Source organism: Stegodyphus dumicola, chromosome 3 (genome assembly GCF_044657685.1).
Source record: "Stegodyphus dumicola isolate Sdum_Otavi_A_Nest chromosome 3, ASM4465768v1".
In the NCBI taxonomy this organism is placed as follows: domain Eukaryota; kingdom Metazoa; phylum Arthropoda; class Arachnida; order Araneae; family Eresidae; genus Stegodyphus; species Stegodyphus dumicola.
The window spans coordinates 170,926,605-171,070,783 of NC_140770.1; the positions used below are offsets into that span (position 1 = coordinate 170,926,605).

A 144,179-nucleotide genomic window follows, 5' to 3' on the forward strand; every position below is an offset into this window, starting at 1 on the left:
GTAAATGTGTATCCAATGATCCTGAGCTGATGAGAAAATGGTAAAAAGAAGATTTCGAGATCCATCCACATAAAATCAATGACTCAAACGAGACACTTAAGATCTTGGGAATATCTTGGGATACTAATGAAGACAGTCTGAGTATAGACACAGACAGTTTGATGGAATTCCTTGAGAATAAGCGTAATACGAAACGGTTCATCTTGAAAACTGCCGGGAAGATTTTTGATCCCTTTGGGTTAATAACTCCATTTACTGCTAGACTTAAATTCTTGCTACAAGAACTTTGGGTTCGAAAATTGACATGGGATAATGAACTACCTACAGATATCAGTCAAGAGTGGGCAAAGTGGTACTGTGAGTGCCATCATCTAAGTAAAATTGCAGTTCCACGATTTATTTTGAATCCCGAAGCCGATTCCATAGAGATCCATTGCTTTTCAGATGCCAGTCAGAGGGCGTGCGGTACTGTTGTCTACGTAAAACTGCGTAAACAAGAAGAAATTTCTGTGAGTTTCGTCGCATCAAAATGTCGTGTTGCACCTGTGAAAAGAATTACTTTACTTCGTCTTGAATTATTTGGTGCATTACTAGCAGCGCGTTTAGGTTCTGGAATGAAAAAAATTGCTCGATCAAAAGAAATCCTCGAGAATATTTTATTGGACTGACTCCAAAATAGTGCTATGCTGGATTAAAGGTACCAGTACCAAATGGAAATCTTTCATCGCCAACAGAATTAACGAGATTAGGAAGTTAACACAGCCGACAGAGTGGTTCTATTGTTCAACAAAAGAGAACCCAGCAGATGTTATGACGCGTGGTGTTCAAATTGACTTTCTTGTGAAATGTTCCAAATGGTGGTCATGCTGTGACTTTCTAACATGCTCAGAGATTCCTCATCAGGACTTATCATTTGATGTAGTTGAAGAAGTGTGTCCAAATGAACTTAAAAAGGACAATGAACTGCATAATGATTCTAACTTAGTTTTAATTGCATGTAATGAACCAAACCTCTTAAATGATATTCTTAATTTGTCTTCTAATGATACTAAACGTATTCGTATTGTAAGTTTCATTTTCAGGTTTATCCATAATCTTAAGAACCCTCAGGCAAGGAGGTACGGAGTACTTACTTTAGAAGAGATAAAGGATGCTGAGGTGTATATTTTATTAGAGGCCCAAAAAAGTGAGTTTAAAGACGAAATAAATCAATTAAAAAGAGGTAAGTGTGTAAACCTCAAAAGTAAATTAGCATCATTGAATGTGTTTCTTGATAACATGGGGCTAATTAGAGTGGGCTGACGATTGTCCTATTCGGACCTACCCGCTAATAGTAAACACCCTATAGTTTTTCCTAGTAAACATTGTTTAACTACTATTTTTTAGAGCATTTTCATTTGAAGTACTTTCATTTAGGATCACAGTCACTGTTACATCAGGTAAGACAAAGGTTCTGGCCACTCAATGGCAGAAATAATTGTAGAAAGATCATCTACAGATGTGTGACATGTTTTAAAAACAAACCCAACACAGTTCAACAAATAATGGCTGAGTTGCCCAAAGAGCGTGTCACACCATCATACCCATTTGACATAACTGGTGTTGATTTCTGCGGCCCATTTGCAATAAAGTTTAAGAATCAACGTAAGGGAGTTTTGAACAAAATTTATGTTGTAGTAAATGTATGTATGAGTACAAAAGCCATACACTTAGACTTTTTGACAGACCAAACTAGCCAATCTTTTATTTCGAGCTTAAAACGTTTTTTCTCTAGAAGGGGAAAATGTACTGGAATAATGAGTGATAATTCTAAAACCTTTATTGGTACTAGTGTAGAACTAAAAAAAAAAAAATGCAAAAATTGGTTGAGTGTCCAGATGAGAATTTAGCGAGTTTTTATACCACTGAAGGTATAGAGTGGAAATTTATTCCTCCAAAGTCGCCAAATTTCGGCGGAATTTGGGAGGCCAGGGTTAAATCATTTAAAAGTCATTTGAAGAGAGTTATTGGTAATCAGTGTTTAACTTTAGAAGAATTTTTAACTGTTTAAACTGAAATTGAAGGAGTATTGAACTCAAGACCTCTTACTCCAATTTCAACTGATTGCAGTAATTTTGAAACTTTGACCCCAGGTCACTTTTTGGTTGACCTATCACAACTCTAGCTGAGCCAGATTTATCCAACATAAATGAAAACAGACTTTCTAAATAGCAAAGAATCACTAAGTATACACAAAAAATTTGGAAATTATGGAAACGTGATTATCTTAATAATTTACAAGAACGTCACAAGTGGCAATTTTTAAAGGATGACGTTCAGTTGGGAACTCTTGTATTAATAAAAGATGAAAATTTGCCTTCAACCAAATGGTTAGTGGGGAGAATAGTTGAGGTTTTTCATGGTAGGGATAACAAAATAAGTGTAGTAACTGTAAGATTACCTAATCAGCATTTGCTGAAACGAAATGTTCGAGATATATGTATACTTCCTGTAGAATGATGGTTTATTTCTATTATTAACTGGTATTTGTTGTAATAATTTGAATGTATATTTTTCAATATTGTGATTTGTTATTAAGAAGTAATTTATTGCAGTACCTTTATATTTACATTTATTTAAATAATAGTTTTGAAATTGTTAATTTCAACGTGTTTTGTATTAGCTGAGAAATGCTCGGCGCCAGAGCGGAATCTTGGCTAGTGGCCCATGCGCCGCTGGAATTGGCGGTGAAATGTATTCTGTGAGAAATTTGATTTTTGTGGTACATTCGTATGTTATATGTTACTCTGTGAGGTGAAACCTAGCGCCAGAGTGTCGCTATGGAAAATAAATGAATTGAAACTGTGTAATGTGTGTGGAGTTATTTTATTTTGATATACAGCTATCGACAGAAAATAGAATAAGTCAATTCAAATATGGTTAATAAAAAAGTGAATTTCCTGTATGTTTACAACATATTTATTTAACACAGATTTGGTGTTTGTAATGAAATGCAATATGCCTGAAACATACAAATCAAAGCAAAATAAAAATGGCATACGCTCGTATCATAAATACGGTTCTGTACAAATTAAAGACATGTTTTTGAATTAAACAAGGAAACAAAAGAAAAAGTAATATTGATAAATTTCAGCAATTAAGAAACGAAATACTAACCTTGCACTATTGTTACAGTAATTTCAAAACATTTTGAACATGAATTTAAATCCGTAATAACATAAATATAGGTGTATACACTAGTATATTATTTACGGTATAGAAACAAAGATTTATGAACGTTTCAGTTAATGTACATATTAAGCGCAAACATAAAGTAATATTATATGCACATATAAAAAATAAATTCAGGATTCTGCCAAAAATATAATTAATCAAGCACACTTCAATTTCAATTACAATCGGCAAACTAAGGCACCATATACAAAAAGATTTAAAAGCTGCAAAACAAGACATTTCTTTAATTTTTTTTTTTTTTTCTTTTCATTGGTGATATAGTTTCCGTATACGTGATTTTAAACCAATCACAGCTTAGAAATACGTTGGAGCTTCCTACATTTAACGATGTGTCATCAAAGATGGAAATTAAAAGAATACTGACAGACAGACAAAGTAGACAAATGTCTTGTTTTGCACTCGTTAAGTCTTTCTGCTCCGACGGGCTTGTGCGCATGCGTCGAGGAAATTAACCGCGGTTGCCGACATAATTATGTTATTACTTTATTAATATTTTATTTATATAGGGAATCGATTCTTCTAATTTTAACAATTATTATAGACATAGAATTGTCTTGGTGATAAAACTCTCTGTGTGTCTGTTGTCGAAACGTTTGTAACAGGTGTTTCGATATCGATTTTCCCAAAGGAGGAGTAGGGAACTGGTGCAGCACCGAATTTGTTCGATAATGTTGAAAATTTTTTCTCTTCGACCTTAAATAATTCTTATTATCTTCCAGTATTATTAGAAATAATTGAACTTGAGGGAGGCATTAAGATTTCAGACTAGAAAACCACGTGCAATTTGCAGCTTAAAAATTTTCAGAGATGAATAAAGGGTTTGGCAACAGTAATTCAATTGCCCCTTGTGCCATTTTGTATTGTTGAATGAATAGTGTGTATTTTGATGCGTTATGTTCAATTGATGGGTGCTTTTGACGATTAATTATGCTAAAGTATAATTGGTTTGTATTCGTTTAAGAGTTAAAATGATGATGTTAACGTAAAGTTTGTTGCAGATTGTATAATTGTGCACCTTTTTCCGTGGGTTGAAAAACTATTACACTTATTTCCGTAAAAGTGAAAAGAAGTATTCACTAGCGTGTACCGGCATTACATTTATTTTGAATTCATCATACACTGTATAATTGCCAAATTAACTTTTACTGGTGACTTAAATACTGCCTTATATGGTTTCTTTTATATTGGCGGGAATATTTGAGTAAGAGTCTTATTTAGTTGGGTAATATATTAAATTTAAAACTATAAAATTAACAGTTGTTGATATCTACGATGAATCTCTATATATTCGTACTTTGTGTAATTAACTCCAGTGTGCAGTATATATGTATTTAAATATTTGGTTACATTTATTGACTGACTTGTTAGTTTTATTACCGTATCAAACATTATTCAATTTATGCACTACTTTTTGACAATTATTTGTGGTTTACATATATTAAGTTGCTACGTATTATATAATTATAGGTCTTTATAAATAGTACACAGCTATTGTTATTCTTTTATGTATTTTTTAAATGCTCGTTGTTAATAGCTGGCTCTGTATTTGTAAGGTAAATATTTATACACCTGAGAACCAATTTAAATATTATGTGGACTTCATGCATTACACTGTGTTTGACATATGGGATATGCCCAAGAGTGGTAAACTTTTAATATAAATATTTTGAGATACTTCAGATTATTTTTACTAAGTCACCAAGACCAAATGCAATATTAAACACACCCCAAAATGCCTTTCCAATGCATTTTCTGATAAAATAGTAGTCTTTTAAGATTTTGTTATATAAAATAAGTAGGATAGCGTATGATTACTTATTCAAAGAGTATTTTCATTAAACTCAAATTTGCAGAGATGTTTATAGTTTCAGCAGCAGGTAGAAAGGATTGAAAGTGCGAAAGCATATATCTGTTTTGAAAATTATGTAAAAGAAGCTAATTGAGTTTGGTATATATTAAAATCAAAACTGCATAAAATTGACAGTTGCCGTCAATTTACGGTGAATCTATATCTTCGTACTTTGTCTATAATAAGATTCAACTTTTAAGTGTATGCTTTTAGTAAGTTACCATTTTAATTATTAAATGTGTTAAAGGTTGATAGTTATATGATAAACATAGCTATGCATGCTAAATTGTAATTAATATCTACGTTACTTAAAATGGCATGTCTGCAGAATTATTTTAAAGAATGCATGCTAAAGGCATTTGGTTTTGAGATGATGTTTTATAGTTTTTCTTCATTTTAATTCCTGTGTTTGCATGTAAAACAATCAGGAAAACAGGAAAAATGCACATTATCTTATTAATTTTTTTTTTAAAACTCGGTGTCAGTAAATCTGTGGTAATCTCAAGTAGTGTTTAAATGGGGAAAGTGCAGAATCGCCCACTGCTTGGCGCATATTTCAAAATCCTCAACTGGGCATGCTCTCACGTCTTGTCTCCTGGATTTGCAACTCCTCCAGAAGACACTACGCAAAGCGCAACATTTACAATGACGAACAGGTAAAATAAATACAAAATAAAAGTTGAAGCAAAATTTTGAAAACTAAAAATCCTTTAAAAACAGCATAATAATTTTAAAAAACAAACATGGCTAAGAAAACATAGTAAGCTTCAAAAACTTAAAATCGTTACAAAACCCTGAAGAATTAAAATTCATTCAGCTATAAAAAAATAGGGAAAAGTGCATAATCACTCACTGCTTGACACGTTTTATACAAACTTGGTATCGATGTACATATCGACCTAATAAAAAAATCCCAGAATTGTACAATCTCTTGACTTTATCCATGTACGCATTGACCTATTTTTCACTTAAAAAGTCAAAGAAAATTGACAAAAATTCAATTCTTCTTACTCTTGTAAAAAGCACCAAGCAAATAAGTGGGAAATTTTTTAAACTGGAAATCTTTTCAAAAAAACCTAATTACTTTAAAAACTAAAATCACTTCAAAAACATAGTAAGTTTAAAGAACATAAAATCCTTACAAAAACATAATTTTAAAAACTAAGAATTGTTACAAAACACTGAAAATTAAAACTTTCACTTACCTGAAAAGGGGTAATCCACTCCGCTCAGCCGATGAACGAAAGTAACGAATTCTCAAAATGTTCTCAAATTATTTTTTTAAATAACTGCACCTCTACCATCTGTTATTGTCTACACCAATCAGAAATTCTAAATTTTAAAATACATACTGAGCATGCGCAAAAATGCTCTGAAATTCGCCTTCCAGAACGGCAAAATCGACTTGCATACCACATTCGGCACTCTTGTCAATCTTGTAAAAAGCGCCAATTAAGTGGGCGATTCTGAACTTTAGCTGTATAAATCTGAATGTTTGCATCACAATTTTATTTTTGGATGAATTGCAGATTGAACCCAATTTGAGTCATTTTAAAATTTTAATGATCAAAAACTAAATGTGCATGTTTTTTTAATCATCTGCATAAAATTCTAATCTAGATATGCTTAATATTTAGTACATATGCTGTAATATCAATTATCATTTTTATACAATTATTGTAATTAGTGACATGCAAAAAAAAAGTTGTGTTTCAGGAGAGGGGAGGGGGAAGTATTATATTTATATGTACTAGTACTTACTCCTTTCCCAACACATGCATTTTGTTAGCAGCTAGATATTATTTTCCACTGAATTATATCTTAATTTAAAAACTGATATTTTTTCTTTTACATACAAGCTATTGTGCATTTATTTCCACAAAAGAACCATTTGGCAACTGTGCATTTTTGTCACCAGTGGCAAATAATTCAAAGATAACAAATAGATTAAGAATATGAACATACGTTTTAAAAAAATAGATTGTTTATTTATGTTTTATTAGTTTTACAAGTTTTAGGAAACAAAATCTAATTGTGTAAAATTTCAGTCTTAATGAATGTGATGGCTGCACTTGATGTATTAATGCAATTTTTTTTTTTACATTAGGTAAAGATTACTTTATAGTCTTAAATTACCTTGGTTTAATCTTTGGATTATGGTAACTGGGCGATTTTTTGGCGACCAACCCTGCTAGTTTTTGTTTGGATGCCATTTTGTTTTCACGAAGTAAAGGCATTTTTTTTCCTTTTTACTCAACATTTCCAACAATCTGCTAGCCGAATTATGCTTATGCTAGAACTTTTATAGAACAAAAGTGCTTAATCATGACGAAGATTAGGTGTGAAATTGGGACAAAGTGCAGAATCGCCCACTGCTTGCTGCAGGGGTGTTTGTGCTCCGGGGATTTTAAACTTCGATACCCGGAAATTCTGGGGATCGTCGTTCAAAAGGAAGTAGGAATAATAATGAATTATTTATTTTGATCTGGGTAATTTTGTTTGCTTTGAAAGCAGAAAACGCAAGGTCAGTGTGTGTGGTGAAAACCTTTCCTTTCTTTCTCCAAAGGCAGTGATAATGCGTGAAAAGGGGGGAAAACTTCTTTTTTGTTCTTTCCTTATTGCGAGTTATGACTCATTCCCCCGGTTCTCGAACATTCCCTTCTGGATTCTTTTCAGCAAGTAGGCGCGGCAGAAAAAAAAGGAAGATACTTTATTCAACCAGATGTGCGATCACGTGACTGTGGGTTCAAAGGTCTTATCTCTCCTGGCGTGGTGCCAATAAGTAGAGAAGGGGGATTTTTCGCCCTATTAGCTATTTGTCATTGATTGCTTCTCAACTTTTTTTTCTCCGCTGTGTAAAATTTTCGTTTAATTTATTGATGCACGTGTAAATTTTTCGTTTTGTTTATTGAAATATTTTTTTATTTATGTACGCAAGAGAATTCCACTATGAAATTTCTCGATATAAATAGTGATATTATACAATTAGAAGAAGGTGTCCGGAATGCATTTAGGTGGAATTGGATTGAACTGAGAGATGGTAATGGCAGACTTGCCAACTGTCCCGATTTTCGACCGCTCTCCCGCTGTTAAGTTTAGGATTGTGTATCCATAGATCGCCAATAGATGGCGGTAGTGTTTGTTTGTAAAAGGAAACTGTGATGTCAATTATGTATATGTATCAGTTCGTCTTTGGTGTTCGTGAATAAATGTTGTGTGGAAGAACGCTCCTCTGTTTATTACTTTAACTGCGATCCAGTCTGTTTATTAGAGATTTACACATATTTTGTTTATGGTGCCTGCAAACCGAGATTATTACGAGCCAGAAAATCGACAGACTGAATATTTCGAAAATGGAGGGCGTTCTTGAAAATTTGAAAAAGAAACGATCGGTTGTTAGACAATTAACTACGAAACTGATAACCAAAGTCGAATCGAATTTAGCAAATAATATTCCGCTAAATGAGAAAATTGAGATAATCGAGGATTTATATGAACAGTTAATTGAGAAAATCAATGAACTGAAAAGTTTAGATTCAGAAATAGAAACGAAAGTAACTTCGGAGGAGATTGAAAATGAAGTTACCTCAAGTCAAGAATACCAGGATAAAACTATTATATGGAGAGGAAGAATGCAACGATTTTTGAAGAAGAATTCGGAATCTTCTAGAACAGTTCATCAGAACCAAACGGCTAATGTTGCACTTCCAGTTGAAATAAAACCAGTGAAGTTACCACGTCTGCAAATAGGAACTTATTACGGAGATTCGTGTAAATGGTTAGACTTCTGGAACCAGTTCGAAAATACAATTCATAATCATAGTGGATTGAGAAAAACTGAAAAATTTGCGTACCTAAAATCCTTACTTGGAGGTAATGCTTTAGCTGCCATTTCCGGTTTCGCTTTAAGTGACCAGAATTATGATTCCGCAGTAGAAATATTGAAAGAACGTTTTGGAAGACAAGATGTTGTTATCACCTCGCATATGAATAAATTATTATCCCTTGAACCAGTGGGAAACATTTCAAATGTTAAAGCACTGCGTAAGCTGTATGATGAATGCGAAGTCAACATTCGAAGTTTAGAATCGTTAAACGTTACTTCTGGAAGTTATGGAAATATTCTCTGTCCTATCATTTTGCAGAAACTTCCAGAGGAATTAAATTTGGAATTTAATCGAAGTCGAAATATGGAAGCAGGATTTGATATAAAGGAACTTATAGAATTCTTAAAAAAGGAAGTTAACTGTCGAGAAGCTGCAAGTTTAATGAACTCTACGAAAACGAATCAGAAACCATACTTTCGTCAAAATGAACAACGCACGAAAGTTTATCCTAATTATAAACCGAAAGTTCCGACTGCTTCAGCTTTATCAACAATTGGATATAAATGTATATTTTGTGACAAAGAAGATCATACGAAATATAAATGTACTGAGGTGAACGCTGATGAGAAACGCAACATTTTGAAACGTACAGGAAAATGTTTTATGTGTTTTGGATGTAAACATTTAGCTATCAACTGTAAGAACAAACAGTTTTCCTGCAAAAGGTGCCGCGGTAAACATCATGAAAGTGTGTGTGTGAATCCCGCATCAGCTGTCTCCAGTGCAAAAAATAAGGAAACCGAAACATCGGCGGAAATTGTTCAAAATTCTTCTGCCAAAACTGGATCTAATATTATGCTTCAAACGGTGTATGCTGTGGCTGAGGGCAGAAATAAGAATTGTATTGTGAGATGTCTTCTTGACGGCGGTAGCCAAATCTCTGCAATTCGAGAAGATTTATCAAGAAAATTACAATTACCAGTGAAAGGAGAAACTATTTTAAATCTGCATACCTTCGGTGAAAAGAACGGGAAACATTGGCGGCGAAAGAAAGTTGAACTTACGCTCCGGAATATTAATGACCCTGAAAAATCCATAAATCTCGAAGTCATTGAAGTACCAGTCATAACAAATGCCGATATACGAGTACCAGATGTAGAAATCAAATCCAACCTCCAAGCATTCGGCATCACTTTGACAGACTGCGGCGGCGCCGATGGAATGAGTCATATTTCCGTTTTAATCGGCGCTGACATTATGTGGAAAATAGCAAGCGAAGAAATAAAAAGGATAAACAGAAATGCCGTAGCTATGAAAACCTTGTTTGGGTGGTGTATACAAGGCAAATTTCCTTCATCAGACTTTGAAATCCATGATGCGTGTTTAAACGTAAGTGTAGAAGAGAAACTTCTAAAAAGTGTCGAATCGTTTTGGGATATTGAATCTATAGGAATTAAAAATGTTTCTGACGAAGAACAAAATGAAATGGCCATGCAAATATTTAACAACTCGATTACACAAAAGGGTAATAGATACGAAGTTAGACTTCCATGGAAAGATCAGAATGTGACTTTAAGAGACAATTTTAAGAATGCTGAAAGACGATTTTTGAATCTGATCGAACAATTTAAATCAAACTTGAACTTTTATGCGCAATATAAAGAAGTGATTGACTATCAGCTTAAGGAAGAAATCATAGAAAAGGTCAATCTTGGTACTCCATCTGGGAGACGAACTTACTACATACCTCACCGTGCTGTCATCCGTGAAGATCATAATTCTACAAAGCTTCGCATTGTTTATGATGCTTCTTCAAAGGAAAAAAATCATGAATCTCTAAATGATAATTTACTACAAGGACCAAATCTTCTTCCTGAACTTTTGAAAGTTTTAATAAATTTTCGACTTCATCGAATTGCATTTACGTCAGATATTGAGAAAGCGTTTTTACAAATTTCTGTTGCACCTGAAGATCGGGATTCAATGCGATTTTTGTGGATTGATGAGAATTCAAGTTTGAGCAATCCGAAAATTCAAGTTTATCGGATGTGTCGTGTAATTTTTGGAGCAAAATCAAGTCCATTTTTGCTGAGCGCTTGCATTAAGCATCATATAAAGAAATTTGAAGACATCCATCCCAGAACTGTAGAAATGTTAGAAAACTTCATGTATGTTGACGATTTTATTTGTGGATCAGATACGCAGGAGGAAGCTATACAGATATATCATGAAGCCAATGATATAATGAAAAAGGCATCAATGACTTTGACCAAATGGAATTCTAATTCGGATACTGTAAAAAACCAGTATAAATCAAGTGACAACTTCGTTAGCTTTAAATTGCCTGACTGTGATTCCCCCTCAAAGATTCTTGGACTTCAATGGGATACAATTAAGGATATCTTCTGTTTTAATGCACAAGACGTTACTGATTTCATCCAGTCAAATGACCAAACAAAACGTTGTGTTTTAAAAGCTGCTTCAAAAATCTTCGATCCTGTTGGGTTTCTTACTCCATATGTTATTCAAGCAAAAGTTCTGTTTCAGGATTTATGGCTGAAAGGTGTTGATTGGGATGAAATTATCCCACCAGAATTGCAAGACAAGTGGAATAAATGGTATAGGCAACTATGTGATCTACCTAATATCCAGATACCTCGGTGGTATTTTCGTGATGTTGATGAAACATCTGAAACACTAGAACTACATTGTTTTTGTGATTCATCTCAAAGTGCTTACGGAGCAGCAGTGTACGTGAAATTCCGTAGCTTAAAATATTGTGGAACAAGTTTAGTGATAGCCAAGAGCAGAGTGACACCCCTGAAAAAATTATCTTTACCAAGACTCGAGCTCATGGCAGCAGTGTTAGGTGCAAGACTTGTAACTACAGTCCGTGTGCATTTTACTCAAGCTAAGATTCATTTATGGACAGATTCTCTTATTGTGCTTCATTGGATAAAAAACTCACCACGGCGATGGAAAACATTCGTACAAAATCGAGTGTCTGAAATTCAAGACAAAACATCCCCGAGCATGTGGCATCATTGTCCTGGCTCAGATAATCCAGCCGATAAAATCACACGTGGTGTTAAAGTGAGTGATCTTGTAGTAGATCAAGTGTGGTGGCATGGACCTCCATGGCTTCATCAAGATGAAATAAATTGGCCTAAAGTGAACGAGCATTGTAACATAGTAGATAGTGCAGAAGAAAGAGTTGTGACTCAAGTTACTAGCAGTGTTCAACCTTTACAACCTGTGTTAAAAATAGAAAACTTTAGTGACTTAGGTAAACTTTTAAGAGTCACGTCATATGTATTTAGATTCATTAATAATTTAAAATCACAGAATGGAGTGATTGGTCCTGTGACCAAAAATGAAATATGTAATGCTATGTGTTATTGGATTATCTTATCACAAGGTGAGTATTATTTTGAAGAGTTGAATGATGTTAAATGTAAAAAACCATTGTCTCATAATTCGAAATTGTTTGGGTTAAATCCAGTAATGGATGAAAAGGGTTGTTTAAGAGTTGGAAGTAGATTAGTGAAATCATCATTAGATGTCGATGAAATTCAGCCTATAATATTACCAAATAATTATTTTTCTCGTTTAATTATATTGAATTGTCATGAAAAGGTACTTCATAGTGGTGTAAATGAAACTTTAGTGCAAGTAAGAGGGAAATTTTGGATTTTAAAAGCCAGACGTTTTGTAAAATCTGTGTTACATGATTGTAGATTTTGTAAAAAATATAATGCTAAAGCTGGACACGAGATATCGGCTCCTCTTCCAGCTGACCGAGTGGAGAAAGCTCAACCATTTGAGATAAGTGGCATAGATTTCGCTGGCCCTTTGTATTTAAAGGATGGTACAAAAGTGTATATTTCATTGTTTACCTGTGCAGTGACTCGAGGAGTCCATTTAGAATTGTTATCAAATTTAAGTGCAGAGTGTTTCATTCAAGCCTTACGTAGATTTTTTGCACGTAGGGGTATTTGTAGAGTTATATATTCTGATAATGCTAAAACCTTTAAGACTGCTGATCGTGAATTAAAATATTTGTATAAATTATGTAAAGATGAAAAGGTTCTAAATTTCCTTGGTAAAAATGGGTTTGAATGGAAATTTATTGTAGAAGGTGCTCCTTGGTGGGGCGGATTCTGGGAACGTTTGGTAAGATCTGTAAAAACTTGTTTAAAACGTATCTTAGGTAAAGCTTCTTTATATTATGAAGGACTGTATACTGTTTTAGTTGAAGTTGAAGCTGTTATTAATTCTAGACCTATAACGTATGTATACAATGAACCAAATGAACCTGATTCTCTTTCACCATCTCATTTTATAACTGGATCTAGATTGACTGTTTTACCTTCACCTGAATCTAAATTAGAATCTACAAGATCTCAATTGATTAAAAGATGGAAGCATAGGCAATTAATATTAGAGCATTTTTGGAAAAGGTTTTATAAAGAATATTTGTTAGAATTAAGATCAGTCATGTTTTCAAAAACTCCAAAGAATTCTCCCGTGTTTAAAATTAATGATGTTGTACTTGTACGAGAAGATAATGTGAAACGCTGTAACTGGAAGATAGGTAGGATTAAGGAATTATTTCATGGAAGAGATGATAGAATTAGATCTTGTGAGATTCAGTTGGATAAGGGTGTTGTTAGAAGACCAATTGAAAGACTTTATAATCTTGAAGTTCAATAAAATTGATGCATCCGTAGACGGATGCATGGGGGGGAGTGTTAAGTTTAGGATTGTGTATCCATAGATCGCCAATAGATGGCGGTAGTGTTTGTTTGTAAAAGGAAACTGTGATGTCAATTATGTATATGTATCAGTTCGTCTTTGGTGTTCGTGAATAAATGTTGTGTGGAAGAACGCTCCTCTGTTTATTACTTTAACTGCGATCCAGTCTGTTTATTAGAGATTTACACACCCGCCAACCTGATTTACAATATATTTCTCCCGACTTTATTCTTAAAATTTCACGATTTTTATGGAACTTGGCTTAATACTTTGTTATATGAACAAAAAAAGTGATTTTGGACGTCCCAAGCAAATGAATTTTGCCTAGATTATATCTAAAACAAAACCTTGCGAATTAGATAACTTCTGTATTGTGAGTGAGAGCATATACGTATCCAGAAACGTCCTTCTCCAGTTTTCCAATGGGCATTGTGCTCCACTGCGTGTCATCTGGCATATATTAGCCAATGAGGACAAAACAAGCTGTTATTTGGATGTTCTTTAGTTATTTCGGTCATATTGTCCTGAGTTGTGTGAGTACACATGCCTTCGGGAAATAGTTTTAGAAATTATCATCTTTTATTATGTCTGCGAGAAAGGTGAAATACTCGTGTACGTTTCAAAAATCGTACTCAGTTGACTTTCCTTCCATTATTTCCTCAAGGAAATGTAATAAATTTGCGATGTGTACCGCCTGTCGTTGCGATTTTTTGATTTCGCATGGTGGAAGGGCGGATGTTCTCAAACATGTGCATACACAAAAACACAAGGACAACATGAGTTGTTTTGAAAAAAAAAAAAAAAAAAAAAAAAAAGGAAAAATTAAATTTTTCTTCGGAAACAAAGGACCAAAAAGTTATTAATGCAGAATGTCTATTCTCTGCCTTTTTACTGGAGCACAACCTGCCACTGAATGCATCGGATCATGCTGCAGCTTTATTTAGAAAAATGTTTCCCGATAGTGAAATCGCTAAGAAATACTTAAGTGCAAGAACCAAAAGAGGTGAAATTGTTAAAGAAATGGATTTGAAAAATAAATCTTCAGTTATTGATTGCATTGCATTAAAACAGCTCCGTTCTGCCTCTCTACGGATGGAAGCAATAATACCGATTCAAAACTGTATCCAATTGTTGTTTCTTTTTTTAATCCAGTCTTCAGAAATTGAGTGCAGTTTACTTTCTGTCGCCACTTTAGAAGGACATTTGACAGGCTTTAATATAGCACAGCTAATTATTAAAACTTTAAAATAAAATGCTTTTGGTAGGCTTGAAGACTGGTGTTGCAGGCATCTTCAGAAAAGAAAATTCAGATTTGCAGATTATGAAGTGCACCTGTCACCTCTTAAATTTAGCAGCTGAAAAAGGAGTTGCTTCTTTACCAATAAATGTGGATGAATACATTGTTGATATTTATTATTATCTTGAAAGGAGTTCTAAAAAGGAGGAAAAATTGAAACAGGTCCAAAAGCTGCATAACAGCAGTTTACAATTAGAAAACTTAAATGAAGTAATAAAATCAGCTAGGATTGACACCCAGTGGAGTTTAATTGGAAAACTGAAAGATGCTGATGGAATTTTAAAATATAGTGAACTGTCTAGAATTATGTTGGCCATCTTAACAGTTCCTCATAGTAATGCAGAGTGTGAGAAGATTTGTGAAAACGAGGACTAAATTTAGATCTAAAATTAGTGATGACACATTAGAAAAACTTTTATTAGTGAAAGCTGGCCTACGTGGCAATTGCTATGAACAAAATTATCAAGTTTCTTTCTTAAAGAAAGCAAAATCTGCCACTGTTTATACCATTTGTACGAAAACTGATTAAAGGTGGGTTTTTTTTTTTTTTTTCTTAGACGATGCAAGTAATAAATTGTTTTTTATGTGTAAGGTATTTTTGTGTTGCTTGCATTTAAAAATTAGTTACTATTTAAAGTTAATTCATTATTAAAAACTATATTTTCCTCATTTAAAAGGTCTTTTTAACATTGTGAAAAATCTCCTGATTTTTGAGTGTCATAGGTTGGCAAGTATGTAATGGGGATACCATCGGCACATGGTGCAAGAAAATAAATGTTGCTGGACAAGCATGTTGTGTTTTTTGTAACTCACTGCTGAAGTATGGTGGGGAAGGATTCAAGGCTTTCACAAATCATTCTAAAACTGTGACGCACATAAAATATTCAAAGTGCATTAGACATTCAATGACTTTAAGTAATTATGCTAATTCAAAAAGTACTGATGACTTACTGGAGACTGATGCTTGGCCATTGGATATAGTGACAAGAAAAGCACGCCAAGAGGTAGTAATAACTTCGTTTATTGCCGAGAATTCTCTTTCGTTCAATGTAGCTCCCAATTTAATTGAACTCTGCAAACAGTTGAGCTGCGATCAGACGGCACTAAACTCGTTGGAAATGTCCAGGACTACTGCATGTTATAAGATGAAATATGGGCTCGCAAAAACTATTAAGGAAAATATCATTAAAGCTTTAAAGGAGACTCCATTTTCTCTAAATTTGGATGAAAGTACTAGCAGTGCTCAAGAAAGTATACTGGCAATATTGGTGCAGTTTTATGACAACAATCAAAATGAAGTTGTAGTTCATCATTTTGCATCTCTAAAGATGGAATCTTGCAATTCAGAAGCTGTTTTTAAAGCAGTTGTTAATACTATTGAAGATAATAATATTCCATGGGCAAACTTAATTAGTGTATTAATGGACTCATGTAAAACCATGTGTGGAAAAAAAAAAAAAGGTGTTGAAACCAGACTACGATCAAACAAAGCACCTCACTTATTAGATATTGATGGTGACACATGTCACGCAGCTAATAACTGTGCAAAAAAATTTGCTTCATGTTTTGATAGATACTTGGAAGATTTGATGATGACATCTATTTTGATATGAAAAGCTGCAGTAAAAGAGAAAATTTTTTCAGAATCTGTGAATCCCTTGCCATTAAAAAACTTAAGCCCTTGAAGAGACCAGACGATAGGTGGATGTACATTTTATGTGTTTTAGAACGAATCAAAGATCTGTGGGATGCTCTTATTGCATTTTATTTTCACTACTTGGATAAAACTGATAAAGGGGATTATTTTCTTATGTTGAAACTGTATACAATAAAAGAAATATTTCTGCAGCTCAGAAAAAAATTGTTGAAGGGGTGTTTTCTTGCTTGCATTCCCAACAACTCACAAAGGATGCTTTAGCTCGGAAAAAAAGAATACCAAATGAGTTATTTGTTATGCAAAACAAAACTTTATTGCATATGGCATTATATTCAGCAGTATTACCAGAGTTCAACACATATATCAAATTATTTGAAACAAAAAAACCAATGCTTCATTTAATACATTCCAGTATTTATAAATTGATGGCAAAATTTTTCTCTTTTTTTATGAAGCCAGAAAATGTAGAGTGCACATCTTATAATAATTTATTAAAGGTTGATGGCACAAATCCAGAATTCCATCTACCTAGCAAAGTAATATTTACTGGTCTGTTGCAGAAGCTTCCACTCTCCTGAAGAAATTATCAAAAAATCATCCAATAGCAAAAGAATTCCAAATTTCTCTGATGAAAGCTTATACTAATACAGCACAGCATATGAAACAGAAATTACCCCTTAAAAATTCATATCTAATTAGTTTTACAGCATTAGATCCAGAGCTAAGAGGTAAAACCAGTACAATATTAGCTTTTGAAAAATTATCATCTTTTATGTCCCATATTTTTAGTGATAATGAAATGTCAAAAGTAGAAGCTGAAATAAGGTTATACCAGAGTGATATTGATATCACCAAAGAAATGCTCTACACATCTGATGAAAGTGGAAATCAAGTTAAGTGTACAATTGATAAATATTGGTCTAAAGTTTTTAATTTAAAAGATGATTTCACAAATGATTATAAGTATCCTACATTGGCTAAATTGGTCAAAGCCTGCCTTAGCTGCTTCCATGGCCCATTAGTGGAAAGTGCATTCACCTTAATGGATACACTTGTCACTGACTATAGAACCTCTCTTAAGATTGATTCCCTAGATGCAGTGCAGACTATTAAATATGATTTAATGGCTTCTAAAGAAACCTCATGTGAAAAATATGGCTCAAAAAATCCAATGACTGATCCAATTCACAAAGATCTCTTACTGAATATGAACAGAAGTTGGAAAACATATCAAGAGGACTTAAAAAACATGTATTTCAGATGAGTCATCTATAAAAGTCTCTGAAAAACCTTTTACATTAGCAGAAAAGCAAACTGCTTCTACCTCTGCATGTGCAGTTCTCGAGGAAATTTCTTCAACTGTAAATGAGGAAAATAAAAGTCAACCTTCCTGCAATTATGAAGTTCACCACAAAAGAAAGACAAGCCCACAAACATAGAAAATAAAAAAAAGCAGCAGAAATTAGATAATTTTTTTAAAGAATTAATTCAGGTAATTTAAAATATTTACATAAAATGTAATAGTTTATATGTTTGAAAATTTATGGTTAAAAAAAGTAATTCATTGAACTTTTATAATTAGGTCATTCAATACTTCATAATTGTTATTTTTCATTTCTCTCACCCCCCCTTCTCGAAACTCCAAAATGTCGGTAGTAAGTCCGTAAAAGTTTCAGGGGATTTTTTTGGGGTCCCACAAACACGCCTGTTGCTGCCTTTTTACAAATTGCACATACACGGTATTATCCATGTACACATCGACCTATTTTCACTTAAAAAAACATCCCAGAATTGCGCACACTCTTGACTATATTCATGTACACTGCTGAAGTCCTAGCTAGTAACCTTTATCGCCTTACCAAAATGTCGCCAAACTGACTGTTACCATATTCCAAAGATTGGCCTTACCTTGTTCAAAAATATTTAATCATCTTTTTGGTTTGCGTTCTTCATATTTTTTGTGTTCTAGTACTTTTTTATATTTGTTTATTGCATAAAAATTTTAAAATATATCAAATAACTTTAGTATATTTCCTCTTTTTTATAACTTATTCCTTGTTACATGATATAAAGCTGTATCAAACAATAAATTTTTTTTACTATCAGTGGATTCTTGATTGTGCTGATCAGTTGCTGGTACATCTTTGACTATAGAGCCTCATTGGGTTAATACTGACCCTGTTAGGAACCCCTGTTCTAGACCATCAGTTAAAATATCTGGTTGTAACAAAAATTTTCCACCAAAATTCTTACCACACCCACATCTATGATTTTTTACCAACATTTTAGTAGTTTTTCAAAGCCTTTGGCCCAGAAACTTGGTGGCCATGAGTCTAAAAATAGATCGACCTCATTTCGGGTGTCTTCTGCAGAATGGAAGATAGCATCAGCAAGATGTAGCTGAAGGTGTATAAAAAGGTATAAGTCCGAAAAAGCACTGTCATGGCTACATGATGGGCGTCGCTAAAGATCCCATTTGAGTCTGTACAGAGTCCAGACTGTACACTTTATTGTTATTTTACCTTTTTCCAGATACTTTTTGTGGATAATATCTCAATAATCCCAGATACAAAGCATGATCTCTTTGTTAGTCAAATTGCACTTTGCGATGCTGCCAATGAGCTTGCCAGTGCAGATCCCCTTTTAACCTGTGTTGTTGAAGTAAATCCATTTTTCATCTCAAGGAACGACCATGTCCAGAAATTTGTCTTTGCATTGATATTTGAGTAGATAGTGCAGGCCTGAACACATATGTCCTTAACTGCTTGAGTCAGCTCATGCGATACCCAGTGATTGAACTGCGGTTTCATCTTCTGCATCAAGTTTTATGCAATTTAAAGCACAAGTGGTTGCATACTGATTTTCCACAAGTTGTCGCAGGCGGGCTAAATCATCATCTGTAGGCTGGCCAGAGTACTGCGCTTCCTGAATGTCATAGTCCTTGTTTTTGAACTTTTGGTACCAAACCTTCACATAGATATATGATACAGCATTAGTAACTAACTCTGTACACGATTTGGTGACTTTCTGTAGAAAATGAAGAATAAATCCCACCTCCTTTTTAAAATGCTACCTTTTATCTAATGCATTGACACCCTGAGAAATTTCTTTGTGCCTTATAATACCAGTGAGAAAACCTTATAAGAACTATTCCATTCATAGCAATTTGTTAAGATTCAGAATCAAGACACGTAAGACAATGAAAGACTTTTTCATTAAAAAACTTTAAAATTTACTGTGAAATGTTCTTAGAAAAACATGTTATTAATTCAAAATGGTAATTCAAATAAAAATATATTTTCCCCCTAATCTAATCTAGCTACGTACAGAAATTTGCATTCTTATAATTTAATTTTTTTTAAATATTTATTAATATCATGTAAAATATATTATTTATTAAAGTCGTGTTTTTAAAATATTAGTATAAAAATTGTATAAAATGTTTAAAATTATAATTTTAAATTTGAGCATAATTAATATTTTAAATAAATTGAAAGTATATATGTAAAATTATGTAATCTGTCACAGCATAAATTAAAATTTCATTTATGTCATTTCTGGATGGTCCCTTGAAAGGCATATAAATGGTGTTCTACTGTATTATCAAAGTAAATGAAAGGCTGTTTTCGCATTAACAAAAAAAAAAAAAGAAAAAAAAAAAGTTGGCCATAGCCTTCTGCCCCAGAGTGAGCACAGTGGAATTTGCCGGGAAATTAAAGAAAGTTTTTATTTGTTCTGCCAGAGTTTTGCTTAACCCCTTAACTGCCTCGGAAAACGTACAAGATTTACTCCGCGGTGCCACCGTTTTTTACATAGGCGTGCGAGTTATGTGATGTATTGGGGGAAATAAGTGCAAGTTTTGCTGTCTAGAAACTATTTACTTTCACAAAATAAAGAAGAAAGAAAAATAGAAAATATGTTTAGAGTAAAATTATAATAAAAAAGATGTAAGTATAATAAAAATTATGTTTATATAATAAAAAGATCTCAAAAAATGGAGCTTCGATCAATTTATGTTTAGACAGTAAAGTGTAATATCAGGTTCCAGTGCTATACCTTGTAAAATCAGTATACCTAAATGAAAAGTGTGGAGGTGGCATAGGCAAGTTTCTCATATCAAGTCGTACCCAATGTAAACCATCTTTTGGAGAATAGTCTCAATCCTCTTCATTTGACGTAATACAGAGCCTGTTCGCACATTTTTTAGACGATTTTGGTAAGCGGTAATAAAATATTGTTTGCTGCAAAAGAAGTAATTGCAATTGTACTATGTTTTTAAAAGTCAAAATTATGGTCTGTGGCTTGAAAGTTTTGTTTTTATTCAAAATGGCGAATTTAGCAAAGCAGTGGTTCGAAGGCTACATTTATGCTCTTTCCGAAGAGAAATATGCATACTCCGTTATCCAAAAACGATGTGAGAGTCATGGTTTTGTGATATCTAAAGCGTCAATATGTAACATCATCAACAAGAAAGGAAAAAAAAGTCAAATTGGAGCCCAAAGTGGGACAAAATTTCCAAACAAGTATCCAAGGAATAAACGGACATCTTCGACTGTTGCAAAGGTACGTTGTTTAATGTTAAAAGAAAATCCCCCTAGTCAAAGGACAATTGCAAAATCATTAAAATGCTTGGTGTCCACTGTAAACAAAATGATAAATGTTGATTTAAATCTTAAGAAAGCGAAAAAACGTGATGTGCATCGTCTTCTTCCAAAGCATATCGCTCAACGCAGGACACGCTGCAGAATTCTATATGAGAAACACTTATCCAAAGAAAAATGGAAAACAATTGTCACAATAGATGAAGCAAGTTAAAAATAAAGAGTGTGCAAAAAAATGTCAAGATTAACTCAAATACTATCAGGAACATATTTTATTGCCAATTTTTCTGAACGAAATACCATCGCTTTACCCACAGTACTATCAATCTGTGAGACTCCATCAGGACAAAGCTAGCAGTCACACATCAAAATCCACTGTAAATTTCTTTAAAAAAATGGAACAAAAAACTGGTATCAAGGCCATAACCCTTCACTGATATCCCTACTGAATCTCCCGATGTGTCACCTATGGATTTTTGTGCTTTCGGACTTTTAAAAACTGCATTATCCAAACGTCCCAAAACCCTAACAGGACTCTGGAAAGCTGTTCGGGAGGAATGGGATAGAATATCTCTTCTGCCACTTCAAAAGGCATTATTATCGTGGAAATTGCAATGTCGAAAGATAGTTCAGAATAAGGGATGTCAATTAGAACATTTAAAACACAAGAATTTTATGTAATTTAGTTTTGTGAATACAATATACATCGTCTAAAAAATGTGTGAACAGCCTCTTATATTCTGAGGTGCTCGGTCCTAAAGATGATGGAAAGTAATAATCTATTTCACTGTCATATATATTCGTAAAACAGTACCTACTACAAACAGTAAATGAAAACGGAAGACCGAATAAAAAAAAAAAAAAAAACTTAAACAAAAAGGACCAATAAGCATGCAGTCATAACATCCCCCCCTCCGGCTTCTCAGAAATAGTATCCTCCTTTGCATACTCTGTCGAGGTCATTGTGGTGTTGCATTTTTGAGCTTTGTGAATAATTTTACTGGTAGCAGTGCAAAGCAAATAATAGCACTTCTAAAGGATGTATATATACGCCCGGGGCAGTTAATGCATCGGCTGAGAAAGGCATATATATATATATGCCTGCGGCAGTTAAGAGGTTAAAGTTATTAAAGAAAATATTATTGATAGTTCTATAATATACTCAGTCTGTTGGAAAGGATTTAACAGTGACAAATTAAAAAAAAAAAAAAAAAAAAAAAAAAACTGAATTTGAACATTTTCAAAATATTTTGAATATGTTATTTTTGCTTTGGATTTTGTTTGACCATATTATAAATATTTTGTCAATTATTTATATGCTTCGGAATTTTAACCAGATTGTCAGCTTTTAGTGATATCTGAATTTGTTCCCATTAAAAGAAAAGTGCTTTAAAATCATTATTATCTTCTTTTTTGCATAGGTGCTCAGAAAAGTCATAAAATTGCATTCGAGTGTGTGCTATTTTACTTATTAATATTGCATATGTTCCTTTAGTTGCAATGGGTGATAGCGACGAAGAATACGATAGGCGGAGAGCGCGGGACAAATTCCGAAGAGAAAGGAGTGATTACCAAGAACGTGGACGTGAAGAAAGGGGAAGAAGAGATGATTGGTCTGAAAGGTAATGTTATTTTTTTTTTTTTATGTGTTAGTCTAACAATCAGTTTTGTGATATTAAAGAACTGAGATAAAGCAATAAATACGGCTTCATCGTCATTATCCATAGTACAACAGCTTAGGATGTGCCAAGGCCTTCTAAACTAGATGTTTCCAACCAACTCTACTAGCAACTAAACTCCTGCAATTCTTAGTTTTAAGGACTAAGTCCTTAAATTCTACAATCTTCCTTTACAGCATATGTTGATCAAAGTCTGTCTTCCTCTTATGCTACTTAATCTAACCAAAATTATTTCTTTTTGTAATACTAAATAAAAAAAAAAGGAGTAAAAATAAGTAAGTGTTTTTATGGGAAGTAATTTTTAAAATAGAAATATATATTTTTAGTTAACATTTTAGAATGTTATTCGTGTACATTACTAACTTTCAAATATTTTTTATGGAAGAAACTCGTAAATTCATAATTTGTGAATTTTTCATATAATATGCCATGTTTCTTAATCTTAAAGTGTAGGTTTTTCCTCATATAAATGTTGCTAACAATGGTGTTCATGTAAAAAAGTAAATTTTTCTAAAGTAATAATTATTTACAAGTAATTAAATTTTCTATGTTACTAATTTAAATGGATACACTGTTAATAAATACTAATTAATATTTCAGGGAAAATTGCTAAACATATTTCATTTGTTTTGAAATTTTCCCTGCTTCTGTTGGTAGCATTGAAATTATGGAGTGTGTCTAAAAATCGTAGAAATATAGTAACTTAATTCAACTAGATATTACTGGATATAATTAGTTACTTGCATATAATTGTAACCATATTAATGGCAGTTACCAAATATCCAGAATGTGCCCAACACTGGTAACCATATACGTACGTAATCATTCGTCAGGCAGCTGCATTGCTTTTTTCTTTTCTTTTTTCTTTTTTTCTTTTCTTTTTTTTTTTTTTTTTTTTGGCAATCCAAGCTATAATAATTTTTATAGGTAAATTATGCTGTTTTTTACTTAAAATATGCACTTGTTAAAATTGCCAGCAATGGAAGAAATCGCCATAAAGTTTCTGTAGGTATGCGGTATTTTGGCCTTAAATTGCTTAAATAAATTTAAAATTAAACGATGATGAAAAGCATTTGGTGGATAGCCGATGCACAGTCCCATGCCGTATTCTTTCTGGGAATTCAGGAAGATTTTGCTGAGTGATATATTTTTTATCTATCATGATGTTCATGTAATTTGCTGATGCTGGTCCTGCATTTCTCAATTTGATAGTGGCGGGAGATGAGTCTTGGTGTTGCCAGTATGATCCTGAAAGTAAACGACAGGTCTTTGAGCTTATTAAGATTTTTTTAAAAAAATTATTCCAAAAGCCCAAACTCAAGATAATTGCTTTATTCGATAGCAAAGGACTAATTCATCGCAAATTTGTTCCTCCTATCGAGACTGTCATGGGACAGTTTTACACAGAATTTCTTGCCAGACTTTGCAAAAAGAGTTCACAAAATAAGGCCTCATTTTCATCAGAATGGGAGTTGGCTGCTTCTGCATAACAATGGCCTGACGTTGCATTATGTTACCTATGAAGCAGCAGCTTTTCTCAGCATGAGGTCATAGAAATGTGGCATCTTCCATACTCTCTGGACTTAGCAGACTTTTTCTTCCGAAAGTGAACAAGATTTAAGGATGTCGAAGCCATTAAGAAAACAGTTATGTCCACATTAAATAACATTCTGAAAGAAGACTTTAAGAGTTCTCTCTAAAACTGATGCAGCCGAGCACAGCATTATGCAAGGTAGGTGTAACTTTGAAACATATTTTTGAATGGGTATATATTTCATATAATATTTTCTGGAGTTATTAGATCATTTTCGTAAATTAATGGCTGCACTTTGTATTCGAGGAATTGCTGCAAATTCTGTTTAATATGTTTAAGGTGAACTGAAGAGATTGATAAATCTGTCACTCTGATTTTTAGCAACTAAATGTCAGCAGATGACCCAATGAGTTGCAAACACAGTCTGTTTATTTTAAAAGGTTTATAAAACCATGATAGCATCCAAATATGGCTGGTTCTCTATCTGCTGCTGCTGACATTATATTTAGTAAAGGATAGCGCTTTCCATTGATGTCTCAAAACATTGAATGTCGATTCGCCTTTTATGTCTGTTTTCATAGTTCTGCAAAGAATAGTTCTTCATGGATTTCTTGGTCTATAACATAAGTAACATATGCCAATAATAGTGGTTCATTATCAGATAGTTGACTCATCCACTTTTATGGAGAAATGGGTAGTTTACCGATAAATACACAAAGAATTTCCAGCATTAACATGCATTTCGTCTATACATCTTTGAACTGTGTTGTTGCTCATATGCAGTTGGCAAAATTAGCTGTTCTTCATTGGTATGCAGCTTTCCTGATTTTGCTATAAGTAGTGAGATATTGTAAAATGCCTGCCAACCACTGTCATCTTCTTTTGACGTTGAAGCAAACATACTGTCCACCAGGAATCTCTTTTGAAGTTTTTCTTTCAGTATTTGAAAGTATATCAAATTTTTATCTGGGTGGTACCTTCTAATTCACCAATGGAAGGTGATTTTTGATGAATTAGATTTTCTAGAGACATTTCACATTCAGAAAAAAAAATTTCTGTTCTGGTTAACGATGCTAATTCCAATCCATCTTTACCTGGCCTTTAAGTAATGCTTAGTTATGTTTTAGTTTTCTTCTTTCATCAATATATGGTGCCAGTAGTTTAACTCCTATCTACCCTAGTTCTGTGAAAATTTGCTAATACAATGCTGATTTTTGTTATTTGATTTCTAAATTAATTTTTGTGTGGCATGTTATTTTACCTTAATTATAAAACACCTTTTTTATGGTGTTCCTATAATTTTTCCATCCAGATTTGGAATTGGCCAGAAAATAAATAAGGAATTTTTAATATTCTTACATTTTAAAGTTGTATTCTTACTTTATTTTGTATAGTGGTCTAATAAATTTCACCTGCATTATTTAAGTAGTTGGTTCTTAATATCAATTTCATATCCACTGCCATTGCCTAGACTACTAAATAACCCTGAGTGTGCATGAAATCTGTTAAAAATGAAATTATTTTCAAATTCATTAATATTTTATAGCTTCTGTGATGAGGGAAATCTATTGAAATTATGGTATTTTTTAATTAGTGTTGTTTCTTATTTTAATGGCTAGAGTTTAGCATAATGATGTATTCTTAAAAATCATTTAATCTTTTCAGAGATGGGAGAGGTAGCAGGCGTGAATACCGAGATTATGATCCACGGAATCGTAGAGATCGATACAGTCCTGCACGCCATGACATTAGCCCACCTATGAAGAGAATGAGAAGGGACTGGTAAGAATAATATATTTTATATTTCATTAATACCTTCTTTAGCTTTGTCTTCCGTGTAGCTACTATAATTGTGTCAAAGTAGTGTCTGCTATCTTAATACGTCATCTTGGCTGTTTTGGATATTAAAATTGTTAACTTGAAAATAATGTCTAATTTTTTAATAATCTTCTCTCAAAAATGTCTGTTAAAATGTCCTTTATGAGAAAATGTGTATTTCTCCTCAATGAGGCCATTTTAATTTTCTCTCTTCAATCCCACAAATGGCAGCAAAATCAAAAATCAGCATCCAATTCATATCTAACTTTTTAAATGATTGAATTTGATTTTGAATCAATCTAATGCAAGCATAAAATGTACTTTTCATACATTAATGTTCACTTAGCTGATAATTTCAGTTCATAATTCTGTTTTTAAAAAGGTTGTTTCATTATTTTAAGAAGAATGAACCTCAAGATTCAAGTTTTAATTATATTTTTATTCTTATAAATTTCACTTATGTCTAAAAATTTATCTTAAATTTACTTTTTGCTAGATGCTGATTTCAAGCTTTACCTAAAAAATTAGATCATTATTATAGATCAAAATAAAGTTAGTGAAAAAAAAATTAGAAAATTTAATTAAATATTAATATATTTTACATCAGATTCATATTATAAATAATTCAGTAACCTGACTCATGCATTACAAAATGAATTTAACATTGGTGATCTCTTGAAATCGTGTTACTACCCAACCTAAAAATGTACTATGTTTTGAGAAAATTACTTGGTTTCTCTACCAAATAAATTAGTCTCATAAAACAATCAAAATCCATTTCAGAAAAAATATTTAAAAAATTTTAATTTCTTAAGAATAGTTTAAAATAAGATCTTACATTTTTGCATAAATTTTAAGAACAAAAAAAGAATATTTATTTTGCCTTCCAGTAATGCTGAGAAAGATAATCTTATTCCTCCTCCCTTCCTTCCAGATCTCAAAATAACAGTACCATTAGATGCGACCTAAAGACGCTGTTAGTAATACGTTGTTAACTATTGTTTTCAGGCATGTAATTGATCAATATAGTGGATGCAGATCTAAATTAAAGTTTTTGTAAATGTTGTAATTAGTGGTAGTTATGCAATTTCTGCATATGCTAATTACCTGTATTGTTAATTAAGTAATTAAATGGCATAATTATTCTGTATAGTGTTGTAATTACACTTCTTGCTCATCATCTTGATGTTTCATTTATCAGTATACCCACCCGGTTATAAGATAGTACTGAATTTAAAAAAGGAAATAAAGGATCTTTTTTTTTTTTTTTTTTTTTTTTTTTTCCCAAGTAAATATAGCTGCTGATATTTTTCATTTCTTGCTGCAAAGCTCCTATTACTGTGTTACTATCAGCACATAAAAGAGTGTAGAGATGGGGTATATATACTATGTATTAAATCTTAGCTTAAAATTGTATCTATTTGCTATAAGAAACGTACTATTGTAATCATTTTAAAAGAAATCGCGTGTTATGGAAAATAAAACTGTTATGTGCCATAGAATGGCAGCATGAAGACTTAGCAGTTTTTAGTTTCAAAGGAACATGTGGCAGTTTCCTATTATATGTTTGGTTGTAAATAAAAATTATGATCTGGTAGTTCTAATTCTGTGTATTCATGAAAGTCTTTTCTTCGCTTTTATTTTCCATAAATATACTAGTAAACTCTCACCAGCCAAAAAAGTGGTAGAAATCCTTCCATGTTTATCCTTCTCTGTACTACTTTAATTAATGTAGTGTAGTACATTATTAATGACTTTCTGATAGGTATCCAGATATAACTTTGGTGTTTACATTTTAAATTCCCTATTTTAGGGATGACCGTGGTGGTGGCTATGGCAATAATTTCGATGGAAATTATCCGAGTGGAGGCATGATGGGTGGAATGCATTCTGGATGGGGAATGCATGGACAAATGAATCCTCAAAGGTGTGTCACACTTTTCCCCTTTGAATAGTTCAAATATGTGGTGATTAAAAAGCTGAGAAAAAACGATCAAAGTCCTCTGTAACTGAAAATGAGTTGTCTGAATTTTAACACTTGGTATTCTCCAAGGCAAAGGTCAAATCATACACTGAGATGGAATTTTGAAAATCATGATAAATACTTCCTGGAGCTTGAATAATTGAAAATCTTCCAATAAATGAAAAAATTATTATGGGCAGTGCATGATTGCAATAAATTATCATAGAAACTGTATATTACTTTAGTAAAAACTGATCATTGTATTTTGTCACAAGTAATTAAGGGTACTCATGTATTTTGTAATTGGCCATTACAGTTGGTGGAGATCTCTCAAACTTATGCCAGTCATCCTGATTGCAGCTTGAATCTACAAATCATTCTTTATTCAATTAGATAATCAATAGTTATTTCGATTAGATTGAGATTCTCAACCTGGGGAAAATTTCATGGTTGGAGGAGAGTCATCCTTTTACCTTAGTATCTTCGTTTAGTTTTAGTTTGTAAGTTTTTAAAAAAAAACTTTATGTTTAAAAAACTTATTTTCTATTGACAAAATGCAAGTTTTGCTGTTGATCAACATTTTCTGTATGTTTTTTATTGTTTTAAGTTACAAAACATGTTTAAAAAAATATGAATTTAAATAAATGTGTATGTAACTTTTAAGCTTTGAAAAGGCGGGGAAGGGAATGATCTTCTAGAAATGGTAAAAGTGGGTGCATTGGACAAAATAAGTTGAAAACCGCTGAACTATGTGATCAAGATATAACAAAATGTAGTCAAAAATCAACCCAAACTTTGGGATTATCTAATAAACAAATCCATTAAAACTTGTAGCACTGATTCAAGCAACAAAAATTTCCAAATGGCTTTTAAAATACCAACAAAGTAGTCATGTTGTTTATGCAACATAAAATTCCCTTAAAAATGTGGATTCGAGTGGTGTCATACATGGCATTGTCTACATTGCCATTTTATCAATTTCCAAACTTTGGATTTTATGAATATGTATACTAGAATAACAGTCCTGTGATTTTGAAAATACTCCACTGCATGTTGTTTGGTAAAAGGCAGGCCCAGAATTTAAATCTCTGCCTGAAAAATACATGACTAAACAGAGAAATAGTGATTAACTTATATCCTATGGAAAACCTAAACTGGCTTGCTGAAGCATAAAAAGCCAAAGTGAAGATCTTATGGGAGTGCTATAATATCATGCATATATTGCTGAGAAATTTGGCTTTAAAAATGTGAAAATTTGGGACTACGAAATAAATTTGCTTCAATATTTTAATATCTTTTGAATTTTGATGAATGTTAAAATAGCATTAGCACAGATAAAAAAACTAATAAAAATTCATTTATAAATGCAGCTGATGTGTGTTTAAAAAATTGAATAATTTTTATAGTAACTTTTTTATATATATGTTTCCAGAATAGCTGATTAATTTTTGACTAATTAAGCCCTTGGAGTGTCATGACCACTTTTACCTGGTGAAGAGATGTTTCTTGCTTTCATTAATAATGAAAATAACATTTTAATTAATGGAAATTTCTAAAACAAAAAGTAAAATAAGTAATTATAAAAATTTGACTAATAGAAGCTGTTTAACACAGGTCTTTGGAGCAGATCCAAAATACCATGGCAGGGTTAAGCCAAATTCCTTATTTTTCTGCTTGTGGACCCTAGCCCCCTGTAGGAAATCTAATTTTTATTTTAGTTTAAAAGGCAGAATTCAATTAAAATGTGAATGAAACAAATGCTTAGTACAGAGCTCATGTCCATGTGTTAAGCCATTGTCAATAGTTCGTGATCACAAAGAACACAAACAGCAAATTTACTATGTTACATTGAAACAATTGGGCATGAAAGCAGTCATATCCAGTCCAAAAACGAAACTTGGTCGTAGTGACCTCCATTGGAAAGTCCTGAATGTAGTTACAGGAGAGCAAGACATTTGGAATAAGAAGCAACTTTCAAACTTTTAATATTTAAAGATAAATTTTCTATCATTTTGCAATATATAGTGATGTGGAAAGTTATTAGGTTTTGACTGGTGCTTGCTCTTGTCTTTTTAATCAAAATATCTGTTGCCCCATTACCAAGCTCCTCGTTGTGAATGGGAATACACAGCAGCACTGTTTTACTGGCAAGTTTTATGAGAGTATGAACAATGATCTAATTATCTTTAACTGAGCGTTTAAAAGTGGTGTAGGAAAGAAAAAGATTCTTGCATAATTTTGTAGTGCCCTCAACATTGTGTGATATAAATATTTTATTATTGTAAAAGCTGTTCTCAGTAAAGTTAATCTAAAGTTAAATTACACATTGGGACACATTTTATTGGTAAAAATATATTTCAGGGTACCCCTTGGTGAAACTTATTGATTGTTTGGCTCCATTCCTGTTTACGTCCAATGTCCTCTCCAGTAAAATGCTGTCTAAAACAGAATTAAAGCAAAAATATTAAATCTCAATAAACTGCTTTTTAAATCAAAAAGGGAAGTAACATAATAATTTAAATATATGTTATCTAATCTATGCAGTATAAAAAAGAAATATCATCTTACCTTATTTAAAAATTTCTGTTCCTTCAGTATGTGTGACACATGGAATCTCTTAACAGCATCCAAAAACTGTCTAAAATTATCTGAACTAGAATCTGCATACTGCCGTTACCGTATAAATTCACGAAAATAAGAATCAAATTTAATTGTCTTAATCATTTTAGTATTAGCTTCATACACCCACATTAATATAAAAATCAAAATCTCAATAATACCCAAATGATTCTCCTCAAACCATGATCCTTCCTTTCTATTTGAAAGCTTTATATAGTGAGCATTTAAACCTTTCGTGCAACAAACCCATTCAAAGCAATCTGAATGACCTTTACGTTCAACTATACGCATTATTTCGCACAAGCAGGACAGTCATAATAATTACTGAGTAAACCTTCATTTATACACCAGTTAGTTAATCCATCTTTTCCCATTCATTCCAAATCATACAGAAACTTCAGATTAACCTTATCACAGGCAGCCATTCTTCGATGTACCACATAAAATAAGCAACGTTCTTCCTACACAACATACAATGCAGAAATAAGCTCTGTGAAATTAAAATCACTGCATGACCCATTACAACCAATCATGTCATAATAGGATTTCCATAACATTTAATTACTTAGGTTGGCATAAATGAAACAAAACTTGGCCAAGAAGTACCCTAAAATGTATAGAGACTAACCATTTTATTCTTTACTATTGCAATAGTGTAGTTTTACATTGATCGTCATTTCTACAAAAGCATTGGACTTTGATCGTTCTTTACTTAGCCCTGGAGAGGACTAATTTTTTCCATTCAATTGATTTCATCATTGCATTCTGTACATATCTTAATTATATTTTCTTAACTGCTTGTTTTGAATAGTAAAGAAGTACTATAAAATAGCATTTGAAAATGGTCAATTTTATTGCTATACATACTGATTAAGGATTTAGTCTGTAGAAGCAGATCTTGTTTGATGGAGCATTACATTTTTACTATCATAGCAAAATGTGTAACAAATCTGGATTCAGTATGTGATGTGTGAGATGGTATGTGAGAAATAAATGTTTATTATCCAGAATTATATATGTGTGTGTGTGTGTGTGTGTAAATATATTTTCAGGATGGTATTTAAAATTGTAAATATCTGTCTAAGATTGACATATGTGGTACAAAGGTGAACACGGGGGGGGGGGGGGGGGGGAATACTCCCTTCCTTAGCAATTTTTGTTTTCTAATTTTCTCTCTTCAATTCGTATTGCTTGTAGTTCAAGAAATATGGCTACACTTATTGCATAGAAAGCCATTCTACGGTAACTGTATATAACTTTTCAGTTTGTTCTGTTTTATATAATTGTCTGAATACTGAAAACATTTAAACAAAGGATATTGTTTGCTTATTTGCGGGCATTGTTAAAAATATGAACTTCGTCTCTCTTTTTTCCCTGACCACAAATTCATTTTCGGTAAACTTTAAATTAATCATTTGTAATAAAGCATTACCAAAATAAAATTTTATTTTTATAGAATTAATGAGCAATAAAATAAGGGAGAATTTAGGATTATGTTTCAGATGTTTGAATTTTGTTATTAATGAAAATAATCAGAAGTGGTAACCATCAAAATGCAGGATATGCATGCATTAATTATCACAAAAAGTATGATGCTTTAAACTTTTTTAAAAATTTCTTATAACTCACATAATACTTGGCATACTATCGTCAAACAGGCTCATTTTTCTACTTAAATAGTAAAAATTAATTTCTCTGTACTGCCAGTAGCTTTCCATCATACACACTTCACTGCACTTCAAAGTTCCTATTTACATTGTTAATTTTAAGAGCATAAATTAAATTGGATTTAAATATTTTAGCTTAAAGAATGATAATGTTTCACAGCCATCAATGACAAAATAAATTCTTTCTCAATGCTTTGGCTAGACAGGAAATGGAACAGTCGGGAACATCAACATGGAACATTCTCCAAGCATTAACTTCTGACAAAATAAGTGAATTATATGGTAAAAATTAAAGGAATGCCTGATCCAACAAACCATGTGTGTAGACACCATTTTCTTCCTGCCGTGAGTGAAAGCTGTATAACCATTTTAGTCCAAATTAAATTTTAAGCAAGTGGTTATTGCTTTGAATAGTTTTTCTTTGTGAAAAATATTTTTTTCTTCGGGGATCAGTTGTAAAATTTGCAGTGATACAAAAACTGAAAGGGACCATGATTAAGTGAAAAAATATGGTCATGTTGGTAGTGATTATAATGAAGAATAAAGAAATATACCAAATGCCATGGCTTTAACAGAGAGTATCATTCATTACAGAATCTTTTGTGTCTTTTCACATGTTGACCATGCTTGTAAGCTATGAGTATAAATTTTCTGATAACAAATTTTGGCTGTCAGTGATGACGTACAGTATTTGACTTATCATTATTTTTGTTCTGGCACCCATATTTATTTAAAAACTTCTTGCCACTTTTGTTTCTAGCATTTACTTTATTCTTGTTAGCAACATGTTATTGCAGCTCTTTTCCTCATTAAAAGTCATTTTTACCACAATAAGAGACCCAAAATGGAAGATTACAAGTGAATGAAAGTTAAGAGTGCTATTAGTGCAAAGTGAAATGGTATAGAGATGAAAAAAGGGCAATCGCCTTTGCTACAATACAAGAACGAAATTGTTTTTTTCTATTTCTCTTTGTCTATTTTGGATTAAGTTAAAATGTCAGATCCTTGATTTCCACAGTTCATAAAGAGAGTATGCTCGTGCACAATATATTTTGCATTACTTTATTTAATTCTAATAATATCCTACTTGGAATCAGTTAAATTTAACAGTAATTATATACATTGCATGGTTGATCTACTGTATTTAGCATTCGCTATCGTCTGCGATTTCATGTATCCATTGTAAGTCTTAGGAACATTTTACTTGCAGGTACAAGAGTATTACTGTATATATATACAATGAAATATTTCCTTAGTTTAAATTCAAATTGTATGCATTACACTGAAACTTAGCATCTCATAATTTAGTTTTTAATGAAGTAGTTCGTAGATATTAAATGGCTTATTTATGTACTGAAAAAAGCATGTGTTCATAACCCAATCACTCTTTCAGGGCATTGGTTGCAAAGGTAAGTTATGGTTTCATAGAGTTTATTCAAATAATGTTAACTTGGCTAAGTCTAATTTGATTGATTTCATCACTGCATTCTGTACATATCTTAATTATATTTTCTTCACTGCCTGTTGTGAACTGTAAAATAATATCTGAAAATGGTCATTTTTATTGCTATATACATATTGGTTAAGAATTTAGTCTCTAGAAGCTGGTTTTGTCTGATGGAGCATTACATTTTTATTATCATAGCGAAATGTATAACAAATCTGGATTAAGTATGTGTGTGTGTGTAAATATATTTTCAGTGTAATCAGAATCAAACTTTAATTAGTTCTGCCATTATCAATAAGAAATTAAAATCATTTTAAATTGTGTCCTTTCTCTGCCTACATTAATTCAAAAAAGGAAATATTTCAGCACTTAAAATGCAGCTTAAAACACGAACATATTTATCTTTTTAAGCATAGAAAATTTTTTGTAATTATTGGATATTGCATTTTTTTATCTTTGCATATAAATTATCAAGTCCAAAAAATAATTTACAATGCTTTTCTTTTGCCTTTAAATGGAATGTATGTGTACTATGTTTATTAAAATGTGATATATTATCTTCATGAATTGTAGGGAAGTTGATTCAGGATTAACCCAACCACCAATGATGACATTTAAGCAGTTCCTCTCTTCCCAAGATGATGGTATTGACGACCAGGAAGCAGTGAAAAAATATAATGAGTATAAACTGGAGTTTAAACGTCAACAAATTAATGAGTTTTTCCTCAATCATAAAGATGAAGAGTGGTGCGTTCCTCATGTGATTGTTATTTAAAATGCAATGCTATTTTTGGTTCTTTAGTGTATTTTTAAGTATCCTTAATTTCAAAAGATTCACCGTGTAAATTGGGAAATTATACATTTGTAATTTTTCTTTGTAAATCTCTGTTCTTAGTTGTCAGTGAAACTGAAAAGTCCCCAAATAGTAAGATTTGTCCCTTTCAAATAAAGTAAATGATGAGTAAAAACTATATGTGAAATAATTATGGGTATCAAAATAGAAAAGAAACATAAAATTAGCAAAGCAACAACCTTTTTGTTTGATTTAGATTTAAAGTCAAGATTTCAACAGCTGGAGTTCTTGAGTAAATCTACGCCAAACACAAGGTTGTTGTTTTGCTAAATATGTGTATATAAAATTTATTTTGATTTATTATCAAGAACTAAACACTGCACAGCTATTCTGTATAAAATAGTATGAATAAGAAAATATATATAATATTAATGACTCCAGATAGTGTAATTTAATGGATCCAGTCAGTAATCAATAAATTATAGATTTGTTTGTTAATCAATAATGGATTACATTTAAAAGAAGGAACACAGTTCTTTTAATCGTGGATTTTGTGGATTAAATTTGAAGGAAATATGCTTTTCTGAGTGACAACACATTTCTTTTAAATTGCTGAGTGTGAGCACATAGTTTTGTAATTGCTGAGTTTTAAATTAGGCCACTAAATTAACACAAACACAAAATATAAAGAAACCAAATTTGAAATTCGAGCTTTGAGATGTACGCTGCACAAAAACAAAATATATATATTGGGACTGTTCTATATCTCCCCTTCTACTGGGCTGTTCATGAAATTCAAATTGCATTTTTCGTCCTCAAAAATGCAACTTAAGGATGTATATTAGATTTATATAAAGCGTTGTGATACAGGTATTTTGACACAAAATCAGACTTTTCCTGAAATGACATGCCAATGTTTTTCATTATTTTGATTCTATGACTCCAATTATGCCTAAATATTAAATTTTGTAAAAATTTGGTGCAAAATTTTTAGAGAAATTCAAAAATTTATCTGGTGCATTTTTTCAGTTTGCGCCAAGAATGAACTCCACTTGCCAAACTTCTTAATTTATAGCAACTTATTTTCCTTTCCTTTTTTGCATTGTGCATGAGCAGGAAGAAAATCACATTGTTCCTACTTTCAAGCAATTTTAACAAAGTGCCTAAACCACATTTCGTGTTATCGCTTTCAACAAATATGCCAAATTTCAAAATGCGCTAATATATAAATTCATGCATATCTTCAGAAATTTTGAATAAAAGACTTCTAATGTTTTGCAGGTATGCTTAGAAATAAGTCTACTGTAAGATGATGGTAAAAGTTTTGTAGATTATAATTCAGAATGTTTTTTGAAAAAATTATAAAATTTATTTAAAAATAAATCATAAAAAAATGGACAAATTTTATTTGGGAATGAACCTAAATTTCGAAATGTGAAAGGAAGTCAAATAAGTTTAATAAATATATACTAAATTCAATAAACATTGAGGAGCTAGAGTTTTGAGAGCTACTCGTGCAGTTTTTACAAAATTTGGCATAATTTGAGTCATAAAATCAAAATATGGAAAAAATTGCATGCCATTTCAAGAAAAGTCCTATTTTTGTGTCAAAATACGTATTTTAGAACGTTGCTATATATAAATCTAATAGGTATAGCCTTCTCTTTTTGTGTGTGTGTGTGTGCTTGCGTGCATGCAGTGTACATGTTAGTTAGGGTTAGTTTACATGTTAGTTAGGGTGGAAAATTGTGCATATTTAAAATTTGGTGCCTCAGAATGTCCTTATTTTATAGTAAGGAACATACATGCAGATTTCTTTATCTAATAATAAAGAATATTCAGCAAATTTTTAAGTACACTGCTGTTTCTTTGAAAATAACAAGTTTATGTTACTTTAGTATGTAAAAATAATACAAAATAAATGCATTGGTATTTTCTAATTATCTGCACCCCAAACCAAACTTTGGAGAGAAACATTTGTTTGGGTATCTTTATGTCTATTTCAAGGATGATTCCAGTGCCGCATATTTTTTTACATCCATTCTTTTCCACTGTATACATGGAAAAGAATATTCACTCCATGTGTACAGTGATATTTTTCTTTAAAAAAATTAACATAACTTTGGCATTGTTACACCCTCCAAAATCATGATTGAAAAGTTAAAATTTTGTGTCAGTTCCAGTGTAATGGAAATAAAAGAGGGTTCTATTATATTACAACAAAAACAAATGTACCCAATGCATATATATATTAATCATAAAAATGATCACTAAATTTCAGAAGGGAAATTCCTATTGTGCCACGTGTATAACTGAATTGCCACATAAATACTTTTTGGCAACATGGTGCGTTACCTCACTTATAGTTTCTTGTGGCTTTTCGGTGAGAGCTAATCTTAAAGTCCAATGCGTGTATTTAAAAATAAAAGCAAAGTGGAAGTGTGCGATCTCTTTTTTAAATTACTCTGAAGTTTTCGTGTGCTGTCTAAAAGATGCTAGATTATGGCCATAGATTGTGCTTTAATGAACCATTAATTTTAATTATGTTTTGCAAATGCTTATTCTTCAATGATTTTTGTAAAACAGCTTTACCAAATTTAATATTGCTTTATAAGTAGTATAGGGATGAAAGAAAATGCTGTCTAAGTAATTAGGCATAAAAAGAAAATTCACTTTTTATTTGTTTGTTTTTTTAATTTCATTTTCTATAAACTGTAGTTGTATTATAAGAAACAGGTTGTTGGTAGTGTCGTTCAAAATTGTAAGATAAACTATGAAGTTAAATTTATTATATTAAAGTATCATAAACTATGTGCTTTTCTTGCTCAAAGGTTTAGCTTTAAAAAATTGCAAACTGTTGAAAAGAAAGTTTTGTATATATGTATATTTTAGAACTTTTGAAAAAGTACTGTTCTCTTAAATATTTGATTAAGAATGATCTAAGACTAAATGAAAGTTTGGTAATTTCTTTATTGTTTGTGCTTTTAAATAAGCTTCTGTGGTTTTTCATTTTAAATGAAATCCTGACAATATGTCTAGAATTAGAATTTTTGTTAATAAATTAAAATTATGTGATAGAGGTGTATTTTTTCCTAATAAGTGGCATTCTCAACTTTATATTTGAATGAATTGATAAATTTTATTATTAATAAAATCATGGAATTACATTGCTCATGCAGTTCCATACTTGTGTAAAATTAATGCTTATTAATAGGATATTCCTTAAATTCCATTGTGATAAATATATTATGGAATATGTTACATAAAATTACTCGCTTAAATCAACGTAAGTAAGACAAAATTACTCTCGGGGGGATTAATTGCATTTAACTATAATAAAGTTATTATAGGAACACTTATGGAATTTTTATTAGTTAAAGATAACATAATGGTAATATATAACTTGAGTCAGAAATGTAATAATTTTTTAAATGCTAAATTAAGACATTTATTAGTAGTTCAAATTTTTAATTATTATTTACAAAAAATTTTTAACCAAATTTGGGGGATAGTCTTATTTAAATGGTCATATTATCCATATATGAAATTTTTAAATTATGCATTTCTTTTATAATCTTTTTTAAAGTTTTATGTTTGTGAAAATTTGCTATAATGGCACCAAAAATAAAGAGCTTAAAAGCTGATTATTTTGTTACTTCATGTAATAAATTACTGTAATGGTTAGCAGTTATGTTTTTAATCTGAAATATTGAAGCTGTGTTCATCTTTCAGATACACCAGCTCCAAAGAGGCTATGTATTATAATTCAGGGAGTTGAGGAGGTCATAAAAGCAGAACCAATGACCCCAAAATTTCATTTTACATATTTTTATTTTAGTTAAAAGATTTTATTACATAGAGTAGGCTCTTAGCCTGCCTCTGCTCCCTCCTTCTTTTTCATAATTTTTTTTCTGCCTCTCTTGTGCTGGATCATTGTTATTGTGTATTTTTTCCTCCATACAGCAAGCAGGCTGACTGCCAGCATTTTTCCTCGAAAGAGATCCTTCCACGTCTTCACAGCATTCATATGAACTGTCAATCTCAAACTATCGCTCATGAAAGTTTTGTGCTGTTGATTTTATTGACTGTTGTGTAGTGAAACCGTGGAATTGATGAGAGTTCAGTATTTGCGATGTGCACTATTTAAGTTTGTGATTTTAAAAGTTTTAAGTAGTAGGCTTAGGTTAATCCCCAGAATGTGGGGTCGCGTTATGATTTTTTCATCAGCAAGTACTCAGATGAAGATTCTATGTAAGTCAGTGTTTAAATTATTGGTAAAAAATGTTTGATGTTTTGGATTGCTTTTTTAATTATTTTTTTATTAAGTTATGGATTGTATTTCAATATTTATATAAATTAGTATTGCTTTTTATAACTAATATTTGCCATAAATTATTTATAGTAAAGTTTCTTAATAAATTCCACCTAATGTGATCACTTGTATTAAAGAATTAAATTACAAGTAAAATTTTAATTGTTTGTTGTTTTTGTTTAATTTTTTTATGATTAAATTCTTGTAAGTGGATATGGTGTTTGTAAAACTAGTAAAAGCAGAATTTATACTGCATTTGCAAGTGTTTGCGAAAGTACAATTTACAGAATATCATGAAGCCTCATTACTAAATTAAAAATTTTTTCCATTTATGAACAGTTAATGCTGAATTTTATGCAAAAATTAAAATTTTCAATCCTTCGTTAACATTTTCTGTACATATGTAATATTTTAATAGCCTTCCCAGTGTGCCTTTAAAAATCACATCGTATCAAGAACAAATTCCTCTATTTCTTCAAATACAGCAATTTTAGGATTTTTCTAGAAATTTATTTTGGTTAGGCCCCATGATTGTTTCTTACGATTGGCTGATTTCGTAGTCTTTTCTTAAAATTTTATTTAAAGAAAGGTTAATTTTCTAGAACAGTAAGGAAAAAATAACTGATTTTTAAGAAGATTCTGAATATTATAAATCTTGAGGCTCCTGTACCCTTCTTCTTTCCCCCCCCTCCATTTAAGAACTACCCTTTTTGTCTTTTAGCTTCCGTAGTAAATAACACTGCTATTGTCTGTAGAAACGGAATAAGAATTGGTGAATTTTTCTTATATTTAAATAAATTCAATAGAGATTTGAACTACCTTACTAGATTTTGGCATGATCTGTGATCACATTATGTGGCACATACTTTTTTTTTTTAGTTATTCTAAATTGTTGTTTTATTTTATGTGTTGAAAATACATTTGCTTTAGTCAGTGAATTTCATTTAAATTTTTAATTCATAAAAAAGAATTTTATAAGCTCAGAACTGTTATATTCCCATTGTTAAAAAAATATATTTTTTAATAAAAAAATTTTAATATTCTGTTAGTTTTAGGAACTATTACAAAGATTTTATTTTAAATAAAAATATCCTATTAAATACATAAAAATAACTCTTAATTTTTACTTACTTAAAATGCCAATATTTTCATCAAAAAGTGATTTTTTGCTCTTTGTATATGTAGTATCTAAATAATAAAATACATCCTTGTTTTTATTTCAACTAGGTTTAAATTAAAACATCATCCAGAAGAAAGTTTAAAAAGAAAGGCAGAATTGCATGCAGCTTTAAAGCGAAGACTTGATGTTTTTATGGAGCTGTATGAAAAGGGCTGGGTAGATGCTGTTAGTGTAGATCAAGAAAAACATGAGCAAATAATCAGGTTTCTAGATGCAGGTAAAATCCTGATTGATATAATATTAGTTATTAAAATGTCAAAAAATGTTAGTTTGGTTTATTAAATCCTAATATAGTTTCTTTTTATTTATAACCTTTATTTTTGAATTCATTTTATATGTAAAGAAAATTTCTTGAAATTTATTTTAATCTGTGTTTCAGCAGATTTCATTTTATAGAATTTTGAATCATTGCATTTGGTATTTAATTTTCTTATCAATCATATTTTTGTTTTGTAAAAAAGTGGTCTTTCTGAAGATTTTTGCATTGTAAGCATGTAATAAATAATTCCTTTTAATCTTTGTATGTGGTAAAAAATTTTTAAATGCATATTTATTGCAGTTGTCATAAAATTGGAAGGCGGTACAGACTTTGATCTAAAAGTACTTGATCAACCATATGAAGAAGAAAAACCCAAAGAACTTGTTTATTTATCTCCAAGGTAAGCTCACTATTGAATTCTGCAATCATTTTGACACTTTAATTTAAAACAGATCAGGTTTGTGATTCATATAAGTGCTTTTTTAAAATAAATATTTTAGTTCTCTGAGTGGTTATTTTACCATGTGTTTCTCTTGAATGTATATTGAAAACTAACAATGGCTGTGTATTATAATTCAGGTTTATTTTGAAAAGGGTTTGTTTTTGTTAATACCTCAAAAAAATGTTTTCATCAGTGATAAAATCTCCTCTGTTAACAATCAGAGGGGGGAGCTTAGTTTGCCAATTGGTGTTACATAAGATCTTTTACCTAGCTTCCATATTATTTAAATATATTGTTTGTGACGCTAAGAAAATGAATCATTGAAAAAAAGTTATTTATATTTAGCATTTTCAAAAGTAATATCCACTAATATATGTCTCATAATGTATAAGTTGCAAATTTCCAAAATAAAATGACAAATTTTTGTAATAACAAAGACTGCAATCCTCTGCAGAATATTTTTAAAAATTTTTATTTGAATAATGATATTTACCTGTTTATATCATTTTATGTTCAGAAAAGGAATATAGAAAATAAACATCAGTAATATTAATTATATTTTACCATTTCAGTTTTAAATGAATTAACTCCTTCATGCTGGGTAGCGCAAACGCGCGCTTATCGGGGAGGCCGGCAGTGTCTTACGCGAGCGTCTGTCCAGGGCTTTTTTGCTACTAAGCCTAAATCCATGGAATTTCTGAATTATCAACTCATTGTTTAATAATCTCTATAGAGTATTTAAATGGCTTATGCTTTATAGATATTTTTATACTATATACTTTAATTGCCTTATTTCTTGTTTACATGCATATTTTACACATTTTATTTTCATTACTCACCATTTTATGACTTTTAACGTTATACATCTGAAAACTAAATATATTACTTAAAATTCTCTTTTCGTATGAAAAATTTAAAAACAGGGATCTACACACAGTCCTAAGCTACATTCCTTGCACTCGTAATAACTCATTTGCCGTTTTGGAGGATTTTTCCGGGACTGTGAACAAACGAAGCATCGTCGTCTCAAAGTGGTAGTGAACAGGGAAAATGCTCTGGCACGCCTGCGTGTCGGCCGGGAGGTGAGTGTGTTCGTTACTGGCACGTAGACGTGACAGTCGCCGCGAAGGGGTTAAAATTATGATAAATTAGTAATCTTGCGGATAAAAAAATGGAGTCTTCTTAATCCATTTACTCTTTAGTGTGGAGTTATATACAAATATATACAGTATTTACAATCTTTAAATTATACTCTATAGACATTCTTATAAACAATTTTATAGTCTAAAGCACACAATATATCAGTCTCTTCTGAACAAAGTTTTGGAAAATGTCTTTCAGTTAATCTTTCAGAATCAATATCAGAATTTCGGAATCAATATCTGAAATATTTTGCATCATTTCTGCTATTTCATGCTCTGTTAAACATTTTCGACGCTTCGACATTGCAACGGTAAAAACAGAAAGAATTCACGTCTAACAAGATCTAATTATCTTCTAAAAACTGAACTGCAAACCGAAATACTCAACGCTTTAGCGTATATAAAACTTCTACTTACAATAAACAACTACCAAGTGCGATTTAAAGAGACGTCATAAATCACGCCATTCGGAAACATTTATTTCCCCGTTTGTTTATATAATCAAAAACACGTGTATGTGAGTCATGCTTCTCTCATTTCTAGTAGGTCTAATGTACTTGTATCTGAAACCATATGGACATACAGTGCCATCTTGTGGCAGAAATTGTAGTTTTTCAAACGTTCTAGAACACTGGCACAAATACGTGACAGTCGGTAGTGAACGGGGAAAATGCTCTGGCACGCCTGCGTGTCGGCCGGGAGGTGAGTGTGTTCGTTGCTGGCACGTAGACGTGACAGTCGCCGCGAAGGGGTTAAAATTATGATAAAAAAATGGAGTCTTCTTAATCCATTTACTCTTTAGTGTGGAGTTATATACAAATATATACAGTATTTACAATCTTTAAATTATACTCTATAGACATTCTTATAAACAATTTTATATGCCAAAATAATGTGCCCATCCGGGTTCGAATTCTATCGGCAGCCTCCTTGCTGCCATCAAAAGGTTCTGGATGAACAAGTAAAGTTACCCATCTAAAGACCTTCAAGCACCACCATAAATTTTCAATATTACACTCACTAAATGTTGAAACTTTATTGTGATTGTAAATGTTACACATAAACTGAGGATTTCATAACAATTTCTTTTTCTTTCTCTGCTATAATTATCCAACTTCTGTAAACTACACGTGAATTTTAAGTGCCTTTTTACAAAAATATATTTGTCATTAATAGTGATTTGATGTATTCATATTTTTATTGCTTTCCAATTTATTCAGCATTTATATTTTTAAAAATGATTTGCAAATATTTAATGCATGGATATACTTCATTTAAGATGTATTCTAATGATTTATGTGTTTTAGTGAAAAGGAGAAGAAAGATGAAATTGAAGAAAAAGTAAGTCTGTTTATTAGCTATTATTTTAACAAATATTGTTTATTAATCTTCTTTAAACATACAACTATTTGGTACCTCCTGCCAATTTTCACAGTTTATTATTCCTCAAGGGCATGAAAAAATGAAAACAGTGACATGAAAAAGCTATAGTTGTGTGTTTTGTTCTATGAGCACTGGTGCTAACTTTTAGTTAGGTTAGCTTATTTACATCCGTAGTAATATTGTGAGTAGGTTGGTATTGAAAAGTACGTAACTAAATATTGAAGATTCAAAAGGTATTGAAAGTTTTCTTTTTAAATAGTTTTTTTTTTTTTTTTTTTTTTTTTTTTTTTTTAATGATAGAATGTATAGGGTATTCAAAAATGTACTGTGATTTGAAACAAGTTATTAGGCTTTAAATTTAAAATCTAAATATCTAAACACAAACATTGAAGATGTAACTACTATATTATTCCCCTCCAGGGAAAAGAAAAGAGGGGATGCATGTTATCATTAATAAAAAAATACCATGCAAGTAAAGGTAATGTAGCGGCAAAAGCACTCACTGAAAATTCGCTGTAAAATTGATTTTTGTAGATATTTACATAATAACTGTTTAAGCAGTGTAAGCAGATCTGCCTATTCCTCCCTTCCCTCTCTCTCCGTCTGTTTTAAGAATGCGTGCCATTTGATACTTTTCTGGTCAAATGTGATATTATACACCATAACTCTTCCTAAAATTTTAATGATGTTAACTTTTTGTACTAATAATAATCATACAGTGTTTGATTATTTATTATTAAATAACTATTGTATTATGGATTCCATCATACTTATTTCCTACCTTGATTGTTGCAGCTTGTATCTATCCTTTCCGGAATAGTCTTTAATAATATGTTATATATTTCTTTAATATTGACCTGCAGTATTAGATAAGGCATATATGTTTCATTACGATTTCCTGAGGCTCATAATTTTGTTTTGTGGGGTATTCTTAACAAATTTACCACTTAACATAATTTATGATTACATTTACCACCAAAAAATAAATAAATGCAGCTGTATAATCACCCTTCCTTTATGTCAGATATCATTGTGTGCTTTAGAATCAGTGTAAAGGTGAAGAATTGGCCAGTTCATGGATGATTAGATGTAATAAATAGCTTTGTGCTTATTTAGAACAGACCATTCTCATAGACTCCAACTACTACGGATTCTTCATAGTTTCTACGGAAATTCAGGAAAAACTATAAGCTATGAAAAGTATGGAAAAAAATATAGATTTTATGGAAACGGGCTAGGACAACCAGCACATAAAACCGAACCAATTAATTCATCCGATGATTGGCTGAATACTCGTGTCATCATATATCATGTGTTCTGTGCATTGCTGGTTTTGAAATATAGCTATTCGCAGATCAGTAACTTCAACCATTAATCACTTGTCAATAGTTCCCCACACTAGTGGCCTTGCTTCCAGGTTCATTGCTGCTGCTTGTTTAGATTACAGCGAGAGCATAGCGTGTGCCTTGTGAGCTGTGATTCAACTGGAAGTTTTTTGTTTATTATGTACCTCGAACAAAGAAGCTAAAATTATCAAAGCAGAAATTTAAAGATTCATATTCTTCAGAACTTCCATGCATTAAAGCATTCGAAATTTCTGTGAATCGCGCACATTGCAGTGTATGCAACAAAGACTTCCCGGTTGCGCATGGCGGAAAGGATGACCGTAAACAGCATTTTTTTTCCCCCAGTATAAAGAACTAGCCACTTGTAAAATCTAAAGAAATAGTTCTTAATAAAAGATGATGAAGCAGAAGCTATAAAAGCCAAATGCTATTTTGTTCGATTTTTAATTAAACATAATCTACCAATTTCAGTTTCAAATCATTCCAAACAGCTTTTTGTATCAATGTTTCCAGATTCTGCCATAGCAAAAAAAATTTAGCTGCAGCCATACCAAAACTGCTGCTATTGTGAAAACGCTTGCAGAAAGTATTGTTGCCGGTATTGTAAAATGTGTGCAACACATCATTTTCTCTAAGTACTGATGGAAGTAATGATAACAAACTGTACTCTTTGATTATAACATATTATAGTAAAGAAAAGGGAGTGATAATTACTTGATTGATTTCAATTTTAGAATGCACGAATAATACCGGAGAATGCATTTTTAATTGTATAAATGAAAACTTTAAAAGCAAACGTTTAGAATGGAAAAATTGCTTATCATTTTCCTCAGATAATGCTAGTAATATTATGGGAAAATTTAAAGGTGTAGCATCATTAATCAAAATGCATTAACCACCCGAGGTTGTCCAGGCCATCTTTTGCATGTAGCTGCCAAAAAACCTACTGAAAAATTAATTGGCTCAGAAATTGAAATGTTGTTAATAGGTATATATTTTTATTTGGAGAAAAGATCGAAACAGAAGCACAGCTTTAAAATTGCTCAACAAATTTTGGGACAGAATGCAAAATCTCATAAAATTTTGAAATACTGAAGATAGTTGTCTCTTTTAGAATCTATAACAAGGATTTTAGAACAGTGATGTGCTCTGTTGTGTGTGATCAACCAGATAACAGTGAGAATGAAGGAAAGAAATTGCAAAACATTAAAAAAATGTTGCAATCACCTACCACCAAACTGTACTTGTTATTTTTGAAAAATACGTTGCCTTGGTTTATAACAGTAAATTTTAATTTGCAACAACAAGCTCCTTATATGCATAAATTGAGAAAAGAACTTGTTGAACTTTTAATGAATTTATTTGTTAGATTCATAAAACCATCAGTAATTGCTGATGGAAAATGAAGATGTTACTCTAACATCTATTTCATTTCAGAAGTATAGTAAAAAAAAAAAAAAATAGTGATTGGTGCAGAAACAAGATATTTAAAAAATGCCAAGTTGAATGAAAGTGAAGTGAAATCTTTTTTATTTGCATGCATGCATGTGTTGGTTTTGCATGTATTTTGAGTGCATGTTCATGTATAATAGATACATTTCAAGTGATCCATTTCTAAAACATGCTGAAGTTGCTGACCTCAGCTTGAGAACTGAAGTTTCATTTTCATCTGTTCTTTTCTTGATAAAAACTTTCCTATCCATTATTGATGAAAAATATCTTAATCAAGTGAAAATTGAGTTTCTATGTATCAAAGTAAATGATTTGAAAGAAATTGTAGATTTGCATATTGGTATAGACTGGGAAGAAATTGCCAAATTAAAAAATATGATTGGGTGTTTTAAATATAAAGTATTGCCTATTCTAATGCTTGCTGTCTTTGAATTTCGACCAAATTTAGGTCCTAAAACTCTCGAAGCAGTTTTGATTGAAAAAATAAACATGCAAGCAAATGAAGAACTTGTTATTAAAAAAATTATCAAAATCAGAACTTAAGCATGGTACATATAAATCTTTGCATTTGTAAATTATATGTATTATTCTTAAGTATCTAAATTTTTTTAATATTATATCCCTGTAGAAATCAAATCCAGAATAAAGATATATGATTTATGAATTCTGATTTTTTTCTATGATTAGTAGTGATTTAAAATACTTGCTTCAATCACATATTAGTAGGTTTAGTGATATACATGCTTGAGAAGTTAAATGTGTGTATAATTTACAAGACATTTTTAATTATTCAATTTTATATATATATATATATATATATATACAGTGGTGGCGAAAATTGTGGACACTTTTGGAAATTTTTGTGTTTTTGAACTTTGTATGCTTATAGAAAATGTTACGTTGCGCAAAATGCAAACTTGTATGTATCATTTTAAAGAGAATTTATTACTGAATTTAATACAAAACACAAAATTAAATGATTTGCAATACAAAAAAGTTATATGTACTTTAATATAAATAAAAAACACAGTTATGAAGTGGTTTGTAATGTCTAGCTTTCCTGGCCAATCACTGTTCTTCTTCTGAAAACCAATCAAATGTTAGTAACTGCCAGTAGAAGCTGACATCATGTTTACACTTGAAACAATTAATTATTTTGCTTTGTTCTGTAGAAGGAGGACCTGTTTCTTACGCACTGCAATTACAAGTAGGAATTTTAGTAAAAATTTTTAATATTTAGTCAAGAAGCAATGACATCAAATAAAAAAGTAGATTGGACACCTAGAAAGACATGTAATAATATTGTGTTACGAGAAAGTGGTCTTTCCTATGCTGAAATTGCAAGGCAGGTGGGTGGTTCAGTGATTACATCTGGAGTCCGAATATTTTGTTTATGATATCAGAAGACAAATTCAATAAAAAAACAAAGAAGGAAAAGGCCGAAAAAGGTGCACCATATCTATTGATGACGGAAGAATAAAAAGACTATGTCTCCAAGGTAGAAAAATGACATCAGAAGTGATCTGAATGACTGTGGTGTTTCTGTCAGTTCAAGAAGAATCAAGAGAAGATTAACAGATGTTGGACTGAGAGGTAGAATTCCACGAAAAAAGCCTTATCTTAATTTTCAGCAACGAAAAAAAAAGACTACAGTGGGCAAAGGAATACATTAATTGGACAGATGATCAGTGGTCACAAGTTATATGGAGTGATGATCAGTAGTGATGGGCGAAAATATGTAAGACGTAGAATAGGAGAAGAGCTACATCCTGACTGCATTCAAGCAACTGTGAAGAACCCAGTTAGTGTTATGATTTGGTCATGCATGTCAGCAGATGGTATTGGTCGCCTTCATGTCATCGATGGGACACTGAATGCCAAAAAATACATTGACACTATTCTAGACCTTCCATCAGAGATCTCTTTCCCAACAGTGCTTCGTTTATTTTTCAGCAGGATTCTGCTCCTTGCCACACGGCCAAAATATCGAAAGAGTGGTTTCGTACAAAGAGCATTAAATTGTTGTCATGGCCAGGAAACAATCCTGACCTCAATCCTATCGAAAATTTGTGGCACCATTAGAAAACTCTTGTCCGAACTTTTTTCATTCTTGGCACACAGAAAGAGGCGCAACATCTTCAGTTATTCAGGCGCTGGAAACCCTAGCTATGCCTCCGAGGCACATGCAGACCATTTCATTATCATCATGAGAGGTGGAAATCACACAAGAAAAGCTGAACAAACACTGACTGTTTCATACAACTGGAGTAACACTTATAAACTAAAATTCAGTATTGAAAAAAACCCAAACGATAATGTTCCCAAAAGGATGCAAGATAGAGTGAAAGAAATGAATTAAACAGAATGAGATCCCACCAAGAGGTAAGACAAGCTGAAATACCTGGACTTTATCCTGGATAAAAAGTTAATACAGTACAATGTCTGAAATCCAGACTTGTTGGGGACTTCGGCAATTCCAGATTTGGGATTTTTCAGGATATTAGATCATCAGTTTAAATCTAATATGATGACATGTAGAAATTATAAGATTAAAAATATGAAATCGTTATTTATGATCTAAAGGGTTTCAAAATTTACAAAAAAGCTTAATATTTATTTGTTTACCTTATTAAACATTTCTTTCACTGTAAATTGTTTAAGTTACTTCGTTTTTTGTCCTAATACTTTCTCTTTAATTCTGTAGACAGACATAATCTCTACAGTTACATTGTTGAAGTCCTGTAACTGCTATGTCAAGAATTCCAACTAACTTGTAAATCAAAATTTTCTCATTTTCAGTAACTTCTCTGTCACTTTCTTCAGAATCGGTAGTTTCTGGATCTAGAACCATACTACAGATTTTGCCATTCATTGATTGATTGATGATTGTAAAGCATTGTCATCACAATGAAAAACTTCTTTTTTTCATCTTCATTTATTACCGCTTCTCCACATTTTTTTACACAATCTGTTAATTGGAAAATTTCACCTTTGTTTTGCGACATCCAAAAACCTTTAAAATTAGCGGCTATCATCATCAAATTTATCTGTCCTTCACTATACATACTTGGCTATGCATCATGAGCTTGGAGACTAACGACAAGTTGTTCTGTTAAATTTTATCTTGCTTCTATTGCGCACTGAGACAATTAAGCTTGAATTGTATAGTTATTTAATATACTTATCAGGGTTCTGAATAAATAAATTCCCACATATACTTAAGCCTTATTGAGGGCTGGTACTAGATATCTTACCGCCTTATGCAGTCTCTGTGGGTCCTAAATTCTGCGTCTCTGTGCAGCCATGAGCCCTGGTTCTGGGTTTATGTGAATAACAAATCAGTTATTCAAATAAACCCAATTCTTAATTCAAATAGCCCTAAATGTAATCTTTAGGTCTATGAGTATCATCAACAAAATCTATTTTTAGCATATGGAAAGAAATTTTTAGTAAATTTTTCCTCATCAGCATTTTTGAGTGCATCTGGATTTCGGACTTTGTACTGCATTTGTTCTCTGTCTAACGTCAGAGAATAAGATAATAAATATATTGAATAAAATAGTTGGTGCAAAATGGGAGCTCGAGGAAAGAGTTACCTACGTTGAAGTTTGAAACCTTTGCAGACTTGAAAGAATGATATTTTACAGGTGTCCCATATGGATGATGAATAATGCATATATTTGTCAGAAGCTCAGCTATATACAAGAACTCCCTCGAAGATTACAACAGCTAATTCCACAATGTCGACAATGGCACTGCACGTTTTGACAGGTATCTTACTAAACCTCAAAGCTCAGTCCAAGAAAACTAGTATATCATCTGTCCATTTCAAAGAAAATACGATATTTAGAGAGGATCTTGTAAATAGCAACAACATAGAATTAAAGATCAAAAATAGCACAACCACCCAACCTAACATCAGCTGGATGAAGACTTCACCTCAGCATATAAAGTGTAAAATCTTTATGGATGGTTCTAAGATGGAGGTTGAAGTAGGTGCAACATATCGTATACACAAACATAATACTGAAATATATAGTGAGTACTATCCACTCAGTGATTACATACATTACTCTAAGCAGAATCCTTCACCCTTCACAAAGTTAATGCTATGAGCAGATGCAGAACAAATTTTTTAAGGACAGCATGAGCATTTTACAGGCACTCAATAAACGAAGCCATAAAAGTCTGTATATTGAAGAACCAACAGAAAATCATAACAATTCATAACCGCAACCCAATCACCCTTAATTAGGTCTAGGGGTACAAAGCCACAACACGAAACAAAAGAGCAGATTGTTAAATCAAGAACAACAAAAACAGAGGTAGATGCAAAGCAAGATATACCTTTAAACTACTGTAGCTAACGACAGTCCCTCACTAGACTACAACAAACAAGAATTAATATGTCTCTTCTTTTTTAAGCGGATAAAATGTTATTATTCACTTAAAGAGAAAAGGCGTAAAGTGCAGAATCGCCCACTTTTTTTGTTTGGCACTTTTTTAAAGAGTAAGAATTGGATTTTTGTCAATTTTTTGTGACTTTTAAAGTGAAAATAGGTCGGTGTGTACATGGATAAAGGGAGCGCGCAATGCCATTTTTATGCCAATCTGGGTTGTTTTTCTCCTGTTGCCTAGTCTAGCTCAATGAAACGTCAATGTGAAGCTGTAATCAAAAATAAAGGGTACCTTACTAAGTACTGATAACTCACTGCAATCATTACTATGTAATGTATATCGATAACTATTATCTTTGAACTTTTTTTGTATTGCAAATAATTGAATTTTGGATTTTGTATTGAATTCAGTAATAAATTCTCTTTAAAATCATATATACAAGTTTGCATTTTGTGAAACGTAATGTTTTCTATAAGCATACAAAGTTCAAAAACATAATTTCCAAAAGTGTCCACAATTTTCGCCACCTATGTATATGGATTTTAAACATAATAAAATTGATTGCAATTAATGATTAATTAAAAATTATTGAATGGTTAATTAAAATATGCATTACATGGGCATTTTCAAAGTTGTAAAAATGTCGTTTGCGCATTGACTACTGACAAGTTTTGATGTAGGTTGGAGTCTATGCATTCTTAAGCAAAAGAAAAATTCAGAAATGGGAGGAATTTTAAGAATTGTTCTTACATTATAAGGAAAAAAGTTTAAGACCTGATATAAATGTATACTGTTTATTGAAATGGACATGTTTACCTTACATATTATTAATATGTTTACTTTTGAAGTTATTTTTCAAAGTTTCAACTGTGAAATTGCTTCCTTTCAGGAAGAAGTTGTAAAAAGAAAGAAGAAAAGGAAAGATTCCCAGAGTTCACAGTCAGGAGAAAACGATAGCTCAGCTGAGTCTGAATCAGATGAAGACTCATTAACACCTGGTTAGTATTTAAGTGTTTATGTAGTTTCCTAACCTAACCAGTTTCAAAAGGCTGAACTTTAATTTGTATAATGATTAAATATGTATTTTATATGGCTAAATGCACATTAAAATTATTAACTTTCATTTCTTATAATATCCCAGGCAAATGTCATTTTTCTAAATTGGTAAGTGTATAATATTGCTATGCAATACATGCAGAAAATCGGAGATGTTTAATACGGATATTTAATAGTAACTGCACAAAAAAATCAAACTGTTCTCATTACTTGTTTCCATAACTTTCTTTTTAAGGAAGTATATAATCTTTTAATATATATTGAATGGTTTAGGTTACACTATCATATAATGAGAATGTTTTGCTTAAATTTTATTTCCTTTTGGCAATATGTGGTATCAGTTACCTAGGCCATTTTTGCATAGTTTTTGTGCCATACTAAGTTTAGCATAAAATAGTGTTGTACTTATGACGAATGAATCCTCTGAGTTATTTGGCTCACTAATCTGCAGACTTGTTAAACAGGTATCGTTTTGAAATTATGTGGTATAGAATTAGCAATTAAATCTTTTTTTTTTTTTTTAATAAAATTTATTATCTGCAAATTTTATGTAAGATTAAAAGTGTTTTCTAATTATTTTTAGAAATCAGTGGTTAGCCTTTTTTAGAAGGAACAAATAGTGACATTTCTAAATGAAGCTGATACCTAGACATAGAAATTAAACTTGTTTTGGATACTTTATTGCCTTTGTTTGATATAAACAAAGTACTTAATAATAAAGCTTTGTTGTGTAATATATATTTTCATTATTAGTAAATATGGAAGAAAATGAAGAAAGTCATCTTACTGAAAATGGTGAAACGACAAAAAAGAAGTCTTCTCGAAACAGATCACGGTCACGTTCAGGATCTGAAAAAGAAGACAGCATAAAGGATGAAAACAGCTGTGATAAATCAGATGTAGTTGAAAAGGAAGACCTGGACGATAGTTTACCTGAAAAAGAGGCTGTTAAGAAAGAGCGTAGTGTGGAACGTGATGAAGGTGAAGATCTGGAGAAGAGGCTAGATGAAGGTAAGCATTGCATATGCGTACAGTCTTGGCACTATTTAGATATAATGCAATAATTGTTCTTTTAAGAAACTGAATTTTGCGTGATTTTTAAATATTGTCTCGGCAGTTCTGATTGATGTAATTGTTAGCAATGCAAACTGCCAAATCATTGGGCCTAGGCTGGAATTCTGGAAAATGCATGGGTATTTGCAATTGTATAGTGCTGATGTATTTTGGGGTACCTTTGTCAAAAGTCTCCTTGAGATGTTAGTTGTACAGAAAGATTGATAAGACACATTTATCTGTCTTCTTGGCTGTTCTGTATCAAGATTATGATGAAGCTGAGCAAAGAGATATTCTTCCCTATACTATATCTTGACTGAGGCTTTAACCATGATAAATCTGCGGACCTGATCATAATAATGTTCAGGTCAGTGAGATTAGGAACAAAAATACAGTTCCTTTTTTATAAATCATGGTATGAATTATAGAAGTGTATGAGGAATTATAAGACTGCTTTTAAAGATCAGTCGAGGGAAAAAATATGGTACTTTTCCATTTGGCTTGCAAAAATTTCACCAAGCAGACTTTGTCGACAACACACAATAAACACATAAATAACAAATGGTAGTTCTAAGAATTTTTTATTCTGAAAGCATAAACATTTTAATATTATTTAAAATTTTGTAAAACGAGAATAAATAAAGGCAATGAATTTATAAAAAGACATTAATTTAAGAATTTACTGTGATTTCATGGTTCAACATCCTGATTCGCTGGTTCATATCACATGACCCCAAGTGATCTCATCTCACGTAAACTACACTACAAAAATCTAATTCTGTCAGTAATTATCTACATTAATTTCAAGTTAAATCTTATGGAATCCAAATTTAAATGCAAGAATTATTTTAATTGGTAAGAATAGCTTACTCAGAAACTATGTAAAACCGCAGTGCTTTACTTCACTAGAGCATTCTTATTAGAATTGATGAATTTAACCCTTAACTTCGCTTTTTCTATATTTCCGCTTTCGGGTGAGTGATGTGATTGCATCCTAAGTGACTTAATTACCGCAAAAGCCCTTGTGAGAGAAATTACTTAAATGGCAGGTATATTTTGAAAATATAGTAGAAAGAAATAAGCAAACCACAAATGCACATTACATGTTTATTTACTTGGCTAACTTTCATTTGTAGTTTGCTTATTTCTTTCTACTATATTTTCAAAATATATCTGCCATTTAAGTAATTTTTATTACGTTATCAGCACAATATGCACTAAAGTTTATTTAGCAAAGAAGAAATTTTGGTTTTTCTGGAAAAAAAAAAAAAAAAAAAGCAACATCCACAGCGTCTGCGAAGCTAAGAATAACACGTTGAAAGTAATTTCTATCACTTAGGGCATAAAATTGAACTATCTGGTAAAAATTCTATGTAATTTTATGCCAGTATTGAAAGAAGCAATCAATCTGATAAGATTGCTGCTATTTGTTTTGAAAATCAAGCGTAAAAGGTTACCAGCCAGTATATTCTGTTTGGCATCGGTTGTACCATTTTTGGCGACTTTTATCGCCTGTGCTGGCAAAATGGAAAAGTACCAAAAATATTGAAATAATGATGAAAAAAAGTAAAACTTAAATAGTACCTTAACAGGGGATTTTTTTTCCCATTGTAATTAATTTGTAGATAATGTTGTTTTTCCAGTTTTTTAACGATAAAAACTTGTAATCTAATCCTTCTATTCATATTCCACAGTTTAATATTGTAGATTTTTTCTAAACCAGAAAATATTGGTATTTATTAATATTTTACCATCTGAAATTGTTGCAGTGTTGAATAAAATATAAAAAAACTGTTCTTGCCAAAGTCGTCGTGATATTGTTAAGAAATTTTCATTGTATGATGAGAATTAAAAAAAGTATCACTCTATAAATTTAGCCATGATATTCCTGCTCCCATTCCCCCAGTTTTCTGCATATGAAGTTTGTGGCGTAACATTTCCGAAATGATACTCAAGGATTTAATTAGATATAAAAGTTGCTTAAAGAAAAAACTTTTGTCACCTAGGGAAAACAAAACTTTAAATCTTTGATGATCATCAATGAGCTCATTTCGTTGTACAAACGACAGTTCAATGATTCATATGAAGCTGATGCAGACAAAGTTCAGTGGAGGTAAATTCTAAACACCACGCATAAATCAAACAAATGGCCCCGTTAAGAATTCTCCTTTTTCAAACCAATTTTGAGAATGTAATCTTCCCCCCCCCCTTCTGGGCTTGTCATATCTTCACATCTCCATTTCAAAGCTTCCTTCGAACTGAAGTAAGATCTTCTCCACACTTTCTTTCGGAGTGAATATTTCTTCATTCCTGAAGAAATTATATATACACTGGTGTGCAAAAATTAAGGACGGGACGGTCTTTTCAATATAACTTTGTACAAAAGCTTTCCAAATCAACACATTTAATACCGTAAGATTCCCAATACGTAAGGACATGAGTAATGTAAGCAACACTTACTAACATAGAAATCAGAGGGATAAAAAGAAGCTTTATTGAAAAAGTAGCATTGAGCGCAATGCTACTGAAGGCCGAAACATCCCTGTGATGGGTGTCCAGCAAGCCGATCTTTAATAGGGAATATGATCACCCCTGACTGCTAGGCAGGTTTCACAGCGTCTGCCCATGCTGAGAATGAGGGTGTCGATGAGTTGTTGAGGCATTGCTGCCCATTCATTTTGCAGCGCCAATCAAAGCTCTGGAATCGTTACTGGTGGTAAGGTACGAGCAGCCAAGAGCCTGCCTAGAAAATCCCATACATGCTCGATGGGATTGAGATCCGGAGATCGTGCCGGCCAATCCATACGTTCAATATCCTCACTCTCTAAGAGCTGTTCGGCAGCTACTGTGCGATGACATGGTGCATTGTTGTCCATGAAAAGGAACTGCAGACCCATAGCGCCTCTAAAAAGACGCACATATGGAAGAAGAATCTCATTACAATAACGGGTCCCGTTGATTGAGCCTGCGTCGAAGATGTCAAGGTCTGTACGACTACCAAGCATGATGCCTCCCCAAACGAGAACACCGCCACCTCCATACCTGTCCCTTTCAATGATGTTCGAGGGATGATTGCGGCTTCCCCACTCTCTCCAGATGAGTATGCGATGATAATCGCTACTCAGACTAAATCTGCTCTCGTCTGTAAAGAGTACTCCATTCATTGTCTCTCCAATTCCGGTGTTCCCGGCACCACAGAGAACGCCTTCTCCGATGGGCAGGCGTTAGAGGTACACACCGTACAAGGCGTCGTGCAAACAGACCACCAACGTGCAGTCTTCTGGCCACGGTAAAACGCGATATCGGTCGTCCAGTCGCCTGTGTCGTGTGTCTAGCGATTTCTCCCGCTGTCTGCCGCCTGTTTCTTCTGGCCTGTAAGGCAATATACCGGTCATCTGCGGGTGTTGTTCCTCGTGGACGACCACTACTAAACCCCCGGATAGCTGTTCCTGTAGTTTGAAATCGTCTCCAAAGTCGTGAAACGATGCTGTGAGCAATTACGAACTCTGCAGCCACACTTGTCATACTGCGGCCTTCCTCCAACTTCCCAATGATTCGACCTCGGGTAAAAGCATCCAGATGTCATCTAACAGATTGATTATTTGCCATTTCTCGCTGAGGCAGCAATTCGGTGTGATTTTAGCTGCTATACGGCGTGCAATCTCTTTGCCAGAAATACTGATATTACACCGACAACATGCTTTACACTACTCAGACACTCCCCCATTATGTCTATCTGCATATCTGCGCATGTGCTACCGTACATCACCTTACTTAATCTCCTGAATGGTCTTTCTGTCCGCTCTGCCTCTTCGTTCAGCTGATATGCTAATTTTTCGAATTCGTCCTTAATTTTTGCACACCAGTGTATATAAAACAATGTATTAAGATAAAAAATATAAAAGCAAACTTCTAAATTTAATTCACTATAACCTCTTTTATTTTCTATCTCATTTGGGAACTTCATCTAGTATCTGGCCTAAAAATAGCACTTAAGTCTAAACTGCATCAATCATGCAATCTTACGTAATCCTTAATGCAGATGCCTCTTGACCAATCATCAAATTGTAAACCATAACTAAAAACTGACTCCCTCCCTTCTATCTAAGATCATCGTTCATTAAGTTACATATCATCGAATATCCAAATATGGTACTTCATTTTGTAAATTCTTCAGAAAAAGTGCATGGAACTAATTCCCAATGCAGAGTATCGAACGACAGTTTCATTACAATAAAATGGCGCAGCCGCTTTTTGACCCTAGGCGTGGAACTCCTAGTGCAGTTTATTTCCACATCGTTGAATGAATGGATGAAGTAAAAGAGTAAAGTGTTCATCTTAACTTCCAATGCAGAGTATCCAACCAATCTGCCACTGTTTAATAATGAATAAATGAACAAGGAAGCTATTCATCTGTATTCTCAGTCAGGCCAAGGTCATCGTAACATCTAAATAATGTGTCAACAAGTATGGTAATGATTTACGGCATCATCAAAAGTGGTATTGAAGTGTGGTCAATTTCTTCGGTTCTAAATTTATTCTTCAAAGTTGTTTCGGTCCAGAAAATTAAGTGCCCATATCCCAAATTTGTGTTTTGATGTTATGTGATGGAAAAGTTTTTTGAGTTTTTCTCCTACTGCATCATTATAAATAACTTGCTTAATACAGAAAGTGTGATGTTTTCTTACAAAATGATTTTGATTCGATGAATATATAAAAATGTGACACTGTTTCAGCAAAATATCAAAATGGATAAGTATTCTAAGATTTTATTCAGGGAAAGTCACTGTTTTAGCAAAATATCTTAGAATACTTATCCATTTTAATATTTTGCACTGTTTTAGCAAAATATCAAAATGGATAAGTGTTCTAAGATTTCATTGTTATTAGTAATTATAAATTTTGTCAATTTTTGAATTAATGTTAAAAATTTTGGATTTATTTTGTTGACAAGATAAGAATTTTGAAATTAATATGTAATTAAGATTAGTGTTTAAAAAATTGAATTTTAAGAATTTTATAATTATTTTGAGAATGATGTCTATATGAAATAAAAATGAAATAATTATTAAATGGGAGAATATTAAATATTGTTAAAATTAATATGTAAATACCAGATTTAAGAAATTGAGTAATCATATTAAAATTTATATCGGAATTTAATTAGCAGTACAGTATATTAACATTTGTTTGGAATTATGGTAAGTGAATCTTATAATTATCAATAATTGTATGTAAAATATTAAGTATGAGGACAATTGGTTGAGAAAACAAAGGCCTGTTTTACCTCTGTATAATTGTTCCCTTTATCCTCTTCATGTAATATAAACTTTGAAGGCTCCCACTTTATCTAATTTTTTATATAAAATTTTTATTTTTTCGTACATTGAAACTTTTTTTTTTTTTTTTTTTTTAATACTGGAATGTTGTAGCGCGGTTCACTTAATCGCTGATGAAAATTTAATACATGAATCTGTTTAAAGTGGATTTGCTTAAATAGCTGGATGTGTGTACTAGGAGAACACTGTGAAGTCTTCCAGTTTGTGTAAAATGTAGTTATAAAATAATAATTTCAATCATGCAATTACAGGGTTCGTAGCGGTCCTTACAAGTGCTTATAAGTCCTTATATTTGAAAATAAAATATAAAGGCCCTTATATGTGCTTACTTTTTCTTTAAAACCTTTATTTTTTGCTTTTAGTGCTTTTTTTTTTTTTTTTTTTTAATGAATGCGTATTTTTTTCCTGGTATCAAAGCTGAAACTAAATAAACAACTTTTCTTGCAATGTCAGATGGTGAATCATACTCCCGGAAATTGCTTTCCACCCTTTCTCTGCATTACTGTAACCTAGGGTGCACGCGAGAGTACAGACAGGTGCACGTCGTTCTATTGGTTGCAAAAATTGTAGAAAATTCCGGTACATTCAGTATTCTTTTCCGCCCACCCAAATACTACACACGTTTGAATTTCTATCAAGATTTTAATAATTTGCATTCTCGTTCCGCGTGCTTAGTTCATATTCGTGTTTATTATGATCGTTATGCTTATATTATGAGTATATGCATGAATATGTATAATAATATAGTTGCAGTAACTGCTGAAGTATAGATAAACTTCCAAAAATGGGCGTGTTTTTACACAGATTAGCTTTCTAGGGAATAATATTCAGAATGCTTAAATAAAAGAAAAGTAATCGAATATTCAAAATAATCTCTCTCTCTCTCTCTCTCTTTTTTTTTTTTTTTTTTTTTTTTTTTTGTTTGTTTGTTTGTTTGTTGTGGGGCCAATACATTATACAGTACAGAAGTTGGGAGGTTCTCCCCTTTCTGCGCAAAATCTCTAATATGGAAGCAGCGGTTTTTTTTTTTTTTTTTTTTTTTTTTTTTTTTTTGTGTGTGTGTGTGTGTGTGTGTCATTGTCCAATCTTGATTGAATAGGACTAAAAGTTTTTGCGGTTCACCGAATCTAAGTGAAGATTAAATCAGTTCCGGAAATTTAACGCAGTCTGTTGAAAATTAGAATCAGAAACATCCCAGATTAGTAGGTCTTTCTTTTCCTTTATTTGGTTCTTTATTCTACGAATACCGGCAGCTGTTGATTTCGATTGTGTAATATCACATGTGGAAGAATTACCCTGCACGTATTGCGCAATAACGTTTGCGGTATTTTGCAGAGATAATTAATTTTGATGTTCATTCGGAGATTTATTTATGGACATTTAAAAGAGTTTTACTGTGCTTTCTAAGCGGAATAGTTCCATTGGTCTATTTTTATATGATGCATATATCGAAATGTCAGAATTATTTATTTAGCCGAGAGAAATCTAAAGAACGGCTACAATCTCCCCCACTCCTCTTTTTCCAGTTACTACCCGGAATATTCGGCAATTTCCGAGTATGTGGGTTAGTTAAGCTTTTACTGTTAAAGGAGACTGCATGAAGCAATTTCCCATCTTCTGATTTCAGAAGTGTGCCTCTTTTTTACTTAAATTACTTTGCTTGGAATGTATGTTAAGAGAAAACTGTTATGCAATGAAAATTTAGAAAATGTTCAGAATTTTGATTTTTAAGTTAAATTAGTTAAATATTAATATGAGTGGAAAAATAAATTGTATTTATTATTAGGTGCCATACGAATACAATTAATATGGCTTATTATTATTTATTTTCTATATTTTGAACTGAAATTTCATCATTAAATCTTGTAATATAGTTTAGTTCTTCATAGTTTTTTTCTCCCTCTCATTGTAAACTAATTCTGTAAATTGAACTGTCATTTAAAATTTAAAAAAAAAAAACAGTTAATTGTTTTCCATGGTTGAGGTAATGCTCATTTTCTTAATAAATATGGCATTGCTCATATTTTAAATTACAAGTGTAATTTTTCTTTTAAGGATATGCAGTTGTGTATAATGTAATTAGACAGGTGCTTATTTTTTCCTTAAAATGTGCTTGAAAAGTGCTTATAGGTGCTTATTTTTTTAACTAAAATGTGGCTACGAACCCTGAATTAAAATGATAAAGTATTACTTATATAAATATGAAAATTGTTGTAAATTTTAGGATTTTTTATTATTTGTAATAATTTGTGGGTATATAAAATCTTTACTATTGTAATTTTTGGAAATACTTCCCTGAAGTATCAAAATTGTGTGTGAAAGTTTCCAGAAACAAGACATTTCTACAGATTGGACTCAAATTTTCATAGGACTTTAAAAATTATTATTGAACTCAAAATTTTACATACTATAGATTTATTGTTCAAAAGCTAATTTCATATTTTGTATGTTTCAAAATTATATATCTCATGTTTTGCTACGCTAATGCTTTTGTCTCAAAAAGTCTTAACTCTGTTTTTTTCTTTTTTGAAAGGGGGGATGTGTAAGATAAATATGAAAGCAAACTTCTAAATTTAATTCACTATAATTAAATTATTAGTAATATTCACTATAATTAAATTATTAGTGCTTAAGTCTGAATTGTGTCATTCAAATTAATCGGCAATCATATGTAAGCCTTAATGCAGATGCCTCTTGACTAATCACCGAATTGTAAACCATAAATAAAAACTGACTCCTCACTTCTTTCTAAGAACTGATGTGTCACTGTCGCTTAAGCTTTCCTCCTGGCCAAAAGCTTTGTGGCTACCTTCTTTGTTCAAGGAATATGTGCTGACCTAACAAAAATGTAGAGTGCATAAGACGCTCGTCCATATGTGAACCAAATATTGCGAATCCCGACTTGCTTTTCCTTAATAATAAAGTTATTTTGAATCCAGACATGTTTGCCTTGCCAAGTTTCTTTGCTACTTATCTATTACTCCACTGCCGAGCTCCAAATCATTCGTTTTATATCATATATATATATATATATATATATATTTATACAAATTAAATAATTAATTTTAACAAACACGTATAAAAGTAAAAAACCAAATTTAAAGCCAAAAAATTATTTAAAAAAAATGTGTAAACATATAAAAGATTTAATTCTCAAACTAATCTACAATATCATTTAAATTCAGAAGCATAAGTAAAACAAGTGCAAAACCAATTCATGAAAATAAATTCACTAATTTAGCAAATTAAAGTTAATCCAAACAATTTTTTTTTTTTTTTTTTTTTTTTTTTTTTTAATGCATAAGTGAATGACTGTTGAGCAGGCAGGAGACAGACTTATCAAGGAAAAGTTGCCTCCAAACTTAACTCTTTAATCAGGCAAAGGTAAAAGTCAAAACCAAAAGTAAAAAGTGAAGAAGGTCCAAAAAGAAATACCAATAAAGTGGTACCCTTATAAATTAGCATTTAAGAATTAAAGTTTTAAAAGGAAAGTACTAATGAAGTCTTTTGAAAAACAAGCAAGTAAAGTCAAGTATTAAATTAATATATATATATGTATTTTTTTAAAAAAACGTTTAATTAAAAGATAAATGTTCAAAAGCTATTGCTTAAAAGTACATATGACATTGTAGTTCGTGAGTAAAATAGTAACACCATTTAAAACAACAAACAATACTAAAGAAGTCATAATTATCGCGTAAAAACTTAATGTAAAAATTACAAAACAAGATAACTTCAAAATCAAAAAGGGATGAGGAAAAACTGATAAATTTTAAATATTTTAAAAAATGCTCACAAATAATTAAAAACATATCAAATACGCAGCAAATATGTACAAATAATTGCAATAAATGGTAAATTAGCCGGACTTATCAAGGGAAAAGTGGCTCAAAACTAGAATTCAGATAATACCGTTAGCACGTTTCGTCAAACAAAAACAATTGAGGCTGGAATTTTATTAATAGAATAATCAAACTTAATTATCTTCTCAAACTTAATTTTAATCTAAGTCTCAGTGGTTTTGTTTCTTTTCCCGATGTGCCTCAATTCAAATTGTAAATGTAAAACTTACTATTAAGCAAGAAAAAAACTATACAAGAAATGCTAGTTAGGCAAATGTACAATAACATAAATAGCTAAAGAGCTACAAAAATTGCACAATTTTAAGGGAGCAACTAGCAAAAAGAATATAAACTTTTTTAAGGAGAAAATTTAGAAGAACATAATAATAATGTCTTAAAATGGGTCATGTTAAGACTAAAGTCAAAGAAAAATGGAAAAATAATACAAACATACTTGCACCCATTGCAGTTGCCTGATCAAAATTTGCTGAAAAGGGTTGCCGTAAATATAAGAATTCCAAAGGAGTGCTACCAGAAAAGAAAAGTAGTTAAAATTCTCCAATGAGGTGAGACTATGTAGAAGGGGGAAACAAACATAAAGAAGCAGTAGCCAATGGTATGTAACGGCCAGTTTGGAAAACCTAGTCTTCTAAATTGGGGGGGGGGGTTTCGAAGGTCGAGGGCAGACGCTATTCTAACAAAATGTCTGTGATGTGTATTTAAAATAACTATGACTGTAATGGCGTTCATGCTACACGATTTTGTTGTTGTGATGCACGTGTTACTGTGCTAGCTGAATGTCATGTGAACTGTTTAAAAATGTAGTAATAAAAATTTTAAACTCTTGCTTGAGATATACTCATTAGTTGAGTCTACTTTGAAAATATAGAAATTATTAAGTTTAACAAACTAAACAAGAAGTTACATGGTGTCGGAGCAAAATGGATTTCAGACCACCTGCTCCACTAACATTTTCCGTTGGAAATGTTAAAGAAAAATGGAAGCAAGAGCTAGAAAACTATTTACTTGCAACGAAAAAGGATGCCAAGCCAGATAAGACTAAAATTGCAAGCCGTTTGAATTTACTGGGTACTGAAGGACTCAAAATTTATAAAACGTTTCGATTTGAGCCACCTGAGAATAAAGAGAAGTACGAAGAAGTCTTGAAGTCTTTTGAAGATTATTGTTCATCTCGGCAGAATGTCGTATATGAACGTTACAAATTCTTTTCATGTAGCCAGCAAGAAGGACAAACAATTGAATGTTATGTCGCTCAGTTAAAGACTTGCGTCAGCTTGTGAGTTTGCTGAACAAGAAAATGGATTGATTTGCGACCGTATTGTATTAGGCATTCAGGATAGGAGTCTGACCGATCGTTTGCTTCGAGAATCTAACCTAGGATTAGAAAAAGTTATAGAAATAGTCCGTGCCGCTGAAACAAGCAAAGAGCAACTCCGGAACATGAAAGATGATCCAGTGAAGCCTGAAGAAATATAGAAAACAGCAGCATCAATCAAAACACTCAGTGCCACCGAAATTGTCGTCTCAGCAGAAGCAGTCAGCACTAGAATATGACTGCATGAAGTGCGAAAGAAGGCACAAATATCGGGATTGTCCAGCTTTCGGAAAGGCGTGTACGAAATGCAAAGTAAAGAACCACTTTGCCGCGGGGTGTTCCATTCATGAAGTTGGAATACCAAATAATGAATTTGTATATATAATGAACATAGCGTATTTATTGACTCTAATGATAGATCCACCAGTAAACGGACATAGTGAATTTAAAATAAGTGCAAAATCAATCAAAGAACTAACAAATTCTATTGATGAAGTAAATAAGGATATTCACAAGGTAAGTGAAACATGGGTGAAATGTATTACAATGTATGTAAATAATAAGTCTTTCAAGGTTGATTTTAAGTTAGATACTGATGCAGAAGTAAATATTTTGCCTTTATATGTTTTAAATCATGTTTAACTTAAGCCTAAACTTAATGAAACTGATTTATTTGTTCTTAACTGCATATGGTAATTTTAAGTTAAAACCAGAAGGTACTCTTATAATTAATTGTTCAACTGAAAAGGCTTAAGAATGTACCTTTACAGTTTTATGTTCTTGATGTAAGATCTAAGCCTATATTAGGATTAACAGCTTGTTCTGCATTGAAGCTAATTGAAAGGATTAATTCCATAAAGTGCAATATCATTAATAAAAATGATTTAATTGCTCAGTATAAAGATGTATTTACAGGTACAACGTAATTTCCTGACGAACCATATCATATAACCCTTAAAGATGATGTAATACCAGTAATACGCCCCCAAGACATGTTCCTCAGGCTTTACAGCCTAAATTAAAAGATACTTTAGATAAACTAGAAAGAGAAGGGATAGTATCGAAAATAAATAAACCAACTGATTGAGTTCAAAGTTTGATTATAGTTGAAAAACCTAATGGGCGTCTGAGATTATGCTTGGATCCTAGAGATGTAAATAAAGTAATTAAAAGGGAACACTATCAAATTCCTTCTCCAGATGATATAATTAGTAGGTTAGAAGGTAAAAAAGTATTTTCAGTTGTAGATTTAAAAGATGAATTTTGGCATGTACCACTAGATGAAGCTAGCTCTGAACTATGTACATTTAATACTCGTTATGGAAGATATAAATTTAATAAAATGCCAATGCCATTTGGAATATCCTCCGCCCAGAAATATTTCAGAAAAGAAACCAAAAATTATTTGGTGATATTGAGGGTGTGGACATTTATTTTGATGATATCATAATTGCAAGATCAGATGAGGTACTCGTGATATAATTATCTCTAAGGTTCTTGAAAGAGCTAGGTCTCTAAATATAAAATTTAATCCTGATAAATTACAGTATAGGGTACCGGAAGTCAAATATGTAGGCCAAATTATTTCTGAGTCAGGTGTAAAAGCCGATCCTAGTCATATTAAAGCAATTATTGATATGCCAACACCAAAATCAAAAACTGAAGTAAGAAGGGTGTTAGGAATGTTAAATTTTCTGTCAAAATTCATACCTAATGTATCTAAAGTTACTGCTCCTTTAAGAGAAATCATTCAAGAAAAGGTAGAATTTAATTGGGGAGAGACTCAGGAAGAGTCATTTAACAGCATCAAACAACTGCTAACCAAAGCTCCAATTTTAAAAGTTTTCAGTGGTAATGAAGATATAATTATACAGTGTGATACTTTGAAAGATGGCCTAGGATTGTGTCTTAATTCAAAATGGTAAGCCTGTATCATTTGTGTCTCGCAGTCTGACTAATAGTGAAAAAAACTATGCACAGATCGAAAAAGAGCTATTGGCCATAGTATTTTCTTTTGAAAAGTACCACAATTTTGTTTATGGAGTCACAGTGCAAAGTGATCATAAGCTGTTAATGGCAATTGTTAAGAAACCATTGCATAAAATCTCGTCTAGAATGCAAAGGATGATCTTAAAATTACTAAGGTATGATTTTGAGATAAATTATGTTCCAGGAAATCAAATGCTTTTTGCTGACACTTTGTCACATGCATATCCTGTGAATGAAACTATTAGGAATGATCCTGAAATGCTAAATGTTGTTCACATTATTTCAAAATATTTGCCTATGAGTGTAAGAAGAGTGGTGCAATTTAGGAAAGAAACTGAATCAGATTCAGATTTGCAAATAGTTATGAAATATATTAAAGAGGGTTGGCCTAAATGTTACAAAAAAGTAGATAGTAGTGTAAAAACATACTTTAAAGTTAAAAATGATCTTTATATTAATGACGACTTGTTATTTGTTAATGAAAAATTAGTTGTACTTTATGGTTTGAGAAAAGATATGTTGCAATTAATTCACGAAGCCCATTTTGGAATTGAGAAATGTAAAAGTAGAGCCCGTGAAATTTTTTACTGGCCAGGTATGGGAAATGACATTGAGCAGCGTGTTTCCAAATGTGAAATATGTGAAAAATTCAGAAATAGAAATCAAAAGGAACCTCTGATGCAACATGAAATTCCAACTAAACCATTCGAAAAAATTGCCCTTGACATCTTGCAATTTGGTAATCAAAATTATTTAGTAGTTATCGATTATTACTCTAAATGGATTGAGGTTTCTAACAAAAAAGATAAGACAGCAAATGAAGTTATGATAAAGTTAAAATGCATCTTTGCCAGGTATGGTATTGCAAATGAAGTCATTTGCGACAATAATCCCTGTAATAGCTACTTATTTAAGAAATTTGCTGAAGATTGGGATTTCGAACTTAAATATAGTAGCCCCAGATATCCTCAAAGTAACGGGTCAACTTAGGCACAGAAAATGCCCGAGTTAAAACCTGGAGATAGTATAACCTTGTTCAACTGTAGAGCTGGGCAATGGGATAAAGGTGATATAATTTCAAAACATAAAGCTCCTAGATCCTATATTGTAAGAAATTCAAATGGGGAAATATTACGAAGAAACAGACTTCATGTAAAATTTTCAAAATCACCTTACAAAATTAATAATGATTATGATGATATATTAGTAGATAAAGAGGAAAATTCAAATGGAAGCCCTGATAATCTTTTTGTGCCTGTTAATATAGGAAATCAACAAAAGAATTTGTCTAATAATACAGTAACAAGAAGTGGACGGTTGATTAGACAACCTTCAAGGTATAGAGACTTTGTCATGGAATAAAATAATGTAACATATTGCATATACAGTCAAAAGTCGTTAATCCGGACTCGTCGGGACTTCGGCGATTCCGGATTATAGATCATCAGTTTAAATCTGGTAAGATGGCATGCAGAAATTACAAAATTAAAAATATGAAACCGTAATTTATGAAATAAAGAACAATTATGATCTAAAGGGTATCAAAATTTACAAAAAGAAAAAGCTTAATATTTATTTGTTTACTTTATTAAACATTTCTTTCAATGTAAGTTGCTTCGTTTCATGTGATAATACTTTCTCTTTAATTCTATTAAACAGACATAATTTCTTGTTTAGTTACAAAGTTCCGCTGTTCAAGTCCTATAATTGCTGTGTTGAGAATACCGACTAATTTGTCAATCGAAATGTTTTCGTTTTCAATGAGGAACTTGATTTAAATCATATCAAAGACGAAGTACGGAATTATAAACCAAATAAAATAAAAACATCTGCCCTGAAGATAAGGATAGTGCTGACAGATCAACTTCCGATCCCCCACGTGAAATTGATAAACAGATTTCGGATTTCAAAACATACTTTCGCTTTGTAGATACAAATTACATATTAGTAAATATATATCGGAAATTCTATTTGACATAATCTTTTTAATCTATCATAATCTAATAATGGCGTTTCTGCCCCCCCCTGCCGCAGAGCAGCGTGAAATTGATAAACAGATTTCGGATTTCAAAACATACTTTCACTTTGTAGTAAATATATATCCGAAATTCTATTTGACATAATCGAAAGTTCAAGCTTACTTTCATAAAATTGCTCTAACAGTCTGCAAAAAATAATAAGCCGGATCCATTTCGAAGATTAAGGAACAACGCAATCTGCAACATTAACTGAATTAGATAACTTAGCGTATAACTCCGTTACACATTAAACGCGCATGCGCACAAACATATTCGCAGCCGTAAGGGTCTTACGCGCTCTCGTAAACGCCTGTGCGCATGCGCGAAAGCGCCGCATGCGCAGAAAGTTTGTAGCTTTGAGGTCCGGATTATGGGTGTCCGAATTAATGACTTTTGACTGTATCATTTTTATTTAATTTGTTTATTGTATGGCATATTGTGAATGCACTTGTATTGATATTATTATTATTGTTTATAAACTGGAGGAAGGGATGTGATGTGTATTTAAAATAACTATGACTGTAATGGCGTTCATGCTACGTGATTCTGTTGTTGTGATGCACGTGTTACTGTGCTAGCTGAATGTCATTGAACTGTTTAAAAATGTAATAATACAAATTTTGAATTCTTGAGATATACTCATTAGTTGAGTCTACTTTGAAAGTATAGAAATTATTAAGTTTAACAAACTAAACAAGAAGTTACAATAGCATCTTGTTCAAAACTGAGTCATGAAAAAATGTAAGTGCTTATCTGGCCAGAAGCAGTGCAAATTGGAAAAAATCAGCAATTTGTTAGTAAAAAATCGTAATTCTTCACGCTAGAGGGCGGACAAACGAGTTCGAAATGAAAATGGCACTTAATATTAATAAAAGAATAGGTATGACCAGAAAACAGTAATATTATAATAAATTTAATAATTTAGCTGAAGTTCTGTGCCAAATTAAGAGAGAAAAATTGAGGCAGTACTAGGAAACTATTTTACATTAGATCATGGGAATTAGCCATCCATCATCTATCTACCTTCCCTTAGGATTTAAGTAAAAAATTTCATTATCCAATTGAAATAATCTAAAATAAAGGTAAATGACTATTATAAGAACTTTTAATGATTGTTTTTGGAATAAGATTGCTTTGCAAGATTTTAATGAAGTAGAGTACTTCTTCTTGGAGGAGGTCTGTGTTATTACAGATTCTTTTAATTCTAAGAAGTGCATTAATAGTATTGATAATGACCTTTTAAGAAATGTTAGAATTCCAGTTATATTAATCTATTACATACCTGTCAACCTCTAAAGATAAAAATTCAGAAGATTTCTCCCCCAAATTCAGAAGATTTCTCCAAAATTCAGAAGAACACAAAGAATTAATATCATGCTTTGATATTGAAAAAATAACAATTTATATAAATAGAAAAAAGAAAATTGTACTTACATTAGTAAATCTCAATTAAGTAGTAACTAAAAAAATTATTAGGAAATATAAAACAAGAACTTAATGTTACACAAAAAAATTATTGCAATGAATTTAGAGTGCATTTTTTGGCTTTAGCCAAAAATTCTTTGGAAAATTTCCTGTCATAACAATTAGTTTCCTCATAACATTTAGCAATTAAAATGTTTTCTAGAGTTTTTGGTGAAATTGAAGAACGAAACATAGTTTTGTTTCAAAATTTATTAGGAAATATAAAACAAGAACTTAATGTTACACAAAAAAATTATTGCAATTAATTTAGAGTGCATTTTTTGGCTTTAGCCAAAAATTCTTTGGAAAATTTCCTGTCATAACAATGTTTCCTCATAACATTTAGCAATTAAAATGTTTTCTAGAGTTTTTGGTGAAATTGAAGAACGAAACATAGTTTTGCTTCACAACACTGAAGACTCTCTCGCACTCCTCAGCATTACTGTGTGGAATTACGAGAATAGCACATAAAACTCTTGCTAGTCTATCATATTTTGGTGTTTCATCAGCTCTTTTTATTCTTTTTAAGGTACCAACAAGGACATCAAGTCTATCTTCTCCAGAACTGGCAAAGTCTTCAAACTGTGCAGCAGAAAATTGGTTCTGTAGTTCATCTAAAGCATCATTATGGCATTCATTTTCTTTAATTGTTAACAAGAATGGAAATTTATCAATAAAAAAACAAATCTTTTCAAAAGATGAATTTTCAATTTGTTTCAAATTTGCCACTTTGGCATTTAAAAGAACTTCATTTTGCAAAGGAAACTTCCTTACAATGTAATCACAGGCTGAGGAAAAGTACTTTCTAACACATTGAAAAAAAATTCTTTTTTTTTCGTGATCTTTCAAAGAATTTACAAGTTCCCTGGTTTGATTTCCAATTATAAGATCATTGTCATCCTTTTGATTTGCCAAACTATTATAGGCAACACGAATCAACACACTGTTTTTCACAACGGACGGTTTTGCAAACTTAGTATAAAGTTCTTTCAAAAGATCATTAAGAATTTGGATAAGCAGAGGAGATTTTGGTGAAGCTGATTGTAGAAGGGTATTTACACTTTCAAAAATCTTAATGGTACTTAACACAAAACTACAATATGCTTTGTTCAAATCCGAAGAAAGAAGATGGAAAATCTTATCCTCCCGGCTAATAGAAGACTGTTCTTCTTCCCTTCAACTTCTTTAACAAAGTTGGCCTTTGAGGAGTCTTCTAAGCATTTTCTTTTTAAAGGGTTTGATTCTGTGTGTTGGCTTTTCCCTTTTAAAGCATTTTGATTAGAAGCAAAGTTGGTTTTCGGAATCTTATATGCCGACAAATTTGATGGGATCTGTGGTTTCGTTTTGGTCTCTTCGTGGAAATATTTTAGCAATGCATCCCACTGTTCAATAAACCTTCTTAGCACTCTGCCTAAGGATAACCATCTCGTGCATACATGTTTCAGAATTTTTGTCGTTTCACCAGAGCACAGTTCTAGGAAATTCTTTAGGTTTTCTTCCTTTTACACTTTTTTCCTGATAGAAAAGCACATCAGTCAGAAGCTGGTCAATATTTAATGGTAAAGCAGCTGCAGCTTTTTCAGCTGCCAAATTAATTAAGTGGCATGGGCATCCAATAACAATTAATTCATTTTGTTCTTTTTTGAGGAAAGAGGCTACACCCTTTTTGTCACCCACCATGACATGAGCATTATCTGCACCAAATGAAATGCAGTTTGATATTGGGATGTTAAGTTGTTTCAACTCATTAATTACCAAGGAGGCAATATTTTCCCCCATAGCATCTCCATTTAACAATGGAAGATGCAAAAGATGAGTTTTCATTTCATTAGAACCATCACAGAAATATGTTAAAACGATGGGGTAAAGCTTCCAATCGCTGTCTTTGCTGCCATCGATTGACACCGAAAATGCTGAATTCTGGAGTGCAGCTATCGTTTTACTTTGTGCATCGCAAGCAATTTCGTTCACAATAGAAGGTGTTTTCGTGTGAGCACAAGCATATTTCTGAGCAATATTGGAGTCGGGAAACATCCATCTGAAAAGTTGATCGGCAGGGCGTAGCGGCACGTCGTGTTCGATGAGGAATGCAGTAAACAAACACTCTGCCAAAATGACATCGGCATCCGAATTCGTAGCCGAATTTGAAAAAAAATCATCCACTTTCTTTGACGTTGTCGAAGCCGAAGCATTAACTTCATGCTTTTTAGACTTAACATGCTTCACAATGTCGCTTCTTCCACCATGACTTATGAAGTCACACACACACACGTTGCAAAATGCATAGTTGTTTCCTTTGAAGGATTCTTTAATTGTTGGAAATTCAGCTTTGTAGGTAGGCCGAAAATATTGAGAATACGATTTTTTTAACTCATTTTGTAACAATGACGTATTAAGAAAATTCGTAGCACGTGCAAACAAACAAACCAAAAAAAAAAAAAAAAAAACAGAATGCGACAATCCACGCTCGCTGAGTCTGAGCTGAGTAATTCTCTTGCTGCTGAAGCGAACGCGAAAAAAATAATTTGGCACCCACAAAGAAAAGAGTGGGAGAAACAAGTTCAGCGCATTGGATTGGCTGGTTAAGCGGCGAGTTGGGAGAAACCGCAGGTTACTGGATTCGAAGTAGTCGGTAGTTGGCGGTAAAACACGATGCAATTGGCGAAAAATTCTAAAATTTCGACAAAAATCACTAAAAACACTTGAAAAAGGAGAAAAATCGTAAAAAAATGGATTACGATCGTAAAATCGTAAAGACAAATGCATTTTTCGTAAAAATTACGAAAAATTCGTAAAAGTTGGCAGGTATGCTAATTATAAAATTCCGTTTTCAGTCTCAATTGTTTTCGTTTGACAAAACGTAATGATATTGCCTGAATCCGAGTTTTGAGCCGCTTTTCCCTTGATAAGTCCAGCTTAAATCTCAGGTTGGGCTAATTTACCATTTATTGCAATTATTTGTACATACTTGCTGTGTATTCTAGTTTTTAATTATTTGCGTGCATTTTTTAAAAAATTTATCAGTTTTTTCTCATCCCTTTTTGATTTTGAAGCTATCTCGTTTTGTAATTTTTACATTTTTTATGCAATAATTATGACTTATTTATTAATTTATAAGTCAAACAACAAAATCAACATTTATTAATTTATAAGTCAAACAACAAAATCAATGTTATATTTTCACAGAACTAGTTTTGATGGTTTTATCGAACCACCGTCGGCTTAATTTGCGCTTTTGCAACTGATGATGGTAGTTCGGTAAAACCATCGAAACTAGACCTGTGAAAATTTGAAAATATAATGCTGATTTTGTTGTTCGACTTCTGAATTAGTATTTGTTCGGCATGTTATTGTGTCTTAATTCTTTAGTATTTGTTGTTTTTACATGGTGTAACTATTTTACTCAGGAACGACAATGTCAAATGTACTTTAAAGCAATAGCTTTTGAACATTCATCTTCTTTGCAAATATTTTCGAATTTTGCAGCTCAATGCACAAAATTATTAACCACTAAGGTCTCTCTTGTTTGTGTTATCTTTCTACTTTCATATTAACAATATATATATATATTGTTTCATCATTAGGTAAATCCCAGAATTTCATATCCGTGGTAAATATAATAATAATAACACAAGCTACCATTACATCTTTAGAATTTGTATTCTCATTGGCAATTTTTAAAAAAGTAAATATTGTAACTACTTTAAAAGCAATCATTAGCAACATCATATGAACCAATCTCTTGGCAAGTTTAGAAAAACGTTTGGAGAAGACTCCAGTCCCAATAACAAAACAGTACCCCACATAAAATTCAAAAAGTTGGGAAATGATAAAAATGACTCACTTTTAAGATAGGAGAATAAACATTCTCTTTTTCCCTAAAGTGGTAATCGAAATTTTCAGGTCTGCTTCCAGCAAAAGCTCTTGGTAAGTGAAGCTTTGTGGTCTATTAGGAGTTCACTCTGTGAAATTAATTCATACGAATCCAACAAAAGCTCTGCATGAACTGTGAAAGAGCTACTACTCTTTTACTTTGTTTTCTAGAATCAACTGCTTTTTCTGCCAGTTAAACAAATTGGTTATTGGAATCAGTTCTGGAGCAGATCATCTAACTCTATTGAGGAGGCAGTTATAGCAAAGAGCTTCAAGAAAATGGGGATATGTAACTGCTCTGGAGGGTTCTGAATTTGGAAGACGGAATGAGCATTGAAGAAGGTGATGGCGATGAGATAGGTAACAGTTCCAGGAGCACTGAATGATTTTAAAGGGAGTGTCAGTAGACAGCAGTAAGAGCGGGTGATATTTAAGATACAATGAAATAAAATTCAAGATATATCTTATTAGCTATTTTAATGTTAATATTACTGTATTTTATGCATTGCTAATGGAATCTTAAATATCTATAATAATGGAATATTGGTTCCTTTTAAATAAATATTGTAGTAGTTGTGGGTCATTTATGTATAAATTTGCTGATAATTTATCTCCCCCCCCCTAGATGTAGAAAAAGAGGAAGATGAAGGTGAAGCTGAAGAAGAGAAAAATGAGCCAAAGCCAAGACCACTTCATAAAACACACTCTATTTTTCTTAGATATTTGGCGCCTTCTATTACTAAGCAAGAAGTTGAAGCAGTAAGTTTTATGTATGATATATGTGTATGTAAGATAAAAATTAATTTTAAATCCCCTAATTTTATTCTTAATTGAGAAAAGCAATCTCTTTGTTACATCTAATTTTACCGTACGCTATGCTGTATTTTACATTTATTTTTAAAATTTAACACAATAGAAGATAGATCTTTACAATCACAACTCAATAGAACACCCCACCTAAACAACACTCTTGTTCTGGGTAAACAATTTTGATGAAGCTACAGATAAAAACACTGTAATCACACCTACTGTTGAAGGGCTACTTCAATTCCTTTAGATTTTTTTAATATATTTGAAGACAAGAAGCAGCAAGTTGGCAGTAGAAGAGCAAGAGAAAGAATGCAGCATTTCCAAGAGGAAAGTTTGGTTCAGAATGATTTAGCTTTGGTTTTTGATTTGCAAATTGAAATTATTGGCTGAAGAGTTATGTAAGTGCCTGCATCATTAGAGTTCTGTAAGAATGGTTTGACAACTTTTAATTTTGAAATTAACAGAGTTTAGAAGGGTTAATAACCAAATTAAAAAAGAGATGGGACTATTAGAAATTAAAGTTAGTATTTTGATTTGAAATGATAATGTATTAGGTTGGATTATTTGTGCTGTGTATCTTAAATTCAAATTCTTGTTATAATAATGCTAATTAATTTATGGAAAATGTATTCCTGGGCCACACAAAATTGCTTCAGAGTCTGCCAGTTTGAGACCACTGTATTACAAAATACGTAAAAGATAATGTAATTTGATCTTAATCTTTTTATTTCTTATTATTTGAACTAACTGATATGACATTAAAATGTTATTCTTGTTTAGTAAGGGTATGTTTGTTAACTTAAATTTGAACATTACAGTTGTGTAAGCGGTTTCCTGGTTTCCTTCGGGTGGCCATAGCTGATCCACAGCCTGAACGTAGGTTTGTGCGAAGAGCTTGGGTTACTTTTGAGAGATCAGTGAATATTAAAGAGATGTGTTGGAAATTGAATGGTATCCGGGTAAGGAAATGTTTACGGATTCAGTACTAGTTACATGTTTTATTTGAATTAAAAATTATAAATTATAATTCTATCTTAATCTTTTTTTGGTGTTTATCTAATTCTTAGCATTTTTATTTATTTTTTTAATAATGTTTGATTTAATCATTCAGTTTAAAGTTTTTTAGTACTGAGTGAACAGTACATTTACTCTTAGAATTCTCAAATAAACACTAGTAAAACTAGAGGATAATAAATGTGTGCGCAGGAATTTTAGCTGTTATTTAATTATTGTTTAATTTTAAGAAAAAATATTTGATTACATATGTTATTTGTATATGTATAAATATTATTTAGTAAATTATTTTATTGTAAATCAAAATGGCATTCAGAATAAAGCAATATAGAATTAGTTTTTGAATGCATGCATAATTATTCTTTGCACTTTTAAGAAGATATAATTCTTTTCCATTTCAAATAAGGTTTTGTGGTACTAATCTGAATGTTCCACAGTTTAAAGTTAATATTTTCATATTCCAAAAAGGTAAGCCGTAAAAAAAATTAAAATTAGCATCTAAGTGTTACAAATTTTGGTATCTCTTTTCCTCATGCATTCATAGCTAATATGAAAGTTATAATATTTTAAAGTTTTTAGAATCTTTCATACTTGAATCCATAGAAAGTTATTTTTGTAAAATACCAAAAATTTATAATCTAATTGAGGAGGGTATGCAGATTTAAATTATAAAGATATTATTAGTACTTTTTGTGTCTCAGAATCATTGTATTTATATATATATGGGCATTTTTTATGAAATGTTGAATTTTGGTTTTCTAAAGAATTGTCTTTCTTTTCAACTTTACTCTATGTAGTTTTTATGTTACACTTAATGTTTTTATAGAGCATTTGTTATAGATATTCAGTTGAGGTCATTGTAATGATAATGGTTCAGTTTTGTAATTACACAAATTATTCAGTTTAGTATTTAATTTTGTAAGACTTTCAGATCTTATTTTTTAAAATAATGTTACTTTGTCTTCAACTATCTTAAATTTAAATTTTTGCCCTCAACTCCCTAAAACCTTTGCAGGCAACAGGAACATATTCATAACAAACATTTGTAAAAAGTTAAAGGAGCCATTTAAAAATTTTAAGGAACTTTGTTATCTGTAAAAACTGTAAAGTATTTTGAATTTTTATTTAATTTTTTAAGCATTCCCCCCCTTTTTTTTTTTTTTTAGCTTCGTGATAGTGAACTTGGTGCTATTGTAAATCGAGACTTGAGCAGAAGGATTAGGTCTGTAAATGGGATATCATCACATAAACAAGTTGTCCGTGCAGATATTAAACTAGCAGCTAGAATCATCCAGAATCTTGACAAAATCAAGAAATTGTGGGAAGATGACGAGAAAAGTGATGAGGTTGATGACAGGGTAATACACACTCTCTTCCTGTATTCCTCAAAAAATAGCTTTCTGATATGCACTTTATTAACTGTGTATTTATTTGTTTAACACCTCCCCCCAAAAAAAAACTACTCTCCCATAAGCATTTTCACCTCTATTTGTAATGTCCAACAATTTCCACTGGTGACCTGTTTTATTAATATTGATGAGAATATTGTAATTAAGCCTCTGTAAATGTTGGCATTTCCTTATGTGTAAAAGTTGTTTAATAATATATATAAAATATTGCTCTCTTTTATTGATGGAGTTTCATTTTAACTGTGTTGTTCAGTTTAAGATAAAATATAATTAAAATAGCAGTCACTATTTTTAAAGTAGTAATTTGTTGACATGTAGCATTAGAAAAAATCTTCTGAGATTTACTTTAGCAAAAGTGTGAGCTTTCATCTTTGAAATAAGTAAATTAATAAAGTGATGCATAAATTTAATTTACAGTTTATGTGTCTAGCTAAGTATTGCCCTCCTCCCTGTTTTTTTGGACATGCACTGAGTATAAGTAACTCCCTGCCTAACAACACAGCTTTTTTTAACATGGTTCGAGACTAAAGCTGCTGGATTAGATTTATTATAAAACTAAAGTGATTCCAATATAAATAATTATATTATTTATTAATTCTGAAAGGAAAACCATTTTACATTTCATAAAGAAATTCAAAAGCAAATGCCAGTTTTAATTTTTATTGTAAAGCTTTAGTTTTATGATTGAGCAGTATATAATTATTTAAATAATTATTTGTTTATTATAAGGGTATCCTTCTGACATCTAAAAATCCCTTATTGAAAAATATTACTGATTACCTCATTGAAGAAGCCAGTGCTGAAGAAGATGAATTGCTTGGTATGGGGGATAGTGATGAAAACAAAGATAGTGAAGAAGGTTGTACTTTAGAAAGAGATGAATCTTTAATAAAAGTAAGTTTCATGTGAAATATTTTGCATTAAAGCATGTATAATTTAGTTTCCCAAGCAACGTTTATCATTGTATTCATTTAGCACAAATATTTTTCTGATTTTTCAATTGTTTAAGTGTAGTAATGCCACAAGCAACTAAAATTAATTTTATTGAAAATTCCACAAGCATTAGTTGCTGCAAAGTTTTCATTTTTTACATGAAACTATCTTTGTTTTGAATGTATGATTTATTCAAGTTCCCTTTCCTCAAAATTCAGATTTATTATGAAAATCACCATGTTTAAGTGAAAAGTATAATTGTTGCAGCTTTAGCGTATTTTGCTAAATAATACAGTTAAATAAATTAAAAATTGTAGGTTAGGTAATGATATATTAAACCAAATTTGATGTAAAATTTGTAGCATTTAACAGGGCGTACAGTCCTTAAAAGTTCTTAATTTTGGCCAAACTCAGCAGAAGGTCCTTAATTTTAATCATCTGAAATTTCTGTGTTTTTACGACTGTCATTTTGAGTGTGAATTAGCATTTTTTAGGCATATTTTTGGCAATTCACTGACATATGTGGTTATCTTTTTAATGGTTTCATGGGTTATAATTTGTTTCTGTTTCTAATATAAATGATGGGATACTCGAGTTTCTAAGCAAGAAGTGAAACATAAGCATTTCGAAATTCTCATTTTTTTCTAATAACTTAAACAACTTTTCACTTTTGGTGATGTGAATTCTTTTATTAAACAGTTCTAAATTTGGCGACTTATCAACATTTTGGTGGTTTTAAGATCAGTTTCTGTAGAAAATTTTTAATTCCGAGATCTGAGAATTTTTCGACGATTTTTTTAAAAACATCGTAAAATTTCATTAAAATTGAAATTATATGTAAAAATTAACATTAAAATAAAACATTTTTATTTTTGCTGTCATATTATAGTTTCATTTTGACTGCTTATTATACAATATTTTGAATATGAAAAATAAACAAGGTATAATGCTCTAAAGCACAATTTACGAAACAGCTCTTAGCAAAAGCAGACTTAGCTATATAATTAATTAAAAATGTCTTCTTTTCAATTTTTTCATAGTAAGAGATTTTCCCATGTAATTGTCTCAGAATATTCAAAATTCTCAGAATATGCATCAGTTTTCTCTATAAAATTAATTTTACACATTTTCCCTCTTTTTAACCCCCCAAAAAATATTTCTGGCTTTTTCCTGTTACAAAATTGGTAGGGATAATTTTTCTTTAGGATTTTAGATATTGCAGCTTGGAAGGTTTAGGATTCCAAGGCAAGGTATATAGACCCACGGTTCTAGAAGATTCGAGAAATATGTGACAAAATGAAAAATGTCTCCATGTTATCAACACTTAATGGATGTATTTTACAAAAAGTTTGCAATGAATTTCTTACTTGTTTGGAGAACGTCTGGAAGAACAATGAAAACATAATATTTGAAAGTTTTACTTCTGATACTAGAATCTTAATATGTTTATCTTCCCTTTATTTTCTCTACTTTTCACTAGACTCGAGCATGAAAAATATCAAAAATACTTCTAATCTTATCACATCATTATAGAAAAGGATTTTTGTATTAATAAAGAAATTGAAAACTTACAATTTAAAAGATTCATCTGATATATCTTAATGCATAATACACATAGGCATTTTCCCCACCTGATGCAATCTCTGTGGATCCTAAATTCTGCTTCCTAGTGCCTTTCTAAATTTGCTTCCAATGCCTGCTCTAAATTCTAAAAGTTCTGCCATTTCTAGAGTTTGTTGTTCGGTGTGTCACTAAATTCTAAAAATTCTGCCACATCAGCTCTTTAACTGGCCTTTACCATGTATATTTCATATTTCCTCTAAATGTTCATATAACTAAAGAAATAAAATTAACCACTTTTCCTATACATGCTAAATGCATTTAGTGTTTTTTAGAATAACAGAAATCCTTAATTAAATCCCAAAATTCGAAAATGGAAAGAAATGTGTTGAAGAAAGAAACTGAATACATAAAGAAAATTATTCTTCAAAGATATGCAGTTATTATTATGTAAATTACCTAATTGCTTATGATTTCAGCCTTTACTATAATTTTCCATTTCTATTTCCTCATATGATAGTGTTACTGAGCCAGATTAAATTAAAATTAAATTGTATAATCTTTGACCACTACTCCACATTTTTAATTTCAGTTTGACTGTTCTTGTTTAATTACATCACCGTGAGCTATAATTGATTATTTTAGCATCTGAACATGCCTTTATGTTTTAAGTTCTTTTTAAATAAGAGGCTTATTCAAACCTTTTTCTGATATTGTAGTTACTTTCAGACATAGGGATAATATGCTTCACAACTGTTGGGGTTTTGGACTATTTAACTTTTACCAGATCGAGTAAACCCTCATTAGGTACCTTGTGGAGAGGTTGACAAGTTAGGAGATAAAGTACGCAGAAACTAGCGAGAGCATTGGTTCGCCCATTGAGACAAATCTTTAATTTCTCAAACAAATCTCTTTAAGCATCTAGAAAAGTTGCTTAAAGAGAAGGAAATCTATATACAGTAGCCAAAATGTTTGGGAAGGCTTCAAGTTAACATTTTACCGACCTCGAGCGATTCAACAGCATATATGCATCCGACCGGCTGCTCAGCCGCAGATTCTCCCTGTCCTGAATAACTGTCAGGACAATCTGATAAATTGTCTAAATAAAATTCTCCAGTACCACTTTTTTTTTTGCTCATCATGAATGGTAAATTTTTTTACAAATGGTGTGAAAATGTGGGAGTTTACGAAGCAAAGCACTTAACGCAAGTGAGCAATGTACCTCAATGCTAATAATAAAATGCAGATGATATAGCAAAGGGCAATTGTTTATCACCGTAGCTACCGGTTGATGGGCTATCTTTAGGTAGCCCCAAGAAAAAAGCAATTAATAGATCGGTTAGTGTTGCTGAAACAAAAGCCGATTAATAGGCTATTGGTCGGTAGGCGTTGGCGAAAAAGAGCCAATTAATAGGCAATCAGTCGGTAGGCGTTGGCGATAAAAAGCCGATTAATAGGCGATTGGTTGGTAAATTGTTAAAATGACGGTTAAATATTTTGTTGAGTGTTGTTGTTACAAAACATAAATGTTTTGTAGCTTTTAATGTGTAATTATCCTAATATCATTTAAGAATCAATGTCATAAATTACATGTATTTTAAGATGTGAAATTTTATTGGATTTTGATTTTAATAGGGCCTTTTTTAACAAATATAGTTAAAAAATAAAATTTAATAGTGGCCATGTAAATCCATAATGACTAAGGTTATCAAACTACCTAATTTAATTATTTATAACTAATTGCTTACCCTTAAAAATTATCTCTACATATTAAAGCGAGTTATTGCCTTTCATTAATACTCGCTGTGGTCACAAGGTAAAATACAAAAATGAAAAAATTCAAGTAAAACTTATTCTTTGCATATAGTGAGACTTAATACCAAATAACTTATCACCTCTGGTGCTTTAATGGGTTTTTGGAACCTTAAAGTATATTAACTGGGATACAACCCCTAGAACTCTACACGAACCTACGACACTAACTGCATTAAACAGAGCCTGACTAACTTTCAACATTTGCCAACCACGCCTACATCAGGCCTTTTAAGTTTGTTCTAATCAGAAGGTCTCTCTCTAGACAAGCAGCAGCGGTGACAAACATTCAGTCTTTTGTTATGCTGATTATGATCTTATTTCTCATTTTAACCTATGCCGTTTGACATAAAATCTACCTGCTATTTACTAAACCTCTAGACTGACCAAGTATGTGAAAAAATGAGACATTAAAAAAATAAACATAAAGCTAATTGTTAGTAAAATGTAAATGTCACTTATCTTCTTTCAAATATGTCCAACTATTATAAGTGTAAAATATTTGATGCTACTTGATAAATTGCTTAAAGTTTATTTTATTCTCAAACTTATTAATAATTATGTTAATTAATTCATGTTTAGTAATAAAGCATACTACTTAGGGATCTATTTTATTTTTAGGAATGTATTACAAAAGTAAAATTCAGGCATAAATAACACTTTTAATTGAATTTATTCAGTTCCCGTTTGCTTATAGGTTGTTAATTTTTTTCATTAATGGTCCTTAAAAGTATTTAATTTCCGTGTGCAAAAGTGTGTACAAATCCTGATTTAGGAAATTGAGTAATGATATAGGTTGTCTGCTTTGTTGCAGTGCACCCAGTAACAAAAAGAATACAAAATTTGGTAATTTTCATTCCCCTCCCCAGTAATCCTATATTCATAAGATCACTGGGATCCTATAGATCCTATCTGCATTGTAAAATTCAAACCATGTACAAAAAAAATTTTGCAACATTTGCCCCCCCCCCCTTTTTTTTTTTTTTTTTTTTTGCATGTGTTTCTGTTTCCCCCCCCTAACAATAGTGATTTATTTCTAAGAATTATGTAATCTCCCTTCCCAAAAATAAATTCTTATTTTTAGATTTTCAGTTACGAAAAATTTTCTTTCCTAGTCGTTCAAAATCTAAGCTGATACATGTCTGCTGCTTGTGCTCTGCTTCTACTGCCTCTTGCTGCCAAAAGGCAGTTGCTTTGAGAAACCCATAATTGCATTTACTAAATAGCATGTAAAACTTGCAGTCTTGTATATAAACGAAAACTAAAAATTAACATTACAGTCAACAACCATAGACCACACGTTAAGAAGTATGCAGTCATCAAAAACTGTACTAATTCAACTACCAGAGAGCTGAAACATTTTTAATTTCATAATTTCAGTAATATAGCTATCAAGATCTTGGATATTGTACTTAATCTTAAAAATAGCCTTTTTAAGAAGTCTCGCTATGTTTTACGACTCAGAATGCTGTATGCATATGCATTAAACTCTAACAATTTATAATAAATCTTTTATGCTACAGTTTATGAATGGTTCAGTCTTTTCAGCAAGAAAACACAAAACAGATACCAGAGGAAAAAAGCAAGAAAGTTTGTCAAATTTAAATTTAACTGTAATTACCAGCTGAACAGAAGTTGAACGGAGAAAAAGCTAATAAATGTATTAATGATTAAAATAAGTTTAAAAACAATACACACAGTTTTCTTTTATTAATAATATTTTATTTAATGCACTGCAGCTTTTCAGAGCAATGAATAATAAATGCATTTTATATACACGTAATAATTTTAAAAATGTGTAGATGAAGACACTGGAACTTTTACTCCTTACGATACTGCGTAGATGATCGAAAAGACTGTAGTGGCTTAAAGGTGGCAGAGTGGAAAGCATGATGACACAATTTAGCAAGAAGTTGCATTTTGAAGTACGACGTCGTTTTAAGCAAGTTGACGGCAGCAGCATACATGAAAAGCATCTTGCCGGCAGGAGAGCTTATGTGAAAAAGGGCCAGAGTATCAGAGATAGATAGAACTTCAGAGGAAGAAGGGTGGGAGTGGGAAAGTTTCAGTTCAGAGTTTTGGCTTACAATTAATTTGATTGGACAAGAGGCATCTGCTTTAAAACGTTACATAAGATAGAAAAATCTGGAACCTGTGAGATGAATTTAGGGGCAGATTACAAATTTAAAATGTTAATTTTGAGGTCACCGATTTTTAGTCCAAAGGGATTTGAATCCCGAAGGACTATTAGTTTCGTTTTGGCATTTTGCGTCGGACTCATAAATGTCGGTTCACTTTTCAAACTGTTGCCACAAAATGTTAGAGTCCTGCATTATATTTGAAGAAATTAAATAATGAAAATCTGCGTAAATGTATGTATATTTTTCACATTGTCATAAAATAACGGTACATAGAGTCATCGAATTTTGAATAACGTAATCCTCCAACGAATATGAGCATGTGGAAGACCCAATTTGAAATTTGAAATTCGTTTTATGATCGATTTCCTATTTTTTAAAACTTTGACGAATTTTTGATTAACAAACTCAAGGATTTCAAAGCGAGCAATGGCAACGTTGTGCAGAAAAAACATTTTTATCTCCAGCGCGTGAGTCTCTGTATCGGAAATTCTAAAGATATGCTCGTTTTAAAACTATTTTGCGATATTGCTGTTGCACTGGATCTTATGGTTTAAGTGCGAGGAACATGATATTTAATAAAGAAAGGTAACACACAAAATGTTAAAAACGCCCCTTTGGACGTAATTTAAAATCTGAAACATTTCAGACTTTTTTTTTTAAACAGGTATCATATTTTGTTATATCTTACATATATGTAATATAGATCATACAGTTTTCCACAATCATTATGTCTCATACTTTATATGCGAAAAATAATGCCGTAAAAATGTCTTTCATTTATAAAATGTATAATCTACATAGCTTGATGCTTAAATATTTTTAAAACATTGCATATAATTTTTTTAATCTATAATTATACAAAATGATATAAATTTTCAGCAAATTGAACAGGAATGTTCATATGGGATGAAATTTAGGGATTCGGTAATAACTCTTATTTCTCACCAAACAATATTCATATACATTAATACACAGCAAATGAATTCGTAATTTATATTCGCAGTAGTATATGCTCATTTAAAAAAAAAGCCATTAATTGAGAAGGTGGGTTTTTATGGAAAATTTAATTAAGACTCGCAGTTTGCAGTTTTCGCTTTTTTGTTACAGGCATGTGATAATTTTTTTAGTACAATAATTTTTTTTAAAAACAATTGGTAGATGTTTTCAAAATTATATTTAATAAAGTGTTATTAGAATGGCCATTATCCCAAGTTTCATCAACTAAGAAAAATTCATATTTATCAATAAGAGTAGATGATAATTCTGTAACAATATTTCTTTGATTATTTTGCTTCAAAAAGTTTTTCCATTTTCTTCACTTAATAATTTTTGTATTACGATATAATTATAAGTTACTGCAGTTACAACATCTGTTGAGGGGAAGAGTAATTAATTTCTGTCTAAATTTTGTATAAAATTATATTTTTTGCACTTAATTTTAGATTTTTGTCAAGGACAATTAAAGCAGGAATTACATTTGAGTGTTTTTACAGCCGTATATGAGCAATAACCAGATATATAAGTTTAGACTGGTAACACATTTTGAAAATCATTTTCAGAAATATTAATATTGAACTCTGAGTATAAGTCTAAAACATTTGGGATATCATCTGTAACGTAGTCTTCTCCAATACAGTCGATTAAAATGTCCCCACGTGCTACTGATCTCAAAGATAAAGGTTGAAAATTTTGATTCATTTTCAAAAATTTGTCGTACTGGTATTAGGTATTCAGATCCAGCAAGCATCTGATATTTGCTAAATCGCTCTCCTAATGTATTTGTCTGTATCTTTCCCGCAAGGAAATATTTAAACCCTAACTCATGTAAACAATACTTAGATAATTCTAATAACCCATATGTGGTGTGAGAAACAGCTAAATGTGTTTCTTTTGTAAAGGTCCCAGTAGTTGAAGTGTTAGCTTTCCAAACATCTAACCATAACAGAAATCTTTTTAAAAACTTCTCTTTCAAAGAATTATTAAGCAATATTGGCAATGGATCATGAAACTGGCAGTGCTAGCATAATTTAAAATATTATTCTCCTTGCCAATGGTAGAAAGAGCAACAATAACATAATTGTTAATAATACTGTTAACAAGTTTGACATTTTGTCTCTCCAAGTTTTATAGGTTGAGTGATTTTAAGGATAATCCATATGCATGTTTCACTAAAGAATCTGACTCAATTTCATAAAGCTGTTTTAGTGGTTTAAATGAGGCAGTGGATAATGATAATTTCTCAAAATCATCAAAATCAGGATAATAAAATGCTTGTTCACAATTTTTTTTATTCAACCAGTTATTTCCTATACTTTTAAAGATATGAACAGAATCGATGATAAAAAAAATAAAGGATCACTTTTATTACATGGGTTTTGATAAACAATACTTAACTAGGGTGGGGAAGAAGAAAAAAAAAAAAGACATTGCTTTTCTGTTTGTAGCATTATTATCACACAACTTTAAACCCTAAACTATGTAAACCAATTATTGTTTTCTTTAAAACTGAAAAAAGGTCTTCAGCTTGGATTTTTTTAATGGGCAGTATATGTACAGCTTCTTTAAATGATGATAATAAACTTTGTATCATAAATACATCTGATGTATTTGCAACACTATCACTGTTATATGCCATACCAACAACATTTGTCTATGTATGGTTTTATGTGTATTTCATCCAACAATTATGTAATTATAAGGTTTTCTGAATTCAAGCCATCTGCTTTTTTTATGAAAGATAAGAAGTTTTCATCAGACTGCTGTTTAATGGGATTAGTATTAAATCCAGAAAATATTCTGTAAATTTTTCTTGAATGTGGCATAATGATATTTCATGAACTAAAAAAAATTTATACGCATACGGAGAAATGGAATATAAAATAACGAAGAAAAAATACATATGTGATGAATAACGCATGCGTTTCTCTTTACAAATAAGATTGCACAATTGTTCTGTAATGAATTTCATAGTTTGCTGTTTATCACTGTCATCATTCTTAACAGTTTTCAATAGAGTAATAACTGTTTTTATAACATTGGGAAATAAATTTTCATTTTGTGGTAAAGTCTAAAACTTAAAAAAAAAAAAACTGTTTTTACTATTTATTACTTTAGGAAACACTTCCTTATCTATTATTTTGAATTCTGATTTACCAATAAAAACATGACACATTAAATTTTCTACCACTACTACTGCAGCTTCAATAATTGGTACAGACTCGGTATCAATAATAAGAAAAACAACTTTACTTTTTTTTTTTTTTTTTTTAAATAACTGTCCAATCATCGGGAACATTCTCAGATTTTATGCACGATAAAAATTCAGAAAACAAGAAAGACTTGCAGCAAGTGCAATCTGTATATTGTTTCTATCAATTCGAACTCTTCTATCATCTGCACTTTCTCTTGAAGTTGAAGGATATAATAAATAATATTTTGGACAGCCAGGCAGTTGTGAAGGTATGGCATCCTTTCGAAGTCTTGGACGAATCAAATTAATTTTTATTGACGTTCTTTTTTTCTCACCAAGATGTTCGACTGCTCTTTCAATATCTTAATTCGATAAAATGTGTTTCATCAACCTAAAAAAAAGGATGAAAAATTCAGTATTGAGTATCACTATAGATTCATAAGAAAAATCTTACAAATAATTTTAATGTAAAATAAAAATACAAATTTACATGCAATATACTAGATTTCTATTCAGAAATAAATTTTGGAAAATGCTAGCTAGAATTCAGCTACCTAGTACTTCAACACATATTCTACACATTATGTACTGGCATCCCAGTACATATACTGAAATTCAGCTGATATTCTAGAAAGTTTCACGAAGTTTTTGCTTACCTAATATTAACTTAAATGTTATACTTTAATTAATATCTTGCTAGATTTCATTACAGATTTAAATGCTTTAGAATTAATGACTAACTGCTGTATTATTTGTTGATTTATATATCAGCGTAATTAATTTCAGATTTTATAGAATTCAAATTAAGTTTATAATAACAATATCAGATATAGAAGTTTAATCAGTATCAAACAAGCAACAATAAGGCCTAATTTTTGATAGAGAAATAAATATTTTTTAAATGCATGAATTATTTTTTTCAATTAAGAAAAATCATAAGTTTAAAAATTGATTGTACATAACTTAGAATGTTTTGATGGGATGAAATTCTGCCAGTGAATTGCACGAAGCCATTTTCTGCGCAATAAAACATCTGTATTTTTTCAGTGTTTAGATAGTTTCCTCTGCAGTTAGGAATAAAACAAGTATAAAGCATTCTTCAACAGATATTAACAAATGAAATATTATTAAATCTTTAATGCAATATACAAATCTCCAACTAAAACTACAAGCATGCATGCACTTTACCACCGAAAGAGCCGTGATGGTTTGTTATGCCTACTAGTCTCTGTTCTAGTGACGTCACTCGCAGCAGAAGGGAGGCCTTGTTATTCCGGTGGTGACGATGATGGATACCCATCCAGAAAGCAGTAAAAAAATTAAGGCTGCACTCTGTATAAGTAAATAATGCATATATGAATATTATGTATAAAATCTGTTACCATCAGCTTTTATGTTGCTATATTTGGTGTTTCTAATAATTAACAAACATGCAAAGAATGAGCAAAAGTTAATTATATTCTGTCCATGCTTTTTTAGGTTTTGGATCGCCTTTTACTGTATTTACGCGTTGTTCACTCTGTTGATTATTACAACAGCAGCGAATATCCCAGTGAAGATGAAATGCCCAATAGATGTGGTATTATGCATGCGAGAGGATCTCCTCCATCTAGCAAAGTTACACAGCAAGAAATAAATGATTATATTTCTCATTTTGAGATGAAGAGTCAGACTTTCTTGCAAACTCCAACTAAGTTAGATGAAGAAGAATGTATAAAATTGGGTAAAAAAGATCCAGATGCAGAAGTTGAAAAGTTTATTCAGGCAAATACTCAGGAACTTGCAAAAGATAAATGGCTCTGTCCTTTATCAGGGAAAAAGTTCAAAGGTCCAGAATTTGTTAGGAAGCATATATATAATAAGCATGCTGAAAAAATAGAAGAAGTTAAAAAAGAGGTATGATTTAATTAATTTAGTAAATTTAGTTGTTTCTAATTGTAATTTAAGAAATTTTATTTAATGTATGTACAAATGAGCCTTGAAGTTTGAAGTGTTTAGCCAATATGCATATCTCAGCACGATGTAATTTTACGAAATAAGGTTTATTTTTAAAGTTGTGCTTTTTTCTGTTTATTATTATGATCAGCTCCAGGTTAACTGGTGTTTAAAGAACAGAATGTCAAGTTTGTTTATTGCAGAATAATACAAAATTTCTGTCACAGATATAATAATTTTTTTTAATGCCTTAAATTCCTAATGATGATTATTTGTCTGTTATTTATCAATTCTGAATACTCTTTTAATTTACCTAACCCATACCTGTCAACTTTTACGAATTTTTCGTAATTTTTACGAAAATAAGTTTCTTTCTATGATTATACGATCGTAATCCATTTTTTACAATTTTTTCCCTTTTTCAAGTGTTTTTAGTGATTTTTGTCGAAATTTTAGAATTTTTCACCAATTCAGCGATTTTTGCCAATTGCATCTTGTTTTACCGACTACTTTGAATCCAGTAACCTGCGGTTCTCTCAACTTGCTGCTTAACCAGCCAATCAAATGCGCTGAACTTGTTTCTCCCACTCTTTTCTTTGTGGGCGCCAGATTATTTTTTTCGCTTTCGCTTCAGCAGCAAGGGAATTACTCAGCAAGCGTGGATTATCACATTCTTTTATTTTAAAGAAAATGAATGCCATAATGATGCTTTAGATGAACTACAGAACCAATTTTCTGCTGCACAGTTTGAAGACTTTGCCAGTTCTAGAGAAGATAGACTTGATATCTTCGTTGGTACCTTAAAAAGAATAAAAAGAGTTGATGGAATACCAAAATATGATAGACTAGCAAGAGTTTTATGTGCTATTCTCGTAATTCCACACAGTAATGCTGAGTGCGAGAGAGTCTTCAGTGTTGTGAAGAAAAACAAAACTATGTTTCGTTCTTCAATTTCACCAAAAACTCTAGAAAACATTTTAATTGCTAAATGTTATGAGGAAACTAATTGTTATGACTAGAAATTTTCAAAAGAATTTTTGGCTAAACCCAAAAAATGCACTCTAAATTCATTGCAATAATTTTTTTGTATAACATTAAGTTCTTGTTTTATATTTCCTAATAAATTTTTTAGTTACTACTTAATTGAGATTTACTAATGTAAGTACAATTTTCTTTTTTCTATTTATATAAATTGTTATTTTTTCAATATCAAAGCATGATATTAATTCTTCGTGTTCTTCTGAATTTTTATCTTTAGTGGTTGGCAGGTATGCTAACCAAATAAAGTTATTCTTCAGAACAAAAGGCTGGAACTTACATTGTTTATAGTTTTTTTTTTTTTTTTTTTTTTTTTTTTTTTTTTAAGTCCTTTAGATTGACTGTGGGTATTGTCCATTGCATTCTTTCAACAAATTGAAGTTGACTATATTCTTATTTTAATGTAAAATTATTATAGCTTTTTAAATGTTTGTGCCTGTTTTTAGTAATTTGTTTTGAAAGCAAATAATGTGTCATTTTTCTGTAGGTTGAATATTTCAATAATTATCTGATGGATCCTAAGCGAGCGCAACTTCCAGAACATCCATCAAATAGATCATCTGGTTCCAGAACAGATATGCATAACATGGGACATCCATTCCATGGTGGTCCTTTTCCTCCTCCTATGCCACCATATGGCTTTGGACCAAGAGGTCCTGGTCCTAATTTCCCAGGTGAAGAATTTTATTAAGTTTATTTATGCTGTTCAGTGAGGAAAGGTGCTATTGAATTTTGAGTCTGCTGCAGACATTTTTCAATTAGATACTGCCATGGTCATTTAACACGTATCATTATTTGGGGCATCATTTGTAGAATGATGATAGATAATTTTAGTGAAATTGTTGTATTTTTATGTGTAATGAATGTAACATGAAAAGCTTGAGAGAAACAATGCTTTGTTGGAAAAATAAGAATACAGAAGCAAGTCTATTTAACATTGAGTAAATGGTTATCTCGCTAATTTGGCGAGGCGAGATATCGCCAAGCTAACTATAGTTTGATTACAAATTTTTGTCGCCATACTTGGCAACATTTTGGTCCAGTCCCTATGTAACTAATGGGTGGTATTGTATATGTAGCTACAACTGTATTTGGCCCTCATATGCCTTCGAGTAATTTCGAGAACTAAAAAGTATGAGATATATCTCAGCGTCCAGGTGAAAATTATAGAAGACCAGACAGAGTATCAGTCTGCAGTTCAGTATAAGTTAGGAGTATTAAGATATCTAATGAGAGCTTTCTCTATAGATGCACTTTGCTCTGCATTCTGTTTACATTCTTAGAAGTTTGAAGTGTAACTACTGACTGTACTCTGCAATACTGTGAAGACTTGTACAACTATTTTTGTGAGATGTTCTAGAACTGTGAAATGTTTCTTTTTGTAAAATAAATTTTATCAAGCTGTCATGCATTCTGTCTATCACAAACCCGTGTGCACACAACACTATTTTTAACTTGGAAAGAGAAAATGGGTGAATTACAATGGAGTCATAGTGAGTTATTGTTAATTCAAATTAGAATTATTAACTTTGTAGATTTTTTGCAATTAAAAGTGTTTCATTTTTAATTTAATTTTAGCTATTTCCTAGGAGGTAGTCGTGAATTATTTTTGTTACAATTTTTATTTATAGGGTTTGGTCAGAACTATGGTAGAGGACCAGATATGTATCGAAGTGGTGGATATGGGAAACGTAATTTCCAACGGTAAGTAAGTATTTTTGTTTTAAACTGAAACATAGCTTAGGCATAAATTGGCAGATTTTTTTATTTATTTAAAGCAGCTGTAAGTAATGTATAGGACTTGTTTTCGTATAACAAAAGTATTTTTTCATTTGAAAATATCAATTTTTTGCATCTTGGATAATTAACTGAGATCTTAGACATTAACATAACCATTTAATTTAAAGTTAAAACTATCCACTGAATCACTAAGATTGTTTGCATTTAAATATAAAAGCAGTCATAATTCTTTTGATCACACCTCTTTTTTTTTTTTTTTTTTTTTTTTTTGTTTTGTTTTGTTTAATTTATTAAACCTGTTAATTTAAGCTGCGAAATGTGTAGTAGTATTTGTGTGCTAACACCTTCAAGATGGGTGTATCATATATGCATCTGTGCTTAATCCTCTTACATGACACTTAACACAACTCACCGTGAAAACTGTGTGATGTTGCAGTAGTACAATCTTGCATGATGGGGTATTTCATATCGCTAAGCATTAATTAAAAAAATTCATAACAAATATTTTTCTTTGTCAATTGCTTTGATTTTTCCTATAATATTATATAATACTAATATCATATATACAGAATATAAAGATATTCTGAAATTTTTTTATTAAAATCTAAATTAAAAATAAAATATTCGACTCGATGAAATATTGTACAAAATATATTATTAAATATTACAGCATAAATGATTCAGAAAGGAGATAGTCTAGTCACTAGCATTTCATTAATTGTAAAATACATATTCAGGTCGGGTTTTTAATTATTCTGATCAGAATAATTAATCCTAGGAATCTCCTCATATTAGGTACATCTACAAGAGTATGTTGATTTTGGAATAAGATGGATTTTTCTTCATGATTTGTTCATAGAAATTATTACTTTCTTCAACTATTATGTTCATTAGATCATCATCGAAAAAATTGGTAAAAAAATCAGTTTCATTCACATAACTTTACGCCTGCAATTCCTGTAAATTCATAAAGCTTCAATTAACGGATCGAGTTGATGAAGGAGTATCCACTATTGCGCTTGATTGTGAGGTGGAAGCAAAACAAGCTTTCTATTTAGTTCTGACAAAATTTCGATATATAAATCGCTATTATCATTTAGATCTAGTCAAAATAGTCACTATTGGGCTCATTTGCAATTTGAATATACTCTTTTTCTGTTAAAAACTTCTCTCTCTTAGACATCACATTATTACTTTAATTCTTTTAACCAGTGCATAAAACTTAATCTGCTATCCGAGGGTGGGTGCAAACTGAATACAAAAGGGAGTTCCTAAAACCACAGCTTCTTTTTCTATCTTCCCATAGCGAGGGGGGGAAAAACAAATTTAAAGCCTTAGAAACTGTCCAATGTTTATATTATATTGTCTCGTTTTTCTTCTGATGCCAGTTGTTACGTTATTTTCTTCGTACGGGGTTCGTGTGGATTTGGAGTTAATAATGACAACACTACTTGATGAAATATCCAAACACACTTTATTTAGTCAATATTAATCAGGACAGTTCCAAAGTCATTTTTTTTACAGCCATTGAAAATCTACTATAAACATGCTGACACAATCAGCACAGCTTTCAGGTTAACAAGCTGTCGCGGTGGTGACAGCTCCCCTGCAAGCACCAGAATACAGACCCCGACTCTGCTCGATCGTTCTCGGAACTCCCCGTACTCTCGAGACTCTCCACACTACAACTCGCAATGCACTCGACGACACACAGAGCACAGCTCCTGTCGTCGTTTCAGTTGTTCCCGGAGCTGAACACGCTCTCTCGGCGATGCACTATGAGACTCTTTCGGTGCACTCGGCACACGCTGCCCAGCTGTCAACTCAATCGACTCCGCGGGGATTGACTTCCTAGACGACACACCAACTCGATACTAACTCGCACTCCATGTATCAGCAGGTTTTATATAGCTTTTGGCTGGTGTTCGAGAATATTCTGGGCTAAACCGGTAAGAATTCATTCTAGAAGGTTCTCCATCCATCCATAGCATGTCGCCAAATGGGGCAACCCTGCCTTATCTTGCCATTTTATTGCAACCCTAAAACTGCTTTGTGGGGAAGCTATCTCACCGAGCGTGGACATTTCATAACTATATGAAGCCACAACTGTGCTTCAGCTGGGTTTTTTTTACTTAATATTTTCAAATCGCTCGTACATGTAAATGGATCACCAGAATCAAAAAGCGCTTCAGTCACCCGGCCAAAAATACATATGTTCAAATAAGCTAATTGTAATAAGCACCATCTAGTGATTTTAAAAAATTCTGAAAAAGTGTGTATGTTTGAAAGTGCGCATTTGATACAGCCATCTGGAAGATTAGTTAAAGCAGTGATATGCCAGTGCATCACCTGGCTGCTAGCGATGTTTGGGATTCATGCATATATGGCACACTCATCTCCAGAAAGTATTCAGTTCAGCAACATACCATTGCAGAAGTATTAAAATTGTTTAGTACTTGTTTCCTAGTATAGATTGCATATGCTATTAATGTTCCTTTGTGAGTTTTGCTTAATAATATGTAAAACTTCATGTATATTATTTTATAATTTTTACTATTTAAATAACTAACACATACATAATCAATAAATAACACCATAATTTCTGGAAGAAACAGCGCGGTGTAGCGTTTAGGTGCACTAAAAATAAAATATTTCCTATGATGGTCATTGTACATAGTTTAAATAACTTTGTCATTGTACAAAGTTTGGATGGCCTTGTCATTGTACATAGACTGGTGCTGTTCAGACACAAAAAACCACTCAGTTGCTCTTTGCGAACGCTATTTTATTTACATTCTTTCCCTTGAACGGATCTACATGCTTTATTCACCTTAAACGGTATCTGAGAACAATCAGCATTTTCATCATTTTGAATAGTCTCTCTCCTCTGCTATTTGATGAATCTTCCAGGACCCATCCTCTCAACACCGCTGCTTTTTCTGCAATTTTTTCAAAGGCAAACATGACTCCACCTGCCTCACAATAACGAACTCTGACAAATTTCCCCTTCAGCATGAATCAATTTTTCTTGGCATTCTGCCAGATACAGATCCCATCAATAGTTTTTAAGTAAGAAGGGAGCGGAAAATTTTTGAAAATGGCACAGAAGCTATACTGCTGGTTTTAAGCTTAATGTAATTTCCCTGTGCTGAACAAATTGGAAATAGAGCAGCAGCTCGAGAGTTTGAAGTGGACGAGAGATGTATTCGACGTTGGAGAACTGAAAAAGAAGAACTTAAAAATATGCCACAACAGAAACGAGCCAAAAAAAGTGGTACTGTAAGGTTGCCGAATCTAGAGGACAACCGTGCAAACTGGATAAAGGAGCAACAAGGAAAGGGAATGGCAATTTCGACTGTAAAAATTCGCTTACAAGCAAAATTTGTAGCAAAACAAATTAACACAAATTATGTCAAAGGAGGGCTTTGCTGATGTAGCAGATTTTTGAAAAGAAAAAATATTTCTGTGCATACTAGAACAGTCGGGCATCAATTACCAATGGACTGGCAGGATAAAAAGGCATCTTTTCTAAAATATGTGACAGATATTATTGACAAAATAACCTCTTTGGTCACAGATAATAAATATGGATGAAACACTGTTAGCTTTCGACTGTCCTGCAAACAGAACTGTTGATGAAACTGGTGCATAAACTATATTTGTGCTTATGACGGGGCATGAATGAACGTCATTTACATGTGTGTTAGCTTGTGCCACAAAGAGTGACAAGCTAAAGCCGATGATCATTTTTAAACGAAAAACTATTCCGAAGGGAGATTTTTCTAATGACGTAATTATTTGTGCAAACAAGAATGGCTAGATGTGCGAAACGGTCATACATGAGTGGCTACAAAAGGTTTGGCAGTGTCGTAAGGGATCTTTTTTCCAACCAAAAGGGTTATCGATAATGGATTCCATCCATGCGTGCTCATTTACTTGAGTCAGTGAAAACCAGATGTCAAAAATTGTCTGCGACCGTAGCAATAATTCCTGGTGGTTTGACAAAAATCTTACAACCATGAGATTTGTGGGATAATAAATCCTTCAATGCTGCAGCCCGAAAGCGGTGGGAGTGTTGGATGAGTGAAGGATTGCATACGTATACCAAAAGCGGTAAAATGCGTAGAGCATCTTATGAAGAAGTTGCAAAGTGGGTAGGAAGTGCATGGAAATCAGTAAAAACATCGTCAATAATAGCAGGGTTCAAAGAAGCTGAAATTATATCCTTAGATAAAGAGACTGTAAGCCAAGAGGATGAATGTGACAATCTGGAAGACTTAGATCAGGATTTACTAAATCTTTTTAATTTAGATTGTAAAGAATCAGATTTTAATGGCTTCATATGATGTATAGTTTTCTGTAATTCCTTTTGTAAGTAAATTTTAAAATTTCCTTTTGTCATCCAAATTTAATATTTCGTTGTTGCAACATTTTTTATAGTAGTCTGAGTATTACAAATATGGACTTCTTTAGTGGGTAAATATAAGTATATTCGTGAACGTAAATATATTTTCAGCCTTTCTTACCTTTAATTTATTTTTGAGTTATGGTTTCATTTCATGCATTTTTCTTAACTGTGATATGTCATATATCAGGACATAGGTTGAGATTTTGCTTCTATACGGCCCACAACGATGTCATGCACAATTTAATCTTTTGCGGCGTTTCTGTGTAATTTTATCCCCCCCCCCGGCCATTTCTCTCGAGTGCGGCATTTACGCTGATGCGGCTTTTCTTCCAGAAATTATGGTACTTAAAGTAATTTGACATTTTTTTCTCGTGAAAACATATTTCTTAACTCAAAATATTTGATGGGTCATTCCTTTGATAAGCAAAGACCTGAAACTAAGATCATGACCTTCTTTTTCATAACCAGACCTTCTTTTTCAATTCCTTAAAAATAATTTGCTCTCCTAGTTCTTAAGTTATTTTACTAGCTCAGAAACAGTTGCATTTTTGCTTTTGTTTGTACCATAAAGAAAACGGTAACTTTCTTTAGAATTGCATTCTATATTTGAATTAAAGCAAAACCCACCTGTTTGATTTTGCATTTTTATTCTATGCTTTAAAGCATAGAATAAAAAGTATTTAATGTACATTTTCATTAAAAAATCAAGATAGCATCATTATTTTTATTTTATTGATGTTTTCACTTGAAACACTATACAGTAAAAATATTTTATTGATTTCTGTCTTGTTTTGTTAAAATGTGTTTGATCATACATATGTTTTTATTATTATTATTATTATTATTTGAATTTAACATTGAATTTTTAGTTACTCAAAATTTTTTCTGCTTCCTTCAGTTTTGGCTTATAGAAGTATGACCATATGTTTATATAGAGAGAGATAGGTGAATATGCTTTTTGCCTTTTTGACTAGTTACTGCATTCTGCTTCAAAGCATAAGATTCTGTTATGAATTATAAATAGTATAGTCTGCAGTTCCTTTTCAACATATTGAGGAATATTTAGACTTTTCTATGGGGCTAGGTAATACAAATTGAACAGACATGTCAATTTGATACTTATTTGGGAAATCCTTTCAAGAAAAGTTTGTATAAAAGCAAATAGCTGTGGAGTAATATTTGTAATTATAAATTGATAAGCTATGGTATTTATTACTTGGCAGGATTACTAATGTTTCCAGATTCTTACAAATTGAGAAATAGTGAAGGAAAAGTGATCTCAAACGTTCTGAAGTTTTTTTGGTGATAAATGTAGCAGTGCAAAAACATAAGAAAATTTCGTTGAATCACATAAGCAACATTTTCCTATATGACCTTTTGCCAACTCTTCAGCAGCTGAAAAATTCCTTTTTAGAAAAGGCATTAGATTTATTCATAAAGATGTTCGCAAAATGCTGTTTGACAGTCTCCAGAGAAGTAGGCCATTGTCCAACATTCATCAAAATGAGTGTCTGAGCACTGTCGTGATTGAAAACAAAATCTCAACAATTGATCAGTTCTGGATGCATTGCCTCAGTGTTTGCTCTGTTTAAAAGCAAAGCCATTTAGGAAGAGAGTTTTCTTGAATTTGCCTGATTTGGCGGCAGCAATTCAGAGCATGCAATTTCTTTGGCTTACATTAACTCCCTTCCCTTTTTGTTGGTATTGAGCCATTTAAGAAAAAAGCTTTATTTTTTTAAGTAAAGTATCACATGCTCGTATATTCTACTCTGTTAATGTATGTGTAATACAACATTGTAGCTTACTATAACCAGTCTTCTTAAAATGTCTGTGTGCTGTACTTTTTGGAATATTTATTCTGCCTGATAATTCCTGAACTGCATAACTTGAATTTTTAATGATAGCTTCTTTTAATATATCTTTGGTTATAGAGTATATTTGTACTGAGGAGGCATTATCTTTAAGGCTGAAGCTTCCTTCCTTAAAACTTCTCAAACATTGTTTTGTGTATATGTAGCGTAAATTTTACATTCTGAAACAAAATTATGCCACAAGATATGTTAGAATAGCGCAACATGAGCAGAAAAGATCATATTTAAACATATGCTTTGATCAAAATCACTCCTTACCAGAAGTAACATAATAAGAAAATGAACTATGATTTGAAAAACAATAGAACTTTCTGGATGATCCAATATTTTAATAGTATGTATAACAGTGTATGCATCTAAAATGGGAAATCTGGAAATTTAGCATTTTCTATTTCAGATGGTGAAATGAACTTTTACTGCTTATTTTAAATTTTATACATGTATGTATAAGGTAATGTTAAAAAATTGAGAGATAAGCAAAATTAATAAACTGTTCTGATAGTTTTTAATTTTGCTTATCTTCTTGTACCGAAAATGCAGCTGATAAACTAAAACTTTATAAGTCGTAGCTTTCTTTTTTTATGTGTGTGTGTGGGAAGTTTGAAAACTTTTTGTAAAAAAAAAAATTTTTTTTTTAATTATTTAAAAATAGGTATAAGTTTAAATCTTAAAATATTATGAGTCTTTTAATTTCTTATGTTTCGTAAATGTGTCAGTTAAAATATATATAATCACAAAATACAGTAAAATTAAAAATACTTTTATTTCTTGTGCGTACTGATTCGTCTGCGAACAGTTTTTTCCTTCATCTCTTGCAGCCTTCGAACCGATCCAAGGGAAATCATTGGTTATCACGATGTGGATTCTCCTCAGGATGTGGACTATTTTTAAATAACCGAAAAAATGAAGTTTGGTCTCGCTCATAGTGTCTTTTTAGACTGGAGCCCCAACCAATATTTTACTTTGTACATATTTTTTTTCTTTTATAAACATTTAGTTGGGGGTTTTCTTGTGGTGACAGGGTTGAATACATGTGGTGAAATAATTTATTCATAAACATATTTAATATCAGTCATTCAAAATAAGTGTCATATTTATTGTAAATAATTGGAAAATACTTTAAAATTTTTTAACGATTTTCATAAATCATGTTTGTAATTATGAAGTGTATATTTAAATTACTTAAAGCATTTGAAAATGCATTGCTTTAAACCTGTATTGTATACTTTTTAAATATATACTAATTTTTAAACTATGAGTTGGTCTTCTCTCGTTCAGTCTTGTAATTTACACTTCATGCTGAGAACTTGTAACCACTACTCAAGTACATTAACTTTCAAAATGTTTCTCTAATACTGACGTGCTATTCTAATATTATAAAACTAAAAATTGTCACCTATAATCTTAAGAAAACACTCCTTTTAATTTCGCCTACTGTCAAATTTTTCACCCCAGTATCGAAATGTGTAGGACTTGTTTGTAATTGCTGCAACCTGTTTTGTCTTACGTGTTTCCATTTACAGAAGAAATCCACGCTCTGATCCAAGAAAAATGATCACTTACAGAGACCTCGACGCTCCTAACGATATGGACATCTTTTAGTTTGTAATATATTTTTAATGCCGTTGAATTTTGTTATGTATGTCTCATCATTTGTCAGACTCAGTTATTTCTATCATTAAATGTTTTTGATACAAAGTTGTGATTTTATTTAAAATTTTAGTGTGTTTTAAGGTAATTCACAAAATGAAAGGTCTGTTGTACCTTCTACACACACACGAAAAAAAAAATCATCCATGTTCATGTCCTTAAATCAGAAGAATTAAAATTTTCACGTAATGTTAAAAATAGGAAGGATAATCGTTTAGAAATCAATGATTGCTCTTTATATTCACAAAATGAAAGGTCTGTTGTACCTTCTACACACACACACAAAAAAAAAAAATCATCCATGTTCATGTCCTTAAATCAGAAGAATTAAAAATTTCACGTAATGTTAAAAATAGGAAGGATAATCGTTTAGAAATCAATGATTGCTCTTTATATATATTAATGTTATTTATCAATTCTTTTTTAACTATTTCATTTGACCACACTTGAGGACACTCGTTTATCTCTAAACATTAGCAAGAATTCTTATTGCTGTATTAATTCATGGATTTGACTAATCTCATCCATTATGACATTTGGCCATAATCAGGCCTTGAAATTGAAAAGAAACTTATTCAGCTTCCCAAAATATACAGTAAAATAGCATTGTGTAATAATTTTTTTAAATTATTACAAATAGTCCTAACAATTTCAGATCAGCACAGAAGAGAATTTGAAATACGATAATGCTGAAACTACAGTGTAAATAGTAAAATCTATTGAAATGAGTTAAACACTTATAATATTTTATTTTTATATTTAGTAGATTAAAATAGAAACCGATAATATATCAAGTACTTCATACAATGGGGGAAAAAAAAACCTAAAGCCCTATCTTTTTTTACCATTTGTCTTAATTTTTACTTTGTTTCACAAGATTTTTTAATAAGAAATTATTCTATTTTGGTGCTGTATATGTAATGTTAGTTTGCACTAACTGTAGTATATTTTCAGATAAATGTTATCTAGAAATTAAAATGATTAAATGACAGAATATAGATAAAAAAGATTTATTATGAATATGTCACTTATTCAATCATGTTAATAAATGAAAACTTTTCAGGATGATTTTTGTCAAAAACATACTAAAAATTAATTAAATGTAATACTATTGTGATAAAAAATAATAAGGATGACTTTTTGAAATTTTAGGTCATATAAACTGAAAGCACTTTTTTTAAGCAGGAGTAAGCTTAATATGAATATCAAATGTCATATGAACTGCTTGTGAATAGACACAAGAATCTGGTTCATAGCTTGACTTTTTAGGTTTGAGGTACCACCTATCAACATATAATGATCAGTTTTAAATTAAGAGTGGTTTGTATAATCATCATAAGTAATCATCACAAGTGATTAGTGTGAAAACATTTCTTAAAGGAAAGTCCAAATAAAATGTAGGGATTATAATTGAACAAAAGGCTGTACAAGCCGTCAATGTACTGATTTATTGTTCATTAGTATAACAATAGGTATATAATTCACTTAATATCAGTGTGTTGAATCACTTGCAAGCAACATCAGAACTTCATGTGAAGAAAATTTATCTGCATTCAAGAGTGTGTCCCTTTCAACCCCTTTCTCCTGTTATTTCAGGTTAGGGATATGCAAATAATTACGGAGTATCTAGAATAGATTTCCATGAAGCATCAAGTATGGTAGTTTTTAATACAGCATTTTGCAAAAGGTTTAAATGTACACAAACACAGAACAGTGAATTATCTCCAGAGCATGTAAGAAAAATCTGTCTGAAAAGTTTATTTTTAAAATCCATAAAAGCACTAAAGACTTTTAGAAACAATCTAAAAATAGAAATTTTTAATTTACAGAAATTTGGTGTGTGTTGAGTAATCTGAGATTATTATTTATATTGGTGGGATTAAAAAATTTTCCAGGGAGTTCAAAGAAGCAACATGTGTAGAAATTTTAATAAATAAAAAGAATTCCTTTTATCTACTGGATGTCAGTTAATTTGATCTTTCTAAAATTTTGAGCTGAAACTTTTAAATTAAAAAAAATTTCAAGTTTTCAAATATTTTTTATACAAAGATGGTTTTTGAAAGTCTCCTTGAATACAATTAGTAATGGCACTTTCACAACATTTTAATTAGGAAAATGTAAAGTTTGTTCATAATGTATTTAATGCAAGAGTTAATTTATGAACTGTTCATAACATTTTTGAAATTATTTGACTGATGGTGTATCCCTATAATGGACCAATGCTGTATCTTAATACTTAATGAGCATCCCTTATAGAAAGAGTATAATATATATAGACTATAATGGACCAATGCTGTATCTTAATACTTAATGAGCATCCCTTATAGAAAGAGTATAATAATACATTTATATGTACTCTAACTTAATAGTCACTACACGACCAAGACCCTCTGAAAAACCTTCTTATTAAGCAGGATCTAAGCAAAAAACCACCGTGCAGATGGTTCATGTTGTTGAAGCTAAGTCCCATACTTACTGAGCAACAGACTTTTGTTTCCTTTACTTACCGCTTGGCTCAGACCTATGGGATTACGACTCCCAGTTCTCAAACAGGGTGCAGCTCTGTGAGTCTGAAGATCTGATTAGTCATATAAAGTGCTCCCCACCAGTTCTATATGGGTGGACCTGCACTCATGATCCCACCCCATAAAGTTCTTACCTCTCTCCTCACTACAGCCACTTGGTCCTCTGGTATGCTAACCATCAAATAGCAATCTTAATTCGGCAAGCAAGTTTTTAAGTAATTTTCTTTTCTGGGGAAAAAAATTCTGCATAGATTTTTCTGACTCTTAAATTAGAGGGATGTGCGTCTGATTACCCTCAAAATCACTAGAGGGTTAATCTTTGGAATATGGTAACAGGTAGTTTGGCCAAAGAATATGTATTGGTTTGGCAACATTTTGGTAAGGCGATAAAGGTTACTAACTAGGACTTTAGCAGTGTACATGGATAAAGTCAAGATGTGAGCAATGCCATTTTTGTGCAATTCTGGGATTTTTTTTAAGTGAAAATAGGTCGACGTGTACATGGATACCGTGTATGTGGAATTCTTAAAAATGCGGCAAGCAGTGGGCGATTCTGCACTTTCTCCCAATTTTGCACCTAATCTTAGTCATGATTAAGCACTTTTGTTCCATAAAAGTTCTAGCATAAGCATAATTAGGCTAGCAGATTGTTGGAAAAAAAAGTGTTAAGTAAAAAAAAAAAAAAAAAAAAATGGCATCCAAAAAAAAAACTAGCAGGGTTGGTTGCCGAGTTACCATAATCCAAAGATTAACCTAGTAGAGTTATTCAAAATCTACATATCACACTAAGGTTGCTTTTTCCCTAATTTTAAATAATTGATTAAAATCAAAACCAAGCTATTTGGTGGTTTAATCCCCCATATTTCTTGGTCACTTAATGATTTTTATACTCAGTTTTGACCGTATTTGGCAACTTTCCTTCAATCAGGATTTAGAAGAGAAGGGCTAGCTCATAGAGCTTTTCCCCCTGAAGCAGAAAGTGAGAAGTGATGACGTAGCCATGATGACACTGAGCGCGCCAATATAATTCGCAGCTTGGAAATTAGCGTTTTTGAACCAGGATTTAAAATGAGCTACGTGTGAAAGATAGCTATAATTTGGAAGAGACAATGTTACTGCTTTATGCATTTTAGACTGAACCATTAAAAAATTTAATAATGCTTACTCAATTTTAAAATAATAGATAAAATGTGCTACTCTTTTAACATAAAGTTCCGTGGTTTTTTTAAATTTTTATTTGCAGGTTTTTTAATTTAATGCACGTTTATTTCTAATCATTTCTTTATTTGCATGCTAACTGAGAGAATTTTTATACTGCTTCTAAGATAAAACTATAATAGCAGCTATTTAAATTTACTCAAAAAACAACTTTACATTGACATAGGTTTAAACATATATGACATATATGGCAACATTTCTGCTAACCTAAGTTTGATTTTTTGCCTAATTGTAAATTTTTCATTGTTATAATTCTCTTCCGATTCAATATAATATATATTTTTTAAATAATTTTGTAATTTATACTTATATCTATATTACAATTAAACAAATGTATATAAGATTGTTACCTTAATTTTGACAAAATAGCTTTATTCAGAGTACCTAAAACAGTTATTTAATTTTTCAAAAGTGTGAGTAAAGGAAGCAGGTCTTTTTATGCCAATTACTTTGATGTTTTATACTATTATATTTTATCTAGAATGCTAATCTAGCACAAAATCTAATCAATAATTAGTTACAAAGGATACAATAAGAATAACTTTAACAAGTACTTAACAAAATTAGTTTGTTAAATACTTGTTATTCTTGTTAGTACTATTCATAATACCGAAGATATTATCGATTAACTCATAGAAGTCAGATGCTTTCTGAATTTCTGTGGGGTAGAGTATACCTTTTGCGGTACTTTTTGAAAATAATGTTTTCTCTGGAGTGACTTTTTGTTTCTTGTTTCCCTTGACCATTAAATAATTCGGTTTTAGTTTGTGACACAATTTTATTTCTTCTCAATCTCTATTTAAAACCTCTTTAATAATATCAAAATTTAAATCTTCTAAAACAAATCCTCTATCTAAAACGCGGTTTCTCAGTAATTTGAGGCAGAGCGCGAAATGAGACCTCTGATTCAAGCAAACTGCACATTTTGAAAAGAACCAACTTAGTCCAGTTTAGAGTCATAGCAGAGGTTTCAATCTATATGCATTTCGTCGAAACTGAGAACGTATATTTTTCTACAGAATACAAATATTCGCCTCTTTCCTTCTTTAGAGTAAGAACATTACTTTGAATTCTTGGACTACACTAAAATTTAGAAAACACTAAAAAATAAAATAAACACCAATTCTTTAATTTGATAATAGTAGGTAAAGATATTCCAATTTTTTTCCTTTCCAAAAATCATAGCTTTAAGATGACAGAGCTCTTATGACGATGCAACATGAAATATTTTCACTAGTCCACTTGATTTTTTTCTTCTTTTCCAGTAATGCATTAATCTGCGTCTTTATAAAAATAGGCTTTAGACATTTTTCCAAATTCTCCGATTTGTGCTCCCCCCCCCTCCCAAATTTCGCTATTTGAGATTTTAATTTCTGATACCAATTTCTGTCTAGATGTCATCCACCTTCTTTGTCGCTGAACAAACATTCTAAAATTTTTCTTTTCTCTATATTTCAATACTTTAATACAATTTTCTAAGGATATTATTTTGTTCTTCAAATTATCAATGCATTCTTGTTTATCCTTAAACATTCAGGATGATCTACATTCTCATTTGTGAGTTTTATTTCAAAATCATTAAAATTTGATTTATTATTGTCATCATAATTTACTTTCAGCACAGCATTCCATTTCAACAGTTTCTTTTTGTGGCTATCCAAACAAGCGATTTTTCATATCATCTTCATAAACACTGCATGGAAAATGTTCGCTGCAGATTTTTCCGCTCTTCACATTAATAGAATCTTCTCTTTGACATTTCTGTATCCATTCTTTCGTCAAAAGCAAACTCTCATTTGGATCCTTTGGTCCCATGAAATAAAATATCTCATCCTTTCATACTTCTGTAAGTGCTACGGCACGTTACTGCAGCACAAAAAGCCATATTACGTAAACGATACTTTACAATATAGAATTTAAAATAAAAACTGACTAAAATTACATATATATAAATTATTTTAAATATAGACATTATTAGAAAACAGATATATATATTATTAAAATTAATTTGGGATATGTAACCTCTAGAAAATCGTCTCGCAGCTCAATGAAACTACTGTTTTAAGCGTGGGAAATCAGGACAGGTTGCATCACAGTGACGTCAGATCATTGCCTGTTACGTTCCCCCATTAGGCTCGCGTCGGCGAGGAGTCGAACAAAGAAATGAGCTAGCCCTTCTATTTATCCCTGCCTTCAATTTAAAAAAAAATTTATTCTATAATATTTTAATCACATTATCTGAACTGTTAATCAGAATAAGTGACATATTTCACATGTTTTCATATAGAAATGAGCATGATTTTGGCAATTCGTAACAATGTCCAAATCATAACATTAAACAGATTTACTGTAGCAATATGTTACATACATGGATATCTTGAGAAATTGACCCACACATGTAATACTAAGTTGCAGCTATCAATAAATAAATTCGATTGATCTTTACATTATGGTAACTTGGCGTTTTTTTGGCGACCAACTCTCCTACAGCAACCCTCTATTTTTTTTCCCCGCCGCCATTTTGTCTTCACGAAGTAAAGACATGTTTCTTTTCTTTTTATCTACTGAACACTTCTTCCAACAATCTACTAGCCGAATTACACTTATGCTAGAAATTTTATCTAACAAAACTGCTTAATCGTGACAAATATTCACTGCAAAATTGGGAAAAAGTGCACAATACCATACTCCTTACGCGTTTTTCAAAATAACACATATACATAAACCATGTACACGCCGACTTATTTTTACTTAAAAAAACATCCCAGAATTGCACAAAAATGGCATTGCGCACACTCTTCACTATATCCATGTACACTGCTTTTTTCTCATAAATTAGAAAAATTTCACAAAAATACATGACAATTTTCTCAATCTTTAAACCTGGTAAAAAGAACATATATGAAATTACCTGATCGCGAAAAAGTATTTACCCTTTACAAATATGAACATTTCCACATATAAAATAAATAAAATATCCAAAAACTTTTACCTCTAAATCATCTATTACATTACACACGTCACCAACGAATTCATACCGCAAGCATTACAAATACTTAGTATCAAATATTTAAATTATTTCCATGCACGTTTACTTCAACTTAAACGTATACCAAATTCCTACAAACATAAAATTCACAAAATAACTATCATTTAATTAAAATATAATTAAATTCAAAAACACTACTTAAAATATAAATGAGCACATACATTAAATTAATACATACATAAATACCCATTTCGAATTCACTTTAGTTACGGCCATGGGATCCAAAAATTCACGAACACTGTTTCACACAACACAGAATAAAGCCAAATACAAAATTTCCCGATTTCCCCCCTTTTCCGATTAAAGAACCGTAATTCATCCATTAATATCACATGACATATCCCATGATCTCTCATTTCCCTCACACAAAATAATGCGTAATCGGAACTGAGTACTGCTCACATTATTACCAAAGTCCCAGGTAGTAACCTTTATCACCTCCAAAATGTCGCCAAACTACCAGTTACCATATTGTAAAGATCAACCATAAATTCTTTTACATTCAAGAGTCTGCTAACTCAAAACTATTTTTTCTAACTAATTATTTTTTTCCAAAGCTACTGTGGGCTGCTCACCCGGTTAATAGTTCCAGTTAACAAATGATTGAATTCTCAGAAAGAAACTTAATAAGCATAATCTATCAACAAATTGTAAATATATATAATTTAATCTTTAACTGTTACAGGATGATATAAATTGCAGGGATATTATCAAAACAAAATTTATGTTGTACTCTCTCGCAGGAAATATATTTTCTTAATATACACAGGAAATATATTTCAAATACATTTATAACAAATATACTTGGAGCATGTAATTGCTACTATAAATTATATTCAAAATAAACATGTTAAAATATTCATATAATTTTTTATGAAATCTGAATATTTTAAATGAGAAAACTTTTGATATTACAAGAACTTAAAACATTAAATCAAAATCATTTATAAATAGCAATATGTACAACTTTGAGAAAATCTTATATATATATATAAGACACACATTTCTATACAACATTCACACAAAAATTTCTCATAAGCACAAAATATAACAGATCTTTCATAATAAGTTATGTATTAAAAGTAGTTAAATAAGATGGATCAGATAATTTATGTATCAAAAGCAAGATTAGCATCGTTGATAAGATGGATGGAATTCTATAATGAATGTCGCTTCATCTGTAAACAACATGTTCAGTTCAATAGCACCAAATTTTCATTTTAACACAATACATGATATCACTTTAAGTAACTTTACATTAATACTAAAATTATGAATTTATTATTTAAGTCCAGTTCTGTGTATAAGAGCACAAGTTGTAATATCGTAGTGAGACGGCAATTTTGCACCAATTCTACACAAATATCTGTTGCGGATATAAAAATCTGAACGCGGTTGTAATAAGTCGTGAGGAGTAACATCAGCCATTGATCCTGATGCCAGTATTCTTTCATTTTCAAGCAGTTCGGCTTTTCTCAATTCTTCTTCTTTTTCTCTCCTGTCATTTATAGACAAATTCAAAGCACCTCCTCTACTATAATCCAGTAAGAAGAGCAATATTGTTGCTATAACAGCTGCAATTAAGAAATATATAAAAAAGATTTCAAGGAATATGTAACCTTTGTAATCTACAATAGCACCAGCTGCTATAGCAACAACTGCTAATCCAAGATTCTGAACAGACTGCATGATACCATACGCTGTTCCTAACTGATGCTCAGGAACTTCAAGTGCAACCATAGGCCATAAGCCACAGGCCAAAAGAGAATATGTGACTCCCATAAGAACCATTGGAATCCAAGGAGTGATGAATGTGAATCCTAAAGCAACATGGCAAAACAGTGTCAGGAATACAGCAACAAACACCCATGTAAGATTACGTCCTGTTTTGTCCACCAGTAAACCTAACAAAGGAGAGGCAACTGCAGATATATAATAAACAATACTGTCAAGAAGGTTTGCCTCACTTTGATCCATATCATACTTTCGTGAGAAAAATACACTACCAAGGGCAATGAATGGGAAAATAGCAGCATAGTATGCAACGCAAATTAATGTGATTAACCAGAATGAAGCAGGAAAATCTTTTATATCTCTAAACTGCACAACTTCACCTGTCTGTCCTGCAGCTTTATTCAATATCTTTTCAGCTCTCCAGTCATAAAATCCCATAATTAGAGATGCTACAAGGGATAAAACACAAGTTAAAGAAACTATGAAAAGTGTGATACCTAAAACTTCATATCCATAAAAATATTGGCTCATTTTCGAATAAACTGTTGGTGTAACATTGAAATTGACAGCACTACCAACTCGAGCAAAACTCAGTTGTATACCAAATACCATATTTAGTTCTTTGCCTTTGAACCAACTTACAGCATATGTATTCTGGGCCACAGCGAGAGATTCTCCACCAATGCCAAATATAAACCTTCCCAGTTCCATTAACCAAAATTTATCAATCATAGCCCCTAAAGCAAATACTAACTGACCAACTAAAATTATCAAACTAAAAATGATTGCCCCTAACCTAATGCCGAAAATTCTGTCAATCAAAAAGCCTCCAAAAAAGCAAAGTATAACATTTGGCCAAGAATACCAAGCATAAAGGTATGTAAATTCTGATGTAGATATTCTCATGTCTTTCATTATTTCATTTTGTAGAGCTCCTGGATTGTCATAGCAGAAATAACTTCCAAAGCCGATGAAACACATAAAAATTAAAACAAAGTATTTGTGTACCGATTTTCTTGGATTGCAGATGGCTAAACGGCAACAACAACAATCTTCATTTCCAGACTCCGAAGCAGTTTCCATTATGCTGGTATCCTGGGAAACAGTCTCTGTTTCTGACTCCTTCATTTTCTAAAGAATTTATATACAACCAGACATGAACAGAAAACTCGAAAGAAATACACGCTTCCACAAAGTAGCAAACCAACTACAGTAAAATATTACACTAAACTACTTTCACAAGATATAGACAACACACCCCTCTCTTCACATCATTTCAAATTCAAAGGCCCCATGAACATAAACAATACAAAAAAAAAAAAAAAAAAGTACAGCTAGTAATCATATGATTTATTATAAGGAAGATAGAAATAAAAAACTAAAATGGGAATAATGTTCCTTTAACTATTTAATAAAAAAATGTTTTATGACTTGAAAACTTTCAGTTTTTTATTGAAACAATTTAATCCTTCTTGACTACTTAAATTTCGAAATTAAATACATCTTTAAAGTTCTAAGTTGTTTCTTCCTAGGTTTGGCGGCAAGGCTCTTCTCCGAAGAATATCTCACGTATTTTTCATTTAAATTATCAATAATTATGCCTGGAATCACATTTTATTCAATTATGTAATATTTTTTAATACCCTTTGCTATCCGCGATTCAATTCACCTATAGGTAGCGCTTTCACACATTACACACACAGATCGTATATTATTCTCAAGGAGGTTAGAACAGGAGGGAGGGTTTCGCAGTTTCCTCCACTATCGGGGAATGAAACTCCGCCGAACAAGCGGCGTCCATGTTTGTGACTTCAAAACATTGCATTACGGCAGTGACATGTACGTGTTTCTAAGCTGTTCCGTACATTTATTTTCCAGTAAAATTATGTTAAATTTATAATGAAATCCCCCGCTATTGGTGAATTTTTGTTTTAAAGTAATAAAGATGATATCCATAGTTTACTATGTACAGCAAATTGTTAAGAAATAGTTCGAAATCTAAATGCATGCGCATAACATTAAAGCCTTTAAAAAATGATGTTTCTGCATATTTCACGGACTCGCTTAGGTTAGAAAATAAATCTTAATAAAATAAAACAGAATTCATTGATTTCAGTTTATGCGCATTTCATATTTATTAATCTCAAAGAAACTGCCTTTAATTAAGTTGAACTATAGAAATACACCTATATAAGTTTTTGGATACATCTTTCCACATGTTCAATTGTATAAATATTTTACTTAATTTTATCACTATACTGCTCAGAAATTTGTAAGTTTATACAAAAAATTTTTAACAACAGAACAGTTTATCTTAACTTTAAAAAATGAATAATAATTAATATATAAAGAAAAGCATTGCTTTATTTAACACCTTTACAATTAATAAAAATAGTAACAATTGATTTCTTACTTTTCATGAAAGTTATAAAACGAATTAACTAAAACGTTCAAATTATACAATTTAAATCCTACCATATAGCATTGTATCTTAAGGAACGAAGATACCAGCTATAAACAGAAACATTAAAATGTATTTAATATATTTTGATTATAGTTAAATTAAATAACCTATTTTAAGTCCTTTTTTTCACATCTGGAAAGAAAACCACATGACATTGTGATATTTTTTGACATAGTTGTCATATTACATAAAAACAAAGAAAATTAATACTTACGTGTGAAAAATAATGCCCGGAATTTTTTTCGAGAATCTATTTATGCATCCATATGCAATACAAGCTGACATGCTTCAAAAAGAAAAGAAAAAAATGTTGCAATGACAGACTTCCTTGCACAAGTCACGGTGATAACAGGAAGATGGCAGCCAAGCTTCACCGTTTGAGTTGAACCTTCCCTCCTTCTATTCTAACCTCCTTGATTATTCTCGAGTGTCAAGTAATGTGGCGGACATAAACCATTATTTTGATTTGTGATCTGACTTCGTACATTCAAAAATGGAGTTGCTTAGCTTTTCTGAAATGTTTCATTTTGTTCAAGGAGGCATAAATTCTCGCTGTGTTATGAAGCAGAGAAAATTTTAAAAAGCGGATTATTTGGTAAAGCACGGAATTTTACTTGAAAAATACAATTTACAAATTTTGGCTTCTTATTTAAGGATAAGTTGTATAGCGTCCTGCTCGCATGAAATCGAAGGACACTTCATTGTTAAAAAGAAAAAGTAATTTTTTTTTTTTTTAATTTCTTGTTCATGTAAAGGAGGAACTGTTGGCTGTTGTAGAAATTGTGTCACTGTTTTATTGTACTGCGACAGGTAGCTGATTTTAACGTTCACTGATTGTAAACAAATGATTTCATATGTGTTTAACTTCGGATTTCCAGAAGATCTGTGCAGTCAAAAGTGTCTTTTTTTTTTTTTCCATAAAAATGATATTGAATCATTATATACTAAAAATATATTGATCTATTATATTCGTATATTGTATTTATATCTATTATATACATACTAGCTCTAATTATCAGATGCAATTTTGAGAATATCAACTATAAAATTATGAGGGTACAATTTTAGCTTTTAGAAACTATTTATTTACAATCTTAGAATGTATAATCACAGAGAACTGCAATACCAGCATAGTTCTTTTTTCAAATCTGTATCCAAAGTGTTGCCAATTACAAGTTACTAAATATTAAATGTTACCATTTATAAATTATTAAATATTACATCTTCCGTTTTTTTAAAGAGTTCAAAAGTTTTAACAGTCTAAAATCAATCCAAAAACCTGGCCGGCTTTCTAATCACCTTCCCAGTTCTAGTTCTTAGCTCACCGTTCGTTTCTGAGTTAGCAGAGTTTGGTAGTTGATCTTCTAAACTTTGCCCTTGAGAATATCTGGAATCATATCCTTTTATATCTGTTTTCTGTGTATTAACTCCTTGTTCTGTTCTTCTGATATTCTCTTGAACAGCTGAACTGTTTTCTCTAATATCTTTTCTATTTCTTCTCAATACTGATCCACCTGATCTGAGTATATATGATGTAGGCGTCTTATGCACTTCTTCTACAACTGCTGGTTTCCAGCGATAATCTTGATATACCCGAACACAATCTCCTTTATTTAACGATGGTAATGTTTTTGTATGACGATCATAATATGACTTCTGTTTATTCTTTCTTGGTTGATTTTTTCTTTTACATTTTTCACAATTTGAGGTTTAAGTAATTCTTCGGATGTAGGAAGAATCGTTCTTGTTCTTCTACTCATAAGTCGTTCAGCTGGTGATCCTAGCATCTCATTAGTTGGAGTGTTCCTATGAGCTAACAATGCTAAATAAGGATCAGCATTATCTGCTTGAGCTTTCTTTAACCCTTAGCCTGTCGAGTTATTTTCTACAAATACCTTTAAAACTGTCACTAATTTTGGACCGAGCTTCCCTTAAAATGTCGGGAAAATAACCCTAAACCTCTGAAAAGTGCCAGCCACTGCTATTGTTATTTCTTTCCCCTCCCTGAATACTAGATCAAGGGTTCCGACTATAAGTAAGATGGATTACTACCATAAATATTAGTACCTGTAGATGTGAGTTGTCAAGAAAGTTGCAAATGACTATAATAGCTTCTCCGTGATGACCGTCTGAATGCCGCAGGGTACAGGTGCGAATACTATCTTAGAGGTGTTTCTTTCCTAAAAGACTTATTTTGAAATAACTTGATTTTAAAATTTACCCGCTCTCCTTTTACTATTATTTTTCATGTTTAATCTAAGTTACCTAAATCTCTGGGTCATTGATTATCATCAGAATTTCAATGCAGATTGGTTAAACTGCTATTAATAAAGTCCATATTAAAAATATCTGGTGCAATATTCATTCCTTCTGTGAGATAGCTGAAATATTTGAAAAGCAATGTTTATAGTTCGATTGCATTTGATATTATTTCTGATTTTCCATGTTTTTCTCATAAATTAGAAATGCACTTACATTCAGATAATAATTATTTTAAATTTCTTTTTACTTAAATATTACCTATAATTTAAGATATTTAGCATAATATTTGAATAATTACTATGAAAAATATCTGTTTTATTATTGCTGGCAAATTTAATCAACTTAACTTGATGTGACTTTTAAACTTGCTTTTAGAGAAACTATAGTTAAATATTAAGGAGATTTCAAAATTCAAACTTTTAAAGCATATTTAATGATGAAATTTACTTAGTTTTTAAAATGGATGTTATTTTCTGAAAAGATTTCGTTTTTTGAATGAACAATATATACTTAATGTATACCAAATATGTTCTTTTAAGTAAAGTTAATTATTCAGCGAGCTAAGATTTGGTAACTGAATATCTTAATTTCAAGAGCGGAACAAGATTTTCATGATTATACCTGGATAGCTAGCTGATTTGAAAAAGGGATGGGTTTCAAATGTGACTTTTTCATCTGATTTATGAAAACAAAAAATTAGGTGATTTCAGGATATAGCATAAACATTTGCTTTAAATATCTTCTCGATCTCAAAGAAATTAAATTTGCCCTAGGTATAAATAAATAATAATGCCTTTGTTTCTGCTTTTTCTTTAGCAATAATTTCGAGATTTTTTTTAATACAAAAATTATGGTATTAACTTTTAAACACCTGATCTGTTTTTAAGAGCAATAAACAAAATATTTAGGAGTTATTTAAGGCTGAAACAGTGATAATATCAGTGTCAAATTTGCATTTCACTTTTTTATATACATTCAAGATATTCTGAAATTGAATTTTAACCTGAAATAGTTTTTCTCTATGAATTTTCAGTTGATCATAAATTTATTGACTGAATTTTAAAATTCTTGCCTTTCCGTCCTTGAAACACCAGTACACTTTGTCTGAAATAGGATTAAAAACATTATCCTATAACAGAAAGCTGAAAAGGAAAGATGACACATAGTTAATAAGAAACAATACAATGTTGTTATTTTATTAGCTGATAATATAATTGTTCAGTATGGTATTTTTGTAAATAAAGGGTATTATTGTACATTTTGTAAAAAATAAGTAAGCTTTATATTTAATAATTATAACAACTATTAATTATTTAATAAGTCATTATAAGATTATAATTCAATATTTTTTGTGGAATATACTTTTTGAGGATATTTTCTTCCCTAGGAATCCCAGCATTCAATTGCTTGAAGCATTAAGTTCTAAGAAATTGGCTTGCTTCAACGTAGAATTAATTATTCACATGAAGTCCCTTAACCAAATAAAATGCCTTACAAAGGGTGTATTTTTGAACAACAGCTTCTATTAGAATAAATATTTCTATTTTAATACTATTACTAATATACAAACAAATATTTACGTTCACTAGAGTCAATAAGAGTACTGGATGTTGATGTTTATTCTGGATTTGTTGCTAGCAACCAAACAAGTTAGCCGCTTGGTGTCTCTATAATTTTTACCATGCGTTATGCGAGTTCAAGCCAATTTCAATTTGAAAATTTTTCAAGAAGGTATTCTATTAAAACAGATAGTCCAGTACTGTTTTAACAACTGTAAAAAATAATCTATGGATATTTTTTGTTATACGACAGCACGAGCAAAATGATTTTCTCTGCAAAATCATATGCACCAGCACTGATTATCGGCCGCCGTTAAGTTAACTGTATCTCTTATTCTTTGCAGTACTTTTATTTTTTTTTCAAAGAAAGTTCTGTCAGTAAAATGCACTATTTATAATCTGTCATTTTATTCTGTTTTTCTGTTATGTAAATAACCAACTTAAAATACATATTTCGTAAGCTGAGAAAGCTCAATAGCGCGCGAGCGGTTTCTTTCTATTCAAGACTGTTTAGCGCATGTTACCTTATTATAAAAATCTGATGTGTACACCACATGACTTCCTTGTACAGAATGTTAAATTATACGCATTTTTTCTTGCATTTCGTTTAAACTTATTGGATTGAATTAAATCTACTTCGCCGACAGCGCATAAACCACAACAGAATAAATGCATTTATTAAAATTCACTCTATTTGTTTACCATAGCGACACTCTGGCGCTAGATTCACTTAACAGTATTATATTTCGTTCATATTATAACAGAATGCAAATAATCGGACAAAATTTGAGAACAAAGGCTAATAAATGCATATACCGAAATAAAATAAATTTAAAAGCATATTACAAAAATAAAATAAATGCATATAACGTAAAAAGTGATATCACAACAAATTTTTAATTTTTTTTAATACTCTAATTCCTAAATTGCATCATTTTCGAATTTTATTTAATTTTTATGTATGTATTAATATATATTTTATATGTTCGAAAGTGCAATTGCTTAGTAAATTAAGACAACTTAGTAAATTAGGCATTAAATAAATCTGATTTGAAAATACATGCACTTAGGTGAGATTTTCGTAACTTGAAAAACATTACTCGCAAAATAATCTGTACGAAAATATAATAATATTTTATCTTCCTACTTGATTCTGTGAAAAACAATTTAAATTAGCTTATTACTTTTTTTTTTTTTTTTTTTTCTCTATATTGAAAACAACTTGATTTTTTAAAAAAATCTTGCTGTCAGAACGAAAGTATTTAGAAGTATAAAAGTGGTCTTTTTGAACACATGTTTCTGCGGTATTTTTTTATAGACGTAGATCATCAGATAAGAGGCCAATACTTGATGTACGCGTTGACAGATTTCACCACCAAAAGGCCTTTCCTCTAACATAGTGGACGCCACTTTTATCTTCTTTGTAATGTAGTATAACTAAACCCGTTGGCCCTGTTTGTTCGAATAGCTTCTGAGAACCTTTCGCATTTGAATGCGTCGGAGCTTGAGTGAGTGAAAGACTACTTATTCCCAAAGCTATTAGTCAGACACCAATAAAAATCTGTTGTCCGTATTTCTACTCTCTCTCTCTCTCTCTGTGAGTTCTTCAAATCCAGGAAAGGGTAATGCGTGCATTCGGGTGCATGTGAGAAAAAAAAAAATTTCTATGCTTCATTTTGTATTACTTGTATAGTGAAACATTTCAAAAAACAGCTTTACATGCAAAGTTTTTCTCTGATGAATGACCTCAGCTGAAAACACGTTACTATTTTCTGTAAATCCCCCCCCCAACAAAAAGGAGGCTCTTTTAAGTGAATTTAATTCTTATTATGCTCTTATTACATTTTTCTAAATTTTTCTTTTCCCCTTTTCTTATAATACATAAGCAATTTTTTAAATATGCGTGACCCCTGATCGCTAAGATCGGTAAGCTCGTTAAAGACTGGTAATTTGAAGGAATTCAAATCTCGGCAAATGGGTTTATTGCAGGGGAGGTTTCTTCGTTTTTCCTCATGTGAACGAATACGAAATCTTTCCCTTTAAACGTCCTTTACGAGACGCAACTCCTTTTAGGAATATAATCTTCAAGTGCTGTGAACAATTCTAATCTAAATTTTTATGATATAAAATTTCATATAAATTTATTCTATTGCCACTTTTGTGTACATTATATTTATGAATACAAACCTACGACTAATATTGAATACTATTGACATAATTGATGTTATGTTTAATATTGAAAAGAATGCTTAAGCTAAAAACCAATTTGAACCCTTTTTTGCTTCCTTGTACGAAGTAAAAAGGAAATATTGTAATCGCGAAAAGTTTCAGGCAGCATATTTCAACGAAAATATCCATTTTGACCGCTTTCGAATGCAACTTAACAATGTTTTTGCGTGATATCTGTACGTAAGGACAGAATAAAAGACTCTTTTCCTCCGAAAAAAATTATAAAACTGCTTTAAAATGAATTCTGAAGAGAATTTTTCGTGGCGTCTGTACGAACGTATGTACGTATGTATCTCCATAACTCAAAAACGAGTAACCTCAGAACGTCGAAATTTTGTATATAGGACTACTATAACATGTAGATGTGCACCTCGTATTTTGGCTGTAATCGGCCGCACCAAACGTATATATGTTACCGTGAAAGACCGAAATTGGAGAATGTCGACTTTCACCGGAGAATATCAACATTCACCAAATACGTCGGTGAAAAATCGAATATTGCACTACATTCTTGTATATTCGAATCCTCACCGGTTATGTCGAAAATCACAGATATGCTCTGATGAAAGTCGAAATGAGAGATCATAAAGTGCCATAATAGTTTAAGTTGTTGCAATAAATAAGATTTGAATCACATAATTTAGTAAGTTTTTTATTACTGTTATTTTATTTTCTCATTTAGAACGTACTGTATAATTAAGTAAGTTTTTAACCTCTATTATTTTCCTTTCTTATTTTGAATGTATTGTGTATTTTAGGTTCTCATGTTAAGTTCTTATTCTTATAAGTTATTAATTAAGTCTCAAGTGCGTTTATTCGCGACTGAATTACGGAGAAGAAAATATAATATTGTTATATGTTCAACATTCACTATTAGTACATAGTGAATGTCGACATTGACCTGTGTAAGTCAGAAATAGGAGTATTTGGAAAATATTTCGGACATACACCAAGAGATTATGTGAATGTTGACATTCACCGGTGAAAGTTGACATTCTCCAGATTTCGGTGTTTCACCGTAACATATTTTATATATTTATATATATATCCACTCTGTTACCCGGCTCAGTGATCTCAGTTTCTGTACACTTATATGTTTGTAAATTGTACATTTTTTGCTTTAAAAATGATTGACTTATGTTGTTCTTATCTTCCGGTTAAGGTTTTTATGCCTTTAGTAAATCTCTATGCAATGATTTTAGAATTATCAACAAATTTAAAGTTCTTTTAAGTGCCGCTAAGCCTAATAATTTTTTTGATGGCAGCCATTGCTTGTTTACATTTAAAACAGCAGAGTAGTGGATTTGTTGCCAATCTAGAGAAACGTATCTTCGCAACAACAAAGATAACGCCTTCATTTATTATTGCGAATTAATCATGCTTAATCCTTTCTGGAATTTTTTGAAGAAATAAGTAATTAAGAAGAAAATACAGATATTTTGAGTTTTTATGTATTTTTGCATTGTCGCGAAGTGAGAACTGAATTAATTCAATGAGAAATACTCAATCGTCTGTGAAAAAAACTGTTTCTTTTTTGTTTTGTTTGCTTAATTGCTTTTATACGTCGTTCTAGCTTTATTATAGGATTTGAATAGAACATGAGGCAACGATTAGATAATTCTTCAAATGATATAAATTTTGTGCATTCTGTGTTATAATATGAACGAAATATAATACTGTTAAGTGAATCTAGCGCCAGCAAATCGCTATGGTAAACAAATAGAGTGAATTTTAAAGAATGCATTTATTCTGTTGTGGTTTATGCGCTGTCGGTGAAGTAGATTTAATTCAATCCAATAAGTTTAAACGAAATGCAAGAAAAAATGCGTATAATTTAACATTCCGTACAAGGAAGTCATGTGGTGTACACATCAGATTTTTATAATAAGGTAACATGCGCTAAACAGTCTTGAATAGAAAGAAACCGCTCGCGCGCTATTGGGCTTTCTCCGCTTACGAAATATGTATTTTAAGTTGGTTATTTACATAACAGAAAAACAGAATAAAATGACAGATTATAAATAGTGCATTTTACTGACAGAACTTTCTTTGAAAAAAAATAAAAGTACTGGAAAGAATAAGAGATACAGTTAACTTAACGGCGGCCGATAATCAGTGCTGGTGCATATGATTTTGCAGAGAAAATCATTTTGCTCGTGCTGTCGTATAACAAAAAATATCCATAGATTATTTTTTACAGTTGTTAAAACAGTACTGGACTATCTGTTTTAATAGAATACCTTCTTGGAAAATTTTCAAATTGAAATTGGCTTGAACTCGCATAACGCATGGTGAAAATTATAGAGACACCAAGCGACTAACTTGTTTGGTTGCTAGCGACAAATCCAGAATAAACATCAACATCCAGTACTCTTATTCACTCTAGTGAACGTAAATATTTGTTTGTATATTAGTAATAGTATTAAAATAAAAATATTTATTCTAATAGAAGCTGTTGTTCAAAAATACACCCTTTGTAAGGCATTTTATTTGGTTAAGGGACTTCATGTGAATAATTAATTCTACGATGAAGCAAGATAATTTCTTAGAACTTAATGCTTCAAACAATTAAAGGCTGGGATTCCTAGGGAAGAAAATATCCTCAAAAAGTATATTCCACAAAAATATTGAATTATAATCTTATAATGACTTATTAAATAATAATAATTGTTATAATTATTAAATATAAAGCTTACTTATTTTTTACAAAATGTACAATAATACCCTTTATTTACAAAAATACCATACTGAACAATTATATTATCAGCTAATAAAATAACAACATTGTATTGTTTCTTATTAACTATGTGTCATCTTTCCTTTTCAGCTTTCTATTATAGGATAATGTTTTTAATCCTATTTCAGACAAAGTGTACTGGTGTTTCAAGGACGGGAAGGCAAGAATTTTAAAATTCAGTCAATAAATTTATGATCAACTAAAAATTCATAAAGAAAAACTATTTCAGGTTAAAATTCAATTTCAGAATATCTTGAATGTATATAAAAAAAGTGAAATGCAAATTTGACACTGATATTATCACTGTTTCAGCCTTAAAGGAAACTCCAAAAACGTTTAAACACGTCTTTAGCAGTTAAAGGGTTAACAATTTCTTTGCCGTTTGTACTGAACGCTCTGCTAATCCGTTCGACTGTGGATGGTATGGACTGCTTGTTATATGTTTAAATTGGTATTTCTTTGCAAATTCTTCAAATTCTTTACTTGCAAACTGAGGTCCATTATCAGATATCACTATCAATGGTATACCGTATCTTGCAAAATGAGATTTCATGTAACTGATCACTGTCTGACTTCGAGTATCCGGTAGTTTGGAGATTTCGAAAAAGTTGGAATAGTAATCTACAATTAATAAATATACATCTTTGTTAATCTCAAATAAATCTGTCGCAACTTTATACCAAGGTAAATTGGGAATTTTATGTGGTATCATAGGCTCTCTTATGTTTTTGTTCTGGTATTCATTACATATAGAACATTTTGAAATTTTATCTTCTATCTGCTTGTTCATAAGTGGCCAAAACAAAACATCTCTAGCTCTTTTCTTACATTTTTCTATACCAAAATGACCCTTATGAATTAAATTTAACATTTCCTTTTGCATAGATAAAGGAATAATTACCCTTCCTCCTTTGATAAATAAGTCATTTTCCATTGTCAACTCATCTCTGTAGTCCCAAAATACTTTGACTTGAGGTTCTACCTGATGTTTCCTTTCTGGCCAGCCTCTCAGAATATATTTCTTTAAGCACTGTAGTGTAGCATCACATTCACTTTCTTTCTTCAATTCATAAATTTTGTCATCAGATGCTGGAATCAGTGTACAAATTTCTGTATCTTCATCATTATCTTCTTCTGTTGTATTCAAATATGCTCTACTCAAAGTGTCTGCTATTAATAAGTCTTTCCCCTTTTTGTATCGTACATCTAGATCATATTTTTGTAAATTTAACAGCATTCTTTGCAATCGCTGTGGTGCTTTAAAAAGAGGTTTCTTAGTTATGCTTTCTAATGGTCGATGATCAGTTTCAACTGTAATACGTTTGCCATATATATATATTGATGAAATTTAGAACATCCAAAAGTAATAGCTAAAAGCTCTTTTTCTATCTGAGCATAATTTTTCTGACTTTTTGTTAGAGCTCTAGAAGCATAAGCAATTGGTTGGTTTCATTGTAGTAAAACAGCACCTAATCCTTCAGAACTTGTATCTACTGAAAGAGTTACATCCTTATTAACATCATAGAATTTTAATACGGGTGCTTTTGCAATCAATTCTTTAAGTGTTTCGAAAGCTTTTTGATGCTTTTCAGTCCAGTGCCAGAGAACATTTTTCTCAAGTAACTGTCTTAATGGTGCAGTAATAGTAGTTAAGTTAGGAATAAATTTGGCTAAATAATTAATCATTCCCAAAAATCTTTGTAGCGAAGGCACATCTGTAGGTTCTGGCATTTTAACAATTGCTTCCACTTTAGAAAAATCAGGTTTTAGTCCATTTTCACTTAACCCGTGCCCTATATAATTCACACGATTAACTTTTATTTTACATTTATTTTACATTAACCTTATTGAACTTCAAATTATTTTCTCGTGCTCTCTGGAGTACTTTTTTAAGTCGTAGCTCATGTTCCTTTTCATTAGATCCCCATATTAAGATATCATCTATAATACATTCAACGCCTTCTAGACCTTCTATTATTTGGCTTAATTTTCTTTGGCAAATTTTTGGAGCTGAACATATGCCAAACGGTAATATTTTAAATTTGTATCTGCCAAAAGGTGTATTGAATGTACACAAATTACTACTTTCTTCGTCAAGCTGGATTTGCCAAAAAGCACTATTAGCATCTAAAACAGAAAATATTTTTGTGTTAGGCATTCTAGTGACAACTTCGTCAATGGTTAACATCGCATAATGTACTCGTTTTATAGCTTTATTTAAATCTCTAGGATCTAAACATATTCTTATTTTGTTCGGTTTGACAACTGTGACCATTGAATTTACCCATTCAGTTGGTTCTCTTACTTTCTCAATAACATTTAAATTTTCCATTCTTTGTAATTCTTTCTTAACTTTATCACGTAGAGCTATGGGTATTTTTCTTGGAGGATGAATGACTGGTGTTACATCTTGTTTTAACTGGATTTTATATTCTCCATTCAAACAACCTAAGCCTTCAAATACATCTTTGTATTCCTCCAGTAAGTCTTCAGTGTAAACAGACATTACTTTCTGAATTAAACCTAGTTGCAAACATGGTTTTAATCCTAATATAGAAGGTACTTCTTTGTCAATAACTTGTAATTCCACAACATAATTATTTTTTCCGTATTGGCAGTTAAGTACTACTTTTCCTAAAGTATCCATTTTATTCCCAGAGAATGTAACTAATCTTTCAATTTCAGACTTCTGTATCGGAGCATTTAGCAATTTCACTTTGCTTTTAGAAATAACATTGCACATTGCTCCAGTATCTAACTGCAAATTTAGTTTACTTTTATTTACATTAACGTCAACAGTCCATTTCTCTTCCTTGTTATCTGAATTAAGGTTTAATGTGCCAACATAAAATTCTAACTCTTCCTCAGAGTCATGAATTATTAATTTAATTTGTCTATCTTTTTTGTTTACCTTGACTGCTTCATCTTTTATGATATAGCTTTTACACTGATTCGCGAAATGATTTGCCTTTTTAAATTTATGACAGATTTTTCCATATGCTGGACACATTCGATACTCATGAGATGTTCCACATTTAGAACAAATTTTTGTCTTTTGTTTATCGGTATTTATCTCTTTGTAGGTATTCTTATTATGTTTACTTAGTTTCTTTTTCACTAAGTTTACAGCAGTTTCCTCATCTTTTATGATTTTCATTTGATGTGCACTTATTTCAGCAGATCTGCATATATCAAGAGCTTTTTCTAATGTTAATTCTGTTTCATGTAATAATCTTGCTCTCACTACATCATCTTTAATACCACAAACAATTTTATCCTTTATTAAACTATCCTTTAATTGTGCAAACTCGCATGTTCTAGCTTTATTTCGAAGGTCAGTTACATATTCATCTATGGTTTCTGACGCGGTTTGATTTCTAGTAAAGAATAGTCTTTCATATATAATATTTTTCTTAGGAATACAATATTCCGTACATTTTGTTTTAATTTCACTTAATTTAATTTCTTTACCCTCTTCTATAGGAAATGTATTATATATTTCAAGACCACAAATCCCTATTACATGAAGAAAAGTATTAACTCTTACCTTCTCTTCTTTATTATGTAATCCACTAGCTACTTCACATATTTCAAATGATTGCAGCCATCTCTGCCAATCCGAAGCTAGATTTCCATCAAATTTCATCGACTCTGGTGGTTTTAAACTTTCCATTTTGAAAGCAAAACACTCCTGACATCATATAAAATTATGAGGGTACACTTTTAGCTTTTAGAAACTATTTATTTAAAATCTTAGAATGTATAATCACAGAGAACTGCAATACCAACATAGTTCTATTTTCAAATCTGTATCCAAAGTGTTGTCAATTACAAGTTACTAAATATTAAATGTTACCATTTACAAATTATTAAATATTACATCAACAAGCAAAGCACTTAAAATAAAAAAAGACATTTGTAATAGAAATATTAGTATTCTATATGTATTATAGAAAATACATGCAATGAATAATACCATGACCAAACATTTCAAAAGAAAAAAATGAGCTGATTAAGTATTATCTACCCCCCAGCAATCCTGTCATATAACATGTAGTTAGCTTTTGATTACATGATATTACAAGCATTTTCTTTAGATTTGTCCTACAAGTGGTTACAACGACTGAACAGATAATGCCCACAACAATAAAAAATAAACGTTTAATTACTTTTCGATCACAACATTCTTCACAAACTACGTAGTATTGTTAAACATAAATACCGATTTTTAATGTTTCCAACCTTTAGCGACTAGATGGTGTATCAGAACGCTGGAATCGCGGATGATATGTTATTAAGGAAACAGTAAACGCAGTGATATTTTACTGCAGTCGCTAATTGCACCGACGGTCCGAATAGCCTCAGGCTATTCACACCTTCTACGTTAGCGCATGCGCACAATCAGTCCAGGTACAAACATTTTACGTTGATTTGCCGTGAGACAGACGGTAGCGGGAGCGAGGGTTGTTAACAGTTTCTGCTTATCTTCCTTGCATGCTATTTCTTTGTTAATTAATTTTTAGTTATTGTTACTGAAATTTACGTGTTATTTGTTTAACATAACTTAAGGACGATGGATGTGACAAAAACAAATTTTTTGCCTTTTGAATGTGGAAACAAGTTTTCCACATATTTTAAATTTGAAAGGGCAAAAAAAAACTGTATGAAAATAAAAAATTTACTGTTTTGATTAAAACAAGATCGCAAAATTTCACGAGGGTCATAAACATCATGAAACGGTGTTTATGTACGCACTATCGAATGTACACTAATGTACACTAATCGAATTACCGAATGGCGCCGTCTACGCATCTAACAATGAATCTAAGACGTATCTAAATGCCACATCTAAATTTCTGCAAGCGGCGGTTCGGTTATAATTTTATGATCAAACACTCTATCTAGTTTTAAAAGATTTATTAAATACTAAACAAATTATTCTAATCTAGAATCGAATCTAATGTTACATCTCAAGAGCAGCGTTCGAGCTGCGTCATAACCACGGAGTATAAATCATAACCACGGAGTCGACTCCGTGGTCATAACAAATCGAAAGTCAAGTTCTCACTGTTGCCATTCCGAGGGAAAGGAAAGTTTGTTTCTAATCAAACCAGAACATCGGCAGAGAAAAGTTCCTAGTCAAACCGGAACAAACGGTATTGTGCAAATATGTTACCTTCGTGTGTGTAAGAAAGGGCACATTCATAAACAGTCATCATAAAAAGTTATATTCTTACTTATAAGAGATAAATTCTTTTATTTAACATAGAAACTTTTATGCAAACTTAGACCCTAGTCTTATAGCATAGAACTGCGAGAATTTATTATTCAATAATAAAACTTATTGAAAATCATAATGTTCTTATATATGCATCACTTTTTCAGTGCCCACACATGCTTATAAGTTCAAATGAAATATTTCAAAATCAAAATTATTCATGAAATAAAACCTTATAAAATCTGATAATTCATTTGAGTGTGCAAATTTGTCAATCTAAATCTCTTACATTTATTGTCTTTTAAATTATATCCCATTATTTATTAAAATTTAATTTATTAATGTGTTTGTAGTATTATTTCCTTTGGAAATATTTTTTGTGTTCTGAAAATGAAGACTATTTCCATAGGAAAATTGAACAGGCATACAAAATTGTTAATAATCAGTATTATATGACTAATTGTTAATTTAGTAGTTTATTTTGTTGCTTTTAACTTATTTCATGTCTAAATTTTCTACGCAGACATACTCTGTCTAATTTTTATCACCTTTTCTCAGATGAACAATTTCAAAGAGAAATGAACAAAAATCTTGATTGTGCAAAACACATATTTGAATCTAAATGTATTCTAAGAAGTACAAAAAATGTAAAAGAGGTTTTAGTCCCCTCTTTCCCAAAATCAGTCATTTAAACTATTCCAACCGTTCGGGAGAACGAACAGCTGGAATAGTTTATGCGAAAATAAAAGTCTGCCCTTTTTTATATATACATAAATAAAAGAAATGCGTTCCCTCTTTATATATATATAAGAAAAGGAACACATTTCCCTTTCTAATCTTTTGATATTCGCTAACGCTTAAAAATGGTAAACTACGTCAAAGTAGTAACCTGCCTTTAAAAAAAAGAGAGAGACTCACTACAACAGACTTGGCAGTTCGCGTACTTAGGATTCCTTCTTTTCGATTTGGTTCAAATGACGGATCCGACAACTCAAAACGTATGCGTGGTTAATGTTGGTGCAAATAGCTGAAACGGCTAATCGCACCCCTGGTGCCAATAGCATCGGCTATATTTTACCTGCTACTACGAAGCATCGGCCATATTTTACCTGCTACTAACTACGAAGCATCGGCCATATTTTACCTGCTACTACGAAAAATCCCTTAGCAGGGGAATAGTATCACGGCTGTCTCCTTAATGTAGGTCATTGAATGACAGCCGTACTCTGATCTACCATAATAATCTTTTCTTGACTACTTAATATCTTCCTAGTCTTATGTCAAGGCTATCCTCCGAAGAATATCTGATAATGATGCAGAAGTAAAGTTTGGTAATTAGGCTAACCATAGTTTAATGACAAAAAAGAGAGGACAGTAGGATACTAAAAACGAAACGAAGGCTAATCATAACAAAGAAAGATAACAGAAAAAAGATTTCGTTAGCCAAAATTTTTGGTTTATCATTATTCTTCAGTATGTGAGCTAGCTCAATTCTACTACCTCGTGCTACTTGGATTGCAGTGATATTGATTAGTATTTGTGAGTGTCTGTGGTCGCATTTTCACTCTGGAGAATAATGACTGTCCTGAAATTTCGGGCTGTGACCCCAATGATTCAGATTTGGACGATAACTGTGATATGACTCCTGTGGATAAAGATTTACTTCTAAAGGACTAACTTACTAAGAACACTTATGATGAGGTGGGACTTAAGAAACGCTGAGGACTTCCTCAAGTTTCCAACCAACCCATTCGAAACGAACTTTATTGGTTTCGAAGTTAAATTAATGATTGCAATGGGAAATTATCTTAAGGAGAATCCTGACAAGGACGTCAATCTGAATTGTGAGATGCTATGCGCTCAGATCAAAGAAATGAATGCGCAGCTGAATAACATTAGAAGCAAGTGTGAGATTTTAAGTGTTCATAACAAATCTGCATTATGTGAAACTATGTTAAAATTTATAATGTTCTTAGTGCTGACAATATTATTTGTAATGTGCCTAGTAAAAGTAAGGATAAGTCTAATAGTCACGTGTCTCTACCTAGTTGCAGTAAGGCTCCTGTTGTTGTAAAGGTTAAAAATATCAACTATTCTGATGTCGTAAAAAGTGGCATTGTCATTCAAAATGTGAGTGTGACTAGTGCTTATACAAATGTTAAAACGAAAAAACATACAAATACAGCGAATAGTAAGGACGGATTTACCTCACCTCGGAGGAGTGCCCACCCAAAAATGTCAGTAAACAATTTTTGGATGTTGATGATAGCAATAAATCCGATATACTTCGTTAAGTTAATGCCAACGTCGAATAATAAGGCTAGTGTGCAAGATAATGCGCTGCCTCGAGCGGAAGTTCCAGTTACTAGGATTAAGTCTATTATCGTGATACCTACTTTAAATCTAAAGATTTTGTTAAAAAATTATCTCAGGAAACGAAGTCTATTATCAAGTCTAAAAACTAAGTTTATTATGATTAGAATATCCGAGGAGTTTCTGAAACTATTTCCACTAGTGAGAATGATCACAAAGGTTTTTATTTGAGAACAATGTTTAGCATTATCTTGTACATCCTAAAAAGGTCAGACTCCTTAAAGTTGTGATTAGGGCTATTCCAGCTGATTGTACTTCGGACGAAATAAAAGATGAACCAATTAGTGATGGATATAACATGCTCAAGGTGGCACAGATGATAAAATTCAAAACACGTGTTGCCATGCCTATGTTCCAGCTCCAGCTCGTAAATGAACCGGGTGTTGAAAATATCTACCATACGGAAAAATCCTATCTTTCCTTAAAGTCACTATCGAGCAATGCAAATTTAAAGTGGGGTAGCCCAAAGTTAGGGTAGTTTTTTTATCATTCCTCGGACGAGTGTAAACTCGCTCCGAGGTGTGTAAAATGTGCTTCTTCCGGAGTTCGGATTGCTAAGCAAAATGGATCGAAAAACTCACCTATTGCAACTGTGGCGTCGAATATGTCGCCAACGTTTTCCAAGTGCCCTAAAAATTCAATGAATATAGTACGTAGAAAACATTCTAAGAAAATTTTTGACTCTAGCTAAAACAACTCTGCATGACGTGGCGAGGAGTCACGGGTAAACAAAAAAGCACGAGAAAAAATCGCTGATGATATTGCTCCTCTTGGTGATAAATATGGACCAGAAGAAAGGAGAAATGTCGCCAGTGGTAGGTTATTCTCTTCTGAGAGTCCAAAAGTCTCAGTGAAGAAAAATACTAAAAGTTCCCATAGCATATCTGCTACTTTCGCAGATATGCTTAAAGTTTAGAACGAAATTAAGGCTATCTTTTCCGAATTTTTGATTCTTGATGCAATCAAAATTATCACTAGTAGACTTAATGAAATAAGGGAAGCCTCTAGTTCTATTGACAAGATGATTGTATTATTTAGTATGCTTGAAGAAATTTTCAGTGGGGGATCTTCGGGGAGCTTCATTTAAAATATTACGTGTGCTGAAGTTGGTTATCTTTGTATTGTATCTGGTAATTTAGTATGTGGCACTAGATTTTCCTTTTTGCATTTTGAATATGTTTATGATTTTGTATTATTTTAGAATTTGTTATAATGCTCTTAAGACACCCACTGCTTTCACACGTGTAACTTTATTTTTGTTTACATGCTCACCAGTTCGTCAGCCTGCCTTACAAGTTCCGTTCGTAAGAGTAGTGCTATGTAACCGCGGTATTTTTATGTTTAGCACTTTTGTCATTCCTGAGCATTTAGAAGCACCTCTGCTACTTCGCAGTAAATTCGAAAGTAACTATTTACTCGATGGAGGATGTCGCCACAGACCAGGTACTCCGATTTTTGCTCAACTCGAAGAAGCCTATGCTGCGAGCTCAACTTTGAAGTAAAGCCCTTTTCGTTAGGCTAATACTATGAATATTTTCTAATGAAGTTACCTTACACAGCAAATATCAGTCATTCAAAACATTTCTTGTTCTAAGACACAATGTCATTTCACAACTAACACAGTTTTTAATTTCTCAACACTTCATATATATTTCTCCTTTGACCACATACTATACTAATCACAACAGAAAATATTGTTTCAACAGATGCAGTATTTTCCAGAAGATAAAAAATGAATTCTATAGCATTATAAACTATTCGAAACTCTAGACCGGGTTTCTCAATCTTTTTTATTACATGCACCCCATTGACTACTGCTTAAAGATCATTCTTTCCCCTTCGTCCTTTCCAAATCTAGAAAAATAATTATAATCTAGTCCAGCGGTTCTTAACCTTTTGACTAACGCGCACCACCCAAACAAAAACTGATAAACATTAGTACCACCACTACATTTTACAATGATTATTTTTCAATTTCACAATAGAAATATTAAAATATATATATATTTTGCCATTTGCGCAACCTATTGTCTATTTATAATCATTACATAAAAATTTTACATTAAAAATTGGTTACCATTTTAATAATAAAAATTTAAGTTATAATATTTTAATTCTATTTAATTCTTAGTGTGAAATTTTGGCCTGTTCAAGAGAGATCAATTTCTTTGTCTGGTCTTATTTCACTTGCTTTTAACCGTAAATTATGATCCACTTTTAATTTTGTTTGCATTTATTTTTCAAATTTAACATGGAAGAAAATCCTTGCTCACACAAATAGGTTGTGCAAAAAGGCAACACAAATGCAATAGCTTTACTTGAAATGGCTTTAGCTTCTTTTTTCCGGTTCAGCCAAAAGTAAGCAAGTGTGTTATTTTCAGTTAGAGTTGGATTATAGGAAATGTCTGTCAATAGTTCTTTTTCTTCACGAGATAAAATTTCTGGTAGATATGAACAAAACGGATTTCTAACCCAATTTTCTTTTTCATAATCCTCGGGAAAATACATGTTGAAATTATTTATCAATGAAAAACAATGATTTTTAATGCTGAATGCTAATTTTAAAATATTTTCGGTTAGAAACCTTTCTAAAAGTGGTAAAAAGCTTAAAATGTTATTATTCAATTTATAATAATATTGATTATTAGCTCGAGTTTTTTATCATTGCATTTATTTTATCTCTAATGCTAAACAATTAGCGCTTTGTCCTTGTAATCCTAAATTTAATTCATTTAACTTTCAAAAAATATCAACGAAATATGCTAAACGCGCCAGAATTAACTAAATAAAAATTTTTGCAATTCAAATTTTGAATCACAGAGGAAAATAAACAATTTTTCTTTTCTTTCCAATATTCTTAATGCTAGTAGATTGTTCTGGATCCATCGCCCGTCAGTCATCAATTTTCCGCTTAGTCAATAATAGCCATTTTTCCATTTTGAAAAGCTAGGTTTGTTTTATTATTTTTCACAACTACTTAAATGCACAATACAGGGTGTTTCATAGATCATGAGACAAACTTGGAGGGGTGGTGGAGCGTACTAAAACATGCATTTTTTGTATAGGAATGTAGGGTCTAAAGTAACGCAAAAAAAACGACACGAGAGGAAAATGTGTTTATGTACAAAACGCAAAGTGTTCTTTGCAGCAATACAGTATTCACAATAAATGTTCAAAAAAGAGAACAACACTAACAGTAATAGGAACTACAGCTGTGATTGGCTAGCAATGCACCGGTAGAGGGCGGTAGTGAGCCTGACAAACCACGATCCGATGCATCAAGAAGATCATTCGCAACTCTGATGTCGAGCGTGATGGGTGAGTTTACGCACAGGGGAAAATGCTGTCATGCATCTCATGTATGATACTGCTAATGAGAACGACAGAGCAGCGTTACGGTTGTACCAGGAAAGGCGTATGCCGAAGCACACAATGTTCGAGAAGTTTCATTGGTCTCTGTGTGTAAACGGGTCATTTGAAGCCACCTCTGACACTAAAAGTGGAAGAAGTGCACGACAATCTCGCATTGAAAAATCCATCTTGCACATTGTGCATGAATCACCTCAGAGAATTACAAGAGCTATTACACGTCGTCTGCAGCTGAGTCATTCCACCGTTTGGAGAGTATTGCATGAAAATGGTTTGCACCCATACCATTTGCAGAGTCCAAGCCTTGCAAAAAACAGATTACCCTCTTCGAGTTCATTTCTGTCATTGGCTCTTGCAGCAGTGTGCGGCGCAGGCGGATTTCCCATCGGATGTGCTATTTACGGACGAGGCAACTTTCTCACAGGACCGGCATCTTCAATAGCCACAACATGCACGTGTGGGCAACTCATAATTTACACGGCACACATCCACATGCATTCCAAACTCGCTTCTCCGTGAATGTGTGGGCGGGTATTGTTAACGACTACCTCATAGGCCCATATCTCTTACCTGCACGTACAAAAATGGCTTATGTTATCATATTTTTCTGCAAGAGGTGCTACCGGAATTACTTCAGGATGTTCCGGCTGTCGTTTGTGATCGCATGTGGTTCCAGCATGATAGTGCACCAGCCCACGTGCGGGTCCGCAATTACTTGGATGGGACATTTCCGGGGCAAAGGATTGGCCGTGGTGGACCCTTTCTATGGCCACCCCGTTCGCCAGATTTATCCAGCTTGGATTTTTTATGGGGCCATCTGAAGAGCATCATTTACGAGACTCCCGTTGACTCACTGGAGGACCTCGTTGCACGACTATACATTGCGGCTGCAAGCGTGCGCGAAATGCCTGTCGTTTTTCAAAATGTTCGTCAATCCCTTCTGCGACGTTACGAAGCATGTATTACTGCTGGTGGTCGCAATTTTGAACATTTATTGTGAATATTGTAATGCTACAAAGAAGCACTTTGCGTTGATAAAATTTGTACAGAAACGCATTTTCCTCTCGTGTCGTTTTTTTTTTCGTTCCTGCCTTAACACGTCACTTTAGACCCTACATTCCTATAAAAAATGCATGTTTTAATACGCTCCTCCACCCCTCGAAGTTTGCCCCATGATAGTAGTTTGTCCCATGGTACTCGTGCTACGGAAGTGACGTCACAAAAAAGGGGCGTGGGCAGTATCCAGAGGGGCCTGGAACCGGAAGTGACGACACCAGCGCCATCTTGTATCACGTGATGGAATGACATCATCAAACTTTCGTTTTGATTCTGTGGCAACGATTTTATGTTTTCAAAGTTTTTATTTTTTGTGGCAACGACACTATTTTTTATGTTTATGGCAACGAGCTCTTAACCACGTGTTTGGCAGGACACCACTTTTAATTTATTGTTTTTAATTATTTAATACGTGATTAATTATTAATACGTCATTACTTTTAATTAGTTTTAATTGATTCCATTATATTTTAATCCATTTTTAATGAATTTAGTATCATTTTCCCTGTATTTTAAAAACAACTCCGGCTGAGATTCGAACTCGCTATCTCTGCGATGGGAGCTTTACCGCTCGGCTACCCGGTCCTCTTATCACACTTGTTATTTGAAACCCTCTTTGGCCCTTTGACTTTTTGCACCATTGATTAACATAAGGCTGAAAGTCCGCTTCATTTGTTTTTACACGACGGCTAGGATTTCTTTTGGCTTCTTAATCATTACTTTATTCATTGCTGTTTTAAATGTAAGATTTTCCCACAGTTTAATTTTTTTTATTATTAAGATATTTTTAATTGTTTTCATTTTTCATCTTATTTTTACTATTTTTTTAATTAATTTATTAATTTTTTATTTCATTTTTTTCCCTTTCCCAAACATAAATTTTATTTTTAACTTTCGCAAAATGACGTTTACTTCCACAAAAGTGAACTTAAATTTTCTTTTTACTTTTTATCTTGCAAAGTTTATTTTTTTATATTTAACTTTCTTTTTGGTTTTACAAAAGTAATATTTATTTTTACGAATTGAATTTTTCCTTTTCACTTTTTTATTTTGCAAAAGTTTTTTTTTTTCGAAATTTTTTTCCTTTTCGTATTTTTACTTTACTTTATTTTAATTTTTTTATATTTAATTTTCTTTTTGGTTCTACAAAGGTAATATTTTTATTTACGAATTTACGAATATATTACTTTTCACTTTTTTATTTTGCAAAAGTTTTTTTTCCATTTTCGTATTTTTACTTTACTTTAATTTTTTTGTTTAATCTTTTTTTGGTTTTACAAAAGTAATATTTATTTTTACGAATTTAATTTTTCCTTTCCTCTTTTTATTTAAAAAAAAGGTGTTTCTACATTTTCAACAAAAGTAATATTTAGTCTCATAATTTTAATTTTTTTGAGTTTTTTGTTTACACAAATGCAGTTTTTTGTTTTTTCCCTTATGCATTTTACTTCCAAAAGTAAATTTTATTTTTTTTCCCTTAATTTTTTTGTTACATTTTTATTTTACCCTTAATTATTTTTCCCCTTGTTTTAAATACAACATCATGTTACACTTCCATTTCTCCAAAAGTAAACTTACCTACATTTCTCCGTCTTTGAAATTTTAAAACTTACCTACATTTCTCCGTCTTTGAAATTTTAAGCTGGAATTTACATGCATATAACTTCACTAAATAATATTTTCTGCAATTTTAAACCAATATACACAATGCTCATTCTATATAGTTTAACTGGAATACTACATTTCTTACTTTTTTACTACTAAGTTGGAGATACTCAGAACTTTTCCTTCTAATGTATTTTACTAACTATACAAAACTTTGTTGATTCCCTTTTACACGTCTTACTTTTATTCAAAGGATTCACCAAACTATGTCTGACAAATGTAATTTTTACTCCTTTCCATTTACACATTTACCCTTATATTTAACTTATAAAACATATTCATGCTGTATTTCTGATTCCTTTTCCCCATAATAAATACAGACTTACACATGTTTCTTTATTGTAAGACCTACTGACTTTAAATAAATCTTAAAAGGAGCAATAAATTTTCATGGTATGAAGCCACTCATAAATGCATGGAACATTTCTACCCAGTTAAGTTTAGATACATACCAATAGTACTTCATTTCTTCTTATTTTACTCTGCAGACATTTATACATATATATTCAGAACACTCCCTTTTATTCAGTAAGATTCATTTATACTACTGACACAAATTTTGCTACCTCTTTGAAATATTTTACAAAAATATCTTGTATTTTCTTGCACATATCCTACTTAAATCACCAAACATACACTGAAACCTTGATTTTTTCCTTCATGTGAAAACGGCACTCGGATTCTTAATATGATTCCACCATTTACCGCAGAACTTTATAAACACTACTCTATTTGAACTTATCACAGCCTAACTCTCTTAACAAGGTACAGAAGATTGAATTATATTTTAACTACAGAGAAGAATATCCACATTGTAACGCATTATTTTAAATTTGAATTATACTCACATTTTGTGAAGGAGAACTTAATGTCTATAATACACATGGAATTAATATTCAGCCATGGCAATGAAACTTTATCGATTTTTTCTCAACTTGGAATATAAAAATTTTTTAACTTGGAATATTTTTAACGTATTCATTGTAAATTAACTGAAAAATACCCATATTTCACATTGTCAATAATTTATTTAGCACTGAACTCTTACAGCCTTTTGAGAACGAAATTTAATTTATCATACCTGACAAATGATTCCTACATAGTAATGATACATTACACGAAATATTGAGTAGAGTTCCAAATAATGATCTAACATAGTAATTAACATAAAAGACCTAACACAAATAATTTTAAGATAGAAATTTCAAACTGACATTGCTTAACTCTTACAGCTTTATTTGATATTTAACTTCTCATAGATAGTAAATAAACCTACACACAAATAATTATACATAACAGGTAATAATGACAGAAACTCCATATAATCTACTATAATTACCAGCTTTAAAAATTTTAACGCTTTTTAATCTGTCACAAGAAAGACCACACTTTCAAAAAAGCATTATTTTAATTAAACATTGGAGTCATACAATCCTGCGCACATGTTTTTATTTATCATGAGCATGACACATAATAAGTAAATAAAATATATTTCACAAACTACGAAAAGCATTTCTCTTTTAACCGACTGTAATCTTAAGAAAAGATGCAGTATGGAATGCTTAGAACACTCAGTGCCACAGTTCCTCATTTCCCCACGCATTAACCAAAATATACATGTACTTTAAAATCAGTTAAACAAATTCAAATGTTAGTATTTAAACAGAAATACTTCACAAATTAGATGAAAGATAGGTACACAATGAACTTGAGTGATAAATACAGAAAAGCATGTAAGGACCGAGAAAAAGATGTATTCGTGGAGAACTTTTTAAGATAAAAACTTGCTCTATTTTTGCACATGGGTTACATTTTGCATTTCATATTAAGGAAGCATTCAAGATAATTCCTGTATAACTAGGGATTTTATTCACACTTGTTAGTAATGTAATTTATTAGAACAGTCGCAGATATATAGGACAAGTATGCCATTTCCAATGAAAACAATTTTCCAAGCCAGACTTTAACAGTGAAATATAAAATGGAATAAGAAAATCCCATATTTCAAACAAAATTAGTATCTGAGTATGCAAAAACATGAACAAGAAACGAATATTTTTTCTGAAAATGTTCCGAATGGTTTAAGTCAGGACTAGTTTCATGAACAGAGCATGAAAAATAATGATGAATTTTTAATTTTATTTTGTCTGTAGTACATTTACTAATGCTAAAATCTTCCATTTGGTTGACTGTACTTTACATTTAGACGCAAGTTGATAAATCAGAGTGATTTTGTGTTTTAAAGCTTCAGATTCAGAAATAATACAACTCAAAAGCAAAAAGATTAAAACGACAAGAGAATATACTGCAAGCAAGCGAGCGTGATAAATGACTGTTTGGGCGGATTTTCATGAATTCATAGATCGGGTGCAAAATTTTAATGCACTGTATATGAACTATTTTTCAAATGTATTACGATCACTGTTTTCCAACTTTACATAGACTTTAAGTATGTAATGTTGCGCGCTTCCAACCTGCACACAACAATAGTGGTGACTGCTAAGAACTGGAAAGTAGACAAAGTCTTGAGAAGGGCTTAAATCCCTTTTTATTCAACTTTAGAAATTACAAATGCGTGCTCTTGACGCTCAGAAACTACGCCGACCCGGCGGTAAAATAAAAATAAGAAACTAAAAAAAAGAATACTAACAAGTGACTAACTACGAGGCTCTCTAAACGTAACTAACCTCACCGCGTTCTAAGATACCGCTGATAATTCAGCAAACTTCTGAATATTGCGTTGAAAGATTAACAATCTGCCGAGGCAAGCACACAGGCTGAAACGCGTGGTTCTTCAATTTCTAACTAGCCACCTCCACGCTCGTCAAGCAAGAAAAGCACCATTTCGAACTCGTTTCCCTTTTATTTAACTCAGATTACTTCCGCTGACAATTTGAATTCTTGCGCGTTCTACTAAAATTTACATACTCTTGCATTGGCAATTCCAGGGGAAAGTAAGGGTTGACAGGAAAGATAGTTTAAACTTAAAATAAATGTTAGTTAAAATAAATATAAACCCTACAAGTAAACATTTCATGTTAATTTACCATTTTTTCCTGAGATTTATCTACGTATTTACTAAATTTTTGCATTTCGTTTATAAATATAATACCAAAAGGACATAAGAGAACATTTGTTTCTTGAAAATTTCCATAATTTTACCCAACTGTTATTTCTTTCATAGCTTTGAAGTAACCTTTTAAACACATAGTTATCTTGTATTGACCAGACAGCCGTTGGTCTTGCCAATGTCTGAGGGAAGTCACAAAGCTAGAGAATTTAAGTAATATTTTACCAGTACGGAGAACTTCTTACCGAATGAAATGTACAGTATTTCAGGAAATATTCATTTAACTTGTTCGTAATTTTGTTAAATCATATGTAATGAGCGTATGTGAGACACGAAAATGCATTCGTATGCGAAAAAATAACAAACATTTAACTATCTGACAATGAATCAAATTTCATTTGAAATGTAATGGCATGAAAAGTAGTACAATATATCTGTATGGAAAATCTTGATGATAATTTCTGGTGTGTTTTTTTCGAATAAAAAAAATAGTTAAAGGCTCCTAGGTTAGTAATGAACTACTAAATTCGGTCAATTTTCATCAAAAACGCCGTAAGAAGTTCTCCGTACTGGTAAAATATTACTTAAATTCTCTAGCTTTGTGACTTCCCTCAGACATTGGCAAGACCAACGGCTGTCTGGTCAATACAAGATAACTATGTGTTTAAAAGGTTACTTCAAAGCTATGAAAGAAATAACAGTTGGGTAAAATTATGGAAATTTTCAAGAAACAAATGTTCTCTTATGTCCTTTTGGTATTATATTTATAAACGAAATGCAAAAATTTAGTAAATACGTAGATAAATCTCAGGAAAAAATGGTAAATTAACATGAAATGTTTACTTGTAGGGCTTATATTTATTTTAACTAACATTTATTTTAAGTTTAAACTATCTTTCCTGTCAAGCCTTACTTTCCCCTGGAATTGCCAATGCTAGAGTATGTAAATTTTAGTAGAACGCGCAAGAATTCAAATTGTCAGCGGAAGTAATCTGAGTTAAATACAAGGGAAACGAGTTCGAAATGGTGCTTTTCTTGCTTGACGAGCGTGGAGGTGGCTAGTTAGAAATTGAAGAACCACGCGTTTCAGCCTGTGTGCTTGCCTCGGCAGATTGTTAATCTTTCAACGCAATATTCAGAAGTTTGCTGAATTATCAGCGGTATCTTAGAACGCGGTGAGGTTAGTTACGTTTAGAGAGCCTCGTAGTTAGTCACTTGTTAGTATTCTTTTTTTTAGTTTCTTATTTTTATTTTACCGCCGGGTCGGCGTAGTTTCTGAGCGTCAAGAGCACGCATTTGTAATTTCTAAAGTTGAATAAAAAGGGATTTAAGCCCTTCTCAAGACTTTGTCTACTTTCCAGTTCTTAGCAGTCACCACTATTGTTGTGTGCAGGTTGGAAGCGCGCAACATTACATACTTAAAGTCTATGTAAAGTTGGAAAACAGTGATCGTAATACATTTGAAAAATAGTTCATATACAGTGCATTAAAATTTTGCACCCGATCTATGAATTCATGAAAATCCGCCCAAACAGTCATTTATCACGCTCGCTTGCTTGCAGTATATTCTCTTGTCGTTTTAATCTTTTTGCTTTTGAGTTGTATTATTTCTGAATCTGAAGCTTTAAAACACAAAATCACTCTGATTTATCAACTTGCGTCTAAATGTAAAGTACAGTCAACCAAATGGAAGATTTTAGCATTAGTAAATGTACTACAGACAAAATAAAATTAAAAATTCATCATTATTTTTCATGCTCTGTTCATGAAACTAGTCCTGACTTAAACCATTCGGAACATTTTCAGAAAAAATATTCGTTTCTTGTTCATGTTTTTGCATACTCAGATACTAATTTTGTTTGAAATATGGGATTTTCTTATTCCATTTTATATTTCACTGTTAAAGTCTGGCTTGGAAAATTGTTTTCATTGGAAATGGCATACTTGTCCTATATATCTGCGACTGTTCTAATAAATTACATTACTAACAAGTGTGAATAAAATCCCTAGTTATACAGGAATTATCTTGAATGCTTCCTTAATATGAAATGCAAAATGTAACCCATGTGCAAAAATAGAGCAAGTTTTATCTTAAAAAGTTCTCCACGAATACATCTTTTTCTCGGTCCTTACATGCTTTTCTGTATTTATCACTCAAGTTCATTGTGTGCCTCTCTTTCATCTAATTTGTGAAGTATTCCTGTTTGAATACTAACATTTGAATTTGTTTAACTGATTTTAAAGTACATGTATATTTTGGTTAATGCGTGGGGAAATGAGGAACTGTGGCACTGAGTGTTCTAAGCATTCCATACTGCATCTTTTCTTAAGATTACAGTCGGTTAAAAGAGAAATGCTTTTCGTAGTGTGTGAAATATATTTTATTTACTTATTATGTGTCATGCTCATGATAAATAAAAACATGTGCGCAGGATTGTATGACTCCAATGTTTAATTAAAATAATGCTTTTTTGAAAGTGTGGTCTTTCTTGTGACAGATTAAAAAGCGTTAAAATTTTTAAAGCTGGTAATTATAGTAGATTATATGGAGTTTCTGTCATTATTACCTGTTATGTATAATTATTTGTGTGTAGGTTTATTTACTATCTATGAGAAGTTAAATATCAAATAAAGCTGTAAGAGTTAAGCAATGTCAGTTTGAAATTTCTATCTTAAAATTATTTGTGTTAGGTCTTTTATGTTAATTACTATGTTAGATCATTATTTGGAACTCTACTCAATATTTCGTGTAATGTATCATTACTATGTAGGAATCATTTGTCAGGTATGATAAATTAAATTTCGTTCTCAAAAGGCTGTAAGAGTTCAGTGCTAAATAAATTATTGACAATGTGAAATATGGGTATTTTTCAGTTAATTTACAATGAATACGTTAAAAATATTCCAAGTTAAAAAATTTTTATATTCCAAGTTGAGAAAAAATCGATAAAGTTTCATTGCCATGGCTGAATATTAATTCCATGTGTATTATAGACATTAAGTTCTCCTTCACAAAATGTGAGTATAATTCAAATTTAAAATAATACGTTACAATGTGGATATTCTTCTCTGTAGTTAAAATATAATTCAATCTTCTGTACCTTGTTAAGAGAGTTAGGCTGTGATAAGTTCAAATAGAGTAGTGTTTATAAAGTTCTGCGGTAAATGGTGGAATCATATTAAGAATCCGAGTGCCGTTTTCACATGAAGGAAAAAATCAAGGTTTCAGTGTATGTTTGGTGATTTAAGTAGGATATGTGCAAAAAAATACAAGATATTTTTGTAAAATATTTCAAAGAGGTAGCAAAATTTGTGTTAGTAGTATAAATGAATCTTACTGAATAAAAGGGAGTGTTCTGAATATATATGTATAAATGCAGAGTAAAATAAGAAGAAATGAAGTACTATTGGTATGTATCTAAACTTAACTGGGTAGAAATGTTCCATGCATTGGTTTGAGTGGCTTCATACCATGAAAATTTATTGCTCCTTTTAAGATTTATTTTAAGTCAGTAGGTCTTACAATAAAGAAACATGTGTAAGTCTGTATTTATTATGGGGAAAAGGAATCAGAAATACAGCATGAATATGTTTTATAAGTTAAATATAAGGGTAAATGTGTAAATGGAAAGTGTAAAAATTACATTTGTCAGACATAGTTTGGTGAATCCTTTGAATAAAAGTAAGACGTGTAAAAGGGAATCAACAAAGTTTTGTATAGTTAGTAAAATACATTAGAAGGAAAAGTTCTGAGTATCTCCAACTTAGTAGTAAAAAAGTAAGAAATGTAGTATTCCAGTTAAACTATATAGAATGAGCATTGTGTATATTGGTTTAAAATTGCAGAAAATATTATTTAGTGAAGTTATATGCATGTAAATTCCAGCTTAAAATTTCAAAGACGGAGAAATGTAGGTAAGTTTTAAAATTTCAAAGACGGAGAAATGTAGGTAAGTTTACTTTTGGAGAAATGGAAGTGTAACATGATGTTGTATTTAAAACAAGGGGAAAAATAATTAAGGGTAAAATAAAAATGTAACAAAAAAATTAAGGGAAAAAAAATAAAATTTACTTTTGGAAGTAAAATGCATAAGGGAAAAAACAAAAAACTGCATTTGTGTAAACAAAAAACTCAAAAAAATTAAAATTATGAGACTAAATATTACTTTTGTTGAAAATGTAGAAACACCTTTTTTTTAAATAAAAAGAGGAAAGGAAAAATTAAATTCGTAAAAATAAATATTACTTTTGTAAAACCAAAAAAAGATTAAACAAAAAAATTAAAGTAAAGTAAAAATACGAAAATGGAAAAAAAACTTTTGCAAAATAAAAAAGTGAAAAGTAATATATTCGTAAATTCGTAAATAAAAATATTACCTTTGTAGAACCAAAAAGAAAATTAAATATAAAAAAATTAAAATAAAGTAAAGTAAAAATACGAAAAGGAAAAAAATTTCGAAAAAAAAAAACTTTTGCAAAATAAAAAAGTGAAAAGGAAAAATTCAATTCGTAAAAATAAATATTACTTTTGTAAAACCAAAAAGAAAGTTAAATATAAAAAAATAAACTTTGCAAGATAAAAAGTAAAAAGAAAATTTAAGTTCACTTTTGTGGAAGTAAACGTCATTTTGCGAAAGTTAAAAATAAAATTTATGTTTGGGAAAGGGAAAAAAAATGAAATAAAAAATTAATAAATTAACTAAAAAAATAGTAAGAATAAGATGAAAAATGAAAACAATTAAAAATATCTTAATAATAAAAAAAAATTAAACTGTGGGAAAATCTTACATTTAAAGCAGCAATGAATAAAGTAATGATTAAGAAGCCAAAAGAAATCCTAGCCGTCGTGTAAAAACAAATGAAACGCATGCTCAGACTTTCAGCCTTATGTCGTCAATGGTGCAAAAAGTCAAAGGGCCAAAGAGGGTTTCAAATAACAAGTCTGATAAGAGGACCGGGTAGCGTATTTTCAAACCCTACCCCACTTTTCAAATTTTTGACGTCATGGACAAATCGACTAGTTTCCCCTGGATGGTAATTCTTGAGCATGCGCTGAAGGGCGAGAAGTAACATAAAGAGAACTTTGGCTTCAACTTGTAAACAGTATTAAGTATATTGTCTGAAAGTGCATTCGTTTCTGCAATTGCATAATTTCACTGTTTCTGTAATAAGAACACAAAACTTTATTCAGATAAAATTTACTTTAATATTATTATTATCTTGGTATAGGATTATACGAAATGCTGAATACTCTAGGTACTATCGTAATCTTCGCATAACCATTCCACATTGTATTTTGCCTTATCATTGTAAAATGTATTGTATTATAAAGATTAAAGCAAAGCAAATTACTTTGTTAGAAATGTGAATGTTCTAACTGATTTTTCTTTTTTTTTTATCACTTATTATTTATTTCCGCTTTGAAAACACATTCATATTCGACAAATAATTATCTCCGCCGAAAATTTTTTGATTGTTAAAAAACTATATTTGTCAGTAATGTAATAAAAACTCTGTTGTATCATAAATTATAATACGACGTTTAGCTTAAGAGAGCTTCTCCTGACGCATGCGCCGTTCGCGTTTATCCGCGCGGTGATGAATGATGACGTAACTGTTTATTACGTATGTATGTATATCATTCTTACTTCTTCGCCCTTTTTCTCTGCTGTATGCAACTATGTTTAAGTTAATCTCTGTCATTAAAAATGTTCATTGATATTACAATCTATTTAGGCTTCTTTATTTCTTCAATGGTTATGGGCCCAGGAACGTTTCAACTGTGCCTAATTAGCAAAATATTTATTTTAAAATGAACATTTTGAAGTTTTCGAGCATTGAACTCTTAAGCCTAATTCAGTGCAAGAACTGTTACGTCTAATCAACGGTAAGAACTGATCAGCGTTCAGTTAAGCCTATTTTTATAGCGCTCAATCTTGTTTTTATTTGGCTGTGAGAGACTGTATTACATTATGTCGCATTTGACTACTATAGAAAAGCTCGGAAAAGATAATTTTGACAGTTGGAAATTACAAATAGAAGCAGTATTGATTAAAAACGACCATTGGGATTATGTGACCGGTAAAGCGCTAAAACCTGCTGAAGGAACCGAGGACGACGAAAAGAAATGGCTCCAAGCTGATCAAAAAGCTCGCGCAGATATAATTCTTGCAATTAATCCTAGTGAACTGTGTCATATAAAGCATTGTGTGACATCAAATGCTGTGTGGAATAAACTCAAAGCCGTATATGAATCGAAAGGACCTGCGAAGAAGGCTACATTATTAAAACAGCTTTTATTTAGAAAAATGGCGGAAAGCGAAACGATGTCTGAACATTTGAATAATTTCTTCGAAATAGTTGATAAGCTTAAACAAATGGAAATTGACATAGCTGATGATTTATTATCGATTCTTTTGCTCTACAGTATTCCAGAAAATTTTGAAAATTTTAGATGCGCCATCGAATCAAGAGATCAGTTACCTAGTCCCGAATCTTTGAAAATCAAAATGTTAGAAGAATGGGAAGCAAGAAAAGGGAAAACGTCTCAAGATTCACAGAATGCATACTATACTGATTATAAAAGAAGAAATCAAGAACAGAAGAAAAATGAAAAATGGAAGGTAAATTCAAACAAAAATTTTCCAGCTGAAAGAAATTTTCGAAACTTGAAGTGTAATTACTGCTCGAAAATTGGGCACAAGGCATCTGAATGCAGAAAGAAAATAGCTGATAGAAAATATGCGCAATCAAATAAGGGAAATGAAGGTTCTATGATGGCTTCTAATTATGAAGAGCAGATTAGTTTAGCAGTAAACAATGCTTATCAGAAGACCTCCTCATGGTGCTTAGACAGTGGCTGTACATCTCACATGTGCAATGACAGAAGGTTATTTTCAGAATTTCACCCTCGAACGAATTCAACCATAAAGTTAGCAGTTAACAAAACAGCAAAAATTACAGGAATTGGAACTGTCCTTATAACAGTACCTAACGGAAATAAGACAATTAAACTTACGCTCAAAAATGTGTTATGTGTTCCGGAATTAAAATGTAATTTGCTGTCAACATCTAAAGCTACTGCAAATAATCGTTCAGTGATTTTTACAGAACGACATGCTAGAATAATAGAACCAAATGGATCTATACTAGTGCAGGCTATTCGTCATGGTGATCTTTATTATATACATCCAAGCACTGAAACAGCTGCAATAGCACAGGTAAGTGATTTTGTAAAGTGGCATCTTAAATTAGGTCATTTAAATGAGTCTGATTTGAAAAGACTTAAGTCTGATAACATGGTTAGAAATTTAAATTTTAATAACACTGAATCTCTAAAAGACTGCAAAGTCTGTATCAGAGGTAAACAAACTGTGCAACCTTTTCAAAAAGAATCAAAATTTCAAAGTGATGAATTACTGTACTTGATTCACTCAGATTTGTGTGGACCTATGAGAGTCCCATCCCATGCTGGTTCGCGTTATTTTGTTACTTTCATAGATGACAAATCGCGTTATGTCGAAGTCAGTTTTCTTAAAACTAAAGATGAAGTGAAAAATGCATTCATTAAATACAAAGCTGCGGTCGAAAATCGTCTAGGAAAGAAAATAAAAATCCTTCGGACTGATAACGGTCTCGAATATCGCGGAGAAGAATTTAATAAATATATTCAAGAATGCGGGATTAAACGAGAATTCTCTGCACCAATGACTCCTCAACAGAATTCGAGAGCTGAACGCATGAACCGCACTTTAACTGAAATGGCCAGATGTTTGTTACTACAAAGTAATCTTTCCGAATCCTTTTGGGCTGAAGCGTTGAACTGTGCTGTTTATATTCGTAATCGTTGCCCGAATCGAAGCCTGGGAGTAAACAAAACACCTTATGAATTATTTTTTGGCATCAAGCCAACTGTATCTCACTTCAAAGTATTCGGACAGAAATGTTTTGTACTTAATAAAAGGTCTAAGGGGAAATTCGATCCTCGATCAGAAGAACATATATTTGTAGGATACTCAAATGAATCGAAAGCATACAGGCTGTGGAATAAAAATTCCAGAAAAATCGTTATAAGCCGAGATGTTAGATTCATTGATGAATTTGAAAACTGTACTAATTATGATAAAGATTTAGAAGTTTTATTTCTCGAAAATATTCCTGATAAAAAGAAGGAAGAACCTCTGAATGTAAAGCAAATATCGGCTGATGAAATAACAGAAGACCCCTCAAATATGGCAGAAACATCTGTTGAATCATCTGATAATGAAGATTCTGATTCCGAAGCACTACCTGAAATGCAGATTAAAAGGGGGCCAGGTCGTCCAAAGAAAGTCAAGACTGGGAAGCCAGGAAGACCAAAAAAGGAGTACCACAATATAAACATAGAAAAGGAAGAAGCACAAATTGCTGAAGAAGATACAAATCCGACATTAGAAGAAGCATTAAATGGAAGTTATGCTGAGGAATGGCATAAGGCTATGCAAATTGAGTATGAAGCACTTGTTAAAAATGGTGCATGGAAATTAGTAAAGCGACCACACAACAAAAAGGTAATAGGATGTCGCTGGGTTCTTAGAACGAAATATAATGCAGATGGAACAGTTCAAAAGAGAAAAGCTCGATTGGTTGCTAGAGGATTTGCACAGGAACCCGGAATTGATTTTAATGAAACCTTTGCTCCAGTAGCCAGAGCAAGTTCTATAAGAACTGTGATTGCATACAGTGCTGAACAAGACCTTATGTTATATCAACTAGATTTTGTTATGGCTTATGTTAACGGAGATTTAAAAGAAGAAATTTTCATGGAACAAGCTAAAGGTTTTGAAGACCAAAATAATCCTGATTATGTTTATGCTTTGCAAAAGTCTCTTTATGGTTTGAAACAAAGTGGAAGACAGTGGTATGAAAAATTAGACAAAAAACTCAAAAACTTTGGATTACAACCATTACAATCAGATAAGTGTGTATACAGGATGAAAACATCTCAAGGTGAGTTAATTCTAATTTTATATGTTGATGACTTAATAATAGCAACAAATAGCTGTGATTTATATGCTGAACTTAAAGGTTATCTTTCTAAAGAATTTCATGTTAAAGATTTAGGCAAACTTCATTATTGTCTTGGAATAGAATTTAATCAAGATGTAAATAATAATTCCATTAGTTTATCTCAGCAGAAATATGTTGATAATATTCTACGAAGGTTTAATATGCAAGATGCAAAACCAGTAGCAACTCCTTTAGATCCTAGTGTAAAATTAAGTAAAGAAATGTGTCCTTCTGAAACTGAAAAGGAAGAAATGAACAACGCACCTTATCGCCGTCTAATTGGTTCGCTTATGTATCTTTCTGTGTTTACTAGGCCGGATATTGCATATGCCGTCAGTCACCTGAGCCAATTTAATAACAATCCTGGAAAATTACACTGGTTGGCTGCAAAGCGCGTTCTTCGATACTTAAAAGGAACTAAAAATTATTGTTTAAAATTTCGAAAGACTGGAAAAGCACTTATTGGAT

At 31.5% G+C, this 144,179-nt stretch overlaps 2 protein-coding genes across 12 annotated transcripts; one reads left to right on the forward strand and one right to left on the reverse strand.

Moving 5' to 3' along the window:
* The first annotated feature begins 4,020 nt into the window (after nucleotides 1–4,020).
* On the forward strand, nucleotides 4,021–98,183 carry Ars2 (arsenic resistance protein 2). 11 transcript variants are annotated; one of them, XM_035377358.2, is made up of 19 exons: nucleotides 4,023–4,178; nucleotides 22,716–22,842; nucleotides 26,099–26,215; nucleotides 28,065–28,178; nucleotides 34,521–34,694; nucleotides 40,280–40,449; nucleotides 40,792–40,891; nucleotides 43,383–43,416; nucleotides 51,544–51,652; nucleotides 52,464–52,721; nucleotides 73,250–73,383; nucleotides 74,253–74,393; nucleotides 75,615–75,806; nucleotides 76,587–76,751; nucleotides 86,973–87,389; nucleotides 88,954–89,140; nucleotides 90,098–90,174; nucleotides 95,513–95,559; nucleotides 97,304–98,183. In XM_035377358.2, exons 2-17 carry the CDS (start codon nucleotides 22,721–22,723, stop codon nucleotides 90,172–90,174), a joined length of 2,511 nt encoding a protein of 836 aa, XP_035233249.1. In that variant the 5' UTR covers nucleotides 4,023–4,178; nucleotides 22,716–22,720; the 3' UTR covers nucleotides 95,513–95,559; nucleotides 97,304–98,183. The 11 variants fall into 11 exon arrangements, with proteins under 11 accessions (XP_035233244.1, XP_035233249.1, XP_035233251.1 ...); XM_035377360.2 differs by having other exon boundaries at nucleotides 98,009–98,183; XM_035377356.2 differs by having other exon boundaries at nucleotides 90,098–90,170.
* A 7,382-nt stretch (nucleotides 98,184–105,565) lies between these two features.
* Nucleotides 105,566–107,935, reverse strand: LOC118205068 (lysosomal dipeptide transporter MFSD1-like). Its single transcript, XM_035377351.2, has one exon. The coding sequence runs from the start codon at nucleotides 107,787–107,789 to the stop codon at nucleotides 106,209–106,211; it is 1,581 nt and encodes a 526-aa protein (XP_035233242.1). The 5' UTR covers nucleotides 107,790–107,935; the 3' UTR covers nucleotides 105,566–106,208.
* Nucleotides 107,936–144,179: the final 36,244 nt, after the last annotated feature.

What these genes read in the sequence shown, in the direction of transcription:
- Ars2 (XM_035377353.2), top strand. Translation starts at nt 22,721, where the DNA reads ATGGGTGATAGCGACGAAGAATACGATAGGCGGAGAGCGCGGGACAAA. An exon ending in AGAGATGATTGGTCTGAAAG is followed by an intron (nt 22,843 to 26,098) that starts GTAATGTTATTT and finishes TAATCTTTTCAG; the next exon opens with AGATGGGAGAGGTAGCAGGC. An exon ending in TAGAAGAAGTTAAAAAAGAG is followed by an intron (nt 87,390 to 88,953) that starts GTATGATTTAAT and finishes ATTTTTCTGTAG; the next exon opens with GTTGAATATTTCAATAATTA.
- LOC118205068 (XM_035377351.2), bottom strand. Translation starts at nt 107,789, where the DNA reads ATGAAGGAGTCAGAAACAGAGACTGTTTCCCAGGATACCAGCATAATG.